The 121896-nt window shown below is 33.3% G+C and overlaps 4 protein-coding genes and 1 long non-coding RNA gene across 7 annotated transcripts; 3 read left to right on the forward strand and 2 right to left on the reverse strand.

Moving 5' to 3' along the window:
- Positions 1–37446: 37446 nt before the first annotated feature.
- Positions 37447–43444, forward strand: LOC143051788 (neuronal acetylcholine receptor subunit alpha-2-like). The gene is made up of 4 exons (XM_076224725.1): positions 37447–37614; positions 41465–41598; positions 42051–42187; positions 42547–43444. The coding sequence occupies exons 1-4, from the start codon at positions 37560–37562 to the stop codon at positions 42875–42877; spliced, it is 657 nt and encodes a 218-aa protein (XP_076080840.1). The 5' UTR covers positions 37447–37559; the 3' UTR covers positions 42878–43444.
- Positions 43445–48924: 5480 nt separating this feature from the next.
- Positions 48925–49891, reverse strand: LOC143051789 (uncharacterized). Its single transcript, XR_012970905.1, has 3 exons — positions 49794–49891; positions 49337–49447; positions 48925–48961 (listed from the first exon to the last, which is right to left on the reverse strand). It is a non-coding gene; the product is annotated as an uncharacterized LOC143051789 (long non-coding RNA).
- Positions 49892–61673: 11782 nt separating this feature from the next.
- Positions 61674–111666, forward strand: LOC143051790 (uncharacterized). Of its 3 annotated transcripts, XM_076224727.1 has the most exons (11): positions 61675–62158; positions 88988–89106; positions 90061–90268; positions 91227–91535; positions 97013–100644; positions 101030–101097; positions 102437–102585; positions 103044–103210; positions 103686–103892; positions 104732–104787; positions 108242–108381. In XM_076224727.1, exons 1-10 carry the CDS (start codon positions 62077–62079, stop codon positions 104750–104752), a joined length of 4962 nt encoding a protein of 1653 aa, XP_076080842.1. In that variant the 5' UTR covers positions 61675–62076; the 3' UTR covers positions 104753–104787; positions 108242–108381. The 3 variants fall into 3 exon arrangements, with proteins under 3 accessions (XP_076080843.1, XP_076080842.1, XP_076080841.1); XM_076224726.1 differs by lacking the exon at positions 104732–104787 and having other exon boundaries at positions 108242–111666; XM_076224728.1 differs by lacking the exons at positions 91227–91535; positions 104732–104787 and having other exon boundaries at positions 61674–62158; positions 108242–111666.
- LOC143051794 (uncharacterized) lies at positions 91542–96951 on the forward strand. Its single transcript, XM_076224729.1, has one exon. The coding sequence runs from the start codon at positions 92037–92039 to the stop codon at positions 95526–95528; it is 3492 nt and encodes a 1163-aa protein (XP_076080844.1). The 5' UTR covers positions 91542–92036; the 3' UTR covers positions 95529–96951.
- A 3024-nt stretch (positions 111667–114690) lies between the features above and the next one.
- LOC143051795 (uncharacterized) lies at positions 114691–121642 on the reverse strand. Its single transcript, XM_076224730.1, has 8 exons — positions 121454–121642; positions 119668–119739; positions 119234–119285; positions 118680–118715; positions 117898–118112; positions 116698–116884; positions 115754–115963; positions 114691–114997 (listed from the first exon to the last, which is right to left on the reverse strand). The coding sequence occupies exons 1-8, from the start codon at positions 121622–121624 to the stop codon at positions 114726–114728; spliced, it is 1215 nt and encodes a 404-aa protein (XP_076080845.1). The 5' UTR covers positions 121625–121642; the 3' UTR covers positions 114691–114725.
- Between the last annotated feature and the right edge of the window lie 254 nt (positions 121643–121896).

The following is a 121896-nucleotide window of genomic DNA, read 5'->3' on the forward strand; positions in this document are numbered from 1 at the left end:
CATGCATCTTTTTTTTATTAAGAAAAACCCATTTCTAATAGCAAGTTATTGTACTTAATTGTAATGAGGGATTTTACAAAATCCCTAGCACTATTTTCAGTGATTTTGTTAAATCCGTAACAATTTAAGGGATTTTAAAAAACCACTGAAACTGTTAGTGATTTTACAAAATCACTGATGATTTTACAAAATCACTGATTAGTCCAGTGATTTTACAAAATCCCTGATTTTACAAATTCCCTGTAACATTTCATACCTATGCATCAAATTGTTTCCTATTTCGAACGTATTTTTAAACGGAGCTTATAGGATCAACAAACAGATTGTACATTTTCCATATAATTGTGAGTTGAATACGTAAAATAATTTATGAGGAGTGTTAACATATTTTCCATATAATTGTGAGTTGAATACGTAAAATAATTTATGAGGAGTGTTAACAGATTTTTATTTTTTTTATTTATATTAGCCTTGATTTATTGTTGATTGTTTATAGTTCCAACCGATCATAATTTTCTGTATAAAAGGCACACTTCGCGAACAAGTCAAAAATCATCATTTTAGGGGGACAATCTTGAAAGGGGTCATTCCAAGAACCATCTGATTATTAGGTGTAATTGGTAAATAAGTAGAAATTGTTATTCTGACCATGGGTATGAATGCCAATTGAGACAGCCATCTTCTAAAGTTCAAATTAAGTGATTAAGTGGTCGTATTTGCAGATTGTCTATTCATTGTAATCTATCATAAAGTTATGCACGCTTACATTTGTTGGCCGAAAAATTATTTCCACTTTTGACCACAACTGTTTCCTGCACTTTGTTTGTTTTGGCCAGGCAAGGGTATATTTTTCTAAATCTTTTTGTACCCCCCCCCCCCCCCCCCCCCAAAAGAAATCAAATGATTGTCTCATTAATATAGATGAAAATGACAAAAATAATTACCTTCGACTTTTAAGCTACAAGTCTATTGAGAAAATAAAATTAATTTGACTGTTCATTTATATCTATTTATTTTTAGTTGATTAAATATTGGAAATGCCCTCCTGTGTTAACAATAAGTCAATAATATAACATTACATTTTCTGGATAAGAGTAAACGCGTTTCCGTTTAAGAGTAATAAGTTGCAGTAGTCTCCCATTCCATGAAATTAAATTTTTAATATATTCTCCCTTTGCAAAGAAGAATTACTTAAATATTAGTGCATTATTCAAAATAATCGGAATACTCTATACCTATAAATACTTATTAATTAACTGTAAATCTAATTAAAAAGAAATACTTAACAAATTTTACTTTGTTGAAAAAATATCACAGAATATGTTTCTTCCCTGGTTAAGGGTAATGGGATAAAGGTAAATTTCCGGGTTAAGGGTAATTCCTGGATAAGTGTATGACACACGTTATTTTAATATTTGCTACGATATTTTCACAACATTTTTCAAAATGTTTTAAAAACATCAACAAAATATTTTTGTGTTAACTGGGTAGGCTTATTTTCCAAAGAAAAAAAATAAATTAAAGGAAAGTGTATAATTTTCATAGGTTAGATGTCATATTAAGACTTAAATGACACTTCCGAAAAATAAAATAGGGGTTTTCAGTCTAGTTTTTGAAATTTGCGCAAAAGAATATAAGTTCATTTATACATGTATAAGTATAAACAGTTATATGGATAGGAATAGATGTCAATGGAAGACTTAAATAGCACTTCTGAAAATAGAGTAAGAGTGTCTAGTCTATTTTTTGTTATAAACAGATAATAAAGACGAAACAATGCGATTTTAAGCTTTTAGTTTGCTGTTGACAAACCTGAAATACAACACACACATTGAGAAATAAATATCTAAATATTTTTTTGTAGAAAATCAAAATGGACGAATTAGAAGTTCAGGATTATGAAATGATGAGACTAGATGATGATCTCCGACAACCATGGCCTGTTGAAGGAATGGCTTGCAATGTGCCATCATGTAACACGCATATATATACCTCATATCGTGCATATATTAAGCATTGGAAAAAGATAGTGAATGTGAAATTTGTATAATATGCCATTCAATAGAAAGTGCCTTCTTAATAGACATTTTCGATTTGTTCATAAACTAAATGGCGCTCAACTGGCAAAAAATTCGCTCAAGTTACTGTTAGGAAAATAATTAATGATAATTATGTATCTCCCGGAGATGTTTTGCCTCCTAAAAAAAAAGATTAATTAAATAGATATGTTTATTAAGATAATGTTAAATGCATGTAAATCTTGATTTTTTTTATTATATTTAAGTGTTATATTTTTCAGTTTTTTTTCAAAATGGCACAAGCGCAATTAACGGCAGTTAATTTCAACATTAAGAAAAGGGAATACTGGCCACCAGAGGGAATGAGATGTGAAGTAGAGGGGTGTGAAACCCCTATCTTTTCATCCTTTTCTATTTATATCAAACACTGGAAGGCAACAACATCCCAGTTGTTCCCATAAACCAGTGTTCGTTTTGCCAGTCAAGATTCGGCAGAGGTGTGAATTGACCCGTCATCTTAGATTCTTCCATCACCTGACTGTCGAAGACACAAATGCCATACTTTGTAAGGTGCAACTGGAGCAACTGCCAAACATGCATTACCGGGATCCAGGTGATGTTTTGCCACGACAGGCAAAACCCTGTGTTAATGTTGAGGCACGAGAAGCGGCACGTCGCCAACGTGAATGGTATGCCGCTGAGCATAAAATAGAATTTCCAAATTTGGTAGGTGCCATTACTGTCCCCCGAGACAAAGTGGCGTACATTTTCGATGTACCGGGATTGGGACCGAGGTTACAATTGAAGGCCCAGAATGCAAGTGACTGTGGTGTAGCGTATTGTGTAATGTACCCGCGACTTATTGTGAACTTTGTTTGATTTATAATTTGATTGATTGATTGTTGGTTGCTTAACGTCCAGTGGCAAATATTTCATGCATAGTCAGGACGAGAACAAGTTCACAATAAATACAATAGATAGGTTGTTGTAATAGAGGCCATCTAGGATGATGGTCGGGGAAATTTGGACTGCCACTGGAAAATGAGGATATATTGGATAGGGACAGAAATTTTGCCTTGCAACAGGCCACCTACGGACCCGATTTATAATTTGATATTTTTGTTATAGTTTTGAATAATTTTTTTTATTTTTTTTATATTCAAATAATTGCCATTTTCGATTTAAATATTTTGAAAATGTCATTTCTGTGTTTTGAAAATTGCCAATTTTTAAGTTTTGGAAATTGCCATTTTTAAGTTTTGGAAATTACGAATTTTTTAAGTTTTGGAAATAGCTATATTCCATTTATGAATATTTGAGATTTCAATAATTGCCATTTTTGTTTTGAATGTTTTGGAAATAGCCAATTTTAAGTTTTTGGAAATGCTATTTTCCTTATTTGAATATTATGAGATTTTAATAATTGCCATTTTTGTTTTGAATGTTTTGAGATTGACATTTTACATGTTTTTTATTGTTTTGTTTTAATTATAGATTGATAGGTGCTATAGGAGATAAAATGAAACTTAAAGTAAAATTTAATCTGGAAATTTATTTAAGTTGATAAATTTATCTTTAATTTTATAACAGATAATTTGATCTAAGTGGGGAGAAGTGTAGTGGATTTGGATTATACAAATTAATTGTTTTGATAAAATTGCCTGTAAAAAATACTTTTGCCGGTTTTTCGTATATAATTTAAATTTCATAGTTCGTGTTCACATAAGAGGGAGAGACGTTGTCACTTACCATCTAGTTTAACTTTGTCTTACATATTTTGGGGTGTAAATTGTGTTTTCAACTAGATAGTTCCGATATTTCATTTTGGAAATCTTCAAATGTTATTATGTCATCCATTTTGGCACTGATTCCGAATGATGTCTGATATCGGCTAATTGGCTAATTTTGGGTTAAGGAATATTAATTTGAATAATTAATTTGATTGGTCAACGGTGGTATGAAAGCGGCCGTTTCGAAGTTAAGTTTGTCTCTTGGCCAGTGACTTGAGTAAGGTCTACTTCTTTCTCCTCTCTCTATATATATAGCCGAGATTTCGTCAGTGACTATAAAAGTTTGATTAAATATTGTCCCCCTTCTAAGTAGACTGTTTAAGTTTAAAATAAAAATGTAGAATTTAATTTGGTAAAACTTTTCAATCGTTCACCGCAGTGTGTTCTTCTGATTCTAGATTTATTTAGTAATTTTGCGATGTTAATTTATAAATAGATTAGCCATTGATTGATTGATTGTTGGTTGCTTTACGCCGCATTAGCACAAAAAGGCTATATCGCGGCGAGAGCTGATGCGAATATTTTTATTATTTAAAGCATATTTTTAAAATAAGACAAAAAGTCCTTCAATATACTAAAATTCTAGACTAAAGCATATTGATTATTTACAAATAAAAATCAACAGTAAGATAACGTGGTAAAATTAAAAACGACTTAAATATAATAACATTTTTATATTCTATAATAAATTCCAATTTCTTTTAAAAATGCAACAATATTTGTAAATGGAACATTATTGAATAAATCATACATATCATTGACATTGAAATGATTCTTACGAATGTCAGCAAAGTCAATACAATTGATTAAAACATGTTTAATAGTGAACTTGCAGTTGCAAGGTTCACATTGTGGTTCATCTTCATTTTTTAAAAGATACTCGTGTGTTATTCTAGTATGACCAATACGACATCTAGAAATAACACACTGATCTTTTCAGCACATAAAATTATTAAAAGGTTTGCCTGAATAAGGTTTAATTTCATGTAATTTATTATCATCTTTTTTGTTCCATTCATTTTTCAATATATTAAAATCATATTCTCTAATATAAGATTTAAAATCAGTATATGGTATATCAGAGTTAGATAAAGGGTCACCCAGGGCATTCTTTGCCTCAAGGTCTACAGCTGTGTTTCCAAGGATCCCAATATAACTCGGAACCCATAGAAATATTATTTCTTTCAGAAGAATTTTTAAATTCCTCATTACATATAAAATTTTGAGAATTGTTGGGTTGTTAATTTAAGTATTTTGTATAGCTTGTAAGCTTGAAAGTGAATCAGAACATATAATAAATTTGGATTTATCTGAAGAAGCAATAAATTTCTAAGCCAAAATTATTGCTTCTGCTTCAGCAGTAAAGATGGATGCACCAGATGGCAAACGGAGACCATATTTTGATTCATCAGTATAGGCAGTTGAAAAATCTAGATAATCGGCTTTAATTTCAGCATAGTGTTGCTGAATTAAAAGAGGATTTGTTTTATATTCATCACGTGTCGCGGTGCACTCGACTTTCCGTAGAAAGGGTGTTCCGATATTTCAACACTAATATTCAGATAGCTACACTTTTTTTATCAATTCAATTTAAAGATAGAAATAAGTTTATTTTAGCATATTTTGTTGTTTGGTGCTCTATTTTTGTTGTAAACAAAGTACCGATTTATTGAAGTTAAATTGAAGAAAACTGTTTATAGTTTTCTTTGCCTTTTTGATATAATTATATTGATTTTGGATCTCGTTTACACTTGTTAATTGTTACATATTTCTATATAAAGTATCTGACCTTAATAAATTTAGAGTCTTCTCTATCAAAACTCAATCTCCCAGAGGAACGAACGAGAAACCTGAATTGCTAACTCAGAAGTTTGTGGTATATATTTGCCATTGAGACCAATATCAAAGACATCCGTCGTTAACAGTATTTTGGGTTATAAATGGAATAAATTACATTTACACTGGTTTAAGGTCAAAGGTTGTTGGTGTTGGATTTTGATGGCGATTCCAGGTTCACATAAGTACTCATGAGGGAACGGTGACGCATAGACACCCGGCCCTCCTGTTACACAATAAGGAGCACTATTTCAATAGTTCGTTTCAAATTTCTGCAAGTAAAATTTTAAAACAGAATATCTGAAACACATTATATAAAAAAAAAGGCTTTTACTACCGAAGATACATCCTCTATGCCAAATAAAGGTACAAGTCCCCACCCCACTATGCCAGACATATTTATTAGTAATAATGGCTTATTAAAGTTACTTAAAAACTTAAATCCACATAAAGCCACTGGCCCTGATAATCTGCCAGCATATTTTTTACATAATTTTGCAGAAGAATTGTCTCCATTTTTGACATTCTTTTTCCAAAAATCTATTGATACTGGTAAAATCCCAAATGATTGGAAGCAGGCTAATGTTGTACCTATATTTAAAAAAGGTGACAAGCATAACGCTATTAATTATAGACCAGTTTCATTAACTGCAATATGTTGCAAAATTTTAGAACATATTTTAACAAGCAACATAAGGAAACACCTTGCAATTAATAACATATTAAATGATAGTCAGCATGGGTTTAGAAGCAAAAGGTCTTGTGAGACCCAACTTATCATCAGCATACAAGACCTTGCTAAATCATTGGGATATGGTAACCAAATAGATGTCATACTTTTAGATTTTTCCAAAGCTTTCGATAAAGTCCCCCATAAAAGATAAGCCCAGAAATTAGAATTTTATGGTATAAGAAATCAAAATTTAAATTGGATAAATGACTTTTTAGCTGACAGGCAACAGCAAGTACTACTAAACGGTGTAAAATCTTCAAAATTAGCAGTTGATTCTGGTGTCCCTCAGGGAACAGTTTTAGGCCCAACATTATTTTTACTCTTTATAAATGACCTACCCGAACATGTAACTTGCAATGCAACACTTTTTGCAGATGACTGTTTATTGTATAGAAATGTAAATAATAGTTCTGATGCACAATTACTTCAAAAAGATTTGTCTAGTTTAGTGAAATGGGAAGAGGATTGGCAAATGAATTTTAATCCTGAGAAGTGTTATGTTATTCATATTTCTAAAAAAAGTAAACCTTCCACTTTTGATTATATATTGCATAATCATATTTTAGAAGCAGTAAAAGACAGTAAATATTTAGGTGTAACTATAAGCATATCTTGATTGGGGAACACATATAAACAATATTACTTGTAAGGCAAATAAAACCTTAGGTTTTCTTCGTAGGAACTTAAAAAACTGCACACGTAAGGTAAACCTTACGTACACATCACTTGTCCGTCCGGTCGTCGAATACTCTTCCCCTGTCTGGGATCCGTACAAAAAACAACACATCACTCAGGTTGAGCAGGTACAGCGTAAGGCAGCCAGGTTTGTCTTCAATGATTATAAAGACAGATCACCTGGAGCAGTTTCAAATTTAATAAAATCGTTGGAATGGGAAAATTTAGAATTAAGAAGGAAAAAGGCTAGATTAACTATGCTGTATAAAATAAATTGGGGGTTAGTTGAAGTTCCTAAGGACAACTTAACAATATCTGATAGACGCACTAGGGGGAAACATAAATTTAGGCAAATATCAACAAATAAAGATTTCTATAAATTTTCATTTTATCCTCGAACTATTTTGGACTGGAACTCACTACCTGAAGCAATAGGTATGTCAGACACCCTGGAATCCTTCAAAAGTGGCATATCCACTCTAACATTTGAAGGATCCACAGCAACTTATTAAACTTTAAAGCCACTGTACATAATGTATATATGTTATTGATAACGATTTTTCTTGTCATATTATTTTTAAATTTAGTCCATATGTACATAGCACACAAGTTCCGGGAAGTTTTACACTCCTACCTAGGAGTCTACTCCCGTATTCGGAAGAAGAAGAAGAAGATAAGTTTCACGTCCCATACTTGAATGCATATTTCTTTTGTACACAGAGTGGGAAAATTCTTTACAAAGACTTGGGTACGTCACTCAGGTAACAGAAAATTAATTTGTCATTGCAAGTACTTCCGTTTCAATTTAAATTAGAATCAATACCAACAATTGTAAACACTGCATTTAGTATTTAGTGTATTTGCCTTGAATAGAAACATCAAGAAGTGAAACACTCGCTTTATAAATTTATATTCCTATTCCTAATGAAATATTTATCTCTATTCAATATGTAATACAGGTAAATGAAAAAAATATTTTGTCGCTATGAGTATCCAGTATATGACTATCGGACAAACAAATTTTAGAGGGTTGAACATGAGAGAGAAAGTTTTACAGAATTCAAACATCGATAATTGAAACACACGCTGAATAAATGAGATTATATCTAAATTTTACCCCACGCAACGAAGGTCAAAGAGGGTATAATGTTTTTGACCCGTCCGTCAGTCCTGTTTCTTGTCATTGCAACTCCTCTCAAACCACACAACAGAATTTCACGACACCTTTTTAAAGAAGACATATTTGTTCAATAAACTGAATTAACTTTTTCCCTTTGTAATAGACCTTTTCAACATCTCTCGACACCTACAGTTGAGAACGACTACGACAGGTAAAATGTGAAGGGTCGTCTCAAAAGTAAAAAAAAAATGAGATCATTATTGATTTTATTACTTTCAATCATTGACAATGAGAAAACTTTCATACAGAGTCCAAATGACATGGTTTTTTTTAATTTACTATAAAGGAAATGATAGACTTCAAGTCACATTTCATCTTTTAGACGTTTAGCTTCTAGCTGTCCTGGTTAAATTTGGAAAACGAAAAGAACAATTCATGTTTTATTGTAGTTGATATTTAATTAAACAATGGTTATGTCGGTTGACAAGGGCGGCACATGTCTGTTAGTTTTGGCCTTGGATGCCTCCATAATGTACTGAATACTTTGTATCATTTCAATTCCCCAATTTGGTGTTCCACTTGAATTCTGTATTCACCAATCACTGCTTAAATGTTGGAACATTGAAACAAGGGATCAATTATATTTTTTTTCAAAATTCATCAAGGAAAAACTTTGCCTCGAACAAGATATCTTGAAGCGAAGAAGACCGTCGTTGATAAAAAAAAACGTGATATTTTTCTTCAACCTAAAAAATCAATATGTAATTATGTAAAAATTGAATATGTACATCAACTAAGGTGAAGATCGGTGGAAAAACACAAAGTTGGTCGTGTTCACAAGTGTGATACGGACGGACGGTCCAGTTTTCTTTTTCATTTTTGAAAAAAAAATCATAAAAGCTTTTACACCAACAAATTCAATCATTATTGGCATGCGGCAAATATTTGGCGAAAGACTCGCATAATCACGAAAGTGAAGAGAAAATGGGTTAGAATTCTGAATGATTGGAATATTTGTTTAATCAAATGATTAATTCAACATGAAATGTCGTGCAAATACATACGAAATAAGAATATTATATGTATGGTGGACGGATGGGGACGTTTCCCCTTTTCGTGTTTTCGGGGAAATCCAGAAATCGAGAAGTATAGAAAGTAAAAATGCAAAATCGAGAATTCATTTCGCGTTTTCGCGTTTTGGTGTTTTGGTGTTTTTGCTTTCTTGATTTCTCGATTTCCCGATCTTATCTATTTCCCAATTTCTCGATTTCCCTATTTCCCGATTTCTCAATTTCACGATTTTGCTTTCTCGATTTCTCGATTTCCCAATTTCGCGTTTGCAAAATGAAAGGAGAAGTCACGAAAACGCGAAAAGGCGAAATAAAGGGCCGCATCCGGCCACCATACATATATTTATCTATTTATTTGGTTGATATATATTCTTAAACTATATAGATTATAGTCAAAACAGTATAAAACCGCCAATCCAATATGTTACGTAATGATAATTGTGATGGTTTTTGTTTTTGAGACGACCCATCCGTTTTACCTGTAAACTGTAGGTGTCATTAGTCGGTGTCGAGAGATGTTGAAAAGGTCTAATACTAGTTATTTTAAGCATTTCTATTAAGTTTTGTCACAATCAGTTCAATAGTTTGAGAAAAATCGAGTATAATGAAAGACGACATCTACAGCGATTCGAGCAAAATTTCTTAGACAAATCCAAACCCAGCTGCATCAAGATAGAATAGAGTGTTGACCATTACATAATCAAATATCTATCTTATCTGCCTGCAAACAGTTGAATATGATACACAAGATGATTTAAGGACGATAAATACCACTAATGGACCTTTTTGTTTTCCTTATAAGGTCTCTTTTGGTCAATTTATACCTCTCATTTCCTCAAAATTTCAACTATTCATGCCAATAAATAAAAATAATGGGGTAACTTTCACTCAGTTATGGTAGAAATGTTATAAGAAATGAGTAATTGAAGCATTTTAGCAGAATGAACAATCCATTTAAAAGTTTTTTGTCTCCAAGGAGGTTTCAATAAGTCCTTACGTAAAAATTAAATTTACGCCGCGTTCCAAAGAGGGTCATAAAAGGCTTCTCTTTAAGTAAATAATTTGTCGTTACGGCATTAAAAATATTTGCATCTACAACTATATATTTATTTGAGTATTTCCTAGGAAAATATTCTGTCATAGCAGAATAGAAGAAATAAGGAGAAAAAGCCCCCATCCCCTTTAGTATGGCTTGTTCTGTCAACTGAATATTCATGGTTGAGTCCTATTTCAAGACAATTTTCTCAAAAAATGTGTTTTGAAGACTCAATCCACTCAGAATATTTCATTTTTTGAACTATTTCACTTAGAAACAACATTTGTTTACTATATACAGAATACGTCTTGGCACTAGATAAACCATTTCGATGTGGCGTGCAATTTGGTGACGATCGGATTGCATCTTGTGTTAAACTGTTTAAAGGATTCAGTAGTTTATTATATTCATACAAGTATAAACACAATATAATAATTTTTCAACATTATAAGATACTATTTCGTCGCAATTAAATATCATGGCAGGTTTTGACAACATATCTACAATAGATCAAATATACCAGGATTATAATTTAGCACGCCAGACGCGCGTTTCTTCTACATAAGACTCATCAGTGACGCTCAGATCAAAATAGTCATAAACATTTTATTATTTTAACACAAATATAAACTTTTCATCATCTGATAAAGTTAAAAACATATGATGTTGATGAATTATAGCAATAAATAAAGACTGTCTTAGATCTTCATATAATGGACATGATAACAGTACATGTTTTTCATCTTCTATATCATCACAATTGAAACATAATCTTTTATCTAAATCTAATTTTTCGTAACGACCAGTTTCAATTTTGAAAGGTGCTACTCCATATCTAAATTTAGCATATGCACTGCGATATCTAATAGGTATATTTTCAGTAGAGTTTGACAATTTAAACAATTTATAAGTTCTTAACTTATTTCCTTGACCATAAGAACCAAGCCTTGTACTCCAATCAGTTTTATAATTATCAAAAATATTAAATTCTAACTGATAAATTGTATTGTTATCCAGTATATAATCATCTACATTATAAAATCTGTCAATATTGTAAAGTATCAACATTTTTATAATTTTATAACTCCAATTTTTAATCTTATAACTACCTTTTCTAATTGACCATATAAATACTTTATTATTTAATGTCTTTATCCATTTTTGTACATCTTCCCCAGTGTCTTAAAATGTTAGACCACTGTTAAACATATGGAGGCTTTTAACCCATGTCACCTGAAACAGCATTATTGGCTTCGTTTTTTTGACACTTTCTCACTAAAAGTTTTATCAAATTGTTCATATTTTTCTTTTAGTAAAATTATTTCAGCACGAACCTGTTTGACCTCTTTCTGTACCCGGTTCGTAATTACGGTATTAAATTTTGCTGTCAATTTACGCTCCTAAACTGTTTGCCAAATTGCATATCATATTCACCAATTGTCGTTTAATAACGGAGATGGTTGACATTGTCACTATCATTTTTACTTTTCTTACATTTCTAAGCCTTAGGAACATCTTTATCACCTGATTGTGACAGACAGCGTTTTCTCGGGGTAGAGTTGTGTTCTAGGGTTGCTTGGGTAGCTATTAATGTTTTTTTATATTAATATCGACGGGTTTCACTGAGGTGACCGCCATTACGTACTGCACGAAATCAACTGCGTTTCCTTGACTTAATGGGTCGACAAAAGTGTTTCTCCATGATACGGTAACTATAAATGAATTATTTCCTGAATATTCACTCAAAATCCTAACTTTATACATCTGTATGTGATATTGGTTGTTCTATTGATGACTGTTCTGGTATAAAACTTGCAACGTTAGATGTCCCGTGAGGTGACAACTGCGACAAAATACGTCTTCGCACTCGATATAAACCATTTCTGTGTGGTGTATTATCTTGCAACGTACGTGGAAGAGCTTTGGTTGGATTTCTCCTCACTGAAAGTGTTTCTGTTAATGTAATATTTACAGAGCTTGATTGTCTGCTAATCAAGGAGATATTGAAGATACCATATCCCGTCAGTGTGGAACGCTGCTCATTGTCTTTCTATAATCTGGTGGATTCGACAGAACCATTTTCTGTTGTGTTCTTGTATAGAGTGCTAGCAAATGCAATGTCAAGCTTTCCCTTTCGTTAGACGACGATAGTCTGTTTCAGTAATGCCTGAAAATGTAACCATACAAGTGCATTCTATATGTTGAAAAAAGGACAAAATTGAATTACGAATAGAAAGGAAAATGTATTGTCACAATAATATATCTGATACATGTAATATTATTATTGTTGGGCTGAAGTATGTCGAGTTTGTAATGTGCCGAGATGTCCAGTGGAAAACAATTGATGCATATTCAGGACGAGAACAAACTAACAATAAGTATACTTTAAAAGGTGCCATCAGGGCTGAAGGTATGAAAATTAATGTGGACTGTTACTGGAAAATTATAAGTTGGGAATGGGAAAATTGTTTCCTTGCAAAAGGTCATCTTTGGACCCAAATAGTTTTTGTAAAGGTTCTTACCAAACAAGCAGAGAGTGCATTTTTTTATTTCTAGAGGAAGCCCAACCATCATATTCAACAAATTTCTATACAATTCCTTGTCAGCACTTGAGTAAATAATCTTGGACGGAACCATTGCCAATTTCTTTCATTTTTAATCAAACTTCAGGTAATATAAGTTTTCGTATAGAAATTTATGAATGTTTACTACCAGGAATATTCAAATGAACAGGAATAATGCGATATGTCTTGCTTAAAGGCAATTATTCGTGATATAAACATTTTGAATATTCCTGGTAATTGACGAATTATATATATATATATATATATATATATAGCAAGGTAAAAGCCTCCTAATGTTTGGCTGGTTTTCATGGCTAATTCACTTCAATCGAGCCGACATGTGCACTTTCCTGAAGAAATTAACGAATTACTTACTTGAATTCACTTAATATTTATGAAGACAACGTTATAAGACGTTGATAGACAAATGTGTTCCTTAATTTCCCGTAGTGAAATGAATTGTATAACCAAGGCCAGTACTATGCTTGTTCCTGACCTGGTTATTCATCTTGCTAGGTTGGGGAACTAGCTGGTAGCTTTCATTTGAATACATGTCAACGTTACACAGATTCAAGTTCTATATAATTGTTTATTAAATCAGCATTCAGTATAGTTTATCAATCACAAAAATCACATAAGTTCATGAGACATATTAAACAGCATGTCTAAGTAAATATCAATCCAATACAACTATCTAAATCCAAGTCTCAAACATAAGTGTAAACTACAAGTGTCAAAATACAAGTAACTGTCCCTTACTACATGGTCATCTAATATATATTGTATTTCATTATTCAATTTACATAACATTAATACTCAATATCTAATTTACATAATGCTTATTTATCTATTTTCCCAAATATCAAGTCTTTGTGACATAACCTATAAATTATCTTCAAAAGTAAGAAATCCCTTTTGTATATATAACACTTCTCTAATCCTTAATTCTCTATTGTCATTAAGGCCTCAGGGGATTACATAATAATTTGCTTTACACTTATCTAAAATTGTGAAGATTTATATTAACTATTTATCAAGTAAATTATTCCTTAAGCTAGTAAATATCTTAACTAATACTAAATTATAAGAATTATTTGATTTCCACATTTTAACATTCTTGTATCTAAAATATACTGGTTATAATTGATGGTTAACTTGAACAAGAATTAGCCTTTCAAAAAGGACTAGCCGTCTCTTAGCTGATGAAAATGGAAAGTGTTCTCGCTGTGTAGATTAATTCATTTACTAGAATAGCCACGTGCATCAATCAACAAATTTTACCACACACTTGAGGTCACACGTTATGAAGTAGCATATATCGTTTAACGTTGTTGTTACGAGTTGAAATACTTTTTCTTTGGTAATTTTAGGTTGTATATTAATTAAAGTTTGTATTAAATCCAAGAGGGCAATAAATTCATGAAATGATTATAAAAGTTTCAGTTTATAATGATTATAAATGGTAAGAAAATGAAGATAGATTGCTTTCCATGTAACCCTTTTAGAAGTCATACATAAAACAAAATTATTCAAATATCAATAATAATATTAAAAAAAGTATTTCAGCACCATTGAAAATGACTATGTATAATTTTAGTCATATTTTTTCTATCAATTCTGCTTTTAAGCATGCAAAGAAATAGACAACAATTTCAACTGATTCTGTTGCATCCCTGACACTGTTTATGTACAACTATTTTATAAAAAATATATGAATATCTTGGAATTTCTTGGAATTTCTATTGTTTGTTCTTTATAAGTTTTAAATTTTGAAAGTTTAATTAGCATCACTAGCAAGCAAAATACATGAACATGATTTAGGTAACAAAAATTATTTAAGAGGTGGAGGCAACAAATATGTAAATGCAGCAAATGTAAATCATGAGCTATGATAAATGAGCCTTACATATTGGTAAACGAGAGTTTAGCGTATTATAGTGTTTTATTTGCTCCATTTTCATTTTCAACTTTCGCAGAATGGGGACGTTAAATCCGATGTCTCGTGTAAAGAGAGTGCCACGCTCTTTGTACGTTAAGAACCCTTACAACAACTCTTTGAGGGCCCGTAGGTGGCCTGTTGCAAGGCAAAATTTCTGTCCCTATCCAATATACCCTCATTTTCCAGTGGTAGTCCAAATTTACCCGACCATCATCCCCAATGGCCTCTATTATGACAAGACCTATCTATTGTATTTATTGTGAATTTGTTCTCGTCCTGAATATGCATGAAAAATTTGCCACTGGACGTTAAGCAACCAACAATCAATCAATCTGCTTCTTCGTTGAAACTCGTGGTGGCATATTTAGTCCCACATCAGCTGAAAGCAGGTCTTCTACGGTGAAGCCCTTTATTAGCCAGAATTACATCCCCTTTGCTAAGTTTTGGCAAAAATTCATCATGTTTCAAAATGTGACGATCTGACACATTCCCTCCCCATAGTCTTGAAATGAAAGTTACCTTGCCACTTGGTGTTACACAAGTCAATACTTATGAGGTGTTAGTATGCTTCAGACCAAGTCATCCATTGGGCTTTTAATGATGAAGGTTTTCAATGTTAAATTCAGTGCAATCTACCACCATTCTTGTATCTTGAAGCCCAGTGAACAGTTTTGGCCAGGTAACTAATGCTTTGCAATTATCAAATAGAAAGTTAGTCCAAGTGTTCATTATACGAAGAACGGTGGATTCAGACACTTTAGAATCCTAGTCACAACTGCATAAAACCATAAAGAATTCATCAAATGGTCTTGAAAGGCGTTTTTTTTTCTGGTTTTAAATTTCCTTCTTGTTTGTAGGATTTTTCACACATGGATCGGGTTTCTCCTTTCCAATAATTCAGCTTATCTGCTAGATAGATAGATAAATAGATACTTTATTCTCTAATTGGTTATCAAAGGTTCCAGGATTATAATTTACTACGCCAGATGCGCGTTTCGTCTACACAAGATTCATCAGTGACGCTCATATCAAAATATTTATAAAGCCAAACAAGTACAAAGTTGAAGAGCATTAAGGATCCACAATTCCAAAAAGTTGTGCCAAATATGGCTAAGGTAATCTATGCCTGGGATAAGAAAATACTTATTTTTTTCGAAAAATTCAAAGTTTTGTAAACAGGAAATTTATAAAAATGACCACATTATTGATATTCATGTCAACACCGAAATGTTGACTTCTGGGCTGGTGATACCCTCGGGGACGAAACGTCCACCAGCAGTGGCATCGACCCAGTGGTGTAAATAGCTATTAAAGTAAAGTTTACAGAGAAACATATTGACACAGATAGAATAGTTAAGGTAAACAAATACAGTAAGATATATTAGAAGTTCAAACTTATGATGGCATACATGCTTGGTAACATGCATAATTAAAGGTTGAACTAAATGGAATGGAAAAAAGATCAGTACGATACTTATGCGATTTCATTTACTTCGAGGGACAAACTTTTTTTATTAATACACTTAATAAATAAACCCAGTTTTCTAAAGTCAAATTGTTTTACTATTAAATAGTGAGCAAAATGAAATTATATTTGCTCCATGGTAAAGTAGTACTGAAAAGAACATCCACAAACACTAAATTAACAAATCCAGTGTAAAACCTCACTTTCCCATTATCATGTTTCACATTTTCAATTGTTAATTGTGGCAAGTCTGTTTGAATGCATAATGGATCTTGATCGCTGTCTTAGTTTTGTCTGTTGAGCTTGCATTGGTTATACATGTAGTAATCTCAGTTTGTGTACAGCTTCAGTAGTTTCGATATAACAAAATTATTTGACCGCATCAACCTAAACTGAACATATAAACACTTTATCATGTAAGTATAGATGGCCTCATTGTAAACCAATAATATTACTATGTCAGGACGAATCGTATGATAAAGATGTCACCAACTTTGGAACACAATGACTACCATGACTACAAAAGTTTGTCCACATCAAATTATTTTCTCTCTGTATCCATAATAATGAACCGTCACGAAAGTCAGTGGTTCGTGATGGTTTTGTTTTAAACAAAACTATTTAACGGCATCATCCAACACTCACATGAATGATTCATATACTTTAATATGAAAAGTACACGTATGAGAAATTCTCTTCTTGTAATAGTATACTGTTAATATATTTTGAAGAAAGCAAAGACGAATAATTGATTTTAATGGTAGCCTAACGTCCAGGGGCAAATGTTTCATTCATGTTCAGATCGAGTATATTTTTCTGACGTCCCAGACTCCCAGATATCATTTATAATCGTTATGGATAAGTCTGTCTAAATTGGCGAGATGATGCAAATGTACGTGTACGTATAGTTTTTTACTTAAGTTATACAACACGTATTTCATAAGTATCCCCTGTACCCCAAGGGTGACTGGGAATAGAAATATGGTCACTTGGTCTTCTCTCGACCGGCAGGCAATAAAACGCTTGCCGAAGTGGGGCGTCCGTTTGGCTGTGCGGGATGTATTAAGTTCGCCGTCACGTTCGGTCAGAATGGGAACGTTAAATCCGATGTATCGTGTAAAGAGAGAGAGTGCCACGCTCTTTGCACGTTAAGAACCCTTGCAACAACTCTTTGAGGGCCCGTAGGTAGCCTGTTGCAATGCAAAATATCTGTCCCTATCCATTATACCCTCATTTTCTAGTGGCAGTCCACATTTCCCCGACCATCATCCCAAATGACCTCTGTTAAGACAATACCTACCTATTGTTTTTATTGTGAACTTGTTTTCGTCCTGAATATGCATGAAATATTTGCCACTGTACGTTAAGCAACCAACAATCAATCAATCATAAGTATCCCATAATTCATCCACTGTACAATTTTCGTTTGAACATTTGTCAAAACAGAATCTTAAATCATGAATGTCAATCTAAGACAAACAAGCTATATTACGATTAAAATTCTATGAATTAAATGCAGAGTTATATTTAGGAAGAGACTGTTGAAAACGGGGAACGAAGCAACGTAAATCATGATGTTTACATGCAATCATATAAAAATATTTCTCCGATGAGTTGGATAACCTTTCTATCCGCTTCGATATTTGTACATGTAACGTTTGATCAGTAAAAATATAAAACAAAATCGGCTATTATACAGTAAAGTAATTGGAACTGATTTTTATTCTAAATTCTAAGACCCAAGGGTGACTGGGGAATAGAAATATGGTCACTTGGTCTTCGACCGACCGGCAGTAAAACGCTTGCCGAAGTGGGGCCGTTTGGCTGTGCGGGATGTATTAAGTTCGCAGTCACGTCCGGTAAGAATGGGGACGTTAAATCCGATGTCTCGTGTAAAGAGAGAGTGCCACGCCCTTGCACGTTAAGAACCCTTACAACAACTCACTGAGGGCCCTTGTGTGGCCTGTTGTCAGGTAAAATTTCTGTCCCTATCCAATATACCCCAATTTTCCAGTGGCAGTCGAAATTTCCCCGACTATCATCCCTTATGGCCTCTATTATGACAATACCTACCTATTGTATTTATTATGAACTTGTTCTCGTCCTGAATATGCATGAAATATTTGCCACTGGACGTTAAGCAACCAACAATCAATCAATCAATAAATTCTATGATGCTCTTACTGCAGTGACGTCATTTAGAACTGTTCTACAGTCCTGACTGATTTAGTCAGTTCTGCTGACAGTTCTACGGTTAGAAATATTTTGGAAACTTTTAGACAGTTCTACCTAGAACTGATTCTAACAGTTTTAGGTAGAACTGTTCTAGGACAGGTTAGAACAGTTATATGACAGATTATTCTGACAGTTCTAATGAGAGGTTAGAAGTGATCTTCACTGTAAATGTTAATGGATTAATCCGGCGCTAAAATGGGCTTTAATGTCGGCGCTCAAATGTCCCCTAAATGTTTCGCTAAAATGTCCCGCGCCCCTTGTTACATTCTTGACAGATATTACTTTAACACCTCAAACCTTGTATTTGTATTTACAGTAATTTCGGCTTCCTTATCTTTGCTACATCCTTTATTGCTTTTGCAATTTTTTAATTTGTGGCCCAAATAACCACATTTATAATAACACTCAATTTTGTCAGTTTCTAGTACTATGTCCACCTTCTCCACAGTTAAAACACTTGTTCCTTCTGCTGGTATTTTGCTTCTGTTTTATGATTGGAATATAACTATTATAAATTTTCTTTAAATCTTCTCGACTGTCTGCTTGTATTATAATCTCACTGCAGTTTTCAATCTTGGTATTTTGCAGTTTGGTTCTAATATCCCTAAAATTCGCACCTCGGTTTGTTGAGACTTTGATACTACGGTCCAATCCTCTCAAATTAATTATTTGCAGGATAGAACTGCCAGTTATAAGTTTGTTCTTCATTCCATTTTCATCTATACCTTTTGAAGTTCGGACTAATTGACTTGGTACTGATTTTTTTGTTGCTTTTGAGGACTTTTAATTCTGTCAACATTTAGTGCTTCCTCAATTGTGTGCTCAGTTTGTACTGATATTTCATGCCTACTCATCATTATTGTGTCTCTGTAAGTCCTCGCTATTTCTGTTTGAGTTGCAGAGTCTGTCATTTCAGTGGAGCACTGAATTTTGTCATCAATAAGAGTCTTTTAGTTGATCTATTTCCGATCTTAACATTAGTTCCAAAGAATGCTTAGCACAGGGTGTTGAAGTCAGTAGAAAACCAGCACTAGGATTCAATTTGATGTTCTTTACTTTCATTAAATGAACTTGTAGCTGACAGCATATCTGAGTGTTCACTTATGTCAAACTCGAAATGTTTCTTTTCGGTTTGGGAACTTTCCAATTTGAGATCTTGAGCATTGTTGTCTTTTGGTTGAGATGCAGCTTCTAACATCTCAGTGTTTCATTAACTTTTTCAATCAACGTTTTTGCAATGTTGTTGAAATAAGTGTCAATCCATTGTTTGCAACCTTTTGCTTGGACATGAAAAGTATATGTTTGTTTGTATATATGAAGAACTGTCTTCTGTCAATTTATAAAGGTGTTAAATACAACATCATTATTTTCCCTGTCTTGAAAAAGTGTTTGGTCAAAACTTGTAATTAGAATATTTTGGAAAATATTGCAGATTGCAGGAGCTTTAAATGTAATGACATATGAGCACGATCTATATGTACAATCTCTAAAGTCATAGTACTCAATCATTTAGGAAAGAGATTCACATATTTATTCAGCAAGGATTGATACAATATTATTTATTACATCAGGACTAGACAGGCCCTCTAAAACTTTATCTGCAATACTTTTCTTGTGTGCAGGTACTTTTTGTCTAATTCCCGAAGAACACCAACTGAGTTTCGACGCCTTATTTGTCGTGTTGTTTGTTTTTGTGTTCATGTGAGAAGCTCCTGACCTAAAGAGTCTTTTCCTGTGTTTGGTTTAGTTGCTGGAGTGCTAAGAGTGATTGCAGGTTGTGAACTACAAACCATTGATTCAGAATTTAGTTCATTGTTTTGGTCCGTGGGGGCAACCATGTTGTTTGTCCTTTGTCCTTGAAGGTTGACAAATAATGTCTCGATAAAGTAAACAAATAACTAATTTGGCTGTAGATGTTTGTTTAAATCATGCAAGATTCATTCTGTTGTTAGTGTATTAAGTTTACCCCTTATATTTTAGTTATTTATCGTATTTTTCCATTCCGCAAGAGAGATTTTTACACGTCTATCTGTATTAGCGCATGCCCATAACCTGTAAAGATGACATCAAGACGTTTTTATCGAAACCACATTCATAGAACTGCAACACACCGTTTAGAAGCTTACATAATGACCAACGCAAAATCTATTCTAACGGAAGATTCAGAAAGATCATTTGGTGGTCTGAAAAGAATTTCAAAAAATACTTCCAACTGTAAAATTGGGTACATCATAGACAATGCTTTTATTAGGTACAGGAAGATGCTGATCACTGGGCAGATTCCTTACTGAAACAGTAATCTGAAATTAGTAAACTGGCCAAGTCATTCATTACCACCTAAATCCAGGACAACATTGCCACAGAATTTCCACTGTAAGGTCACCAAAATATTGATCTTCTGTCTCGAATGTTCCCCTTACAGCTGTTCAAACTGTTGTGAGGAGAGGCAGACACAGGCAAGGTTGTAATTGTTGTCATTGTTAGCAAACTTGTTGATTGACTTTTGTTGGAACACTCAACCAACAAATTGCCTGATCTCATTTTTGAAACTTTTTCACAGTACCAGCAACGCTTTGAATTTGTTTGTGTTTAACAAAGACAGATATTTTGAAAATTGGTCCAAATCTTTTCCATATAAGGTCTCCTTTCCTGCAAAATGAGTTCATAAAAAATGAGGAACTTTAAAGCAATGGTGTAACTGATGGTGTAAGATTTTGAATGGAAATGTAATAAAATTAAGTACATATCTTCTGACCTTTCGAACTCCAAACTCCTCCTTCCTCTATTACTTTAGGTTGCTTCGGAATCAGAGTTGACATGTTTATCCCTAATCCAATTAGATGCTTTACTTGTCAAAAGTTTAGTAATGTTTAATGAGTAATGAAGTCACCACACAGTAAAACATTTTCATATATTTTTCAGTTACCTGTTCTAAACCTTCATATTAATATTCCGGTCGAGTCCCTGGTTATATGATGACATTGATGATGGGTTTTACTCTACACACATATACAAGTCTTTTTGAAAACACAAAAAAATCTTTTTCATACTTCATCCACATGTCAGTATATATGATTTTGAGAATTTTACGAGTCGGTGGAAGCGGAATGTTAAGGATTTGTTGGACTGCTTGCTTTATATTAGATGCAATTTATGACGCATCCTTTCGTTTAGGTAAATCAAGTCATTCTGTAACAATTCCTCATTTGCCTGACCCTCATAATACATGTTGTTATGTTCAATGAGTTGGACTTTCTCGTGCTCTTTATAATGCTTTCCATAAAAAAATGTTTAATCAGAGCATTAACAATCTGAGATTTTGTTTCACGCCATTTCTCTTGAATAATGGATGTAATATAAATTTTAAAGTAATTGTCACGGAAAAATAGGAGAATTATGTAATAGATTCAGATTCCGCTTGATTCTATACATATATTAATTACTAAAATTAACGACTTATCTAATGATTCAAATCAAGCAACTTCCAATTTTTGACACTGACACTTTTCAGTGTTCAAGCACATGCACATTATATCAGCCCATCACAACTGTACTAATTATTCTGCCGTTATTCAATTTGGACAGTCCACATCAGTATCTCACACTGAATTATAACTGCGTGGGATTCTCCATTTCTCACGGTTTTTTAATTGTTACGGCACTATTTTTCTCTATTTTGTTTTCTGTTGGCTTATAAGTCTCTTTTCTTTTTATTTCAACATACCATATATTTCATGCTTTCCTATTCTGGCATATTTTACTCTACTTGTTTTTTTGTTGTTTTTTTTTTTTTAACTCTATTCGTTCTTTACAAACCATCCAGACAATTACATTTAAGACTTGCAACTCCGAACCACTCAGTTCAACCAACAAAACAATATCGTCAGCGTATAATAAAAAAAAATAAAACATAGTCCCCTTTAATTGTAACATTTAGAAAATTCAAAACATGATACCAATTAATAATTTTACTAAATCGTTGATATATGAATTGAATCGGATGGTGATACTAGACACCCTTGTTTCAAACCACAAGTAACAGAGAACCAGTAGCCCTTTCACAAAAAAATCTTAAGTGTAAAATTTATCGTATGTCTAAATATTCCTCAACAATTCAACTAGATATTTTTATCGTAAGATTAATTTTACACTTTTTGTGGAAAGGGCTACAGAAAGTTTTGAGCCCATTTACTCTTATTAAGAACACAACACCATCAATAGAATAGATTTAATTGCTGAAATCATTATATCTGTTAAAACTAAAGCAAGTTACACCAAGTTTGTGCCACATTTGCTTTTTTGAGGTTGCAGATGGCTCTTATTTTTTAACGTATGTTCAAGCTTGTTTGCCAGTAATTTATTGAGGTTATCTTTGTTTATTTTGATGTCATTGAGATTTGTTTTCCTAATGATTGTATGGATATTTTCAAGGTCTTCCTGGATTAAGTAATTTGTCTTTTCGCCATTCACTAACATAAATTATCTAGTTGTACATGTATATAGATTGGTTGTTTATCTTGCATTATTGTCTTTAACCATGAATCAATGTAGAGGCTAATAATACAACTTCTGTTGACTCTAACCCTGTTAATTGCTTGAAATGTAAACTTAACTGCAAGACTCGGTCAGTACAGTGTATGCATGGTCACTGGGTTGGGTACATTACTCTTGTGAAAAACTATCGCTCACTAAAATTCAAAACCTACCAAATATTGACTATTGTTGTAAAACATGTAGCAAGCAACCTATAGCTGTACCGTATGATATCACTGTTGTTATTAAGAGAGGAGAGGAATAGATGATAAACCATGTTTAATGTGTAATGATGGAATGACTGATGACTAACAAGCTTGTCCACCATATTTCTCATAACAAGTGCTTAAAAATTACTTATTATCAATGTTACAGCTGCCATGCAATAGAACAACGAACTCTTACTGAGAATCAAACACCAGTAGAAAATAATATACAGATCGAAGAAGTTACTGACCACCAAACGGATATAATTCATGTAGACCCAACAACCATCATGGCAAGCAAAAACAACTTCTGCAATGGCCTACAACAGACTAATACAGACCACGAATACAACACGAACAGTCATATCAGAGAAAGAAAGTATGTCTACTACACCAATATTAACCAACAACAGACTACGAAAAAAGCAACAAGAATTTAAACTGGAACAAAACGAGAGGAACAACTACGTTTAAAATCTAAAGACAAAACTAGACTGTACGACATGATATATAAAATTGAAGCAAGAAATAATGAGCTTAATAAAATAATCCAGTCCCAATATGACAAGATGAATCATAAAGACAACACAATGAATAGAAACAACGAAATGCAGGAGAGAAGTAGGTCAGACTCAAATTCAACAAGTAGCAACAACGTGAACGATAGTTTAACCAATGCTATAAAGAAAAAAGGTCTCGGGTTATATATTAAGAAAAAAAGGTTGACAAAGAAATAGAACATATTATAAGACTAGAAGAAAATGTAAACAATACGGAAGTGGTTATAAATTGATGCCTATGTTTATATCAAAGTATTTAAAGTGCTGGAGGCGATCAAACTAGTGACTTTATGAATTGAATGAATACATATACAACTATCAGACATAACATATTATTTGATATCTTTAATATACTAGTTGTACACATTTTACATGAGGCACACACTTTTTTAACAAAATGTATGACAAACGTGACTATTTTAATTTTAAAATTATCAAGTTTCCCCACCTTAGTAGCATGAACCAACTTCACCTGCATATGGGATATACATTTCACAACTTATTCGATTGTCAAGAGCTTGCAGCTCCTACTCAAGACTTTTTAAAACGTCGTTAGTGTATGGATAGAAAGTTGATGAACCAGGGGTTTGTCAAAGAACGTCTTGTCTTTTTTCTAAAAAAAAGTCATCGAAAGGTACCAAGACCTTGTTGATAAATATTCCGTATGAACTTCACAAATAATACACGATGATCTTGATGTATAGATTCTGCGTAGTGACGTTGTTTATCATCTTTATAATAACGTGACAAATAAAAAAACAATATAACTTGTTCTTTTATTTGTCTTTGTTCTAATCTTAATTTTACTTTTACTGTTTTCTATGATAACCATTTGACGTGGCTCGATATACATCCCGTCAATCTTTCAAAAATCCCGCCATTATGTTATTGTTCTATTATAATTTTGAAAATACTTTGAACGGCAACATTATTTTACTCGCGTAACCATATGTTAATTCTTATAAATTCTAAAGAACTTCTGGATCATTTAAAATCTCGGTCTATTTCTGAATTTAGTTCTAACAAAACGTTTGATTTTTCAACCCTGTATACCACCATTCAGACATGTGACAGAGTTGCCAAGCCACAACTGGAGATTTGAACATTTTCAGTTAGAGATTAGGTCTCTTAACTGGAGATTGTTTATTGAACTTTTTATCGTCGTACGCAATGCTGTTTTTATGCCCCACCAACGATAGTAGAGGGTCATTATGTTTTCTGGTCTGTGCGTCCGTTCGTCCGTCTGTCCCGCTTCAGGTTTAAAGTTTTTGGTCAAGGTAGTTTTTAATGAAGTTGAAGTCCAATCGACTTCAAACTTAGTACACATGTTCCCTGTGATATGATCTTTCTAACTTAAATGCCAAATTAGAGTTTTTATCCCAATTTCACGGTCCACTGAACATAGAAAATGATAGTGCGAGTGGGGCATTCGTGTACTGGGGACAAATTCTTGTTTTTTGTGCGTTGAAAATTCATATTTTCCTTTTTTGTAAAAAAGAATAATAATGCCATACATTTTAACACCTGTGTAGCCATTTTAATTGATAATAATAGAAGATAAGGGGTTTTCAAATTTTTAACCGGATTTTTGTGACAAAAATGTCGGTTATTGATTTGGGGATGTACGGCGGTCGGGCGGGCGGTCGGGCGGGCGGGCGGGAATCAAATGTTGTCCGTGCATTAACTCATGAACCGTTCAACCAAAGCTTTTAAAATTTTAATATGTTGTTACTGACAACTAAATGAAGGTCAAGTTCAATAATGGCGATTTTGACTTTTACCGTTCAGGAGTTATGGTTCTTGAAAGATTGAAAAATTGAAGTTTCCAGTCGTGTCCCTGCATTTACGCATGAACTGTTCTTCCTAAGCTTTCCAAATTTTAATATGTTGTTACTGATGACAAAATGGAGATCAAGTCCAATAATGGCGATTTTGACTTTTACCGTTCAGGAGTTATGGTTCTTGAAAGATTGAAAAATGGAGTTTCCAGTCGTGTCCGTGCATTTACGCATGAACTGTTCTACCTAAGCTTCCCAAATTTTAATATGTTGTTACTGATGACAAAATGGAGGTCAAGATTAATAATGATGATTTTGACTTTTACCGTTCAGGAGTTATGGTTCTTGAAAGATTGAAAAATGGTGTTTCCAGTCGTGTTCGTGCATTTACGCATGAACTGTTTTACCAAAGCTTCCCAAATTTTAATATGTTGTTACTGATGACAAAATAGAGGTCAAGTTCAATAATGACGATTTTGACTTTTACCGTTCAGGAGTTATGGTTCTTGAAAGATTGAAAAATGGTGTTTCCAGTCGTGTCCGTGCATTTTCTCATGAACCATTCAACCAAAGCTTTTGAAATTTTTATATGTTGTTACTGATGGCAAATAAGAGGTCAAGTTCAATAATGACGATTTTGACTTTTACCGTTCAGGAGTTATGGTTCTTGAAAGATTGTGAAATGGCGTTTCCATTCACGTTGTTGCATTTACTCATGAACCATTCAATCTAAGATTTTCAAATTTTAAGATGTTGATACTGATGACAAAATGGAGGTCAAATTTGATATTGACGATTTTCACTTTCACCATTCATCAGTAATGGTTCTTGTGATATTGCCAGGACACAAATAAATATTAATAAATCCGGTTTGCTGTCGTTGTGACAGCCTCTTGTTATTCATCATATATATTTCAAAATATGTTATAACAAGTTACAATAACAGAATACTATACAATTTCAAACAATAGTCAATATGTTGAATGTTTCTTGTAATGTTTATACTAAAGCACTAAATTAAAAAGTTATTTTACACAACAGTCACAAGAGAACATGATTTTAAATAAACATATAAAGCACAGTTTTTACATCATTCATTGTTAAAAATGAGTTCAAACACAATTTAAGAAAGAGACTGTTTGTATAAGGCACACGCTGACTTTGCTGCTTTGACTAGTTCAGGTTCTGGTTTATACTGGTGACAGTCTGTTTGGATGTTGATCTTGACTCTAAGTAGACTGTGGATGGTTGTCTCTGGTGTCAGACTGGATCTTCTTTAGCATTGAAAAAGTTCTTTCTGTGTCAGCATCGGAGTATGGCGGGGTTAGTACAATTTTTCTGAGTGCAAACAGGTGCTGAAACTGTTGTCTACCACTTTGTAGCTTCAGGTTGCCAATAGAGGTCAAGAACTGGTTGAGTGAAGGAGTATCAAATACTTCAATCCTTTATTGGTTGATTTAAAAATACATATATAAGTAATCAATGATTATAATGGGTTTGTTAAATTTGATAGATGCTTTTTGTGGTTCTTTGTTAAATATTTGTTTGTTTTTGTTCTTATTGAGATTGTGACACAGTGATGACAATTGTACCTACTATGTCTTGTTTTGTTCACGCATCGTTGTAAATAGAATGGAATTTGATGCGATTGTCATGCAAGTGAGAGGTTTAGCGCTATAAAACCAGGTTCAATCCACCATTTTCTACATAAGTAAATGTCTGTACTTAGGCGGGAATATGAATAACAGTTGTTATCCATTCGTTTGATGTGTTTGGACTTTTGATATTGCCATTTGATTAGAACTTATATCCAGAAATTGTCTATGAGGGTCGGTTGAAAAAAAAACTTTACGACAAAAGAGATGATTTGAGCTTCCCAATTGTGACCTTATCATTTTTAAACCAAGAGATACAAATGGTGCAGTTGTAGTCATAACTTCGTAAATACTACGGACGCCATCACGAGTTGGTTGACCGTTATGGCATATTCGTTATACAGATAATATCGGATATGTTATCCCCTTCCCTTTTCACGAATATGACCTATCGAATAATACTATGTACTGGCTTTGTAACACAATATGAGCAACACGACGGGTTCCACATGGAGCAGGATATATCTCCCCTTCCGGAGCTCCTGAAATCACCTAGTGTTTGGTGAAATCCGTGTTTGTCATTTGGTTCACGCATTATTGTCAATATAATGAAAATTGATGAGACTGTCGTACAAGTGAGAGATTTAGCGCTATAAAACCAGGTTCAATCCAACATTTTCTAAATTTGAAAATGTCGGAACCAAGTCTAGAATATGACAGTTGTTGTCCATTTGTTTGATGCGTTTTATTGAGACTTTCCGTATTGAATTTTCTTTGAGTTCAGTATTTATGTGATTTATTTTTTTTTGTATGATTTTGAATAATCATGGTTTTTTTCTTCAATACTTAATTAATAGTAGGGTGCCCAGTATCGAAAAAGACGTCTTGTTAACGAGTTTAAGTTAACGGATAACACACGGCTATATTTATATGCAAACTATTGGAAAATCATTATATTTTCCAATCATGAATGTCGTCGTAAGCTCCCGTGGTCACGTTTTTCAAAATTTTAAGGTTTCTTAGGGTACCCAAATATACCTCATCATACAGGCCATCTTCAACTCGAAAAATAAAATTATTGCTTTCTGTGTTATTTGTTTAAATGATACTTATCATTTAGCTTAAAAATTAAATTTATCAAATAACGAAAGCTGAAAAGATTTATATAATTTAAGTATAAGTATTTCATGATTTTAGTAAGACTATTTTTTTAGTAGAAATTTACCATATTTTGAACGAAAGAAAATTTATTGCGCATTAATTTCACGAGATTTTTACTCTGATTACATAAACAAGACATGGTTCATATGTGTGCCAAATATCTTTCGTGTAATGTTAGTCGGTCAGAAGAAAATAGCAATTTAAAACACGCCTTTTCTCGTGCCTTAATTGTTTTGTAGCTTTAATACAGGTCATTAACTATGACAATTGTCAATACCTTTATTTCTCTTTTTTGCTTGTTGTATGGTCGATTTGTATATTTGGAATAGTCCAGTTAGTTTAAAGACCGTTGTTTTGTAATTGGAAATATTTTTTTGTTGGTTTTTATAATTAAAGTCTTTCCTTTTTCAAAAGGGAAAGACCTTACTGTATTTCTTCTGTTTATTATTATTCTTCCGCCAAATTTTGACGAAGTTAGCAGCCTTAACCGTAAGACGTGTCGCTTTCATGTTCACACTTTGTATAGGTGTCATGATTACCTATCCGGAACTCACCCTGTGAGTCGAAATATTTTGTCGGTTCGGAGTAATCCCTCCGTAACCCAAAAACCTTGTTATCGTTCCAACACCGTAACTGTAATAGGTAGAAAAAAAAGGAAGGGTGAAATTAGTTCAGGACCAGACCCTGGTTCTTCGTTATATTTGGATCGAAAAGATTCAACGACTCATTGGTAGGGTTATGCCCCTATTAAAATTAACCCGTGTCGGTTTGCCACCAAAACTCAGAAACCGTAAGTCGTAGACACCTAGGATCTTCACCATTCATCATCAATTCATGTGACTTTGAAAATACCTCAAGGTCAAATATGTTGACCTTGACCTTTGAATTAACACCTTGTTAGCGGATAATCTCAGCAACTGTAATACTTTCAGAAGTGTTGTATAGTGGAAAATGTTTGGGTCATTAATGCGCAACTTTGTTACATTTTGACCGAAGAGATTTGACCTTTCTGTAAGGGGCATAACTCTTGTTTTAGGTTTCTGAAAAGGCAAAATCAGCTTTTACTATATGACCAAAGGTCCTAGACCCATGGGGTCTTCAGTAATAACATTGGGAACCAATGACCTTGGCAAAGCTCAAGGTCATGTCCCATATAGCGAATTATGTGTTTTATTTAAAGGATTTTCAGTGCTTTTTAAGGTTGACCTTGACCTTTGACCTTACAACTTTTTAGTCGATATCTCAAATACGATTGTACTTACAGAAATAGTAAATAGTGAAAAACATAGAGGTGGATGAGGCGCAATTTTTTTACATTTGACCGAAGAGATTTGACCTTTCTGTAAGGGGCATAACCCCTGTTTAAGGTTTCTGAAAAGACAATACCAGCTTTTACGCTTTTACTATATAACAAAAGTTCCTAGACCCATGGGATCTTTAAGTTTTTTATGTGTAAGAACTTTTCAATATATTCTACGTCTATTGGATCATGTGTTTTACATTACAAAAGGAAAGACCTCTCAATTTAATTCTAATTGTTTTTTTGAATTGATAGTTTTGTTATAATTGTAATATACAAATCAACTCCTTCTGTCACGTTTCAGACTCGGAATATTGCACACATTCACAGTCCTGTTAAACTATATTCCCATCAAGCCCGACACGAAGTAGGAATGAAATACAATGGGATAAGTGTGTTATATGTCAGGGTTCTTCTACTGAATTGCTTATTAATATGCGAGGAATTAGCACAAAAAAGCTTTATCGAGGCTATGGGAGCACGGACAGCTTTTAGTTTATTGCATGATGCTTCAGACCTAGACAATCTTCGTACTGATGACTACAAAATGTTGTACCATCATTATTGCTATAAATCTTACACTAGCAGACACACCTGCAGTTATTTTAAAGCTGAATCAAGTTCTTGTTCGTCTGTAAAAGTGTTTCAGGTCATATATAGAAGATCGTCAAATTCCTGACTGGAAAAAAAAATGGTGACCAAGGGTGACTGGGGTATAGAAATATGGTCACTTGGTCTTCTCCCGACCGGCAGTAAAACGCTTGCTGAAGTGGGGCGTCCGTTTGGCTGTGCGGGATGTATCAAGATCGGTAAGCGCACTATTTTTTTTAGTCTTGAAGGACAACCCAGATGATTTCACCGATTTGTCAAACCTTTCTAATTGTGACATCGATGAATCTATAAATGCAGCTCGAGATCTTGTTGTTAGGTAGAATGATCTCAAGTCAAAACTAAAAAAAGATCATTGTGACCTAAACAAATTTACCGTAAAATTGGCTCTTGTCAAACTTCCTCCTTGTGAATCTACATTTAAACAATATGTAATAAGAGCTTCACTCCAGACGTAAATTTGATGTCTTCCCATACAAAACTACCCTAACATTCTCCTCTTCAGTTCGAATGGGAAAAGAAAAATGACTTATTCCTGTCTATCTCGAAGGTCAGATGTCATCCGAATTTCTGCAAGATTTAGTTTGTATTTGTTAGGGGAAATCGGTGTTTTCAAAGGGTTGCATTTGCTTCGAACAAAATCTATCATGTACAGATGTATGCCCATGTCAGGCTAATGAAATATGTCAAAATGTAAATACTTGTCTGGTTGCAGTTAGAAACATTGATGACGACGAAGATGACGATGTATAAGATTTCATTTTTCTTAATGTACCTTATAAATCATTGTTAGATATCGAATGAAAATTAAGCAGTCCATTATAATTTCTAAACAATATATAAAACATCTACTCAATTTTGAAATCGTGGAAAATTTAGTAATAATATATTTAGTGGGGATTCCGAAAGATAGGTAAAAAATAATATAAAAAACTTCCATATGTTCTCTGGCCTTGGCGTGCGGCAGGGGCGGATCGAGCCATTTTAAATAACGGGGGGTCCCAACCCAGGACAAAAAGGGGGGGGGATGTCCAACCAAATGTACCCATTCAAATGCATTGATCGTCCAAAAGAAAGGGTGGTTCCGGACCCCAACCCCCTTCCCGTGGATCCGCCACTGCATGGTTAGTGGGCTTAAACTACAGGAGACCATAGAACGTAGTAGGTAATACTAGCCTTTATCATAATTTTCTACATGCATTTTCTTTTTTGTTTTCTTGTTTTTGCCATGCTGTTGTCTGCTTGTTTTCATTTTATAAGATTTTAATGTTCCCTTGGTTTCTCCAGACTTTTTTGTTTGCAATTGTTTGTAAAATACATCGGTGCTGTACATAACCCTCTCTATTATTATATTTTATGAATACTTGTAAACAAATAGCCAATTGTTGCTCATTTAGTCATCTGTATATGTAGGATGGGGTGTTTTACCTGTTTCTAATAGACGTTTTGTTTTCATAACTTTTACCCCCCCCTCCCCCCTGTTTCTCTGTTTGCAGTAATTTTTACTTCTGTAAAGCAAAGATATACACAAAGCTTTATATTAAACCAAGTTCGACGTTAATTTCGAAACAAATCATTCATATATACTCTTTCACACCCAATAACAGAAAGTTGATATTTACCTCGAAATTGACGAACACCTTACTTTCAAAAAACGTGAAAAACACATTTTTTTTCGACAAATGATTAAAGTTAAGATCTAAAAAACAAGTTTAGATCTTACTGGTAACGAATTGAATACAAAAATTTCAAATTTAGAAATTGAAATAGGTCAAGGTCACTGTTATTTAACAGCTGTTTGAAAATTTCAAATTTGCACCCTATATGCAAAAAAGTCAATCTAAAGTCATTTTTGGCGACAAAAATATAAAATAAGTTCTTAATCTAGATACAAAAGATATTTTTTCTATAAATTAGTTGTTTTTGTTTTGCTTCAAGCGCATATATGTAGGAGAAACGTGCTATTTAAATGTGACTGCATTTTTCTTAAATTTTTGCTTTGACCTTTGACCCTGATTTAAAAAAAAAATGTGACCACAGCAGACAACGACGACAACGCTATTTCGATGAGGCTTGTTCTCCTCTTTCCAACGATATAACATATAGCCGTGTGTTATTCCGTTTAGGCAAATCGATCAAATTTGTTGATTGGACACCCTACTATAAAGGCATTGTGATTGATTGATTGTTGGTTGCTTAACGTTCAGTGGCAAATATTTCATGCATGTTCAGGACGTGAACAAGTTAACAATAAATACAATAGGTAGGTCTTGCAACAGGCCACATACAGACTCCTCAAAGAGTTGTTGCAAGGGTTCTTAACGTGAAAAGAGCGAGGCACTCTCTTTACAAGAGGCATCGGATTTAACGTCCCTATAATTCTGACCGTACGTGACTGCAACTTGATACATCCCGCACAGCCAAACGGACGATGTTTCATTTTTTCAGTAAAAAGCTGAAAGGATCATACACATTTCCGTATTAAAAATAACTTGAAGTTTACAAGTTAACAATTTTTAACTAACCAAATGACAGTGATGTGACTTAATGACTTGGATGTAAACTTCACGTGCCAAAAAGTAAAACCACAATAATACTGAACTCCGAGGAAAATTCAAAACGTAAAGTTTTACGTAAAGTCAAAAGTTCATACAATCAAACGAATGGATAACAACCATTATATTCCTGATACATAATGGATAATAGACTTTCAACAACTAACAAAATTTGCTTGGCCGTTCCGGAATAATATCCGTTTCACAGATGATATCGGATATATTTCTAATGTCCAATCTTGTTGCCTTTCCACGAATGTAACCTACCGAATTAAACTTTATCGGGTTTGTAATGACATGTGCAACAAGATGGGTGCCACATGTGGTGCAGGATATGTTTACCCTTTCAGAGCACCCGAGATCAACACGGTTTTGGTAGGGTTCGTGTTGCTTGGTCTTTAGTTTTATATGTTGTGTCTTGTGTACTATTATGTGTCCGATTGTCTTTTTCTTTTTTAGCCATGGCGTTGTCAGTTTATTTGCGATCTAGTTTGAATATTCCTCTGGTATCTTTTGCCCCTCTTTTTATACTAAATAAAATTGAGAATGGAAATGGGGAATGTGTCAAAGAGACAACAACCCGACCATAGAAACCACCAACAGGTCTTCAATGTAGCGAGAAATTCCCGCACCCGGAGGCGTCCATCAGTTGGCCCCAAATATATATTAGTTCAGTGATAATGAACGCCATACTAAACTCCAAATTGTACACAAGAAACTAAAATTAAAATAATACAGTCTAGCTGAATATTTCAATTGACTAACATAGAAAAAGTATCTGACAATATAGACACGTTAGAAACATAAATAGGATTGGTTTTTTTTCTAATAATACATTGGTTTGAACTTTCGGAACTTTTTGCTCTCCATTACACATATAAAATGTCGACAATTGATGTGAAATTACATAATGTTTATTTTCTTTTGTGGTGCTTAACCTACAAACAGCCTCGGCAGGTAGTACCGTACTAACCTTCAATAGTTGGCAGAAATTTAGCAATTAGGTGCAATGTTTTTGTTTTTTTAACATCTGTTAATACAATTAAGTTAATTAATACATGTACGATGTTTCAAGTTTCAATCGCATTCTGCGGATCTGAACTTGATGAAAGAACAAACGTATCTACTACAGTATTAACTGCATGCAACCAATCGTTTAAACTTTTTTTTTAAACTGTGCATGCATCAAATCTCATTGCACTACTCTTCAACCGTTACCAGTGGGTTTTTTTTTCAGAAATACACATTAGAATTGAACGATTGATTGTTCGTGTTTTACGTCCGGTGGCAAATAGTTATTGCATGTTCAGGAAGACAACAAATTGCCAATAAATATCACATATACTAAATAGCTCAAAACACACCAAACGATTAAAAAAACAACTGTCGCATTCCCAACTTTGTATAGGCATTTCCTTATGTAGAAAATGGTTGACTAATAATAGTTTTATAGCTTACGTAACCTCTCACTTGTATGATAGTCGCATACACGTTAATGAATAATTGACTTTATGTTCAATTACTATTGTTTTGAGCACTTATACAAAATCAGTAAGCCATAACACTTTCTCTTACTTATGTCATTATGACTTCAAAACTGCATGAAAATGTTGATTATCATTATTTTGATAATGTTGTGTAGTCTTAATAGAGGGACAGTCAACCTCATAAATTGAAAATCAACTGACAACGCCATGGCTAAAAATAAAAAAAGACAAACAGACAAACAATAGTAATAAGCAACAAACGATTGATGTGTTAATAGTGATGATTTTAATCGTGTTAATAGTGATGATTTTAATCGTGTTAATAGTGTTGATTGATGTGTTAATAGTGATGATTTTCAATCGTTTGATGTGTTAATAGTGACGATTTTTATTTCAGACAACATTGGCCCTATGCATGATAACTGGGATGGTTTATTGGGATCCGATATCTACATGCCCACTGATTGACTGGGATAATGAAATGTTGCCATTCCTTGACTTATTCCGTCCTGCATTATTGCCTAAGCTAATGTGGAGAGCCTTCTTTGGATAAGCAGGATGTATAAATATGCAGCCACGTCTTGTTACGGTACGGTTATAATGTATATGTTGAATCTGATTTCTCGTGAAGGAGAATGTCACGTTATCTGCAAGTTAACGATCACTCCTACAAACTTAATGATAAATTCAAATGTGGCCTGTCGGTTAAAAACAAAATTGCAAACTTGCAGAAACTGTTTAATATTTTCCTGTCTTGTAAAAATTCAGTGTTTGTCATTGTGTCTTAAGCAAGTAATATTCTATTAAACAACTGGAGCTGGATATACTTACCTTTCCGTGGCATCTTAGATCACCCCTAGTTTTGATGAAAGGGTCTATCTTTCTCTTGCTCGAGTGTTAGATAGTTTTGTGTGCCTTTTTTGTATCACTGTACTGTTTATTGTGCGTATTGAAATGATAGTCTTGTCTATTCTTTAAACGTGTTTCAAGTTCAAAATAACCATTTGGTGAAGCTGTAGGACAAGAAAAATTACATGAATTACAAAAATGGTGATTTCCTATGGTCAGATAAAAGACAAGAACTAATCCACTTTTGCCTATTCACTTCAACTAGAATTGATCCAAATATTTCAGATTAACACAAAATGTTGGGCATGATCGGAGTTCATGAGATCACTTCGGTGTATGGTTCGTATTGACCAGTCTTTAATTATCTATGCTGTGTTTTATATTCTGTGTTTTGGTCGTTTTGTTTTTAATTATGGCACTATGAGCTCATTTTCGACCTGTTGGCCCCCCAAGGGTGACTGGGGAATAGAAATATGGTCACTTAGTCTTCTCCCGATCGGCAGTAAAACGCTTGTCGAAGTGGGGCGTCCGTTTGGCTGTGCGGGATGTATCAAGTTCGCAGTCACGTCCGGTCAGAAGGGGGACGTTAAATCCGATGCCTCGTGTAAAGAGAGTGCCACGCTCTTTGCACGTTAAGAACCCTTGCAACAACTCTTTGAGGGGTCCGTAGGTGGCCTGTTGCAAGGCAAAATTTCTGTCCCTATCCAATATACCCTCATTTTCCAGTGGCAGTCCAAATTTCCCCGACCATCATCCCAGATGGCCTCTATTGTATCAACCTTCCTATTGTATTTATTGTGAACTTGTTCTCGTCCTGAATATGCATGAAATATTTGCCACTGGACTTTAAGCAACCAACAATCAACCAATCAATCGACCTGTTGGTTTGAATATCCTTTCTTTATATTTTGTCTCTCTTTTACTTCGAAAGCGAAATCAACAATTTCTTTGCATACAATAAATAAAAAACGTTTCTTGTATATATTTTTTAAAATTGGCTTGTCATGGTACAATTTGTTGGAAAAATTTGAGGTCTTTTATATTGTGACAAATATTAATTGTCATATAGTCTTAAGGGGGCTCACGGGTATAAATATTATTATTTTTATATATAACATTTCGCTATTTTTTTTCTATAAGTGAACTTTATCATATACTTTATAGAAAAATAAAATAAAAAAATGAGGTCACCGTTCATTTAAGCTCACAATCTGGCTTTGAAAGAAGCATACATTTTTTTCGAATTAAGCCAGGTTTAGGAAAGGGCATTCAAAAAATATAGGTCACCGATGAGTTTAAATAAATTGTTTAAATTTTGGTGAAATTTTAGTACCCTCGAGCCTCCTTAACAATAAATTTACGTTAAATTATATGAATGCATACACAAAATACATTTCACAAACAAAACCATAACAAAACATTTCCCATAAAACAGCGGTTCTCATTTTTAGTCCCTTTTTTTTTTAAAATCATTTGTATTTGGATAAAGATGCATTGCGTTAATCATTGTTAATAGAAAACAAATTAGCGTCTGTAAATTCGAACAAATGAGAGAACTAAAAATAGAGCGATATTATTTTAAAAAAAAATATATAAATAATAAATATAAAGAAACTAGTTTTTTCCTCCGACAATACAGCAACAGTTAATGCAGAATTTTTCTCTGAATTGACTAAAATTATTCAAAACATTCTCTATTTTTTTTTTTTAGTTTCTTTTATATAATTATATAATTCGGAGTTTAATATGGCGTTCATTGCCACTGAACAAGTACATATTTTTGTTTAGGGACCAGCTGAAGCACACCTCATGGTGCGGGATTTTCTCGCCGTATTGAGGTCCTATTCCAGTGGCGGATCCAGCCATTTTAAAAAGGGGGTTCCCAACCCAGGACAAAGGGGGGTTCCAACTATATGTCCCCATTCAAATGCATTGATCGGCCAAAAAAAGGGGGGTTCCAATCCCCGGAACCCCCCCCCCTTTTGGATCCGCCACTGCATTCGTTTCCTTCGGCTCTTTTCTCCTCTTTGATCGAGTTGTTGTCTCTCTGACCTCAGACACATTCCCCATTTCCATTCTTATTCCATTCCCCATTTCCATTCTTATTTTTGTTTTTTTTTGCGATAGTATAAAATATTAAACAGCATAAATGCTATGAAAAAAGTTCATTTGTAAGAACGGTTTAATAAAAATAATTACACAGTGCACGAATCGTCTTAATTAGATGCAGATTTCTAAAAAAATCAATTGTTTGACGTATTCACCAATAAACAAATGTGATTTGCTCCTCCGAATTTATTTCCCCTATAACAGTAAGGTCGGCAGTGTATTTAATCAACTGCTTCCAAACTTATTCAGCGAGGTCGGCGGCAGAATCGATTTTTGAATTTGGCATTTTGAGAATCATACAGACTTCATCTTTTGTGTGGCGATCAAACCAGGAAGATGGGAATGATTTACTTTACAATTTTCATTTTGTGCGTTTCTGAAATAGTTTCTGGTAAGTAAATATTTTATGCATTTGTAGATGTTATGTAATATAACACATATTTTAAATTTATTCAATATTCAAAAAAAGTATAATTTCCTGACTGTAAGCAAGCGTCGTTTAAAAGTGTGACTGATTAATTTCTCAGATGTATTTGTAATTGAGCATTGCAAACGATTGAAATGCAGAAGATATTTGAATTTAAAGGCATATGTGTTTATTATTTATAGTTCACTATAATTCGCTATTAAATTTCACAGGGTTAATGAAAAATTTCACGTATTTTGTGAGTACGCCATGTTGGACTATTGACAATTTTAATTAATGATTAACAGACCTATTAAGATATATTTTTCACTCGTCGACAAAAAATCCCATATTAAATAGTTTTGATATGGATGTATAAATACGTAGCCACGTCTATTTGAAAATGGACGTTTATTCCGATGCAGCGAGAAGGGACTTTTGCAGTAACTCATTTAGGGTCTGCAAGTGGTTTATTGAATTAGCAGTTGTGCCCTCGCCAAATTTATCACGATACGCTCTTTTTCTAATGAAAAAGCAAGTTCAAGCCCTGCATCCCTTTTGAATTGATACGTTTTTGTTGCCTTCTGACTATGCATCATATGTTTGCCACTTGATGTGAACTTTACAACAATCAATCATTGTATACAGTAACTTACACTTGGTGTGAACTTTACAACAATCAACCATTGCATACAGTAACTTACACTTGATGTGAACTTTACAACAATCAATCATTGTATACAGTAACTTACACTTGGTTTGAACTTTACAACAATCAATCATTGCATACAGTAACTTACACTTGGTGTGAACTTTACAACAATCAATCATTGCATACAGTAACTTACACTTGGTGTGAACTTTACAAAAATCAATCATTGTATACAGTAACTTTTCAAATTGTTTGTCAGAGATCCTGATATTAAAAAAACACCAGTTGAGCCATATGATGTTTGATTTAGTTTGTCGTTTGACACTCCAAATAATTTCATAGATAGTTTCTATCTGAGTTTTTCTCGAAAATTTCGATATTTAGCAATAACGGAGTTTCGCTTATCGTGGCATCTCCATACTGGTCTGTAAATAGACAATAACTGTTTAGTGTCTTTAAATATCAGCTGTATTTGTACGAGGCTAGGAAACAAGGTGTATGCGAGCTTTTAGCGAGCTACAACACCTGTTTCGAGCTGAGTACAAATACAGCTAATATTTAAAGACACTAAACAGTTATTGTCTTTATCCTGCAATTAATTCTGTATATTATTTGTTTTACACAAAAAACACATGTTTTGGATTTATTTTCGATTTGAAACCCCTTGAGGTCCGTATAGTAATACGATACAGTAATCACACATTCAGCTGAAGACGGTTCGCAAAAAAAGAATCCCGAATGGTCAAAAATAATACATCGCTCAAGGTGAATAATTATCTGTTTTAACATAACAAATAATTTCCACAGTAAATACAAATAACAAAACATTGTCCAATTTGAAACAGGAGTGTACGAGTTGTCCTACGCTTCAGACTCGACACTCACTAAACATGCATGCTGAAATTGACATGGTTTATTTTGTTACACAATCATCCACATTCAAGTTTTGAAATCGATAGTTGTCATCGTAGAAAATACTGCTGTTCATGTTTGTATGTTATCAGAAAATTGGTTTGATTCTTATTGCTCCAAAGAAATGTTTGAAAACAAACAGAACATATAAAAGTAATCGTAGTACCTCATTGGAATGCAACTGCAATACACATTCTGAGGTCACGCAGGTTCATACAATACTCAGTTCGGCAGTGGGCGGAGCTTTAAAGCGATATCTGTATATTATACAGATACAGCATAGCAATATCTGTAGGGCTGTATCTGTATATAGAACACCCAATTGCAGGATAAAATCTCATTATTGGTTAAGGGCATACGATACAGTCTTGATCCCGTATTTAAAGTTTGATGAAAATTTGCATATAGGCTATTTTTTGCCTGAGTCAATCAAATATGTAATAAAAAATATACCTTCATGTGCTACTTTTTGAGTTAAATGAGGTCTAAATTTTGTATATTTTCTCAAAATTCGGATTTGTGGCCGTATTTTCGCTTTCGAAAGAAAGTCATAACTTTTTTGTTTTAATAGATAATTACAAATTGTTTTTGTTAAATAATTTGAAATTTCTGTATTTTATAAGTCTCCAAAAAAGTATGCATTTATTATTCAGAAATAACTCATATTTATCAAATGGTCATGAATTGAGAAAAAAACGTCATGTTTTGCTGTATATTTATCAGAATTACAAAAATTGCACTATTTACAGTTTTATAAAATTTGGTCCACATAATTTCCCTGCAAAATGAAACAAATAGTCGTTTTAAAAAATAGGGGTCCATGCACTCGTTTTCAAATTAAATCAGTTTGAATGATGAAAATCAGTCGAAAACTGCGGTAAGTCGTAGTTTGACGTCGAGAAAATAACAATTTTACGTTAGCAACGTCGTTACCTCCCCTGTAACTGTATCGTGGTATGCCCTTGCTATTCATTTGTCCAGCGTAATGACGTCGCATACTAACTAAACTGGCTTTGTCAGCTAAATAAATGGTAAAGGGCATCAATATCAATACGTAAACACATTACCACGTCATTAGCTGGAATAAGTGTCGTTTAATCGGAAGACTTGTGTTCAAATAGAGTTGCACGCTGTCTTCGTGGTATCACTTCTTTGAGGAGAATTCATAGGTTACATTAGTATGCATGAAGTGTTTGCCATTGGACATTATACGATAGTCAATATATCATTAATAATTTATATATGTTAACACCGTTTCGTGCATGTCTGGCGCAACTGGTTTAATTGTATCCTGTGTAAAATATTTGCCTGTATTAAACGCTTAATGCAAAAACTACCACAATAGCCTGATTGTTTATATCTTCTTGTTAATTTGTTAACGTACTGGTTCCCATTTATGATCTCTGTATTTCATCTCATAAAGACATCGCTTGAGAATGTAACCAGTATAGAAAATTATGATGGGCCTAAATTTTAATTCTTAGAAGGTCCAAAAATTTAGGTAAGGGTATTATAGAATTTTAGTATAAGTTTAAACTTTTAGAAATTCTGGGCATATAAATGTTGGAAATATGCAACTCATCCCTATATTTTGACTTTTGAATAAAATAGTAGTGCTCATAAACTTTCTGTTGTGGGATAACATTTTGCGCGAAACGTAAAAGTGTCACAGTTTTAGCCTCTAAAAGGGAGTTTCTATGGGAAATTGCATTGTGTGTATTTACAGAATGCAACCTATAAGTTGATAAACACTATATTAAAATGTTTTGTCATATATTGAAAAATCGCATACCAAGTACTTTAGTAGAATAGTCGCGTTACTAAACGGAATGCACATCCTTTGTAAGTGCATGCACCACTGATGATTTGACATTATATATATAAAAAAAGAAAATGTGGTGTGAGTGTCAATGAGACAACGCTCAACAAGAGACCAAAATAACACTGAACTTAACAACTAAAGGTGCGATCTTCAACAATGAGCAAAGTCCATACCGCATAGTCAGCTATAAAAGGCCCCAAAATGAATTATGTGAATTGTACTGTCAGCCATCTTCACGCCCATTTGGAAAGCGCAGAGAACCGCCGACCTTCGACGGGTAAACTGGTAATCACTGTCAATTAAGATATAGACGGGGTTCGAACTAACAAATAGATGAACTACTTATACTTAGTCAACTTGGCCATGGAGGCCCCGGTTGTTGACCTTATGCATTTAAGAAAAAAATTCATTAGAAATATATTATGTTTTGTTTTTTTATTGTTTAAAAGGGTCTGTTAATGTCACTGGAGACGGAGCAATAAAAAAGGTGTTGAAGGATTACAACAAATATGCCTACCCTGGAACAACTGACCATCCAATTGTTAAAATCACACATGCATTGAATCCCGTAAAGATGGATTATGTAAGTTCATGACGACCACGTCATTTCGTCTTTTTATTAAACAAAGTTTTTTTTCTTTCTTTGTACAATTTTATATAAAGATTAAAGAGCATGATGTTTTCTGAATATTTGGTGAAGTTTAATGATATTGGTTTTGAATAGTTGAAACTAATGTTACACGCTTCTCTCACAACATTATAATCGTCAATGAGAGAAAAGTTTAATAATCGTCTTATCCCTAACCAAGAACGTTTGATACGATAAGACGGAATTGCCTTTCATGGGTATTTTCGCTTATTTCGCGATCATCAAAGTTGAGAACGGTTATCCAGAAAGCATTATCAATGATGGGAACTGCAAGGTTATAGTTGATACTAGAATTTGACATTCGCGCCATTAATTTAAGAAATAAAATATAAAATCCTGCAAAAAAAACGAACTTCTATAGTAATAATTTTTTATGTCATTTGCAGAATCCTAAAGGAATGCTTATTCAGGTTTGGTCACAGATGAACTGGAATGACCGTAGATTGACTTGGGCTGGTCCACCAGCGAAAATCCACCTTCCAATGTCTCTCATATGGACACCAGATCTAGTTCTATACAACAAGTAAGTAATATAAGCAAAAGTGCCGTTGGTTATGAGTGTCTGGATTTAGAGATTGGGCATCCTGGTTAGAACTCGTGCGTAAAAAAGGAAAAGTGCAAAAAATAGACCCCATTGTAAATATGCAAATTCTTTCAAAAAAATCTTCCCTGCACCAATATTCAAATTTCTGTTTCTGACGCGTGTCTGACATTAGCTGCTGAGTATAGATTAAAATCACGTGACAGGTACCAGACGAAAGCTATTCGCGAAATCTTACCCTGTCGGTAAACAAGGTCCCGTTGCATTGAGACTTATTTTCTGTTCGGTCTGCAATACATTTTGACTGACACTGTGTTAACACTATGCTGATTTTTTTGCAGTGCTATTCCAAAGCCATCATACGAGCCAAATGCTGTAATAAGTCAGAATGGGGACGTTATTGTCGTTCCTGTTAACCAGTATGAAACTGACAACTGCACGAATCATGACGATGTTATCGAATGTCAATTTAAGTTCGGGTCCTGGACGTACAGTGGAGATGAAATTGAGTTGGCTGTCGTCAGTCCTCATATGATGCTTGACAACTACAGGGAAAACCCTGGGTACGAGATAGTCGGATCAAGTGCTGTTAGGAATGAACAGAAGTATTCATGTTGTCCAGAAATGTACTATGACATACTCTACACCATACAAATTAAACGTCGTCAGTGAATTTATTAGATGTCATGATTTCAACGATGTCGTAATTATATCTTCGAAACCACAAACGTTACATTTGTATATATCATTGTTGCTTTGTAGATAAGGCTAATTGATTATATTATCTTTCTTTTATGTTGAAGAAAAATCTCAAATCTTTTGAATATTTGGTGTTTTTTTTAAATATTTTTTTAGGAAAACGTATTTTTACTAAATAGTGCAAACAAAAATTAGCAAATTCATTTTAGCTGTGCGTTATTTATTTTAGTACATTATGTAATTGTAGTAATCCAATGTATTAAACTTACAAGCAAGAAGTGTCTGATGATAAACAACCTTCAATATTGTAACGTTGTAAAAATCTATAGCGGTTACCGAAATTGAATAACAAATTGGTTTCCTTGGCAACCGATTTTGCTAAATTTTATCAATACTTTTCTTAACACATTACATAACACTTTGACTCTAACAAGCGGTATTGATCTTGTTAAATAATTTTTTTTTATATATACTTTATATCTTGCTGAATGTTTGTATTAGAAATTTGCTATGTTTATAATAAATATTAGGTACTTAATTAAAAGACTACGCTTTTATGTTTCCCAGCTATTAGTCAGCTTATTAGCGGAATAGGAAAATATACCAATGAGACAGCAGTCCAACAAGAAAAAATCCTAATATTACCATGTAACACGTCTTTTGAATGGTTGAAAGTTTTTTCTATCACCTCGTTGACATAATGTTGTCATGTGACCGTGAAGTCACCATCGTTCTTTTCACGATTTATTCCTTAAGGGGGCTCGCGGGTCTAAAACATTTTTTTTTATTTAATAAATTCTATATGTTTTTCTATAAGTGAACTTAACCTCCTTACTTATACCTAATAGAAAAATGAAATAAAAAAACAAGAGTGCACACGCTGTAATGTCTCGCCTTCTATACTAATCATTGCTATTATGTTGATAGTCCTTAGTATAAAGCTAAGCTTTATAACAGCTGTCAAATAAACTTAACATTAACCAAGATAACTAAACATAGACCAATGAACCTTGAAAATGAACTCAAGGTCAGATGAACCATGCCAGGCAGACATGTACAGCTAACAATGCTTCTATACAACATATATAGTTGACCTATTACTTATAGTTTAAGAAAAATAGACCAAACCACAAAAACTTAACACTGTGCAATGAACCGTGAAAATGAGGTCACGGTCAAATAAAACCTGTGCGACTGACATAAAGATCATAAAATATTTCCATACACCAAATATAGTTGACCTATGGCATATAGTATTAGATAAAAAGACCAAAACTCAAAAACTTAACTTTGACCACTGAACCATGAAAATGAGGTCAAGGTCACATGACATCTGCCCGCAAGACATGTACACCTTACAATCGTTCCATACAACAAATATAGTAGACCTATTGCATATAGTATGAGAAAAACAGACCAAAACACAAAAATTTAACTTTGACCACTGAACCATGAAAATGAGGTCAAGGTCACATGAAATCTGCCCGCTAGACATGTACACCGTACAATCATTCCATACAACAAATATAGTAGACCTATTGCATATAGTATGAGAAAAACAGACCAAAACACAAAAATTTAACTATAACCACTGAACCATGAAAATGAGGTCAAGGTCAGATGACACTTGCCAGTTGGACATGTACACCTTACAGTCCTTCCATACACTGAATATACTAGCCCTATTGCTTATAGTATCTGAGATATGGACTTGACCATCAAAACTTAACCTTGTTCATTGATCCATGAAATGAGGTCGAGGTCAAGTGAAAACTGTCTGACAGACATGAGGACCTTGCAAGGTACGCATATATCAAATATAGTTATCCTATTACTTATAATAAGAGAGAATTCAACATTACAAAAAATTTGAACTTTTTTTTCAAGTGGTCACTGAACCATGAAAATGAGGTCAAGGACATTGGACATGTTACTGACAGAAACTTCGTAACATGAGGCATCTATATACAAAGTATGAAGCATCCAGGTCTTCCACCTTCTAAAATATAAAGCTTTTAAGAAGTTAGCTAACACCGCCGCCGCCGCCGCCGCCGCCGCCGGATCACAATCCCTATGTCGAGCTTTCTGCAACAAAAGTTGCAGGCTCGACAAAAATGGAGTCGCCGTTCATTTACGCTCACAATCTGCCTTTGAAAGAAGCATACATTTTTCTTAATGTCCTTTTTTTCTGTTCAACTAATAGGAGAAAAAGCGATTATATCGAAATAAAAAAAGAATATAATTACAGAAATCGCTACAATTATTTAGTTTATGTACAGCTTATTTAAAAACAACAGTAAATTATAACGAATGACTATAATATCGATTTCTGTCTATTTGAAATAACCTAAACAAAATGTCGTGCACAATTTCAAGTAGCGGGTTATTCTGTGTGAACCACATTTTTGAGATTATTTCATCTTTAACAGAAAAAAATATAACAGAAATTCCATAAATAGAGAATGGAAACGGGGATTTATCATAGAGACAACAACCCGACCATAGATCAGATAATAGCACAAGGCCACCGATGGGTCTTCGTTGCGGTGAGAAATCCCGCATCCGGGCTTCAGCTGACTTCTAAAAAAAAAATTTGAAACATACAAATGAACCAAAATTAAAAAACACAAGATTGACAAAGTCTAGAGGTTCCTGACTTGAGACAGGCACAAAAATACAGCATTTAACATATTTTGTGATATATCAACCCTCCCCTATACATGTAGTCAATGTGGAATATAAAAACTCACAGCAATATGCACTGTAAAACTCCGATGTTAGAATTGGAAACATATTGACTGATTGGAAGTAAACGCCACCTCCAACACTACTGTGATATTTGTGGCGGTCAGATTTGATTGGTCGAGGAAGTTGTAGTGCCCGGAGAGAACCACCAATCGTAGGTATGAAAACTGACAATCCTACTCATTATAGATTGGAGTCAAATTCACCTACCACGTGTAGGATTCGAATTCACAACCTCGGATTGATGACAGAAGAAACTAGGAAAACTAACTTGTTTTCTCATTTGAATTATTTTACATTATAATTGCGGGGCCTTCAAGCTGACTATTCGATAAAGGCTTTGGTCATTGTTGAAGACCGTACTGTGATCTATAAGTGTTAATTTCTGTGGTGTCATTTTGGTCTCTTGTGGAGAGTTGTCTTATTGGCAATCATACAACATCTTTTTGATGTTCACAGTGATCAAAATAATGTATCAAAATACTTATAGCGGTTACTGTAGTATGTACAACTCATTTAGCTATGATTTAATAATGATACAATAAACTGGTAAACATCGCTGATTAATTTTTCACTTGCAAGCGTCTTCGGTTATTAAAAGGAAAAGAATGTCAACATCGAAAGTGAAACAAGAGTAAATCATTTGACTGATTCGATCCACAAAAACTTATTTACATACAGGTACAATGATGATTTAAATATATGTTTAACCTATAATATGAACTCAAACAGACCTAGAAAATTCAATTGCATGAGTTTGGTATCGATTTATATAAAATTGAGAATGGAAATATGGCATTTGTCATAGAGACAATAACCCGAAGGCCACCATAGTCATGTTTTATATCAGGTTAAATGACAGTCGACAGTCTTTGGAGGTCAAACCGATGGTTAATCAGTAGGCGATTAGACTAAAATACACTCGAAATTCAGATACATATAACCCGGTCGTGTGTTGTAAATGGTTTATTTAAGACTTTTTATAATTTGGATAAACGTTTAAGTATGTTTTACTTCAAATGTGAGAAGTTAAGTCAATTTGGTGAGCATGAATATGACAGCTGATGCCCCTTTAATTCACTTAACCCTTTTTATCTGAATCAGTTGACTCACAAAAGATATTCTATACTTGGTTGACTTTACATGAGGGTCTAGACCGATTTTCCAAATTAAAATTAATGGGCAAAGAGTGAACAGTTAAAGGGCTATTAAATGGGGGCAAACAGAAAAATAGGCAACACAAATAGATAATGTGGCGCTAAATTATAAAAAAAAGATGGATTGATTATTGGCTGCTTGACGTTCAATGGCTAATATTTCAGAATGTTCAAGGAAAAAACAATTTGACAAAAATACAAAACGAATGTCCTGTTAGAGAATTTCGTACCAATCTTGGCACCGGATTTAACTCCTCATTCTGACCTACGTGGCTCGAGCTTGTTCACCCAGCACAACCAAACTTTTAATGGACGATCCACTTTAGCAAGGGTTTTATTGCCGACCTGAAGAAGACTAAGAGTGACGATGCCTCTATTCTCCAGTCACTCTTGTGGTTAACAAATATAAGAACAATTGACAAAATAAACAATTGATCTAGTAATTTTTGGGCCCTTTAAAGCTTGCTGTTCAGTGTGAGCCAAGGCTCCGTGTTGAAGGCCGTACATTGACCTATAATGGTTTACTTTTAAAAATTGTTAATTGGATGGAGAATTGTCTCATTGGCACTCATACCACATTTCCTATATCTAATCAATATTGTCTAAAGCGAGGATTGATCAACCATGGTTTGTTTACACATTTGTAGCCTGTCTTTTTGTATGGATAACATTTAAAATTTACGTTTGCAGTTGTCTCCCTTTAAACACTATATAGTGTCTTATAAATAATATGCTATTCATATTACACGTTCAATTGTATTTGTGTAAAACGAAAAACAAAACGATTCATTGTGTCACTTTATTCGGTTGAAATCATTCAAATCTACCAGAGAGAAGTCCTTAATTGAGTTGTATATCTCTAATTGTGTAAGTACAATGTATTATATTTTGTTTAATTTAGTTTAATAGCAGCAAGATTATCTTATAAACAAAAAAATAAAATATAATGCAAAAGTGTTTCAGTGGATCTAAAAACAGAAAGTTATATTACAATTTAGACTGATGGGTAAGAATTACATATTTAAAATCTTTGTTTTTTTTTTAAATCGTTTTACTATCGAATCACTTTTAAAAACGTCCAACGAAATGAAAAAAAAACAGTTTTTGTATTGTACAAGCGTTTTTGTAAGACTATTAGTGACCTCACAGATAAAAATGATGCAGCATATAGCATGGTAGCTAGTTTCCTCTGCTTATATTCATGGATTGTTTACAAAAGTCGTGCTTCCATCACAATAACCATGAACACAGAATATCAAAATTTGATACTTTGAATTGGAGGTTATGCGAATTTGCCCTTACCTTAGTTCTCACAGTTTTTTTTTTTAAATCTTTACCATGTACTGAATATAAAATGTATGTTTCACATCACCAGAGGTTTTTACATCATTTTTGTATAAAAAAAAAAGCAAAAACATATTAAATATAAGATAGTTTTAACCGGGAACACAACCAAACAGAACTGTTTAAAACCTAAAACACAACCATAGTAACTGTTGATGGACATGAACCTCATTTTCGCAACTCTTTATAAAGTCATGAACTGATGATAAAAGTTCGAATTAAGGATTTTAAGGTAACCTTAGGTTGACAAGTGATTGATAATTTCTATAGACAGTTGTTGTATTGATGGTCTAGGAAACTAAATAGTCTATATGTGCTTGTGCGTTGTTTGTTTATTGGTTTGTACAAGTCTTGTATTGTTCTGTTGCACCACTGACCTATGACTATAGAGGAGGGTTAGGTGCCCATTAACATGTTTAACCCCGCCACGTTCTGTATGTTCCTATCCCAAGTCAGGACCTGTGTTACATGTTTGATTTTCGTTCAATATTTTGTACATACATGTATATTACTAGTATGCCTTAAGTTTACATTATTTTACATTTGTCATTAAGGGGCATTTTTTTAGCCCACTGTGTGGTATAGGCTTTGTTCATTGTTGAAGGCTGTATGGTGACCTATAGTTGATAATTTCTGTGTCATTTGGTCTCGTGTGAAGAGTTGTCTGATCATATGGGCATGCATACCACATCTTCTGTTTTATATTCATATTTAAAAGACATGTTGCATTTGTAACGGGGTATTTTCTAGACAAATACAACATACACGATGATATAGGGTTCTTTGTCTTTTATTACACAATATGTAGACCCTACAACATATAATAACAAATGATAAATATTCACATGACAAGACAGTACATGTAACATATGGGCAAAGGGGAATAACTACAATTTATACTTATTCCTTAAATAACTATATACTCAAATAAGTCCAAATCTAACTCGTTAGTTAACTTTCCAATACAATATAATTCATATGTATCTCGTAATAATAAACAGTTATGTACATCTCAAATCTCTTAATGAGTTGTCCATTTTATAAATAGATTTGTATACAAAGTATACAAATTCTGACCAACATAAGTATATCACATAAACTACACTTCACATAATTAGACAATTACTTAAATAAAACATAGACAACACAGACATTACAAAGAGATAACATAAAACACAATGCTTACCATGTATATGGTACAAAGGTCTGTGTAATAGCCGGAAGCATCACAGTGCTGTACGTGTATATAAAATCTGAGCACTACTCATATATGTACGACTAAGTTTTAATCCATATCCTGAATAAATATAAATATAACATTCATAAGTCCAGTGACAGGACTATTTCACCAATTAAATAAAATACACAACTACATCTAAAATACGTAGTTTCAGAATTCTGTATTATTCAAATACCAAAGTTATCTGTCTTTTACTTTTATTGTAACTTTATAATATTTAAAATACTAGAAAGTTTTATATTAAATGTTTAATGTGACTCTGTGTTTTTATAAAATGATTTAATCTTTTACTCTTTCATACTCCAAATATTCCTCCATTCAATACACACAATCAAGCCTTCCACAAAGTATTAAAATAACATACTATTAGTTTGTTAATTAGAAATAAGGTTAATCAACTAACCTGAATATAAGAATTTTGAAAATCCCAAGAAGTATAATATAAATATCATGAATGTCAGAGTTGAATATATCAAGCAGGTAATTTTCACTGCATTCCAATATGTCTGCAGTCTAAATCTACCAGAAACAAAGAAAACCTATAGTAAGGCCTATAGCCTAAAGATTGACCAATCAAAAGGTTAGAATTTTCCCTCCAAATTGATATGAAAGAAAAGAGGTTCACCAAAAGGAAAAAAGAATAATACTAGAACAATAGTGCTAGAAATAAAAACAATGAGTAACTAAACTATCAAACACTGCAATAAAATTAATAATCAACAATATCATATTTTAATATATCAATCAAATATGACTCTGCCACACATTAGTAATATGAGATAGCAGCAACGTTTTATCCCGATTATAGGCCGTCTTGCAAAAGAATGAGTATAAATACTACATAAATCTGACCATACATATTAGTAACAAAATATGTGAACAATTTAAAAGAGCTAAATAGGAGCGTATTGGGTAATTTTTTATTTCAATTTATTAGGGCTTCGGAGGAGTTTACCAAAAAACAATAATAGGCAAAAGAATAAATAATAGAGAAAATGAGCAAATATAAGGAATAGAGTACAATGATTTAAAAATATCAAAGAATACAAACCTAAGGGACCCCTAACCAGACCCTCATTCGTATTACTATAACGATCCTCTAGCAAATGGTTTAGCATATGCACATTGTTTTTCTTATTGCGACACTATATCTTAAAGTTGTGCCTTCATATCTTGTTTAAACGTTTTACAGTTCAAAACATTGAGATGACAACTGTAGCACCTCATTGTGACCCTTGTAAGACCAATGATGACGAAAGAGAGGCAGTGTCGTGGTGTTCCGTTTGCCAGGAGTGTTTATGCGAAGACTGTGATAATACTCACCGGAAGTTGGGAATCACAAAGAACCACAAACCCCTACCAATTGAGGAGTATTTAAAACTTCCAGCATCTATTTTGACTCACGAAATATTCTGTTCAAAGCACATGAAAAACAAGGCGGAGTTTTTCTGTACGACTCATGGAACAACTCACTGTCACATATGTTACCGTGACGTTCATAACCATTGCAAACAAGTCTTGAGAATGGATGACGCATCACGTGGTCTCAAGTCATCACCTGTCATTTCATCTGCAACCGATAAAATCAAAGAGGTTACGGATTGCATTGATAAACTCATTGAAAATCGTGTCAAGAATATAATTGATCTAGATGAAAAACGAGACAAATTAGAAAATGACATAAAAAAGCTTAGACTAGATATGGAAAATCACCTTGACACCATCGAAAATAATCTGCTGAGTCAGCTTAACGAAGCATACTCCTATCATCGGGACGCTATCAAAACCCAAGAAATAGAGTTCAGTGAAACGAAAGAAAAATTGTCAAATATGTTGCACGAAACAGAACAGAAGAAAGAAATATCACCAGTAACTCAAATGTTTTTGCAGCTGCAGTCTGTGCACGAGATGTTGCTGCAGACTGACCGGTATTTACAAGGTTTAAAGGACAAGGTCAAATTCATCAAACTCGATCTGATCATTGAAAAAAATGCACGAAGCTTCAGTGAGTTTATAAAGCAAATAGGACAGATCAAAGTAATCGCTTCGACCATGGATATCTTTAACCTTGATAGGAAGCCAGTTAGGGCTTATACTCTTGTTTCAAGATCATCAATAGAAAAGCAGAAATCTGGTGGGGTAAGTCCGAGAGCTGGAAAGTTGAAAGTAATGTCAACGCCCGAGAGGTCACGAACTGTTTATCCACCACCGCCTCCCCCACCAGCACCAAAGAAGCTCTCTGCTGAACAACAATATCAAAATGATATCATTATGTCGGAAACTTCAAGTTTTGCTTTGGTGGAGGACCTACTATGCAGTGACGAAGACGAGTTGAATGACGTATAATTTTAGAATTTATTAACACTTAGTATTCCCTTGTATCAAAAACCCACTAGTCAGCACTGCCTGCTGTGTTGACATGAATTATCATTTATATTGTCATATCAATAAATTAACTGATTGCAAAAAAATAATTTTTCGATATGTTGAGGATTGTCTACCCTAGAAAAAGACTTCAACTGAAGGCTTTTGCTCTTTAACTTTTTTACTTGTCAATTTTACCTTTTTTTAATCGAGCGTCACTGATGAATCTTTTGCAAAATGATGCGCGATTCTAGTGTACAAAATTTTGATCCTGGTACCTATTACGAGTTTATAGAGATGAATTAGCATTCTCTTGGCACGTTTGATGGTTATAAATATTCATGTTACTATTTCTTGAACGCATTAAAGATTTTTTCGTATGATTTCCATATAGAAAATAAATGAATTTATGATTGTTGTATACTTCCAAGTAACTTATATTTTTCGTACTCGTTAGTGACTATAACTACATTAGGAGGAGAATTTCAAAATACGCATAATAAGGCTAAAAGTGTTGTAAAACACCTACTAGTATCAATCAATCAATCAATCAATAAGTTATAGTGTATTCTTTTGAGTGCTGGTCAGTCTTGATTTTTCAGTCGTAATATCTTTAAATAATGAACATTAAATTTGCATACATCCTCAATTCCTATCAAATGTGAATTCGTATACATGCATTCTCAATTCCTATCAAATGTGACTTCGTATACATGCATTCTTAATTCCTATCAAACGTGAATTCGTATACATGCATTCTTAATTCCTACCGAAGGTGAATTCGTATGCATAGCATCCGCAGTTCCTACTCAAGATAACTACGTATATACACGTACATCAACAATTCCTCCTAAAGTTGATTTTGTATACATGCATCAAATAACGCCAAAATATCGCGAGAAACATAAGTCACTATACTCAAAGTACTGGTTCGGTAAACTGGCTTCCTGTTCTCCGACCGGAACAAATGATTAATAATGAATCTATATAATTGAAAAGTACAGTTATATCATATTTCATCAAAAACCAAATATGCATAGATGTTCTTAAAATAATGACTAACAAACAATCGTCGGCACCGAAAGTCACAAATCTGTAATAAGAAATGTGTGTTTTACATGAAATATAGATTATTTATGAGGGTCTTGATCATGTTGATGGGGTTCTTTCATGTCTGTATTGTTTTTTAAATTTTAAGGTCATTTTTTTCACACTTTACTTTTTACCAAACTTTCCCTCTTCTTTGTATTCTAGCACCCATTATTCTGAAAACTTTGTTATACGCCCTTTTTGTTCCATTCTGTGTTTGTGTATGTTCATTTTATCTGTAGATTTGTTTGAAAACAAGAAGATGTGGTATGATTGCCAATTAGATAACACTTCACCAGAGACAAAATGACATAGAAGTTAACAACTGTATGGCATTTAACTGCCTTCAACAATACGCAAAACCCATATACTAATTACATAGCCATCTGTAAAAGGCCCCATACTAACAAGCGAAAAACAATTCAAAAGAGCAAAGAAAAAAAATTGATGTACAAAACAAAAGAAGTGAATAACAGCCTCCCGACTTGGGACAGACACGCATGTGGCGGGTGCATCTCTATTCTGTATAGTCCCCTCATCTTCACCCTCACTTATTCCTGTCGTGACAGGAAAAGAAGTGGAAATCAATCTGTAATGTGTTTATTGCTAGTGATGATCATTAAAACAAATATGATGGATGTAATACTACATTGTCATAACAATCAACTTTCCGAACTCAACAATAATTAAATTATTTCTTATTATTTCCCAATACTCCAGTCACTGAAATGGAACGACAACAGTCCAGCGACGAGTATTTCCTGCACACCTACAGTGGAGATAACTTCAAACCTCTCACCAAATCTGTCAGTAGAACTGTTCTAGGACAGTATGTAGAACTGTCACCCTCAAACCTTTTAGACAATTCTAGCTAGAACAGTTCTAACCTACAACTAATTTGGTCAGTTCTACGACTAGAACAGTTCTACGGTTACAACAGTTATACGACTAGAACAGTTCTACGATTAGAACTGATTAAGTCAGTTCCATCGACAAAAGAACGCTTTGTCTTTAATATGAATAAGTCAAAAGAATAAAACAATTCTCATCACATCATGCACATCATGACAGGTTTGGTCAGTTCTACGGCTAGAACAGTTTTAGACAGTTCTGCTGACAGTTCTGAGGTTAGGACTGATTTAGTGAAATCTACTGACAGTTCCACGACTAGGACTGATTTGGACAGTTTTACCCTAGAACTGATCTTGACAGTTCTACCTAGAACTGATTTGTTCAGTTCTACCTACAACTGATTCTGACGGCAGTTTTACTAAGAACAGTTCTAAGGTAGAATTGTTCTAGGAAAGTTTAGACAGTTCTATGACAGATTATTCTGACAGTTCTAATTAGAGGTTAGAGATGATCTCCACTGTAATATTACAAAAGAAGTATAACTTGTGTCTCACCCCTTTTGCATATTTAAGGAAATGAAATATGTTTAAACTGAGCAACAATAAATCTCAATACGGTTACCAGTGGATAGGTAGTAGAGACATTCCATTTTTTTCATTATCTTATTTCTATGAGGAAACACCCGGCCACCGAAAGCTCTTTTTTAAGAGCCTAGGTGGTCGAGTGGTCTAGTGCGTCAGGCATAGTGCAATGCGATTTGATGCCACAATATCTCAGTAGTTCAAATCCCGGCGAGGGAAGTAAATTTACAGATCTAACATTGTTGGGCTAATGTTAAGGTTTGAAAAAAAAGTTTACAAAGGAAAAAGCTACTTTCTTTTCATTGTCAATTTTAATGTTTGTTCATTTTAGGGAAACAACAACAAATAAATCGCTAAATATAGAGTTAAATACAGCATTGGCATATAGACTATGTGAGTTCTCGCTGTGTTGAACCGACGTCGCCGTTTTGCGTATACGGTATATGGCGTACATAGCGTAGATGATCTACCTTTTAACGCCCAGGTTCTGTAATTACAACGGTTGTACAGTGTCACGTACCAAAAAGAAAATTCGAAATACATTAAAATTTCACAATAACCAAATACACCGTTGCCATCAGAGGACCAACCTTGACACTTAATGGTTTTAGGAATCTTTTTATTGATGTGTTTACATGTATAGTCACTTATAATGACACTATTATTGATAAAGGTGTTTTAAGATTATTATGTCCATCAAACAGTTATAGATGTGGTCATCTACAGACGGTTTAAACCACCTTTGGCCGTAAATAACCCATAGATATATATGATATTTCGATTATTCAATAGATCCCAGAGTCACCATGTTTGATGTGTAATCGTATAACCAGGTTTTGACTAGAAAGAGAGGGTGCTTTTTATACAGATAGAATGTCTGAATACTTTATTGAGAAAATGCCATCACTTATTTGCACTCTTATATTAAAACTCGATGAAAGTAGGTTTGAAATTGACAGAGATTAATGATAAGAGTTCTGACAAAGGTTATATACGCTGGTGTACAGTTAAATTGTATTTTTCAGGGGTAGAGTTTTCGTAGCAGGAGTGAGCAAGGTTTTCATATGGTATCAGTTTCGTCCGTGTGAACAAGGACTGTGGTGTCTGTCTTTTGAAAACGTCACAGGAAACAAGAACTACTATAATTGTTCACATACAAGTGAGAGGTTTAGCGCTATAAAACCAGGTTCAAGCCACCATTTTCTACATTTGAGAATGCCTGTACCATGTCATGAATATGACAGTTGTTGTCCATCCGTTTGATGTGTTTTACATTATTATAAGACGTGTCACGGTACTTTTCTATCCCAAATTCATGAATTTAGTTTTGATGTTAAATTTGTTAATCTCATCGGATTTTTTCTAATGTCTAGTTCATTTCTGTGTGTGTTACATTTTTTAATGTTGTGTCGTCATTCTCTTATATTTAATGCGTTTCCCTCGGTTTTGGTTTGTGACCCGTATTTTGTTTCTATCGATTTATGAGTTTTGAACATCGGTATACTTCTATTGCCTTTATTATTTGATTTTGCCATTTGATTAGGGACTTTCCGTTTTGAATTTTCCTCGGAGTTTAGTATTTTTGTTATTTTACTTTTCGCTGCTCAAACAAGACTCGGAGTTGATTTTAAAAAAAAGTAATATGATAAGATAAAAAAGTACAAGTATAAGATAATTTTATTAACTAATCATGGTGCTTAGGATTTGAGCTATACAATCAAATGAAGCACAAAATGAAGCACAATAAATTGTTACAATGATTAAATCAATAATATCATTTCGATGATTCAGTAGTATGATACCCGATATATAGTTTCTATCAAATCGTATCAAATAAAATTGAGAATGGAAATGGGGAATGTGTCAAAGAGACAACAACCCGACCAAATAAAAAACAACAGCAGAGGGTCACCAACAGGTCTTCAATGTAGCGAGAAATTCCCGCACCCGGAGGCGTCCTTCAGCTGGCCCCTAAACAAATATATACTAGTCCAGTGGTAATGAACGCCATACTAATTTCCAAATTGTACACAAGAAACTAAAATTAAAATAATACAAGACTAACAAAGGCCAGAGGCTCCTGACTTGGGACAGGCGCATAAATGCGGCGGGGTTAAACATGTTTGTGAGATCTCAACCCTCCCCTTATACCTCTAACCAATGTAGAGAAGTAAACGCATAACAATACGCATTTTTTAAAATGCATTTTATACATTTAATTCGTTAAATATGAAATTGGAGCAAAAAAAATGGTTTGTAGATACCAAGAAGACATTTAAAATTCATAAACAGAAGAGAAACGTCATGGCAAAACGATAAACAACAAAAAGATACGCAGGTCAACAAAACACTACATAGAAAACACTGAGTACTGGACAATACCACTGAGTACTGGAAAATACCACTGAGTACTGGACAATACCGCTGAGTACTGGACAATACCGCTGAGTACTGGACATTACCACTGAGTACTGGACAATACCACTGAGTACTGGAGGGTTAGCAGATTCTGCTTCATATACGACACCGCCGATTACCTCTTTGAAATTTGTTGATGCGCTATAAAAAGTAATTTTGGAGTTTTAAATGTTAATTCACACAATGCCAGTAGAATTAGGACAAAAGTAAATATCATTCATCATTAGTTCTGTCAATTTTATTATATGGCAATAAATTAGAGGATTGATTGATAGTTGTTTGCTTAACGTTCAGTGGCAGTTTTTTTTAACTATCGTTCTGTTACGTCCAGTGGCAAATATTGCATGCATGTTCAGCACGATAAATTAGAGGAGTATACAAAATAAAGGTGTTTGTGTATTTCAATCGAAGTCACGTGTTCTGTTCTGCTTCAAACAGATTAGTATGTTACTTTCAGTTCATTGCAAAAACATTCTGTAAATAAAATAGTACCAATTAAACAGTGGATGTTGGAAACCAGTATAGCTCAAAGTGGCGTTAAACACTAAAATAAATCTATCAATCGTTGTATGCAGGTATCATAAATATATTATCAAGATCTGCAACATTATTATATATTCTCCATGGATGTTTAATGATTAATGTACAGGGATGTTTAGCCTAATGCTATAAGCTAAGTACATTGTTAAACAGCATTTAGTGCAATAAAGATGTTTTAATTGTTTTAAAAAAAAAAGATCTGCAACGTTCATAAGATATGAATTAGTTAATCCGAAACAATTTTAAAAAAAAGTTCCACCAGCCACATTAAATTTCTAAAATTATATTAGTATCATCGAAAGTAACCACTGATATCCACGCTGCTCCTGGTCATTTATTCAATTGCCTAACTTATTCTATGATTATGGATAAAGAAAAGGATAAACAGTATTCAAAGGGTTGAACTGTAAGTAGCCTGGTTCCTGGATCCCTTATTGCTAACGCTGAAAGTATATCGACGAAGTATAGGTTTGGGTCAAGATGTCAGGCTAAACTGTAAGGCCTAACACATTGCTGCACCAGTAATAGGTTGGGTGAATATTGGACTAAGGAATGTCTGTACCAGCCTTTCTGTAGCAGTAAATACATTTCGTATTGGGTCATAGGATCTTTATATAATTCTTAAAGAACAACATGCACCAGTTAACATACAATTTATGGGTATGGCTTACTGCGTGGAAATAACTGTAATGATATATGCCTATGTGATTCAATCAGATAACAAAAAGATTTAAATTATATACAAAGTAAATATATTTCTTTTTTACATATGAAAACATGTTTTTCATTAAAGAATTAAGTGATTAAAATATTTTCTATCATGAAATGCGTCAAGCCCCTCTTTCAGTGACAAACATTCAATTCAATCGCATTCCTACAATAAAATTTAATTCAAGTATTTCATTTCAAATCTGGTGCGTAATAAACCATTTAATCTCGTTTTAACGATTGCGTGTATTCACCCGTGTAGTTAGTCAGATAATTATAATTATCAAAAATTTTCATTTATAATAACTGTCAACAATATTGGTAATTTTAAACATGTTACATCAAGCAATACCTAACCGGTTTACAATAACTTTTCGCCTAATTAGCACACCTTATATGTAGGTAAGCAGGTGAGATAATTCAAATTTATGAATGAGACCCGTTACTAGAATTCACCTGTGAATCGGACGATTCCAAGTTACAAAAAGAGGCGTGGCTTATCGTACCTTGTTTCATCCTTTACATTGCGAAAAGAATACAATTTACATGTGAACGTCGACGAGCGGCTTTTCACAACTACTTCATCTTATTAAATAAAAATAAAAATGTTTACATAAAACTGGTCATTTGGATTTACCGATTATTTCGTAAATTATAAATAGTGTGTGTGTGTGTGTGTGTGTTATTTTTGTTAGGTCTCGAGAAATAACCTTGAAATGAATCACCTGCTCAATTACAAGTATCACGAGACATAAAGCAGTATCACGAGACATAACGTACTGTGCAGTCCCATTTGAAGTTCTTATTTTGCTAAGCCTTGTTGGCGATATATTAAAAAAAAGAACAAAATTAAATGTTAAAATCAAGTGAAATTGATTACGCGTGTATATTTTTCTAAATCTGTCAGTAACACACTTTGTCGGAGAAAATGGTTTTCTATGGAAAAAAACCCTCTTCAAATGTGTTGCACAAGAAATAGCTATTTTCATTTCTATAATTTATTATCCGTTTATCAAAATGTATATACGCATCAGAGTTATGTCAACGAATTTTTAAAATAAAGAAGAGATTTGATGTTCCGCCTTGTCACAAGTAAAAATTAATGTTCATTTATCGCTTTTGAAATCAAATTTATTCCCACATTATAATAACATGGTCTACTATGATTCTGTAATAAACCATGTACATGTATAACCTATTTCATATTTTACATGCCTATATATTCGAAAATAAAATGCAAATGATTTGATGATATCTTTCAGATTGATTTCTATCATTTATTAAGTTACAAGTTATAAGAAAAATTAAATTCGAATACTAAACTATTCCAAAATATTGACTAGGGAATCTTTGAAAGTTTTAAACGTAATAATTTGCTATTAATCAAACCGTAATGTTTTTGACCGTTCTGCGATTGCCCAAGTCATTGTGGAGAATAAACCGTTTATATATCTTCTATGCTAAGAGTTTGTTGTTTTTGACATGCAAATGTGGAATAAACTGTTATTTTGAACAGTTTTACGATTGCGCAAATTTATTATGGAATAAACCGTGATTTTGAGCGTTCTACGATTGCCCCAAGTCGTTGTGGAGAATAAACCGTTATTTTGAGCGTTTTACCGTTGCTCCAATTTATCGTACTTATAAGTCTGTTTTTTATTGTTGTATTGTTGTTTATGCTTTTGTGATATGTTGCACACACTATGGCAGCAAAGAATCTGCATAATGTATTTCCTGAAAGAGCTATTTCCCCTTTATTTGTAGTCTCCGGGTTTTGTATATCAAACAAAATGAATGTCCAAATTGTATTGTTTACAGTTGCTTATCTTAACTATGTTGTACATTAATACCTAAGTGGTTATAATTATACACCAGGTCGTGTGACCTATCACACTTTGTTTGCAAAATGATAACGTACTAAACTATTTGAAAAATTCAATTTGTATAACTATTCGCAAAAAAATCACCAATAATTATTTTCAGTGTTGTGCGTCTCATCGAGAGAATGAAATATAGCGGCATCCATTCGGTCAAAATATCTGATACTACTTTTAATTTTTGAACTCTATGCATGTCTCTTTTTTTGTAGTTGTTTTTTACTCGCCTTTAGTCCTGCTATTTACTCGCCTTTAGTCCTGCTATTTACTCGTCTTTAGTCCTGCTTTTTAGATATTTAATGGAGGTCACACAAAGAGCGACGTTCACATGTCGAAATTAAGGGAAGGACCAAAGTTTGAATTTGTTAAATAGTTATTGTACATTTCTTGTAGACACACAGCTCTTGGCATATAACAACTTTGTCAGAAATACATACAATACATGAAATACCATATGTATATATATGAAAAACTAAAAACTAATTGTCAGTCTGAGGAATATTTAAATTGTAATAATTTTATACATAGGCAGTTACTCTCAAAATTTAGACTTAGTGATCATTCCCTAGGCATTGAATTGGGAAGGCACAGAAACATTCCAAGAGCACACAGATTATGTAAAAAATGTGGAGTCCTAGATGACGAATTTCATTTCTTGTTGTATTGTGACATTAATATATCATTGCGTTCTATTTTTTCGGCTATTCTAAAACACAATGTACCACCATTTTAACATCTTGATGAATTTTAAAAAAAAAACACATTCTAAACCCCATTCCTGAACCTGTTTATCATATTAGAGTCTTCATTAAGCAGTCTTTAGAACTGAGGGGGTCAGACCCATGTCAGACAAGTTCATAATTGTGTTTTATACATAAATTTATAATTGAACTTTTAAAATATGTTCTATTATATAGTATTGTATTTCATTGTATTGCATTGTATTTGAAATGTATATTTGTTTGTGTGTATTGCTTGACCCTTATGGGTGTAATTTTGCAATAAAGATTATCATATAAATTTTGTATACTATTTTCTGGAAGGATTCCTACGCAACCTTAACTTGATATCTTGTCAGATGCAGGATCGTCATTATATTTGTTTTCTCAAATAAAATATATCATTTTAAAATGTATATGTTGCTGGGAGAAGTTTTAATTTAAACTGGGAAGGGACTCAGAATGAGTGGGACAAAAAAAATTAATAGATACCCCGTCACGATTATTACCTAGTATAATGTGCGTATAACCAGAGTCTGACCTAATGAACGTGTATGTAACGACAGGGCGCCCTAGCTCTATTATGTGGACAATCCTTTGACTGTTCAAGTGTCATCGACCCTTTAGAAAATTAGTGGACCTCATAGAGAGTATCAACATAAGTCAGATTACAGATATACAAGTAAATACCGACTAACCCTTCGTTTCAATTTTCCGTATTTGAAATTAGAATCTACATGTCCAATGCAAAGTTTATTTAGATTTTTTTTAAGTTTGAACTTTTATTCAAACAGTGTAAAGTCAACAAGTATTTTTTTCTTCGATTATTTATGATCATTGTATCCAATTCGTAACCACTCCGATAAGACGTTAAATAAATTAAATCCTTTTCATACAACTTTTCCAGATAAAATAAAATCACCTCTCATGACTAGACTCCTGGTACGATTTATCATACGTATTATATACATATTACACAACTTTTATATAAAATCATATTTTAACAATTTAATCATTTCTTTCCCCGTCAATACGGAATAGTAAATGACACATTCCAAAAAAAAAACTACACGCCCGATTTTTACGTATACCTGTTTTACCTGTGTGGACGATTCCAACGCGTACCTGTATTCTATTCATTTAGTAATTGTTAAACCGTGGTTTAATGGCTCCAATTCTTTGATCATTACAGAAGGTGTTCATAGGTTGTAGTTCAGGGATTAGTGCCAACCTGACCAACGCCCCGGCTACACACAATTTCGAAAGAGTCTAAAAGATATCAGAACGTCAAAGATGTATATTTCATTTTATTAGAATTGTCACATGTGTAGAGGAGATATTAATTAAGTCTATTACACTTTGTGAGTCGTAATCAACGAGGATTAATACATAACACCTGGAATATAATATACTTCTGGTACAACGAGGAAATAAAAAAATCTTCCTGTAGAAAGGGAAATTTATTTAAAAGAATTTAACAAATACCTGAGAATTTCAACATTTAAATTTGGATTCCACGTGTTTTTGAAACAGACATCATGTTTACATCAAAGATTCAATCAATATTTTGGACCGCTGTGATATTGATATTAATAATGGTTTTCACGGGTTCTGTTAAAGGTAAGTTAATGATAATTCAGTTTTATTGAGTTTTGACATTTATTCAATATATATTGTATTCCCAGTTAAATAGATTTCTATTTAAAACATAGGAATTTGTTTAATTTAAATATTCAAGCACTGGTCAGTTTCTATGCATGAGCGTGTGAGTACATGTTATATATACACGGTGCTAAGAGAAAAGTGATAACCACATCCTCACATCTATATGTGTAAAAAGAAGATATGAGGCATACATTTGTACAAAAATAAAAATGGGACGTGCATGCGAATGAGACAACAGCCCCACACCAATACATAGTAGCAGAAGACATCTAGGGGTCGATATACATTCTTAAGCTTAAAACGGGTGTCTATACGAGGTGTCTAGCTTTTAACCATCCGAAGTCTAGAGAAAGAGTGAATAGATTTAACAGAGCTTATCATAGACCGGTAATCAGCATTCAATGTTCATGACGTTAACGAAAGACATAGTTCAATGACAAGTGAACCATTTAACACTGAACCCGACACAAGGATACATTACATGTTCACATAAGTTACAGCAAAAATCTTAACTATAGTCTATAATATGGCTTAACTCCAAGCATATTGAATTATTTACAGCCTATCGTTTTTACTGTGGCCCATTCGATTGTCTCATGTCCAACATCGTACAGTGTCTCCTCCTCGTACTAATTATGCATGAAATGTTTGCCACTGGACGTTGATCAACCGCGGTATAGACGAACAGTCTAACCGATTATTTCCACCTAGACGTACTATGTTTCTAAAATGTTATAAGCATTATAAAGATCATCATTTAGATGTATAATTTCCTAATATAGAAGTAATAAACATTTCTCATTTGATCCTTACCAGTAGACGTATATATATTGACGAAGCTGACATTGGAATTCGTCGTATAAATATAATTGAAACTCAATTTTAATTTATTATATCGTTAAAATTTCATTTGTCTAAACTCGTTATGGCTTTTTACTTTCATCTGCAGACATGCAGTTCACTTCAAAGTCAGTTATTTATGGGTTCCTGTCAAGAATTGAGTTTTAATGCACAAAATGATTTTTCATTTAGTCTGTAAACTTTTAATGACGTCAACTTTGCATGTCTAACACCAATATATCGATTGCTAGACAACTGCACATTCAGTTAAAGCAGCATTTCAGTTGACCTTTATGAACTAAAATGTTTGGCTGATTTATTGATTGATTTTTTTCTCTACGTCCAGCAGAAAGTTTTTTCTCTACGTCCAGCAGAATTTTTTTCTAAACGTATAAGAACGAACAAAGCCTTTGACAAAACATTTGCATATTGTACATCATTGTGTCCTTCCAAAACTGATTACAAAAGACCTTATCCGCCGAAAAAAAAAGATGAAATAAATAAAATATAAGGGAAAGAAAAGACACCTATCATATATTCAGGATAAAGGGAAGAAATTGCAGGTTGATTTGCCCAGTGAACTAAAATAATACACGATTTTAAAAGTAGTCGGTTATTTTTTGGTGTTTGGATTATGGTTCAAATGGGACTCATATAAGTCAGCTGATATCAGTTAAAGTATTGTTTTTATTGATTTAGTTGTAAAGTGCATTCTTCATTTTCGTCAGAAACAGCCCTCAAATATTAAAAGTTACGTGATCTTCCTCGATTTTGGGGAATTATAAACTTTTCGTGAAGTAATAACTAGGCCAAGTACTTGTAGCTAGTTACCTGAAGAAAGCGGTCACGTTACATAACAAGAGAAATTAAACGTTGATTTAATCTGTCATTTCACCTTTACAAAGTATCAATTCGATCCGTTATTGAATAAAAATTTATTAAGAAAGCTTTTAGCAGATTTGTATATATCGATAATGGTTTTCACTAGTACTGGTGCCTTCGCAAATGACAAGCATGGTCACTCGAGCGTTTTATTGCATATACATTTTTTGTACATTAAGTACCTTAATAAACAAGCGAAACGAATTACGATATTGATATTGAGAAAATAGGAAAATCGGATACCAGCTAACTGTTGTGATTTTCCACCTGTGTAACTGTACTTCTATTTGTGACAAACTTACTGATTGAAGTTTATATGACAATAAACATTAGAATTTGAATTTATAATCTCAAACACTACATTATGTATTATTACTAAAAAAGTAAAAAAACTCGGAAGTATGGCGGGTATGTGTTTTATTGGGAATTGCATGGCATATGCACACTATCATTTTTCATAAGTATGGAGTCTGGATCACTGAAACACGGTAAAGGGCCTGGAACCCATAGTGTGGGGCCACTAGCTGAGAAATACTAACGGAAGTGTTCCATATGAATCCATACAGGTCCATTTGCTATTTCCTTTCTTCTTTTTTTTTTCGAAATTTGGCCATGAGGGGACACTTTGATTACCCACAAGGTCACCCCGTATTGCAATGCAAATCGTACAATATTCTAAATCAGCGTGTTAACAACAACAATAAAACTTAATTGAAAAAAAAAAGTTTTGAGACTTAAAATATTTTGACTTATGAATAAAAGTAAATTTGTTTAGAGTTTTGTGATAAAGTGGACACGCAATGTGTAATAATCACGAGAAAAGAATAAAACTAAATATAGCAATATAATAAAACGTGACAATAATTACTCTTATTTATTTTTACATTTGTCAATTGTCAAAGATAATTACAGATATTTGGGGTTCAAATAAGGAGACATAATTTTGTTATTTAAAGAGAAAACTGTAAAGATCTATGTAAGAATATTTTTTGTGGTGTATTAGCACCAAACATTAATTCTGACATTTTTGAAATCATTGCATAACCCTCGTTAACATTTATTTTATATCTATTCCTAGCTCTTACGTAATAGTCCCTCTCGTCAAAAGCCATTATTCTTTTGTTGTCAATACACATCAACTGTCCATGATCAGTGTATTGGCGGCATCGATTAGTTATATATTCATAATTTTATTAGCATACCAGACTAAACATGCACATAAATATTTTATGTCCATTATTTCAGTTTTATTCCTAAAAAAAATTATATTTGAACACAAAGTTTAATGTCCATCATTTTGTTACTTCTCTATGTAACATAAAATATAATTTGCGAAGACAAAAGTCATGTGCAGATTTAAGAGGCGGTTCCCTTCCCATTTATGGAGCTACAAGTTTTGTTTCATGCATAAACTGTTAGCAAGGGAATTCGACTCCGATTTCAATTATCGAGAATTGCCATGGAGTTTTCATGCATTGAAGAGTTGTCCCATTGGCACTTGAACCTCATCTTCCTATATATAAATTGGTTCTATCAGGGTACTTCAGCCTCCTGTATCCATAAAAAGTTAAAACTGACCGCCATGGTAGAGTGAAAGTGGCATTTAACACCAACAATATCCAATATTGATTCACGGAGGTGTACTATTGGTTATTCAAACTTTTTCGCCCAATGTAGTCACTGAGATGTAGGAATATGCACCAACTGTAACGGGGAAAAAAGAATGGAACATCATCATTTGTATAAAGCATGTCGCATATGCGTCAGAAATAAGAATAGAATAACGGACGGTATAATGATGCCATGGATGGCACTTTCAGCATATCTTTGATATGCTCCTCGTTACAAAATAGTTGTTTCGTTTTTTGTGAACATTTCTTTTATCTGATTCATCTAATTTTAAATGTCAAAATTTAAAGATATTCCACCCAAATAGCACTTACATATGTATCTAGACACATGTTGTTTTAATATCTAGAGTATTTGTTTCAAAAGGTCTTCCCTGGCCGAGAATTCTGCACTTAATAAACTTTTCAAATTTATTTTGAAGTTGACTTCTAGACCGTAAAAATTTAACATATAGTATGATTTACATACAATTACAATTTTAAAACAAGGTTATAAATATGTCCTTAAGTGAAAAGTGTATATAATGTATATTAAATTAGTCTGGATATGGAATATCTGTTTTGGTCTGCATGCTTAAATAACGGGATTATTGAAGTTTTAAACTTACGCAAAACTGACAGGATTTGAGCAATTTTTGCCGATTGCCTCTGAAATTCTAAATTGTAAGTGTTGATTATGTGTCGATCGCTGTTGAGTAAACAATTTAGACCACCCAGCCACCGAAACAACTCTAAATCTATATAGATATAAGTAGATGTGGTATGAGTGACAATGAGACACTTCGCCATCCAAGTCACAATGTATAAAAGTAATTTAATACGTTTTTAATGAACCTGAACCAAACCGATCCTGCCAATACAGCGAATAAAACATCAACAGTTACACTGTCTGTGCATGTTCTATTTTGTTCGTTCCCTGAAATATATTACAAAAATTACATATTTTACCTTGAGAAGATGGATGGCTTAATTTTTCTTTTTTTTTAATATTCATGTCTGAAGGTTTTAAGACATTTAAAAATAAATAAAAACAAATACTTTCTCTTGTCAATATTTTTAACGTTTTACAATTAATTCTCTAATGATGCCTTCTGAAGTAGTTCAGAAAGCCAACATGCAAGTTAATTTATAAGATTCGTGAATATTGGAAACAAAATGTATCTTGTCAGGAATTTAATATTTTTTCTTTTCTGTTTGGTGGAATTCTTGGACTATCTTAAAACAACAACGTCTAGAAATAGAATTAACATTTAGTTTCGGATCTGACTCAACCGACAGACAGATCAGTAAGGGGTCCTTCGCTAATAATAAGTCTAGAACAAAAGTATTGACAGCTTCACAGAACAGCTTTACACGGGGTTGCAAGTACCATAGGACATAATTACAGTTCAGCTGGACAGCAAGACACACGTCGCTGGTCTGTGAGTCATTACAGAGACGCATATACAACGCAATTAATAGCAGACTGAAATGAAAATATATTATTAGGTCAAGTTGACACAACAATGGCTTTAACAAATAAGATGTTTTAACCTGTCGATATGTTTTTTATTGACAAACGAGTCTGTTTAAGATTAAGCTTAAGATAAAAATTGCAACAAAAGTTTCTTTTTAAATTAGACAATGGTCCAACATTTAAATGTCGCGGAAGAAGATAAATGGATCTGTGTTCTGCTTAGCTAAGCATAAATCACTCATGGAAATACCTCAATTTTTTTTTAACTGTGTTAGATGTTTTACTCGTATAACACGTACATTGTACGTCTTAAAGGGAGAAAGCTATTAATAAACGTGGACAATTAATTTGTTTGAGTTAAAAAGCAGTCATTGTTTAACTTTGGACTATAAACTAATTAAAACTCGTACAATCCTGTTAGGTAAACCTCAAATACCACAAATCTTAAGCATTCTGTTCTTACTTCCGGTATGCAGCAGGCGGGGATATCAACTTCCGCTCCCTGCAGACGACAATCACACTTTTATAATACTTTTACCTTGTTGCACCTGTTTAACATTGTTTTGGACATCTCTTTTATGGCTAACGTGTCCTTATTACATGGGATTATGTGTCGTTTACAAAAATTTTACACATCTTCAACTGTGGTCTTTGATACATAAATCTTGTTAAGTATTTCGCAGCCTTGAAGAAAAAGATATCAGTGGCGGATTCAGGTCGGCAGATAGAAGGCGCAAGCCCTTACTCAACTCAGAAAGTTATAAAAATCTCTAATTTTCACTCATTGATTCAAGAGATGATGCCCTTCTTGAATAATTATCGAAACTATTTAGTATACAAGCCTCTGACTACCCCTCGAGCACAGTTAACTATTCAACTATTCTAGAGTTGGGTCCCTTTTGGTCATAAACATCCATACGCAAGTATTTTTACAACATATATAGATTCGAGCTAACCTAGGTGGAGGCAAATCCAGAAAAATGGCATTGAATGCACCAAATTTACAAAGTGTTCTGTTCATTTTATTTTACAAGACATTATGTAACCACTATAAACATTTTAGGCGTTAGGAAAATGACAAGGTTTGGTTAAGATTATGTAATGAAAAAAAGCGTTAACAATATCATAAACATTCAAATTTACATATTAACAAAGACATACATGTACAAGTATACATTGTTTATATTGTAAATCATTCATTTGTCTGTCACGATACTATTTTGTCATCTCTAAAGTGCGCATTTAGTTTGTTTGTCTCACTAGGCGTGCAGTGGCTATAATGTGTACTGAAACAGTTGTTTCACATGCACGGCTCTGCTGCATCAAAAAGTATATAATATTTCATATGTATGAATTTGATTTACTGTAAGAAAAACGGATGCAAAAATAAACTGCTGCTTGTAGGCAGCTCGTTGCCATTAGAAGGTCCAATCTACTTGGAAACTAAACTATACAGCTGAAGGACGCCTCCGGATGCGGGAATTTCTCGCTGCATTGAAGACCTGTTGGTGACCTTTTGCTGTTGTTTGTTCTATGGTCGGATTGTTGTCGCTTTGACACATTCCCAATTTCCATTCTCAATTTTATAATCAATGATTTTTCTAGCAAGATAATACACATCCTTGTTCTTGTATATTAATCGAATTACTAATTAAAAATTGAAAAGACATGATACACTAAGTTAAAAAAAGGATTGATTGTTTGACTTATTCGCCTGGTTGTTTAACGGGAAATATTGTATAAAAGTCAAAACTCTGTTCGGGGGAGGGGGAAACTGGCGGACATGACGGACAGGCCTCTAATCTCTCACAAAAAGTTTTTTTTCTGCCTTTTGTGGAATGTATTAGAACTTTGTGATATAATATGTTGAACATTAGGTCATATTTGTATTCCTCTGTCACTCTTATGGTAAAGTAAAAACGAATAATTTTCATTTCTTGTAAGATGTGGTATAGGTATGAATTCATGAATAAAAACATAAATGTTTCTTTGAATTTTCATATTTATGTATGCAAATTAATTCATGTTTTTGCTTTTTTATTCATTATGCAACTATCTGCTATATCGTTTGAATTAAATTAGTTTTAAACCAGAGCATACGATAAATGTGTACTTGTAATATCTTGTTTTAAATATTTACTAAAATTTAAAAGTTTCTCAGGGCAGGTTCATTCATTCCTCATTTTAATAGGTTTTGATAGTGAATTTTAATCGTCTTTGTAATGAATTGGACTAGTTTGGTCATGCTAAGTTAAGTAATATATTAATGGGGTCGGCTAAGTTAAGTAATGTATCAATGGGGTCGGCATATGGTATACATCTTTTCATTTACGACTAAATATTAGTTATTTACGTATAATTAATAATTTATAACAAATTATGACATAGTGATAACTTATTTTTTGCTATCTATGGAGTCAAATTGAATGCAGATATTGCAATATACTACGAATGAATATTTGGAATTAGGTGACCCCATTCACCATTTAATGTCTTCGGACAAAGAGTAAAATTAAATCAATTTTAGATATTTTTTCCTTAACAATTACATAAAGATGAATGAATTGCAAAATTAAAATTATTAGCCAAAGTAATTTATAGTTCATCAATCTTAGTTACGTGACAAACCACATACAAGTGTAATTCACTATTTTAAAATCATACTAGTAATGCATAGTGGGCAATATTTTAAAAGGGTTGTGAAAGAGAGACAAACTATACCAAAGTGACATTCAAACTCATAAGCCGAAAACAAACTGACAACGTCATGGCAAACACCAGTCAACAAGAAGACACAGAGCACAACTTAGAAAACTAAATAGTGATGATGACCCCACCCCAACCCCATAAACCGGGGGAGGGGATATCAGGTGCTTCGGAATGGTAAAGGTATTGGTAATCGGAGACCTGAACAATGAATATATTAACAAATGGGTGAAATAAAATTACCTGTAATGCATTAGATTTCAATACGGCATAACGTAGCAAAGTTAGCGTTTCGGAAGCACGAAATTTATCAGTGAATGAAATAAAATAATCTGTAATGCTTTAAATTCCGAAACAGCATTTCGTAACAAAGTGAGAGTACACATCGGAAGCACGAATTTAATCAGAAGGATAAAATAAAATGAACTGTAATGCTTAAGATTCCTAAACGACACAACGTAGCATAATTAGCGTTTCGGACGCACGAAATTTACCAATCGGTATCTTTCAATCATAGGTTAAATGCAAACTAAAAAGGTTTGGTTTTTTTTATATAACAAACAAGATACAGACATAAAGCATGTTTTTCTTTTGATTGCAGTGACAGGAACCCAATACACATAATTTAATCAAATATTTAGAAAAATAAAGAAATAAACAGGTAAAGGCAAATATAACATTTTAAGAGTTCAACTACAAATGCATGGTATGGGCTAGTTTTCAACTGTAATTTTTAGGAGGTCATGAAAGGTGAAGATGTATATTCAATTATTCACCTACATATTTATGAGGTCATGACAATTGATTCGTGTGGAACTTAGCCTTAAATTGTCCCCGTAATGGATTTGTTTTCTATTAATAAAGTGTTCAGTTTAATCGGATAGATAAATGTCAATCATAATATTGTAATGTATTTCGTAGCTAGCGGGCGAAGTCAGATACAATCATCAGAGGGATAGGTATCGAAAATCGTGTATTTGATTTAATCTACATTTAAATAGTATCATATAATAAATTGATATATTTGTATATTAATAACTTCATTCGTTTGACAAGTTATTGATGTTGAAGAGTCAATACACATACATAGAGTTTATGATTTTCTTATCCAGTTCATGCGTACTAGATAAGTCAAGACACATTTTCTTTTGATAATTTAAATTTATAAAAAGAAAATCTGCTTACAATACCTAATACTAATTTTGTATAAAATAATGAGTAGATAATCTCCCTTGCATGTTGCAACATATTAGGAATGCGCTGTGATCGATTTCAGCCCGAGGAAACACGAACATGAACATGATTGACTCAGTAACTTTTTAGTCACATGCATAACTAACTGATAAATCGATACGAGTTATGCATGTTTATTGCATATCATTTAATTAAATGCATGTTGACATGATCTTTGTAAAACAAATTGATTCATTATTTAAAATACAAGCGACTAAAATGATTTAAATACCTGGAGGAAGTGCAGTCTTATTTCTGGTTATGTAAAGGTTATTCTTGACATGAAATGACGACAAGTCTTAGTTCTTAATGCGGATTATTTTTTGAAAGATAATTAATATATAAATGGAATGTGCACTATTAAAGTGAGGTTGTCATTGCAAATAAAGTATTGTCGCTTATTATAACTTGCATAATTGAACCGGAACCGCAGATAAAAAAAACCTTGTACTGTTAACGTCAATGAAAATTAAAAATTAAGGGACTGTCGCTTACAATATTGACAACATTTATTGTTGAAGAAGACAGGAACCGCAGACACGGTTAACTGGTACAAATGTGTAATACTAAACAGCACAGCTAGTACGTGTACTTGTTAACTAGGATACCGTCTGCCATACATGTATTTAATTTCTTCCTCTGATTTCTTCGTTTGACTTGTTTAATGTTGGGGTATTTTATAGCGGACTATGCGGTATGGGTTTTTCTTATATCGAAGTTCGTATGGCAACCCATATTTGCATTAACCCGCTTCATTTATCGTGTTCTAAAGATGTCTCATTTGCAATCGTGCAATACCTCCTAATGTTATATACATTTGGCGAGGGACGCTTTTGTTTTTTTTATACGTACACATGCATGTAAGCAGGGTCTTTTATAACTATGGGACTTAAAAAAGTCTTAAAAACCTACTGTGTAAGTAAGTTTTTTTTCTTTATTTTGATCATGCATGAACTGAAAGAAAAGTAGGATTTACCCAAATTTGTAACGTTTTCGCCACTTTTTTACTGTCTCAAGTATAAAACTAACATTATGAATAATACCACGCACCAAGGGGTGGTTATCATGCATAAATAAAATAAATAAATAAATAAATAATCTTTATTTCAAGAGGATGATCCCATTGGTTAAAACTAATCTTCCTGAGAGTCCTCAAAATAATAATAACATATTTATAAGTACATAGAGTATTATAAAGTTATATTATACACAATATACAATTGTATTTAAATAATAATGAAAAAGCATATTAATTTGCACAATTGATGAAAAATTTGTAACATTTTGTTTTAAAAGATACAAGTGTATAATACTCATTTTTATTTCATTTGGGAAACTGTTCCATATATGAGAACCTGAATATGTAAACTACTTATTTGTGTAAAAATGTACGTGTAGTCATGGAACCTGAAATCTATCCAATATATCAAATAAAGATAATGTGTTTAGTATTTGTTTTCTTTTATATTATGTTTGTTTTGCCAATAAACCTCACTGTTGTTTGGGAGGACATGTCCAATTAAATTTAATAAAGATGTGTAGGGGTGCAAATTGTCATGTTTCTATGTGCTGAAGATTTCACACACGACATAAAACAGTTGATTAAGAGAAAGTGAAATAGATAATGCTGTCTGAATCTTTTGTGGGAACCACACTTCAAACAAAAATACCAACATATATATATATGGGCGGAAGTTAAGTGCACTTTGAGATGTAAAACAATTCAGGAGGAAGTGCGCATGTACAATGAGCACGATATTGCGATATTGAGACTGTCTTTGAACTACTTCGACCACTGACTCGACCATCGAATCCCGCTTAAAGAAATATTCATAACAAAATTGAAATTGATCAAAGAATTTACATGTATCACCCATGTCTTTCTAACAGGCTTTAAATATTGATTTTCAGTCTAACTCCTGCAGTTTAAATTATTTATTTAAACACACGATGTAATCTGCTTAGCAAATACAATACACATTATATATTACTTATAAGTTTGTTTTGTACTGTCAATACAGAAAATTTCTGATATAAATATTTGCACAAATCTGCAAAATTAAACAAACCACGTGACCCCGACAAATCAACATAGAAAACATTGTCTGATGAATCTAAAACCAGGATCACCAATATGTTTCCTAATGACCAAATAATGTTAATAACCGACAGGAAGTAAAGAAACAAAAGTGCTTTTTTGTCTTACTTCATTATCGCAAATCTTTTGAACCCTTTTTGTGCTAAATTTCATTTCTCTTTTTGTTTTCTGACTAGCTCGGTCTTCAGTACCCGTTTTAATTTGCTCATCTTTGGCCGTGGTACGGGCCATACCTGTCAATCCAATAAAAGGACAACTGATAGAGTCTGTGACTTGTGTTTCTTTTCTACTATCCAGTTTGAACAATAGAAAGGATGTAATAAAGTGAAGCAGTCAAACAGTTTTAGTACGTGACCGTATCGGCCCTCAATCAATAAACTATCAATATGTACTTGATGTTGTCAAGTCCCTATCAATATCGAATCCAGAAATAATGAAAGTACTGTTGATCTGCAATGACGACACGGTTTGTGAATCAACAATCCTTGATTCGTACTTGGTAAGGGCTTTTAGACAATAAGTGCGAATGGAAAAATGGTCATTCATTTGAATTTTCGCACCTGAAAAATAAATGGCAAGAAGTACTTCGACAAGTCTTGATAGCTATTGCAATAATACATGTTAATGATATTTCTGAATCAGATGTATACTTGTGTCGCATGTTGTTTGCATTTTTCAGTGGCAATTATAATATAAAAGTTGGTCTCTTTAAAGCTCTTTTCAGACAGAAACTTTCGTATGACTGGTATCTGAAAGCATTAGTATAATTTTGTTTCAATACCTTTTCTAATAATCTTATGCAAATAAGGTTAATTGGGCAGGTCAAGTTCATGGGTGTATGTTCTTTTCACATAATTTTACTATCTTTTCTGTACAATAAAATAATTGTCATTGTCTTCATAATTAGCATACATGTAGGAGTATTCATGTTTTAATAATTATGGGTTAATATATTATACCGATTGAGAGCTAGCATATGTCATTTGGTCTGTTTAAGAGTTGTCTCATTGGCAACATTTTTTTAATTTTTATATCGTTCTTCTATGTTCAAATGATTATTTTTTTTGTAACAAAAGAACAAAAATCCGAGGCCACCAATGGTCATCAAATCTTTAAATCTGAACTTCAGAAACTACGATCAATCTCAACACAAAGGACATACTAAATAGATCAGTATAGTTATTATTCGATGCTCTACGATAGTAGTTATAATTCTATGCTCTACGATGGCTACATTCGCGATTGGGAGTCTATCACGGGGAGGGACTAAATTATCCGGGATACACAAAGGTGTCTTTATAATCTACACGTGGATCTTCGTACAACCACTTATCGACGTTTTCATGAATTACGCCATTTTCGCCCAAACCACGATGTTTAATCACGATAAAGATGTTTAATGAAGCAAACACACACTCAAAATGTCCGCTGATGCAATACACAGTTTCTTTGATCTGAATTTACACAATCGTTTCGATTTAGAAATTTTAATTGAGAAGTTGAATTGGTTTAAAGTTCATATGACCCTTTGACCTTTCCTCTTTCAAATGCGTGTTCGTTTCTTTTGTTGGAATCTGTAAAATGGCAGTTTCAATTATCATTTCAATCTTTTTTGTCATTTCTTTGTTAACCAAAATGGAGTTAGTCACTCAATGTATGTGTGATCCTCAGGTGTGATCTCTTAATTCATGAATCAGTGCAGTTGCTTTATAGAAACTGCTGTGAACAAGTCTATCTTTAAACAGAAATACGTTTCATTGAAACAATATCTAAACAGTCTCCGCAGTCTTTTTAGTTAAATCTGAATCTTGCATCTTCTTTTATGATTGTTTTACAAGAGGTGTTAAAAGTGTTTAACCAATGTGGAGTAATTTCATACAGGAAATGCCTATGACCAATAATTTCGTATACTCTTCCTCTTCATAAGTACTCGTGTACCATTTGATATATATATATTTGCCATTACATTTGCGATTTTCCTTAGTTTGCGCAAGGCGTTTTTCACCATCCATAAATAACTACAAATTCCAATGACATAAAAACTGCAGTGCAATCATGTCAAAAACATTTGCAGTACATTATAATATCTAACCGTGGAATTGGACAAAAATGGAGAACAGAGCAAACCGACTTTTTATACCCATATACGTAAATAACAAAATGTTAATAAAACCTAAGATTTATAACAGTAACAAAACGTCTTAAGTATAAGCATTAAAGTGTCTACATTGACATCTTATTATATGGCTGGCTGTAACTGTACTTTATAATTTGACATGAGAAAGAGTCAGCGTGTATTCTATGAATGTAAATTAAGGTCGATGTACGAAAGGTTACCAAGCAACATTTTAATGTTTACTGTGTTAAATGATTGTGTCTAGACTTTGTGATTTTTTTGTTTTCAATATTCTTTAACTATCATACAATACGGTAATTGATTTGGGTTTTCGACTATCTTTGATTCGTGCAAAACTGATGTTTTTGATCCAACGAAATGAGTTTCGTACCTTAACATTAGCCAGATATCCTTGATAAATTTGTACACTTACAGATGCCCTAACATTTCAGAAATCATATCATAAAGATACACATTGGGAGTTGCACTGTTGGAGGGGAGATGAAGATCTTTAACCAAACATCGTCATAACAATGAACTGAACAATAGCATAATCTTGCTAAAAGTACCATTAAAAAAAACCGTTTAAATACCCGTCGCATGTGAACCTCTCCTTGATCCTTGTAAACTACCTTTTCATTGAGTGTAAGATCACTGGTTCGCCATTCATCCGTCTGGGATCGGCACAATAACTTTTTTAAATTTCACTTTAACGTGGGAAAATGTTTTGTAAATTTGAATAAAATTACCAAAATAGGTAATTAACTATGCAGATTCGACTATAACCTGTTATTTGTCTGTCAGAGAAGGTCGTAATGGTTCACTATAGAATTATTTAGAATGAGATACAACATGTACAGATTTGATGAGATAGAAAGGCTCCGGATGACTGTGTTGGAATGCCATTGTGGTTCGTCTTCCTTTAGAAAGAACTGAGCGTTAACTCGACTGATGGAAGCTCCTGTCCAGAAAAATACCAAACAACTGATAAAATCTATATGATAATAAATATCCTTCTGATCAGCGCTTTAAAAATTCATTATTTTATTTTTATACACATTTTATCAAAACGTAGTAGCTAAACACCTTATGAGTTACATTGTATAGTCTTGAGCTATCCGTGTATTGTTTTGTAGATTTGTTTGACATTTTGTCGTTTTTTATGTTTTGACCATACTGTTGTCATTTCTTGTCAATAAATAAGTTTTGAATTTTAACTTATTATCTTCCGCTTATTATGACCTTTTTGTTACTTCCTCTTAACATGATATCAAAATTCACACTGGATGTGATATCATTTGTGTTTGTTACTTTTTCACACTAATTATGAATAATTACTTGCTAACTATTTTTAATTGGGGTGTAGTTATCACATCTTGAGATACAAGACCACATAAATAGCATCGCTTTTGACCAACGCAGCTCTATCATATTTGATATTGCATTTATGTCGTTTTATGGACATTTCGAGCGTTTAGTGGCTACATATAAATACAAAGAATTTCAATATGATTGTTCGTAGTCTTGTATTTATATCTGATTATCTATGAATGACATGTTGGTAGTATTTTATGAAATATTTTTAAGAATTCTGCAAAACGCTGTGGTGGTATTAGATCTAGTCTTAGTAACACTATCGAAATCTAGCTACCACTGTTTTCCATGCAATCTTAATCTCGTATTTGCTTCAAAATTTATATTCAGACAAAAATTAGGTGGTAATTAGACAAGAGTAATATGTAATCAGACAAAAAGGTTAAAAGGTAATCATACATAAATTATATGGTAATTAACTAAAAACGGGATAGTAATAAGACAATACAAAAGTAATGCACGGACTATGCATGCAGGTTTTTTTTACATAGAAAATACTAAGATGAAGTATGGAACGTTTTCACTCAGATAATCTTAAACCAAATTACGCAAAAGTTAACAAATAAATACAAGTAATCTCATGGCTAGTCTGACATTTTTTGAGAGCAAAGACCATCCATCATTTGTTAACCTGTTGAAGTTTTAATAATCTACAAATATCCATCGATTTAACAATCTGTGATTTTTTACTTCAAATTAATTACGTTTCCATGACCTTACAAGGAAAATCAACTCTCAGCTATACCGCGTGTTTATCATTCATGACTTTTTTGATATTTAATCAATTCTACATTTTTACTGCACAATCCATCTTGATTTTAACACAACTTAAGACTATTGTGATGCGTCAACTACCGCTACAAGGGGAGACAAATAAGGGATTGCAGAATGATAAATGAATGAAATAATAAGCCGGATTTATATCTAATAAATTCGTTGTGTGACAAAGCATGTATTACATAGGAACATGCAATGGATTATGTTGTGATGAATGAAATATTTTGGGGTTATAATGTACATTTAAAGCATCAATTCCTGAATGTTGGCCTCGAGATATCAATTTGTTGACAAATTATTTAAGTACATGATGTTTTTGTGATTTTAAAATTGAAACTCATTAAAAAATATAGTAATGCAGACAATGTCATGTCTGGACCCTTTATACCTGACTAAAGACTGATAGAGGTTTGCTAATTACTGTAGGTCGTACAGTGACATATACTTGTTTAAATTTATTTTAATTAGACTATGGTACCTAGTTGTCTCATTTGCAATCACATCACACCTTAGTTTTGTATCTGTTATATTGCTGTTCTTCATCTCACAGTCAGCGTTTGTTATATTGCTACGAAGTTATGCGAACGATTTGTACCACGCAAATATTTATTCAATATGATGATTGTGTTCACATTTTTATGATGTTATTGTCTTATGACAAAACATCCCAAATTTCCATAATTGGAGGACATTTTTAGTTATGATCAGTCTGTAATGCGGTCGTGTAAAAATGTCATAAATGGGCGTTAATGAGTTGTTACTTATTTTACTATCTATATTAATGTATTAATGTGCCTATCGGTGAATATATAATTATCTATGAATAACTAATTTTTTGAAATCCTAGCATTTTTTCTATAGATGTTAACGAAGGTCAAGGGAATTCGTGCAATGTTAAGAAAGAAAAACTTAAGACATAGTTATTTTCGTATTGTTTCGCTCCCACCCAACATGTACATCACCCGTGCTTTTGATGTAAGAAATCGATAGTTTAGAAAAAGTCACGTTTACTTAGTGGAAACCAAGCGTTTTACAGAAATTGCAAGATACTTGAATTTGAAATAAAGTCGCTAAATAGTCGCTAATCTACCACAATTGTCTTTGGGTTCGTGATATTCAATCTTTAGATTACTGTGTATTGTTTTGTCTTTCAGTATACGTAGTGTTTCTTTTCTGCCAACATTACTGGGTTTTTTTGTTCGGCTTTTATGTACTATTGTTAATCTTTCAGTCGTTCTTTTTTCTTTTTGGACATGGTGGTGTCTGTTTTATTATTTCAAATTTTGGTTTTTGATTGCATCCTTGGTTTCTTCTGCCACCGTTTTTAGATATTTGTGTGTACCGGGGTAATTATCCCCTGCGCGTGTGTATTGTCATACAGTTATTTTATTTGTGATTTATTCAGTAAACAATTGACCAGTAAATGTAGCAAATGATTATATTAGCGCCTTAATAGACATATTTGTCATTAAATACACCTCCGGCCCATGTTGTCTTAATTATACCTATTAATTTGTCAGCGTATAAATGTTTGTATACCAATATCCATCTGCCTGTCATTGTTTATTTACTTGTCAGAAAAAAACAAATATGGACAAATCTATGTCCAGTTTATATAGATGGAGATATGAATTAAAATACTGGCCCGCTTACACGTAATTGCATGTACGCGAAGCTGAGCACATGCGCTGTATTTTAAATCAGATTAAGTGGGACTATAGGTATATTACTGTTCTTTCAAAGGTTCATGCATCTGTATGGTCAAGACAAGTAACAAGACTAAAAACTACATTATACTTTATGAGTTCAAAGTTATTCAAGAACAAGAACGCATGTTGTGATTATTTGTAGAGTTGTCAAATTAGTCTCATACATTCATATTTCACACGATATTTATATCTAAAGTCAAATTATAAAGCAAAGTTTCAACACATATATTTGAAGAGCTTAGATTACAATTTTTAAATTGACTTTGGTATTCTTTGTTTTAAATCCTTTACTATTGATAAAAGATATGAACTTTAGACGTAAACAACAGTCGGTATTTAACCTAAATAAATAACCTAATATGGTCTTATTCCGGATTATTTGAGTTGCTCATTCCCACCGCGTTTTTTATTTTTGAAATGTTAAAACTTCGGAATAAAACATTGTGTTGACATAAAAATATTAATGATAGTGGGAGACAGATTTGCAATTAAAATGTAAATTAGACATTTATATTGATATTTTACACAAATGCAAGAGATTCGTTCTCAGATTGTTCAAATTTCTGCGGTTTGAAAATGTTTAAGATGAATGCATGAATAAAGACACTTCATATCTAAATTAAATCCGACAGGAAATGCAAAGATTCATTTAAAATAAGTATCCATAAATGTATTTCTAACGTTTGATCATGCAGAATGCGGTGACATTTTTATTTTCAAATAACCAAATATTTTAGTTAATTTTTAGGTTCATTGATTATAGATCGCGTGGTTTAACACAGTAATTTAATAAAGAAATAAATCACAAAGCCGTCGCATGTTTAACTTATATAATACTTACTAGTCAAATGAACAGGTAGGTATATATTAGGAAGAAAATGAATAATATACAATTAACATACGACCGTTTGAATCAAGTTGCTTTCGGAGCACCTAGGATCACCTCTGGTTTTTGGTGGGGTTCGTGTTTCCTCGGTATGTTGTTTCATAGTTTTATTTTACATGCTGGTGTTTGTCTTTCAGTTGTTTTTCGTTTTTTTGCATGGCGTTATCAGTTTGTTTTCGAGTCTTTTTTTTAAAGTGTAAGTTTTTGTGTATTTGTGTATAGTATTTTGTAGTCTGTTGTATGTATTTTCTTTATTTTGTGTTTTGTCCTCATATCCATTCACCCTGGAGTATGGATTACTCTTTGAAATTTAGAACTACTGGAGAAATACTCGGCTGTCTGAGCAATCCGATCCTACTGGCAACTTAGACGTGCATATTGAATCTTTTGAAGCCATATTCTCGCTTTTTTTTTAATCATTCTTTCCCGTATTAAATCTTGTGAAGCCATTTTCTGGCTTAATTTTCATTATATCATTCTTTCCCTTTTCAATGAATGCCAACAATTAACAAAAAGAAGAAGAACAAATAACTCGAATTTCCTTTTAAAATTGATAGAGTTTACTGTATTTTTCTGTCCATTAAAAGGTCAGCTACACCCGGAAACGTTTGTTGCGACAGGTTCTCAGTAAATGAAAAGGCCACTAATACTGATACAATCAATTTTTATCTGTCCCAATGAGTCGCTAAGTCAAGTTCAATTTACAAATATTTATTATTGTATAAAGTTACATATTTGGACATAAATTTGAATGAAATTTAAATCGAACATATAGAGCCTATTCAACTTGTAAAATTTAAACTCGGTCACTTAAGCATCTAGGTAAGCCACAACTATGAACTAAAAAGTAATAATACGTGTCACTCCGATAGATAAAAGTCTTTTAAAATGATTCCATTGAAGACTTTATTTTCTTTCCTGAATTTTTCAAATAACTTTGTGGTTTAAACGCACCTTTAAATTCAGTCATCGAGTAGTTCAATTAAATGTAAAATTCAATCAATATTTTTATATCTATTTAAGTCGCGCCTCACCTATCTATAAGGAGATATTTAACAGTAGCTAGTTGTTTCATAAGTGTCCTCTAGAAGTCGTAGAATGACAATATTTACTGTTAAAATGTTTAAATCATTAAAGTAAACTTAAGCGTGTAATAAATTTTGTAATATATATGCAATTAATATGCCATCAGTTTACGCCACCACGTGTGTGACGTATCTCATTGGCATTTGACCTTATAAATGTTTAAAAGTGAAGCCTGTCATTCTTAAAAGGGACATGGCGATTTATCATAGTAGGAGAGCAAGATTTCCTTGTGAGAAAATAGCTTGCGCTTATCAAGTAACCACATAAACTTTTATAACAGAAAAAATAGCTGCTTTTTAGAATTAAATAAGAATAGATACATTAAAATTATATAGTGGATGTCCTGTAGTAAATTGGAAAAGGGAGGAAAGTAAATTAGGGAGCATTATAAATATTGTTACTAGACTGTATGGTTATTCAGAGAGTTTAGACGAACTGGACGCGAAGATTGGTTTCTGTAAGATAGTTCAGACTACGTTGTAATTGATTATACATACCATTGTCGGGCTACTCTAATAAAGGAGAGATTTTCACCAACTATTTTTGAATGAAAATCATATTCATAAACCATCTGATGGAAACATGATTTATAATATGATTCTTTGCTTAAAATTTTTACACGTAACTAATCTAAATGGGTCCCAAAATTTTGTTATGCCACAAGATTAACGTATAAATTTTAGAAAAGATCACGGGTTCTGTCGGGGTAAATCAATATCCGGATGAATGCGTATGAGAGGTTTTAAATCCTTATAACAAGGCCTACATTTCAGTAAGTCTTATACATGTAACAATATGATTTATAATATTAAACTACTTATCCTTTGACCCACATATCTCATAAAATGTACGTGTATATGCCAACGGTATAGGCTGGCCTCAAATTAAAGTTTGAGATCTTTGTCTATGTTGGAAATGCATGTACACACTTAAATAAAGCCTTTCAGCTCTCTGAAAATCATAACACCTGCTACAATGCAAAACATTGATCTACACAGTAATGTATATGTATGTGCGTGTCAAACGGTTTAGGATGTTTTACATTTAAACTTTCAGATTGTAAGAAGTTATTAAAGGTACCAGGATTATAATTTAGTACGCCAGACGCGCGATACATGTAACAATAGATCTAATTTATAGGACATCTCTACTTTTTGAAATTTATAACACCTGGTAAAAAAATCTAGACACTGTAATTTATAAGTACAAACTGACTCATGTTTGAATGACTATCTTTTTCACACAACTGAAGAGTACAGTCTACAGCAACGAGCAAAACCAATACCGTCAAGGCTCCTTGTTGTGAGCCTTGTTGAAGACCTTACTTTGACCTAGTATGATGGTTTACTGTTACAAACCAATACCGTCAAGGCTCCTTGTTGGAGACCTTACTTTGACCTAGTATGATGGTTTACTGTTACAAACCAATACCGTCAAGGCTCCTTGTTGGAGACCTTACTTTGACCTAGTATGATGGTTTACTGTTACAAACCAATACCGTCAAGACTCTTTGTTGAAGACCTTACTTTGACCTAGTATGATGGTTTACTGTTACAAACCAATACCGTCAAGGCTCCTTGTTGGAGACCTTACTTTGACCTAGTATGATGGTTTACTGTTACAAACCAATACCGTTAAGACTCTTTGTTGAAGACCTTACTTTGACCTAGTATGATGGTTTACTGTTACAAACCAATACCGTCAAGACTCTTTGTTGAAGACCTTACTTTGACCTAGTATGATGGTTTACTGTTACAAACCAATACCGTCAAGGCTCCTTGTTGAAGACCTTACTTTGACCTAGTATGATGGTTTACTGTTACAAACCAATACCGTCAAGGCTCCTTGTTGAAGACCTTACTTTGACCTAGTATGATGGTTTACTGTTACAAACTAATACCGTCAAGGCTCCTTGTTGAAGACCTTACTTTGGCCTAGTATGATGGTTTACTGTTACAAATTGGGACTTGGATGGAGAGTAGTTCCATTTGCACTTATACCACATCTTCTTATATCTATTGTCAGCGCTCAGCACTCTGATTATCTTGAGATAGCGCAGAAATGGACAAACCTTAAAAATCATTACGGAGGGCTGAGCAGTGTGAGAAGAAACACCTTAACAAAATGACAAAAAAAGCACAAAATAACGATCTAATTTGTGGGTTGTCACAATTAAAATGATGATAATGGAGGATTTTTCAAACATGATTTCAAAATGTTTCATAGATTATTTGGGGTGTTCAATTCTCGTAATAAAGAAACATGCGTGAGTGTTGCAAAAAATGAAGTCAGGTATAAATATTGACGATTATTTAAACTTTAATAATTGAAATTCCGTTTGTGTAAAAATAATACTTAAAGAGGATTAGCTGTCACAATTTATTTTAAAATGCTAAATAAGGATATAAAATGTTTTCCCATATATTAAATAAATTGAATAGCTGCTCATAACAAGTTATATTTAAAGTTGCACAAGTTCTATGCATGTTGAACACGTATACTAGTATATGGATAAGTACCGGTATCAGAGCTGATTCATATCATTTCTTTCAGGAATTAGTAAAATGATATTCAAAAAGAGAAAGTATTAGAATGACTAATAAACCAGCGATTGCTTTGTAATAGGTTTAGGGCGGGACAGTCTTAGTAAGTAGCTTTTATACCATTTGTATAATGGTCATTTAACAACAAGGATAGTTCCCCAATAGTCTATCGAGCTCACCTTATCTATAAGGAGCCGCCTTGAGGTCAATCAAGCTCACATTAGCTGTAATGAGCCACTTTGAGGACAATCAAGCTCACCTTAGCTGAAAGAGCCACGTTGGGGTCAATCAAGATTACCTTAGCTGTAACGAGTCATCTTAAGAACAATCAAGCTCACATTAGCTGTAAGGAGCCACCTTGAGATCAATCAAGCTCACCTTAGCTGTAAGGAGCTACCTTGAGATCAATCAAGCTCATCTTAGCTGTAAGGAGCTTACTTGAAATCAACCAAGCTCACCTTGGCTGTAAGGAGCCACCTTGAGGTCAATCAAGCTCATCTTAGCTGTAAGCAGCCACCTTGAAGTCATCCAAGCTTCCGTCAGCTGTAAGGAGCCACCTTGAGGTCAATTAAGCTCACATTAGCTATAAGGAGCCACCTTAAAGTCAATCAAGCTCACCTTAGCTGTAAGGAGCCACCTTGAGGTCATTCAAGCTCACATTAGCTGTAAATTGTTATGCACCACCTTGAGGTCATCCAATCTCACATTAGCAGTAGTGAGCCACCTTAGGTTCAGTCAAGGTCACCATGTTAACTGTAAGGAGCCACCTTAAGGTCATTCAAGCTCATCTTAGCTGTACAAATGTACCTGTGTTGAAGTGCTGATTCCTTTGAAGATTTGTATTCGGCTCATTTCAAAATGATAGAATCAAAGTCACCATTAAACAATATAAGACAGTTTAAATTGTCAGAACATCATAGAGTCGGTAAAACCTGTCATATCAAACATGTCCTTGGTGGGAATTAAGAGTCACCTTTACAAAAAGTAAAGTATTTGACTACAGTTATTAAGTACAGATACATTTGTAGCGAACTTTTACATTCTCTATTTCAAAATAAGCATGTGATTTATTTAATAGCTGATAACTCTTGGTTGATGGTATATGTAGTTAAATTCGATACTATTCCGTGACATTTCTTACATTGATATTAAGTGTTACTGTAATTCGAAAATAATTAAACCCAGTTATACAAAAATTATTCAAAAAGAAATCTAGTACTTAATACTAAGATGTTTTTGAAAATGATCTCAAATCGATTTATTGTGATGTTGGACAAAACAAAGCAAATCTAACAATTAATCAATCAATAAAACCATTTCAACATGACAATAAAAATAACTTCACCATTCTTATTAACAGTATTCGCTTTAGCCCCTTGATATCTCCCCTCTCTTTTTTAATAGTTTTAGTCCCTAAAATCAGACGTCATGCAGCAGACAGTAGAATAAAGGAGGAAATGTATACTAGTATATCATATCAATAAATCTAGTGACTACGTTCATCCTTCCTTCAGAACTGCAGCATCTTCCGTTCGAAACAGTATCCTCTTTCTTTCGGAACTGCATCTTCCTACTTTCAGAACTGCTACTCATCCTTTCGGAACAGCAGTATCTCCTTATTGGACAGTTTACATTTTATTGCCTAAATTGATGTAAGAATGAGACAAATTTATGTGTTGCAACAATATTTATTTAATGCTATTTGATGAAAAAAAAATGTGTTGTTTTAGTATTGAAACGTGATCATCTGGCTTGAGGTTACCTTTATACTTAGTCTGTAGGTTATAGGTAATTTGGGGATACCAAAGTGTGGGTTTATTGTCATAGTTTAGTCTGCTTGTGTTTATTGTCATAGAGTAGTCTTCATGTTACAAGTATTTGAGGATACTAAAGTGTGGTTTTATTGTCATAAAACAGTCTGCATGTTATAGGTAATTTGAGGATACCAAAGTGTGGGTTTATTGTCAGTGTACACACGGGTAATTGGTCTGTATTATCACCACTTTACTGTGACATTAAATACCTGCGACTGATTTAAGCATTACAATGCGATAATTGTATGGGGAAATCAGATACTATATTGAACATACCTTACATTATTTCTTTATTATCGGTTTATTTACTTATATATCTACTTATTTGTAAATGTGTTATTTGGTATAAGCATTTCTAGCTTGTATTTAAAAGTCGTTCCGTATGACCTTTTTCTGTGTATTCTTGCGAGTAGAAGTCCGACCCCGTTGTCCTTTCTCGTATAATTTTGAGGCTGTAATGTTACATATTTTTTAGTCATGTTCGTGGTTCATGTCATATGGGATTATAATCGCCCACTACTATTTTTCAAATAATGAAGTAGTATAATAGCACTGTTGGTGGAGTTCAAATGTTGTTATAGGGAAGTTATATGTCCTCTTTCGTTATTTCTTTATTATCTGTCCCATTTACTTATAAACATGTCTTTTTTTCTTTTCTTTTTTTTTTTTTTGGGGGGGGGGGGGTAAATGTGTTGTTTGGTATAGGAATTTCATTCTTGTTCTTAAGATACACGATGAAAGAAGGGGTGGGGCAAAACTACATGTGTACGCCAAAAATGTTTGGTAAAAATAAATATTCAAATAAGAAAATAAAAAATAAGGAGGATACTTGAAAACTAACTTCTATACTATAAGACTAATAGATTTGCTTTTACTTGTTACTTTTAGAAATTCGTCCTTTTCAATTTTTTTTTGCTTCTACTCCTCCGCCAATGAAATATATCGCACATGTTTCATCGTGCTATGATGTGCCATAAAGCAACCATGCAAGTTCCATATATAAGCAAATCTCTCTTCTCGTTCAATTTTGAGACGGTGAAATTACATTTCTATTTTTTTTAACTATGTTCGTGTTACATGTCAAGTGGAGTTAAAGTCGCCCACTAATGTTTTAATATTTTATAATCAAGCAATTTAGGAGTAAGCTGAAGGGGGTTTCAACTGTTATAGCAGTGTTTGATTAGTATAAATACCATTTACGTTTTTAAAATTATTCAAATAATTTGACGTTTTTAAATGACTACTTAAAGATATAGTAGTAATCTGTTAATCTTTCTACACCTTAAATACATACCTGAATGTAGTAATAATTATATAAATATTTGAATAGTCATAAAGATACAATTATCACGAGCTTGAAAAAGTTGATAACAGGGTCATGAATTATCGGCCCTGATTGAAAGGGACCATTCACAAAACAACATTTTACGCACTATAAATTTTCTATTGAAGTATGTTATCTTTTAGGTTATCATAACCTATTAGAGATGTGTTAGTACATGGTTATTATACAAATATACACAATGATAGTCATATAACAAACTTTTCTCAATATTTATTTACTTTGAATGACAATAAGGGTATGGCCAATTTCCCCTGTTGATGTTTAACCCAAAAGGTCAACATTGGAGTAGCTGATAGCCTCTAGTAAAACGTAAGCAGTAAAAAGTGTCTACCTAATATGCATTTTGAAGTTTTTAGTCAATCCTAACATAAAACAAATGAATTAAAAAAGTTGCTGAAAATTGCTCTTGTGGACAGTTATATGATTGTGGTGCAAGTTTTTCATTATGGTCATGATGGCGTTCATGGAATAGAGAATAAAGGAAATAATATATAATTTAAAAAATACATTGTAATGGATAAAAAAAATTATAAGCCTAAAAAATAAATAATAGAGATTAAGAAAGTGCATAAAACTCAAGAAGAGAGAAAGAAGGGTAAACAAATAATTAAAAAAATAGAGAAAAATGAAGTACCCATGTTGACCATATTAAAAAAGCATCGACAAACGTCCAATAAACATGTTTTTTTTTAGAAATAGTAGATCTAATTATTAGGAGCTTGAACAAGTTGATGCCAGTTCTTATTCAGAAATCATATTGTCACAAACTTATTGTTAAGCGATTATATGACAATAAATGCTTACATTGAATTGAATTAAAATAGATAAATGATTATTTTGAGTCAGAATTGAATATTATATAAAGGTGTTTGAAATCTGTCAGATTTAGACTATGTCATACTATCATTAATCATATTTCATATTAACAGCTACTTAACTTTGACTTAATTGTAACAAATTAGTTGTTTATAGCTTGTATTTTACAAATTAAAAATTTCACCTTTAGTCATTGAAACATTTTTGCTTAGTAAAAATGGATTATAATGAAATGAATATGTCAACGCAACCGCAAAATCACACGTGATTTAATTACTGAACGAGATTACAAATATTATGATGATTTTTTTAAAACAATTACTGAACATGCCCTATTTCGTGCAAAACATGCACAATGTCGTTGCACTTTGGTGTTAACAAGATAAAAAATGTATAGTGAATTGAATTTCCATGCACGGCTAAAGATACCATTACACATATATCTTCACATATTTTCAATGTTGCACAAGACTTTTAGTTTAAAAGGACACGACTGTCTAATTAGAGTTACATACACATTTTTTTTGCGTAATAGAATATTGCAGTTTTTCTGCATAAAACACAAATTGTGATGTACAAAGTACTTAACCATGGGTGACAAAGATAATTTTCTCTTTACCCTCAGGTTGATAAACAACGGTTTTTTTTTTGTTTTTTTTTTTTTATCTTGGTTACTAATGGTTTAAAAAGAAATGTCACATATTACCGTGAGAAAAAACCGGGAATACATGTAGTCGTACATGTTTGGCAAGAGCGAATCCAACCATTTTAAAAAGGGGGGAGGGTTCCTAACCCAGGAGGAAAGGGGGGGGGGTTCCAATTACTTGTCCCCATTCAAATGCATTTATCGTCCAAAAAAAGGGGGGGTTCCAACCCCCGGAACCCCCCCCCCCCTCTGGATCCGCGCCTGTTTGGAATTGGTGTAGGCTTTTCTCATTTGATTCCGAGTAACAATTATCATCTCTCATTTTCACATGTGTGAAGTCCCGTCATCGTTGTCATCACAGTTTTTATGAGTTTTGTTTTTCCCCATCATTTGCTCAAAATTAGGATTATATATAATATACAAATTCTCACTTCAAGTTGCCTTGTCTAGTATCAATGAAATCTATAGTTCCTTACAATTGGTATAAATATGATGTTAATTCCATTATCTACTCAAGGATGAACTGGTTTTTAAGAAGTATGGTCACCTTAACCTATCTCTCCCGGACGTAAAAACAACGAGGAGGGATCTTCTATTCGGTTATGCAGGATGCATTTGCATCAAAGTTCTTTGTATCTAGTTGTACTTTCCACACCTTTAAACCATCTATTGCACGACAAAATTCTTGGCTTTTTCAGCATATCTACTTACTAATTCAGAAACTTCCTGTAGACTATCGTAAGATTGCACTGTCGTCTTGAAAATGTTTGATTGTTATACCAACAGTTTTATCATATATATAATAATAATATCTTCTTCTTTTTTTCAGGTCAGTCAGACCAAACATTCCAGGGGAGAATAAATATCACATCTGTAACATGGAACAGCAACCTGGCAATAAGGGACAGCCAGGAGTTCATGAACCTTTCAACAAAGCTTGTGGAAATAGTGAGTATAAAGAAAAATCAATAGAAAAACATGTAACTAAAGACCGAATCTAGGTTTCGTAGAATAGGGACGTAAATGCATTATCATGGTAAAAAATGAAGAAGAAAAAAACGTGGCGAAACGAAATATTTTTTGACGCTTTTATTTTTTTCTATCATTGATGTTGTCCCCATGAATCCGCCATTGTACTTAATTACTTTCCGTTTATTGTAATACATTTATAACAGAACAAGTTCATTGTCAGTACATTATTACTAGATTATAGTTTTGTATTTAAGTTTTACCAGAGTGAGAACACCAATCAGATATATGTAACCGGTCTGAATGATTTATAAAGAACATTCGGTGACCTATAGTTGTTCATTTCTGTGACATTTTGGTTTATTGTGGAGAGCTGTCTCATTGGCAATCATACAACATCTTCTTTTTTATATTAAAAAAAGGATCCATGGTCCTACGGTCAATGTCATAGGGACGACATAAAAATCAACGAAGGATAAAAAAAAAATTTCAAATATAGTTTGCGGTGGGGGTCAAAATTGCTGCAAGTTTTGTTTACTTGACGTCGATTTTATATATATCCTTACTAGTCAATCAATGTTTTGACAAAGTAAGGTTAAGAGTGGGGGGTTGGGGGTTGGGGGGGGGGGGGTAGTGAAAAAAGTAAAAAACTATATGAATTAAGTTTTATTTTATCCTACATTGAACTTTTGATGCCGTCCCTTATGTATTCATTTAACACAGAATCAAATAGGAAAATGCACGAAACCAATGGTGATATTTTGATACTAAAAAGTAATAAAAAGTATACTTGCAAAAAGATTTTTCCTTATATAAAATGTTCAGCCTTAGAAATTGTTGTTGAGGAAATTGTTTCGTTATTTTTTCTAGATTATATACAACAGTGAACAATTAAAGGAAATCATGTGTTTAACCATGTATCATTATTTTCAGATCAATTGTGCATTTGCTGATAACACACCAGACTTACTAGACAATACTGATATTCAGAACTTTACACAAGATGGAGGAGTCATAGCAACATTTAAGCTAGAACTAAATACAATTAAAAACACCTCTGAAATCCTGGATATTATGAAGAAAGTGACAGGAAACTGTACGGAATCAAGCGACTTCACAACCAGTAGCTTAACAATCCAAGGTATGTACTAAACGTGTTACAATAACCGTGCGTTGGTGTATATATGTGTGTGTACAACACGTGGTAAAATACCATTGAAAGTTTAGTACCTGATCAAAGATTGAAGTAAATGATCTAACGGTAGCATGGAACACATATTTCTTGTTGAGAATTAACTTGATTGTAGTGAAGTTTAAAACGTATTACCACTCAGTTGGATTTTTAATCAGATAATGAACTTTCAATGGTATGTTTAAACGTAATGTGGTTTAACACGTGTGCATCTTCTTCTTGAATGTACCATCTGATGATGCAATAAAGGGAATTGTCCATTACGATTTATTTACGGAATGTTCAAATGTTTCATTTAACATCATCTTATTTGTAAATTAATTAATTCATTTAAAATGTTGCGTTATTTAATAGAACTATTAAAGAAATACAGTTATTGAAGGATATTCCGACTTTCTTATATTTTCCTAACCCTACATTATCTGTTTAATACAATTGTCTAGTTTATTTTTTTTTCTTTCACTGTGGCCCACTGATTATGGAGTTAATCTACCATTTACCTGTCAACAATGGGGTAGTGACGTACTCCGGCTTCTTATCGTCCTGATATATATGTTATATTTGCTACTGGACGTTAAAAACAAAATCAAATGCACTATCATTTAAGTATACATGATGAGGTAGAAGTATGCTTTAAATTTGACTTTTACAGTGTTAATATGCTCTACCCCATAGCGAAATCGAAACTTTCACAAATCACAAATTCCAATGACAAACAAATAATGGGTTATGAAAAAATTAGGAAAATTTTGTAACGGGATACAATCTTATCAGTCAGCTATAGTTATTTAATTTTTCAACACAATATGGTTACTGTTAATCTGCATGACTGTTTAAAAAAGTCAGCATTAACTTCCTTTATTTGAATCATATAAATTTAACCAAACCAACAATATATTACTTCTAGCTGTCAAAACAATTGGACAACCTCCTGGGCCAAGTCCCCCGAGTTTAGACTCTAAAACTACAACAATGGCACCATCCAGTATGGTTATAGCACCAACAATAACAGCACAACCGGATATTACGTCATCTATTACATCACCACAAGATGTGTCTAGCACTATTTCACCTTCATCTCCGCACCAACCTGTATCTAGTGATCACTTGTTAGTTTCTACACAACCACTTCCACGTGACAGTTCTGCAGTAGTTCAAACAGCAGTCTCTAGCTCACAACAAATGATCGTCACGACATTAAATGTCATAGAAACAGGTAAAACTAGTTCTTGGTGTAGCAGCAATTATTGATATTTTAGTTTTTTACTTCTATTTTGCTTTTTATATAAGTAATAGTTGTATGCATATTTTTAACTAACAATCACAAAGAAACACCTTATCAGAAACAACATTCATTAGAGACAGACAAACTAATTTCTAACTCAAAGAAATAAAAAAAAAATCATTGGAAGTCTTTGAAAAATTTTAAAAAAGTACTTTTTGTTATATCAATATTAAGTTTAAAACGTCTGAAAAAGCTTGATATGCCTCTATGATGCAAGGGTCAATGAACAAGGTGTTAAATTATTGCATCTGTCACATTTTTTCGTCTAACGTAGCATCTGTTTTCTTTTATAACATTTTTTTGCTATTCATTTTACTTTTTCTTGCTTTTTTAAAATAACTAATGACAATTTAATCACATGCAGCAAGTTTGGGCAGCAGTAGTTCTCCGGAAGTCAAAAGAGTCACACGAATTGACTCTTCCACAATTGATATGTCACCAATAGCAATGGTATCGTCTGGTCACATGGTTTCAGGCCTGTATGATAATATAACATCGACAGAAGCTGGTTACCGGTCACAACAACATTCTGAAGAAATTAACCCAAATTCCAATCACATATTTTACACGTCATTTGAGTTAAATTCAGAATCACAGTTTTTGTCAGTTAAAGCGGAATCATTTTTAAAAACTTTGGATAAGACGCAAGTGCCTGATGCCGAAAAAGGGGCATTGATGTCGATCTCATCCAACGTTGTTGGTATTAACACGAATCCTACACGTGCAATTGTATCGGAAGTTACAGAAACTATGGATAGTGCTCTTCTTCTAAACACCGAAACTTTAAACTCTCTCGACATAACTTCATCTTTAGCTTCTAATAACTATCAACTTTCTTCTATTTCAATTCCACCAGCACTTTCGATTTCTAAATCTGTAGACATTTCTGAAATTCCGGGTGAATCGTCAGTCACAAAGAGTGCCGAATCGTTAACATTTCCGCAGCAAATTCCTTCGAATAATTCATTGGTAGTTGGACAACCGAATTTTGAGAACCAATTCAAAATATCACAATTATCGGGCATAAACGTCCAATCATCGACGTTTGATTCAGTTATTCCCCAATCTTCTGAAATTGTTATGGAATCATCTGTTTTAACACGTACATCATTGCAACAATCTTTAGAACGGCCACAGATAGTAACAAAATTAGCATCAGTCCCACCATCGATAGTTTCTACTTCAAATTTATTAGAAACGTCTTTTAATATGGAATCATCACAACGATTAGTAAATACCAACAAAGCCACAGCAACAAGTTTTCTCGGCGGTGTCTTGTCATCTTACAAGTCAGACGACTTTATTACCTCATCCAAATTGACAGAAATGTCTGAAGAAGCTAATGCTGATAAGACAACGACGACCCCTTTACTTGAAGGTATAACTAAGTACTCACAAAGTGATAGTTCATCTGTAGCAGTATCCTTATCCGGTACGATAGATGGACAATCCGACGCGGTATCTGAAATAAACCCGTCGTTAAGCTCAACCATATTAACTAAAAGTATTTCTGTGTCTGAGGTAAAGCTAGCTGAGTCCAATATGTCATTGACTAAGAAAAACATAAAAGAAACAACAAGTTCCAATTTTCTGATGTCTGAAAGAATAATTGTAGCTACGGCACCATTTAAACAGGAAGCATCTGATAGTTCATTATCAGGAACAAGTAATTCGCCAATCGAACTTTCTAATGCAATAACAGAGCCTTCCGTCAGTTTAGTTAAAGAATCTAAAGCATATTCAAAAATATCAGATGCTACTAGGATAATATCAGACACTTCATTGCCACAATCTTCAACACCAACAGAATCAGAGACCTATTCAGCAGCTCAATCAATGTCCATTGCATCTTCATTAGGGACGACTGTACCAATATCAGTGGCAAAGATGCAATTAATTGACAACACAAAGTCTGCAAAACTATCAGTAACTGAGGCAGGACAAATTTTAATCTCTTCTTATAAAAACATGATAAAATCAGCTGGCACGAATGTAGAGGAAAGCACGGCCAGTTCTACGGTATCAATTACCGATTCAATGCAACCATCATTGCAATTAACCGACAGTTTACTGGCTGCATCAGCATCGTTGCAGTTAACTGGTCGTATAGTGGCTGCGTCAGCTTTACCAGGTATGCCTATTATTCCTAAACTAACTAGCACTCAGCATGAAGGAAAATCTTCTGAAATGTACTCATCATATATGCATGCTGAACAAGTGACGTCAGTTGATAAAGTAACTAAAATGCATGTGACCTCTAGTCTTGACGTAGAATATACAACTGATGCAAGTGTAAAACCTACAGCAACATCATTATATAAACAGCATGAGTCGTCTAAATCCTCCTCTGATCTTCCCTTAGTTCCTTCACTTTCGTCGACGTCGAATTACACAGGGGTAGAACAAACTAGTTCTTCATCACTCTCACCTATTGATGGAACATTCGTAGTTACTCCATTTCCTTCAACGTCTATATTATCCAATAAAAATGATATTGCAACCAAATCGATCTCATGGGAAGATAGCCCATCTTCTATTGGTGCTACGCTATCTTCATTTACATCAATTTTTGATTTGCCAACTGAATATTCATCCCCTAATAATCAAGGTAGTGGAAATTTGAATATGAACTCACTTCGCACAGTTTCGAGTCATGCTCTATCCTCACATGTTTCATCATTAATAGAAGCTACACCCATATCTCTGCCATTATCAACAGGCATTCCTACGCAGTCGGATAAACCTATTTTGCTTTCTACAACAGAGAAATCGCCATCACAGACAACCCAATCACAATCAGAAAAAGTCGAAAGGTCTGCTCCAAACGATATCTTGAATTCTGTGGTTTTGACACAAACACTACCAACACCGGTTACAGTTTCGAATAAACCATTAACCACATCCATGTTACTGCCACCAAGCACATTTGTAATGGATACAGCATCTGTAGTATTTGAACCAGTTGACGATTTAAGTAGTATAAGTCCCTCAGAGTCATTGGCGATAACAACACAAAGAAAAAGTTCACTGGTTTCATACGGAGAGTCGAAATTATACATTTCTTCTTCTACTATATTGGAGGAATTGTCATCCGTTTTTAAAACAAAAGAAACATTACCATCAACAGCTTCGTTGTTTAAACTAGAATCGACACCATCTTCAACTGTATTGGATTTTCTCCGAACAGCAATTATAGAACAATCCACTAAAATTTCCGAACAATCACTCCAAAGTGCCGAGCAACCACCCCAAAGGTCAACTACATTCCCTGTGTATTCTTCCTCTATGGAAAGCCATTTATCGGATACTATACATCCAACTGTAACCACAGTAGAGGCCAGCTCTGTTTCATCTCCTTCTAAAACAAGTACATTAATGAATGACAATAATTCGTATTTAACAGGAAGCGTTTCAAGAGTGATGGATTCTAGTAGTTTGATGACATCTCAAAATCCTCCGGTACTAGAATCCTTTGTGGAAGCATCATCTGAAACCAGCATATATTATGAGACCGGAACAAGTATTTCTAAGAAAGCTTTGCAAATAACAGCAACGTTGTCATCGAGTATATCACAACAGACAGAAAGTGATATCGGTAAAAGCGCAATGCCTTCTTCAGCTTATATTTTATCTGATAAATCTGAAATAACGTCATCAGTATCAAGGAATAATTCGTCTGTCGAATATGAGTATGTCACTTCATCATATGCAGAAACTATTTCACTGCCGGAATCTTCAGTATCTGTGTTGCCATTGGATGTAAAACCCGACGTCACTTCCGTCTCAGAATCACAACCACTTTCTCTGCCTTTACTCACAACGCCACCTATTCTTTCCACTTCTACGCTAGATGTTGTATCTTCTCCGATCATTTATTTACCTCTAGCACTAACTGACTGTAAGTTTTTAGAGTTCTCCTTTTAACTCAAAGAGCCTTGTGGAAATAATTTAAAAAAATTGTTCGAAACTCTGGTATATTTCAACTATTCCGAAAAATTACTAATTTTACTGTAGCACCATGAACAAATTTCTTTTAGATTCTGTTCATAACATAGGTTTTAAATGTACATTGAAATGTATTCGAAAATTTAATTTAATAATTATTCATTGCAAATACATTTAGGGACGAACTTAAATTTCCACAAGGCTCTTATTCAACTCGATCTGTTGTTTTTTATAATACCTTATATAATCTTACATGCACGACTTTTAGACTCAGCTATGATCTGTAAACATATCCTACTATTAGAAATTTAAAATATACTTTTTCTTGATCATAACCATGATAAAATTGCTAAGATAAAAACATTTATAGTAGTAATTTGTTTGTAAAACGAAACCGTAGACTATATTTAATGTTCCTACGATAAATGTACTATGTGAAAAAAGCCCTTTGAAATAAAGATGCAAGCACGTGCACTGATATGTAATCATGTTAATGATTTTTCAATGGCATTTGTAAACGCAAAGTATTGAAAAAATTAGATAAGGCAACACTTACAAGTGTATGTGACATGAACTTTCAGTATAATTAAAAGCAGTTCGAGTTGAATCTGCAAAACGTCAGACAACAGGTTGAGATGTAAAACTATTTTATTTGCCATTCTTATTATTTTGCTTCTTTGCTTTTTATAATTGCTTGCCTTTGTAGTCTAAACAAATTGTCAACTGTTATGTTTCATGCTGCACAAAAACCAAAAACCCATCGTTAAAAAAACCCCAAAAACTTCAGGTTGGAAATTATCCTATTTTTCAATAGCTGTATACCATAATTAATACGACAGATTTTTAAATGAATCTTTTTTCTTTCTCGTCGTCATTTTCAAAATGACCACCATGATATGGCCAACAGTACTGAAAATGGCATTAACACCTAAAGTCAATCATGATTCATTTATTCTATAATTCATTAAAATTTTAGTTGAACATTTTTCAAATGAAACCCCTTTAGACATTTTGATATCAGCAATAAAGGAGTGTTTGAATGGTGTTTTCAGAATAGAGAATAATGGAGATATACTACAGATTAATAAAAGAAGAAATACAAAATTAAAATTATAAAGAATTAAGACTATAGAAAAATGCTGTGACAAAAAATGGAAAACAAACAACAAACAGACAAACTACAGTACATACATACATGTAAAACAACATGGACAAATTAAAAACTGAAACAAGGCACACTAACGACGGAGATCTTTTAGATAAAAAGAAGTACCGAAAAAAATTTAAATAACGAGCCTGGTTCAGAAGAACCAATATAAATCACTTAATGTTTGGATGTTGTTTAAACAAAATTGTTTTTGCCTTTTTTTTTATGTTAGAATATTTTCAGCGAGCTCTGCAATCACACAGTACATTGTCATTGTAATATATATTGATTTATATCATCTTATTTCTTATTTCAGCATCTTCGTCCCTCCACGTTCCTGAACTATCCACTTCGAGTCCAGTACAGCTAATGTCATCGTCAGCTCCGGTTCAGCCAATGTCATCGTTAGCTCCGGTTCAGCCAATGTCATCTTCAGCTCCGGTTCAGCCAATGGCATCGTCAGCTCCGGTTCAGCCAATGTCATCGTCAGCTGCGGTTCAGCCAATGCAATCGTCAGCTGTGGTTGAGCCAATGTCATCTTCAGCTCCGGTTCAGCCAATGTCATCTGAAGCTCCAGTACAGCGGACGTCATCTGATGCTGCGGTTCAGCCAATGTCATCGTCAGATCCAGTACAGCTGACGTCATCTGAGGCTGGGGTTCAGCCAATGTCATCGTCACCTCCGGTTCAGCCAATGTCATCGTCAGCTGCGGTTCAGCCAATGTCATCTTCAGCTCCGGTTCAGCCAATGTCATCATCAGCTGCGGTTCAGCCAATGCAATCGTCAGCTGTGGTTGAGTCAATGTCATCTTCAGCTCCGGTTCAGCCAATGTCATCCGAAGCTCCAGTACAGCGGACGTCATCTGATGCTGCGGTTCAGCCAATGTCATCGTCAGCTTCTGTTCAACCAATGTCATCATCAGCTCCGGTTCAGTCAATGTCATCGTCAGCTGCGGTTCAGCCAATGTCATCGTCAATTACGGTTCAGCCAATGTCATCGTCAGCACCGGTCCAGCCAATGTCATCATCAGCTCAGGTTCAGCTAATGTCATCGTCAGCTCCTGTTCAACCAATGTCATCGTCAGCACCGGTCCAGCAAATGTCTTCGTCAGCTGCGGTTCAGCCAATGTCATCGTCAGCTCCTGTTCAACCAATGTCATCGTCAGCTGCGGTTCAGCCAATGTCATCGTCAGCTCTGGTTCAGCCAATGTCATCGTCAGCTCCGGTTCAGCCAATGTCATCGTCAATTTCGGTTCAGCCAATGTCATCGTCAGCACCGGTCCAGCCAATGTCATCGTCAGCTGCGGTTCAGCCAATGTCATCGTCAGCTCCTGATCAGCCAATGTCATCGTCAGCTGCGGTTCAGCCAATGTCATCGTCAGCTCCTGTTCAGCCAATGTCATCGTCAGCTCTGGTTCAGCCAATGTCATCGTCAGTTCCAGTTCAGCCAATGTCATCGTCAGGACCGGTTCAGCCAATGTCTTCATCAGCTCCCGTTCAGCCATTGACATCGTCAGCTCCGGTTCAGCCAATGTCATCGTCAGATCATGTTCAGCCAATGTCATCGTCAGCACCTGTTCAGCTTGTGTCATCTGAAGCTTCTGTTCAGCCAACTTCATCTGCAGACCATGTTAAGTTTACCTCATCTGACGCTTTTATTCATCCATCTGCTTCTGAAACACCTGTGCAGGAAACATCAAGTATTGCCACCGTGAGTCTGACATCTACTGAACCTTCTATTCAGTCATCTACTGAAGTTCATGTACAACCATCGCCTTCTGACACGCACGTTCAAACAACGACTTCTATAGTACACGTGCAACCATCATCTACGGAAGCTCATACTCAGCCGATGTCAACTGGATCATATGTTCAGTCAACAACTGAGGTACCGATACAACCATCGTCTTCCCAAGCTCCAGTACAGCCAATGTCTTCAGAAGTTTCTGAACAACAAACGTCAACGCAGGTTCCCGTACAGCCTTCATCAACGGAAGTTACAATGCACATGTCAACGACTGTGGCTCATTTTCAATCAAGCACTACCGAAGTTCATGTACAGTTATCATCCTCTGTAGCCCCAGTACAACAAACTTCAAGAACAGTTACATCCACAGAAAGCCTTGTGCATGCAACAAGTTCTAGTGTAGAAACATTAATTGGATTGGAATCGCAAACTTCAGTAGTACCTGTAATGTCAACTGGGGAACCATTTCAACCATCATCTGTACCACCAGTTTCATCAACTGGAGTTCTGGTTCATCCATCATCAACTCAATCATTGACATCATCAGAGGCTCAGGTTCAACCAACATCAGATTCTCAAATGCAGGCTTCCTCGTCAGGTCTTTTAATGTCATCAATGGCTACTACTCCATCATTATCGTCTGCAGGACCTGTGATGACAACCGAAACCCCAGTGCAACAATCGTCTGCAACACCGGAAATTTCAACCAAAACCCCAGTGCAACAATCGTCTGCAACACCAACAATGTCAACCGAAGTACCAACTCAATCATCATCCGTTTATACTATGTCGACACCAGCCCTGGTTCATTCATCATCAGCGGCTCCTGTCGCATCAACTGAGAAAGCAGTTGAATCATCGTCGTCACTACATTTGATGTCTACCCAAATCCCTATTCAACCGTCATCTACATTAGCCGTCAAATCATCAGAGGTATCAGTTCAGCAATCATCATCAGTACTTGATATGTCAACTGGGCTCCACATTCAGTCATCATCACCAACACTCGTCACATCAACTGGGGTACCAGTTCAACAGTCGTCGTCTGCACTACATGTTACATCTTCTCAAATTATAGTTCAGCCATCTTCTGCAGCATTTGTCACATCAACAGAAGCACCCATAGAGTCGTCGTCAACTCCTGTTATGTCAACTAAAGATCATGTTCAGTCATCATCTGTAGAACCCGTCACATCAACTGGAGAGTTGGTTCAACCGTCGTCTACCGAGCATTTGATGTCATCACAAGTCTCAGTTGAACCCTCGTCTGCTTCACCAGTCGTATCAACACAGGCCCCAATGCAGTCGTCATCGTCAACCCCCGTAACTTCAACTGAAATTATAGTTCAACCGTCAACTTCAGTACCTGTCGCATCAACTCAAGTTGAGACGTCATCCTTAGCACCCGTAGTATCAACACAGATTGAAGTTCAATCCTCGTCATCGGCACATGTTGCATCAACGCAGGCCACAATTCAATCATCATCGTCAACAGTGTTGACATCATCAGAGGCACCTGTTCAACCAACTTCATCAGCACCTTTCACAACGTCTGAAGCAGTTAAACCATCATCTCAAACAGTTATCGCTTCCTCCACGGAGAGCCATATTCAGTCATCGTCATCAGATGTTGTCGCGTCAACAGAGGCCCCAATGCAAACATCTACTCCTGTTCTTGTTGAATCAACGTCTTCTGTTGTACAGATGGTTAGTAGTTCTACATATTCACCGGCTGTTTCGTCATCAGAGGCTGTAACATCTAGCATAGCCCCATCTACAACTGTTACTTTGACGTCTTCAGAAGTTCCTACGACAACAACAACAGAAGCGTCAACAACTAAATCAACTTCAACAGAAACAACTACAACAGCTGTAGTATCAACAACACCTGAACCATCAACAACACCTGAGGCATCAACAACACCGACAACAACGACAACGCCAGTACCGACAACAACGACAACTGAACCATCAACAACACCTAAGACATCAACAACACCTAAGACATCAACAACGACAACACAGGCATCAACAACACCGACAACAACGACAACGCCAGTACCAACAACACAGCCACTACCGGTTATTACATACCAGATTGATGGTTCGTTGAGAATAACAGGCGGAGAAAGCTGGAGTGCTGCTCTTGCAAACAAAAATTCACCAGAATATAATGCCTTGGAGCAAAAATTGCGCAACATTGTGAGTAAAGTATATGTCTGATATAAGTGTTGTGAAAGTAATCTATTACAGAATTAGGTCAGGTCGAAGTTATCAAAAGTTTCATAAAATATCATCTTTTATATTACTTAACATTAAACCTGTATGCAGTCAAATATTTTAAAATGTAGAACATTATAGAAAGTTGAGAGTTGTCACTAATGCACGAAATGATAAAATGTATCTACTTTAAACACGTGTAATGTTTTCTTTTAAGGAATGTGCATCTAATCTCTATTATCATACATTGACAGATTTGTTCACGATAATTCCAAGAATGCTTCCGAAATCTAAATACATATGTTTTATAATCAATGACATATTTAACCATGATTGTTAACTAAGGTTGCATGTTTCTATTTTACAGTTGAAAGAGGTTTATGGTTCTGGTGCATCTGGATCTAGATTCTACAGTGTACAAGAAATAACATTTACGTAAGTGGATTCTATATAAATGCAATATGTTTCCTGCTCTTTGGTGGGTTTGTTGTCTTTTTGACATATTCCCCATTTTCATTCTCAATTTTGATATCTAAAATTATGTGTAAGTAGTATTTCCAACTATTATGACATACACTGCATTTACAATAGCATTAAAATTTCATTTTCAAAGCAAAAGTTACTGGCTTCTAGTACATAATGTTATCGATGTGAGTAACTGAAGTTAGAAAAATAAACCTCACAAAATATTTTTTTCGACATGGATTTATTTTTCAATATGTTTAGCTTGTATACTTGCCCGAATATTTGACAAACTCTAGAAGAAATCTAACGTAAACCATTTGTTGTTAAGGGTTATAATAATCAGTGTTAATTTTAAAAAGAACAACACCAAAATACATAATCTCTGTAACAAAAGAGAGATAACTCAACCATTTTTTATTGTTAGACTTTTAATATATAGCAGAAGGTAAGAATGAAATGTCATGCATGTATTTGCTAGTAAAAATAATAATGCATTGAAAATTATGTATTTTCATATTCGACACATAATACTTTTCCTTTTTACGGTATTTTTAATTCATATTTCGTGTATGTTTATTTTTTGTTTAAAGAATAGAGATGCATGGGGTTATAAAACACAACTTATAACATGGCGTACTACTTACAAAAAATAGAAATGAAGATCCCCATACTAAATGTTATATATATAATTATGCATTACCAGTATATTAAAATCCGTGTGTACAAACTAAATATGTTAGCTAGCGGAAACTACTTCTAGATCATTATTGATATCAGATTTTGAATAGTGAAAATTTGTTATCCTAACATTATAATCAGCAACGAATGCATATTCATGCCATATACCTTGTTTTATTTTCATAATTATATAATTGCCGAATTAACAATTGTCTAAAGGATAACGACATTAAGGAGGTAGACCTAGGTTAAGGGAAATAACTCTTAAAATCATCAATACATTTGTGTCAACCATTTTCAAAAACATATTGTAAGCTTCTAGGTTACATAGATTATTTTTAATCTGTTTCAGGTAAATGCTTAAAATTCATTGACGAAACTTGACTTTTACAAACGCATAACTGATTTAAAGAGTTATCTCCCTGAACCAAGGTCTACCCCCTTAATGTGCAACCTTATTTGTAAATACAGATAAGACAAAGCTAACGACAAAACAAACAAAACACAGAAAAAAAGAATGACAAAAAAATAAATGTTCAACAACAAATGTACATTGCCATATTAGCTTAAAACTATTTTTTATAAATGTGAATATGACTTCAAAAGAAATAATATGTAAATTTGTTTTTAGCCAAGGAAGTATTATCGCAACTTTTAAACTGAATTATACCGGAAATGGAGCCATTAATATGACTGAATTGAACAACCACATGATAAGTAAAGTAGACAGTGGTAGTTTCAGAGACTTGGTTATAGACAAGGCAGCAATAACACATTCAAGTAAGGAACAGTCGATAATTCTAAGTTATTTTAGACTGAAACTGATATTTTCTTCATTTTAATCTTAATTTTTTCGTCAGTTTATAAGCTATTTTGTTCTGATGGTTTTCATTTAGATTGGCAGATGAGACATGCATATACTTTTCTTACTTCATTCTAATGAATCCTAATTGTGTAACTATAAATGACAAGTATGTGTTAAGTAATTGTATTGATGCATCAAAGAGACTTAAAATCAACAAACAAACAAAAAACATAAAAAGAGAACAGCATACATAAATAGATGTCAATACAATATGCCAAACTCTCAGAAATGAATAAAAAAGAAACAAACTAGAATCGGTTCCTGGTTTTAGAGAGGTAAATGAACAAATTACAGGGTTAAACTAGATTTTTTATATCATTTTTTTTGTTTTTAATATTATCAATTTTATTAACCATTTTGACTTTCTTTTTAGTTGCCATTCAACCATCAACACCGGCACCGTCGGCAACACAACCAATCCCAGCTTCAACAGAGAAGGCAACAGACAAGTCAGAACTCCCATTACCACCATGGGGTATTGCTGTTATTGTATGTGGAGCACTGGTATTAATTTTCCTTCTGACAATGATAGCCATTCTGGTGAGTAGAATCTAATCAATGGAATTAAATTCGTAAAACCTGATACAACTCTGAATATTTTACTGCTAAATTACCTTCACATTTGTAAGGAGATATATGTACTGTAAACTAAAAACACAAAATTGTTATCTTAAATTAATGAAACTGACAGAGAACGTCGTCAAAACACCATATGTTAAGTTATAATCATGATAGACTCATAATATGTATAAAAACAAAAAGTATGGTGAAATTTTTAAAACTTATTCCTTTTATTAAAATAACCATGTAAATACATGGAAAAATGTCGTATTGTCTTACGACCTTTTCAACCTATACATTGAAACAACAACCATCCCAGAACTCACACATCCTTATTATTTTCATTTTAGAATTAATGATAACGATATCATTTGAGAAGACTGTGTCCTGCTTTTTGACGTATGTTTACGGTTACAACAGAAACTGTCATTATTAGCATTTAATTATATTACAGTGCACACGCAGACAGACGAGAATGATGAAATATAGAATGTCTGACGATATGGATCCGGATGACATCGGATATCGCCGTAGCTGGGGAAACGGAGAAACTAACCATGCATACGATAATAAACAAGAGGCGATGGCAGTTAATGAAGAAATGAAACATCCGGTTCCATTTTTCGATATAGAAAATAGTGAAACTAAAGAATTAGATCCAGTAAGTACTTATTTGCATATTTGAAAGAAGTAATGAATTATGGGTAAAATTTCTACTTCCATGTAGCAAATTTTAATCAACGTATATAAAAATGTGGTAGGCAAGAAGTTTTATATTATGGAGGAAAACTGGTTTATTGTAGTTTACTAATAGCTAGAATCGAGTTTTAATCAGTTGCAACAACTCAAAAAATTTCCCAATTTTAAGGTTATTTTCATTTACTCACTGTCTTCCTATGAATATTTCCGATAGCCATGCCAGAAGATTTAAGATGCTTTTTAATTTGTATTCCATGTTAATAATATGATTTGATAGCACATTGAAGTTTGAAAGTTATGTTGACTTTAAATGAGTTGTTTCCCGCAAATGATTTGTACATATAAATTAGAATTTAAATTCAGAATACCACAACTATTCATGGAGGTAGAATGCTTACTCATACCCAATAATTTGAGTGTTTATGCTTTGTTTGATTCTATGCTTAAATTGGACAATATTACTACGCATACTACAGAGTGCAACATATTGTGGAGATACAGTCATATATTCACAGATTGGAATTTCACCTCCAAATAGGAGAGCTGTTATCACAGAACAAAATGTTTGGCCGCTCATGTGTTGCTTTGTTTACAAATCTGCCATTTTCTTCTTGAATTGTTTATATCAATATTTTACAATGGTGGTTTTGGTTTAGATTTTGATTTATAATTAATTTTTCTAATCTGCTAGTGGTGACGGTAGAATATTTATAATATTTGTTATTAATGCCATTTTATTTTTTAAACTTTGAACTTTAATGTCCTCCCGTTGTCATGTTATAATTTGTATTCTATCATCAGCAAAAAACGACAGCATTATGATATACAGTTCCTTAGTCTAGATCTTCAGCATGTTTGTAAGTATGGGACGGTCTCCTGTTTGAACAAGCGTTCAGTTAATTAACACCACCTTTTTTTTATTTGGCACTTTACTAACATTAAACTAACATTTTATTTTTAACTACAAGACAAGACAAATGATCTGCCATTATTTATGTAATGTTTTTTGATACTTTTTCAATAAAAAATGAATGTCTATTCTTATTGACACAAGACTCGAAATGGGGTTAGTTATGAAGAAAGAATAAAGCCTTGGACAGCACTCCATATTCGTATCTTAAAGAAATACACATTGTCATATATTTGGCTGAGAAATTCAATATCTTATACTCGGAAGAGAAATTCAAAATACATAATTTTAACAATTTTAAGCCCATTTTTCAAATATGATGGTATTGTTGAGATCTCACAAAACATGTTAACCCCGCCGAATTTTGGCGCCTGTCCCATGTTATGAATCTTGATCCTTTGTTAGTCTTGTTTTTTTAAATTTTTAGTTCATTTATTTGTTTTGGAGTATAGTGTGACGTTCATTTTCACTGAACTTGTACAAACTTTTGTTTAGGGGCCAGCTGAAGCCCGCCTCCTGTTGCGGGATTTTCTCGATTTGTTGACGACCAATTGGTTGCCATCGACGGTTTTCTGCTCTTTGGTTGGGTTATTGTCTCTTTGACTGATTTCCCATTTCCGTTCTCATAAATGAATGTAAAATATATCCCAATAACAGTAAAATATAGACGTGGGTTTCTTTTTATTTTAGGCCTACAAGCATTTGAAAAACTAAAATGTTTAAAGAGAAAGAATGTCTTCGGACTTTACATACTTTTTGTTTCACCTGTCTTAAGTCAGGAACATGATGTTCAGTGGTTTTTGTTTGTTGATGTGGTTCATAAATGTTTTTCATTTCTCATATATATAGATTGGTTTTCCCGTTTGAATGGCTAAAACACACAAGACCTATATACCTTGCTGTTTGGTGTGAGCCAAGGCTCAGTGTTGGAAGATCGTACTTTTGCCTATAATGGTTTACTTTTACAAATTAGGATGGAAAGTTGACTCATTGACACTCATACCACATCTTCTTATATCTGTTTGAAATAGAAAAAAATACTTGTAGATGATCTTTTATTAAACTCCACGGAAAGTGAAGTTTTCGAGTGTTTCTTAGATGTATGCAGTTAAGAAAGTTGTTATTTGTAACCAAAAGGCCGTTTGTCTTGTTTGAATTTTGAGGTTTAATAAGTAACCATTTGTCTTAGACCATACTCTATGTTTGTTTCAAAAATTCCTCCACACAGAAGAACTATAGATTTTAACCGTTTTCAGATTTATTAATCATAGTGTAGTGTCTCTACCTCTTTGACGTATAGCACATTTCAATAGAGCACATTTTTTTTTTATTTTTTTCTGTTAGTTATAAATGGTTGGCTTTAAAATACTAAATTTAGCAAATAACAATGGACGATGATTAAATTAGCATACAATTATTGTGGATTACGTTGTTTGAAGATTGTGAGTCGACTTACAAACAAAAAGGAGAAGCACGTCCACGATTCATATATATTTAAAAAACTATGTTTTAATTCTTTGTTTGAAATATGCGCTTTGCTCATTGTTGAAGGCCGTACGGTGACCTATAGCTCTTAATTTCTGTGTTATTTGGTCTCTTGTGGAGAGTTGTCTCATTGGCAATCATACCATATCTTCTTTTTTATATATATATATATACCATTGAGTATTTTAAACAATTTGAGCTCTTTTTTTCGTAATAAACTGATTGATATCATATTAAGACAATAGACCATTTGTAAACCTATTTTTTTACGAATGAAAATGAGGAATAATTGTTACAAATCTGTGCGTGTTCTTATTCATGGTGGTAAGGAATGAAGAGATTTTATTTTACTTTGTGTGCAATAATGAAATGTCCAGTTAAACGGATAATATATTTGTTGGTACAATTGATGAAAAGAAGACGCGGCTGTCATAAAATTGCTTATGGTGCTTATCAGAGCATTTTGCTGGTGTATGGAGAAAGCTTCAAAGACTATGGATGCATATTGTTACTTTGAATTATACAGACATTTTCTAAGTGTCTTTGTGCTGACTTAAGATATGATTTTAAGTATTATATACTTTTCAGATCAGGAATGCTTAAGGAAGCTTTGTTTGGAGGAAATTTATATGCTTTCTTTTTATACATTAGTGTTATTACACACCAACCATTATGCACTTGTGATATATATATATATATATGTACTGTATACGAGCACACCATATTTATTAATTCAAAATAACGAGTTTTGGTATGATGGCCAATAAGACAACTATCTAACACCAAATGAAGGAAGTTATGCATCAACAGGAAACCATATGGCCTTCAACTATAAACAAAACTCGTATCTTATAGTTAGCTATAAAAAGCACCGACGTAACTAAATGTGAATAAACTCATCATAGATACCAGTCTACAAAAGACTCATCAGTGACGCTCGAATCCAAAAAAGTAAAAAAAAAAAAAAAAAAAAAAAAGGCCAAATAAAGTACGAAGTTGAAAAGCATTGAGGACCAAAATTCCTAAAAATTTTGCCAAATACAGCTAAGGTAATCTATGTCTGAGGTAGAAAAGCCTTAGTATTTCAAAAATTTGTAAACAGTAAATTTATAAATATAACAATATCGATGACAATTCATGTCAGCACAAAAGGTGCTGACTACTGGGCTTGTGGTACCCTCGGGGAAATAAATGAGCAGCTCAACCCTCCCCCTTTCCCCCAAACAGAACACAAACCATAGCCTGATTTATGACAAAACAATAAACGAAAAGCAAATATGACACACAGTAATAACCAACAACAACCATTGAAGGATACTCTCAATTGGACAGGCCAATTAGCATGTTAAGTGTCTATTTAGATGAGTATTAAAAACAGGAATTAGTAGAAAATATTTGTTTCTATAACAACGGTAATGGCGCGTTTGGTGCTTTACGGTAGTTTATTTCTCCATTCATCACGAAATATGCTTGACATATTTGCATATGGACGTGTAACAATTAACAATTATCTAATCCATTCCAAGATACATAAAACATTTCAGTGATTGATAAATAACAGTAACAAATAGTTGCCTTAAATACAATAATTTTATAATACATACATGTAGCACTAAATATTTTTGATATTTGGTATATCGCTTTCGGGACAATAAAACAACTCCGTAAAAACAAGATGTAAGAACTGAATTGCTACTTCTAGTTCAAGAATAATGAATAATGGGACACTATCGCAGAAAAATGGATCAACAAAATTAAAAGAGAAAAATGAGGTGTTAAATTATTAATTTAAAGAATAGAGAATAATGGGTAGATTTTTTTACAGAAATAAAAAAACCTTTTTTAAAAACTTAATAATACATGTATAGAATTGTAGCATTACCTCATTTTGAACCATGTCATTCTTATCTTTTCAGGAATATAATTACAATTTAGAGGATTCTCCAAACAATGGATACTCAAGATTTCCAAGTAACGGTAACGCGAATTCTGTACCACGTGACCATATGCAAACATTTTATGATAAAAACACTGCCACATGGGAAACTCATTTGTAGTCCAGCATTTTATAATATTGAAATAAGAGATAGGTTGATAAATTAAAAGAGCATGGAACAACGAAGCAGAGGCCGTATAGACAGTGTTATGGACAATGAACAACTGGTAATTGTTCGGGTTTTGGCCATCAAATGGTCTTACCATAGACTATTATAACTATGGTTTAACCGAGACTTGCCGAGTACGATTTAGAAAAAAAAGGACCACATAGTTTATTCTGTGACATAGTCACAAAGGATAGCGGCATTCAATGGAACGTTAGATAATTGGTATCAAATCCAATATTAATAGGCGTGCTCAATTTTTGTATTTATTATTGAATTTTGTATCATGAATTATGTATATATTAAGCTGTAGAAAATAGTTGGGAGATTGGGTTTCATATCACAATAAAAACCCATAACATTCTCAAACACACCAGTTGTAGCAATTCAAAATATTCGAAATGATTTAAAACATTTGTGGTAAGCATATATAATTGAAGTAAAATTGCATAACCCGGGGCATACATAATGGTGCTTAATATTGAATTTTATATCTTCAAAACAATTGTAAGCCATCCGCTTTTGATATAGTTCTGGATAGGTTTCTGCTGAAAAATAATTGGATCACATAAGTGTTATGTATATTCAGGGAAAAAAGATGACCCATGGGTACTGCCTTAACTAACTTTCTAATAAATCAGTGGAAACTCAATTTAGTTAAATTAATTGTTGATTTGTATACATAGAATTATTTGTTGATATATTTATACATTTTTATTTTTACATTTATAACATATATGTGATTGTTGTTATGTCTGGTTTTACACCTTGCACTAGCTGAAGGACTTTTGTGAAGAATCTGCAGGCTTAGAAGGTGTCTGTCAATGCCTTATATTTTGATTGATGGGTGTCAAATTAAAGTTGGCAGTACGAATTTCAAATAATAGTGATACTTCAATAGGAATCACTGACTAATGCAAACTATTTGACGGTAATCCCTATAAGTCAATGATAAACATACAGTTCTGACTATATTGACTATTTCGGAAATATTACTGATTTTTAAAGTCTGAAAACTTTTTTCAGATTTAAACTGTAACAGATTTGTGATTTGTCTATTCTTTACTGTAAAAGAAATGTGAAGAAAAAAACATTCCATAAAGAATTGAATTATTCCAATAAATTGCCTAAATTATATATTTATATATTTTTGTACTTCTTAGACATTTAAAATGATTTGTTAAGGATTTAATTCCTGTTTCATAGTTTGTAAATAAATTGATATACTTAATAAAAGGGAGGGTCTGTCTATTTAATCAATGTTATTAACTAGTTTTTGTTTTAAAATCTTACCGATGTGATCTAGTTTAATAAAGTGACAGTTGTAAAGTTTGCTGAATGATAAGATACGTAATGGTTACTTGTCATATACAAAAAAATCCTCAAAATTATACAAGTTTTAAGGGTAAATATTGTTTTTATGTCTCAATTTACTTTATTTCGCCGGTGTAACGTTATAGTGTTTAGCCAATATTTATAAACAAATTGTTTTACTTACTTTAATTCCGTTTCACCATGTCTCAGATATTTGTGATGGTATATTAATGCTAACTGCAAGAACGGTTGTACACTAGTCATGATACCCTCTAAAGGTAATCACCATTAAGGGAAACTTGATGAACAACAGTTCCTTCATTAATGATTACCAGTCTTACATTTATGTTAGAAAAAATGGCAATAAAACAATCATTTATGCTGATCTCTTATTCAATACCAATATCTCAATGGTATTTTTAAACGGGATGTAAGGTAAAAAATTAAGTGATTTATTTTGTCTCAACATTTTTTATAAAGTATTTGATCTGAATTGTCGTACAATTTATTTAAAGTTAATGTCTCACCTGATGTAAATGTAGTTGGTAGAATTTTAAGCGGTAGATCCAGGTTAAAATCTTTAAAATCAGTAACGTTTTAAAAGCCAGTTCCTGTATTTGCTTTCAACGACATTTCCGGTAAAACAATCTAGGTTACTGAGAAGTTTGGAATAAAAATGACAAAGTGACCTTGACCTGGGTCTACCCTTAAATTCTTACTTAAATTAGTCAATCATTTTTTTTATTGAATTAATCAAAATAACTAATTTGTATTAAACTGCTAAATGCTCAATGCCAAAATGTGTATTTGATAACTGTATTAATTTTTCTGTAATGAGGTATTAATTTAAAAAAAATAGTTCAATGACAATTTACTTGGACTTTATTTTATTGTCATAATCAGTTTACTAACTTGAAGGAATTTTTCGTTTATATATTTTTATTGTAATATGCTAGGAAAAATGTATATTAAGAGAAAAAATATATCAATTCCCATATCTGTCGCTGGTAGAATAACTGTTCCTTATTTATATTATGGTAGTTTAAATTTACATTAATATATGCATATATATTATATGTGTGTGTATCTATGCAATATAATTGATAAAATACGATATTATTAGTAATATGTGTATGTATGTGTATGAATATAGTCATGAAAATATGCATTAATCAGTAAGACATTCAAACAAGATATTATAAAACGGCGGATTTATAAACTAGTCCCTTCTTGTGAAGAGACACACAGACATTATATAGGAGTTCGGGATTGGTTCTAGATGTTTATGTTTATTCATAATTCATATGAGTAGCTATTTCATATTTATATGGACTGTAAAATCAAATTAAGCAAAAAGTGTTTCAAGTCAACCACTTAAACCTGAAGTTCTGCCGTAGTCGAAAGGACTGATTCTCCGTAATGAGAAGAGACTCCTGAAATTTTAGATATCACGTTTTATTTTCAACATTAATTCAATTAAAATATTACGTGATTTTTGTTACGCCCATTATTAAACAAATTAATGTCATGGTGATTACTTTACGTACTAAAGAGTTACCGTTCGTGACAAAAAAAAATCTCCTAATACCAGACTATAGTTCACACTAAAGGTCCTAAATGCAGTTTTTTCTTTGAAATAAGATTGAATGTCATATTATTTTGATTGATATCATATTTACCATCTAACCATTATCATGGGCAATAACTCGTTAAAAGGAACGATAACTCATTTCATTTGTAACATTGTCACGTGATGAAGTGTGATGAACATGCTTATGTTTTCTAGACTCGGATGATATATTGTATATGTGTGTATATGTATCTGATATGTGTAAATGCATGTATATTAATGGTGTATTTGATATGTATAAATGTAGTTAAGGAGTGTAAGATTATATATTGAATATACATTTTTACAAAATTGATTTTTGCTTTTTCATTAAAATCACTATGCAGACTGAAGCTACATTGATATGTTGCAATGTCGTTCCTCTTTTTCTTGTTTAGAATCAATGTCACTGAATCCAGTATTAACTTATCATGGAAAACACGAAGTGTACCTCTTGCTGAACAGAGGAAATTTCTGTTTCGGTGCTACCCATTGTGTTTAATTTTAAGTTTCTGTACAGAGTTCTATGTGGTCTTCGTGAACTGTTTGCGGCATGCCGAGCCTGCGACTTTTGTCGCAGAAAGCTCGACAAAGGGATAGGGATCCGGCGGCGTTAGCTAACTTCTTGAAAGCTTAATATTTTAGAAGGATTGAAGACCAGAATGCTTCCTACTATGTATATAGATGCCTAATGTTAAGAAGTCTGTTGTCCTTGGCGTCATTTTCATGGTTCAGTGGCTACTTTAAAACAAGTTGTAATTTTTTGTAATGTCAATTTTTCTCTTATTATGAGTATAAGGATACCTATATTTGGTATGTGCGTACCTTTCCAGGTCCTCATACCTATCAGACAGTTTTAATTGACCTCGACCTCATTTCACGGATCAGTGAATAAGGTTAAGTTTTGGTGGTCAAGTCCATACCTCAGATACTATCAGCAATAGGTCTAGTATATTCTGTGTATGGAATGATTGTAAGGTGTACATGTCCAAATATTAATGGTTCAGTGGTTATAATTAAGTTTTTGTGTTTTGGTTTGTTTTCCTTATACTATATACAATAGGTCTTCTATATTTAGTGTATATAATGAAAGAAAGGTGTACATGTCTAGCTGGCAAGTTTCATCTCAGCTTGACATAATTCTCATATGGTTTAGTTGTCAAAGATCAGTTTTTGAGATTTGGTATTTTTTTAACACTATATGCAATATGTAAACTATATTGGTGCATGGAAATATTTTATGATGTGCATGTCAGTCTCGCAGGTTTTATTTGACCATGACATCATTTTCACGGTTCATTGCTAAGTGTTAAGTTTTTGTGTATTGGTCTGTTTTTTTTCTTAAACTATATGCAACAAGTCAACTTTATTTGTTGTATGGAAGAATTGTATGTTGTAAATGTCTGCCTGGCATGGTTCTTCTAACCTTGACCTTATTTTCATGGTTAATTGTTCAATGTTTAATTTTCTTGTTTAAGTCTGTTTCTTAGAAACTATATGCAATAGGTCAACTATATTTAGTGTATTGAATGATTGTAAGGTGTACATGTATTTCTTGTTGGTTTGTATGACCTTCACCTCGTTTTCTTGGATCATGTTAAGTGTAAGTGACAATTATAGAAAAGATTTATAGCTAGGACTATCAACATAATATCAATGATTAGTAGGGAAGGCGAGACATTTCAACGTGTCCATTCTTGGTTTTTGTTGTTATATAAAAAAAGAAGATGTGATATGATTCCCAATGAGACAACTATCCACAAAAGACCAAAATGACACATTAACAACTATAGGTCACCGTATGGCCTTCAACAATGAGCAAAGCCCATACTGCATAGTTAGCTATAAAAGGCCCCGATAAGACAATGTAAAACAATTCAAACGAGAAAACTAACGGCCTTATTTATGTAAAAAAAAATGAACGAAAAACAAATATGTAACACATAAACAAACGACAACCACTGAATTACAGGCTCCTGACTTGGGACAGGCACATACATAAATAATGTGGCGGGGTTAAACATGTTAGCGGGATCCCAACCCTCCCCTAACCTGGGACAGTGGTATAACAGTACAACATAAGAACGAACTATAAAAATCAGTTGAAAAAGACTTAACTCATTAGATGGACAAAAATACAAGTGGACGTGGCCCGGTACTTATACATCCCGACACAAAAAGATAATATTAGTTAGCTTTTAATTTACTGATAACAAAATCAATATTTATACCAATAAAACAATATTCAATGATCTTATTACAGTGTTGAATAGGTTACCTTTTAGAATAAGTTTCTTTAAAGGATTTAAAGTTTACATGGATCATTTCTAAATTTCCGGGCACAGTTAACATTTCCATAAAAATGAGGATGGGCTATCCCGTTTGAAATAATTTTCTACAGGTACAACCAAACTTCAAAACCAAATCTTTATATCAATGGAAAAATTAAGTAAAGGTTTTAAGTAATTTATGGTAACGATATCCCTGGTTTAATAATTTACCAGTAGTACATAGGTTGCGTCCGTTAAAATCAAAAACGTCACAACAGACATGGGCATAGCGAACAAGTTGTGAAATATAAACACCGTAAGATGGTGCCAAAGGAACATAACCATCTAAAAATGGAAAATTAACAATAGGGAACGAAAAATCGTCTCTTTTGTCGTAAATTTTAGTGTGGAGTTTCCCGTTTAAAACCGAAATATCTAAACCCAGGAAAGGACAGTTATTACCGAATAAATTTGATTTATTTAAAGTATGTTCTTTAAGTTTATTTTTACTTCTATAGTATTATGTTGTCTCGTTGGAGTCTCGTTAATTCAGAACATCACACTAACTATATCAGATCATAACTATACATGTTTATTCCTGCCTTATAATAATAATATATCTTTATTGTATTTGGTATATTTGTTGGCATAGGGTTGATAAATATCACTATACATGCTATAAGTTTCAAAGTTAATGTCACATTATTGAGGGTACATAAGGGTCTGAATGAAGTTTACTAAATATAGAGCCCCTGCCACACGATAAGGAAAAGAGAAACATAGAATAAAAAAAAAAACAAAGAAAAAAAAAATTAGAATAACTGGTTTCTGAATACATAAAGTAGGACATAATGGTGAAACTTTAAAGAACTGTGATAAAACATTCTAAAAAAAAACCAAACCAGAAATATAAACACTTTCAAACGTAAATCAGATAATGATATAAAACCTTTGTTGTCGATCATACGATCATAACTAGTGGCCACCACGAATACTACAATAAAAAATGGAATAGAATGGTAGTTTCCAGCACTGTGTACAACAATTAAAATATTGAATTAAAAATAACATTTTCTCTCATATCATTTATTGTTCATTGTTTTTATTATGAAATAGTAAGTTTCCAAGATTTTGATTTATCATCACCAAATTCGTTTTTGGCGAGACAGTAATAACTTCCACTATCACTTGGAACGGTATTTCTGATTGTCAGGTGATCGCCATTGACGAAATAACGACTCGTGGTATTTACAAGATGGCCGTCATGATAGAAAGATAGTTCCGGTTTCGGTGTGCCACTAGCTGAACATGTAAGTTCGAATGTTAAACCCTGTACAAGGTTGGAATCTGTCGGAGTTATCACCATTTTAGGTGGCTCTGAAAAATAAATTATTATACCCGAAATGAACAAGTAATAAAACTGCTCTTAGAATAGTTCTTTCAGACTTACTTATAAAAGATGTAAGTATGTTATCATGGGCCCTATTAAGTGCCACATGAGGAGCAGGATCTGCTTATCTTCCAATTACAATCCCTAACTTGGTTTATTTTTAGACTCATGTTGCTTGGTTGTCCATATTCTATGATAAGTTTTGTACACTATTGGTTATCTTTGATCACTTGTTGTTTTCGTTCTGAACATTGCCAGTTCGTTTTGACTTATTAGTATCGTCGTCGCTCTTATGTGGGGATTGTTATAGTATCCAATATGATATTGTTTGGGTTTAATAGGTTTATTCATGTACAGAGGTTATCAAATTTTGAAACATTTGCCCCGATTTAAACATTACAATTGTCTTTGCGCTATTCTTTTATTTTGCGTAAGCCATGAAACTTAAATCATTGGCTAAAATTAGTGTGTTTATATTAATGACATTTCGATGGCATATTTATACTGTTCATATGCAATTTACAGTGGTTTGGATGGGGTTATAGATTTGAGAATAATGGGTGAATATTAGAGAAATGACCTCTCCAAAGAAAAAGAAAACAGAGAAAAGGTCAAAACAATTAAGTGTAGAGAATATTGTGGTGTTCAAATAAAAATAATATAGGGACAAACATATATAGTTTCATAAAAATTGCCAAAAAATTATAGTATACAGAAATGTAGGTTGAGAACCTCGTACTTACGTCCAATTTCAACGTTGACATAGTATTCTGCTGATCCCACGGAGTTTGTAGCTTCACATCTGTAGCGGGTACCAGCAGACGAACCATCATTGGGAACCTTTGTAACAGTGAATGTGGGTTTGGGGTTTCCCGTAAAATAACATGGAATCGCATTCTTGGAACCATATATGTATGCATGGCGTGCAGAATTATTCGTAAATTTTGGCGGTTCTACAAAAATCAAATAAAATTTAAAAAGTGAATGTAATATGAGAAACAATCGAATGATATGTATAGTGTGTATTATTATTATATTTATTTATATCTATGATAAACTGCTTTTTATCCAATATTTAAAATGGTTTCTTGATTTAAAAATTGCCTACTAGTTTATTAGATTAATTTTTACCAATTTGATGAGCTACGTGATGTATCCCTGAACTGTATAAAATTCCTTGTATAAAAACCGATTATGAGTTCCTCTAAGACAGACAGGATACACACTATAATTATAATGGACAGTACAAATTAATGTAATCATCTAACCTCATAAATTTATAACTAAATCTAGATATTTATGTTTAAGGGATTGACGACGAGAAATACTAAAACAAGGTTATTTGCGGAACCAACCCATGTTCGAGCATACCCGATAGTTTGTCATATAAGTTACTTCAATCTGCGCGAACGTCCGTTTTAAATGTTGTTGTATCTAAATTCATCAACCTTTTTGAACCCCGAAATTAACAGTTTGTCGACATAAATAGATTTACATCGTCCACTACATTATCAAACCGCTTGCTGACAATGTAGTAACTTTAACATTATTTGGTCATTAAATATATGTAAGTGTAGCTTCTTTATCTTTTCGAAAACTTGATGCCTCCCTTCAAAAACGTTTCACACTTCTGTGCTACCGCGGTTGTGGCTTAATATGAAGACTGAATTTATGCACCAATACTCACTCAGACATTCGCAGCCATCCTGTAACATCTTAGAGTCTTTCCCTGGTGGTCCCATTGGACCAAGTTCTCCTTTAGAACCAGGAAGACCTTTTGGTCCCGTCAATCCCCTGTCTCCTTCTATTCCTGCTTCACCAACTAATCCAAGATCTCCTTTTAATCCAGGCAAACCAGTCTCGCCCTTTTGTCCCTAGAATGAAATTTACAGGATATTCCGTGAACATATCAAAATATTTGAAAATAATAGTACTATTAAAAATACTACCACTACTACTACTAATAATAATAACAATCATTATGGTTATAGTAATTTAAAGGCAACTAACTTTCTTTCAAATGCAATTATATGTTTTTGTTATTGAAGGGAGACATTCATTACAAACACTGGTTGTTCCACCAGACACAAACATTCATATCAAGTTTACGTTCCACCAGACACAAACATTCATATCAAGTTTACGTTCCACCAGACACAAACATTCATATCAAGTTTACGTTCCACCAGACACAAACATTCATATCAAGTTTACGTTCCACCAGACACAAACATTCATATCAAGTTTACGTTCCACCAGACACAAACATTCATATCAAGTTTGCGTTCCACCAGACACAAACATTCATATCAAGTTTGCGTTCCACCAGACACAAACATTCATATCAAGTTTGCGTTCCACCAGACACACACATTCATATCAAGTTTGCGTTCCACCAGACACACACATTCATATCAAGTTTGCGTTCCACCAGACACACACATTCATATCAAGTTTGCGTTCCACCAGACACACACATTCATATCAAGTTTGCGTTCCACCAGACACAAACATTTATATCAAGTTTGCGTTCCACCAGACACAAACATTCATATCAAGTTTGCGTTCCACCAGACACAAACATTCATATCAAGTTTGCGTTATTAAATATAATTATATCACTCTGCTTATTTTCTACTGTAACATGTATATAATACAACTTTGAATATCTACCATGTTCAAAGGAGTACATGTTGAGTGTGACTATTCTTTATGTAACATGATATTTAATGGTTTTGTTTATAATTAGTTCTGCTTATAAACATATTTGGTTCTCTTTCTCAAAACCTAACATAGAAGATTACGAAATGAACAAAGTATCTAATAATAAACCAAAAATAAAAACGCACAGTAATTGATTAAAAACACAAAAACAGTTATCATTTACTTGTAATCCTGGAAGACCTGTTTGACCTTTGATCCCTCTTGTTCCTGGATCTCCTTTCATTCCTTTTGGTCCCTGTGGACCTGTATCTCCAACATCACCCGTAATACCTTTATCTCCTTGTGCCCCAAATGCACCAATTTCTCCCTTCTGTCCTTCAAGTCCAATGGGTCCTTGGTCGCCCTTTCTTCCTATTGGTCCTGGTTGACCTTTCTCGCCTGTTTTAAGGTAATATGAGAATAAAGTGAAAACACACGTGATACTAGTTTCCATGTGAACAACCGTAACATGTGTCTCCAGAATAAGCTTCGTCCAGGACATAAAAATATTACATAATATGTTAAATGCATTGTTTTATACAGATTTCTCGAAATGAATGAACTATGATAACATTGACATTCGAATAAATTGCATAGAACCATATTGCATTTTCTATATAACTATCGGCTAAATTTTGAGGTAAATATCTATTTCGTTAATTTGCGAACTCAAATGGCGGTTCAATTTTAGTACTCCTTGTTTTAAGTTACATAAAGGCACCATTTTTATTTAATAATCTCTATGACATTTTTTGAAATAAACATATCAAGAAATATTTTCATGATTGTTGTAAATGAACATTACATCTGATTTTTTGTCATTTCTCAGTTTGCTTCAAGTAATGACACAACGAACAAACTTCAACAAGCCTAATATAAATCATGTCATGTGACTGGATTAATATTTTTTTCCGTCCGATATATATATTTCCGTTGCTTGTATGAACCTTAATAAGAAAAACATACCTATTTCTCCTTGTTTGCCTTTGTCCCCTAGGTCTCCTGAAAGTGTAATGAATTATTGTTTAATTTGTAGAAAATAAATAAATATGGATCCATCATAACTTATATATTTGTGAATATACCTAGTAAGTTTGCCTGTTTGTTTTGTGAACGTTGAATTCTTGGATAACAGAAGGGGAGCGAACTTGCCAGCTCTGTTTTCATATACATATTTTTGTTTTGTTTTATATATATTTTTACTTATAATTGCTTGTTACAGATTTTTTTAAAAGTTTAACCGTTAAAAAACTATTACTTTCCATTGAGATTAATTCAATAAAGGTTTTATTTTTAGTTTACTCTACCTGGTTGACATGGGTGGTCTTTATGAACACAATGCTGAGCTAGAATCTTTTTTGGGTAGCAGAGGAGAGCGAACTTGCCAACTATGTTTTCATATACATGTTTTTTTTTTTGTTGTTTTTTTTTATATATCTTTTAACTTATCCTTGCTTATTACAGAACTATTACATTCCGTTGAGATTAGATCAATAATGGATTTCCCTAATTTACTGTACCTGGTTGACATGGATGGTCTTTATGAACACAATGCTGAGCTAGAATCTTTTCCTGAAAAAAAGCAGATAATCAAATACGTAAAATTTCATTCTAAAGTTTACAACTAAATCAAATTGAGTAAGTATAAATTTATGGAAAATAAAAACGAAAATATATATTTTAACGAAATATATATTGACAGGGGATTGGGCTTGGATTCTTTATTTATACAATAATTCGTGCATCGTGGTGCCTTTTGTTTAGCAGTATACTATTATTTCTGTGTATATTGAATCCGCTGTGATACATATACAATGTATCGTGCACTATAAAGTACATTAAATGATAAGAAAATATTGCAACAATTGTTTTACTCTGTGACTTGACAATTTACCCCCCCTCCCTTTAAAAAAGAAAGCCTTTCTACCATGTGATTTATACAATTATTGCCTACCTGTTGTAATAACAGATCAGTCAAAATACCATCCAGAAATCTCTTATCGTGAGTGTCCCTTTTATATCTCTCCTATAAAAAAATATAAATGATAATAAGGCAAAAGATAACATAACTGCAGTTTACAATAAAAAATCGTTCCATCAAAAAAGTGTTTCAATCATGTGGTAGAAATTGTTCTGTTTAGGTTACGTTAATATATAGCGAAGCATTGAGAATAAGATTAGATAATTTATAGGGTAAAAGAAGTTGTTATTCTGTGGTTAACCTGTCGAAACGTACTATTGTATTATTAGCTATAAAGCGCGGAGATTTCGCTAGCCACAAAACAATGTTCAACCCACCATGTTTTAAACAAACCTGTATTAAGATGTCACTCATGGGGCTAAAAGAGGGACGAAAGATACCAAAGGGACAGTCAAACTCATAAATCTAAAACAAACTGACAACGCCATGGCTAAAAATGAAAAAGACAAACAACAACAGCACACATGACACAACATAGAAAACTAAAGAATAAACAACACGAACCCCACCAAAAACTAGGGGTGATCTCAGGTGCTCCGGAAGGGTAATCAGATCCTGCTCCACATCTGGCACCCGTCGTGTTGCTTATGTGATAACAAATCCGTTAAATAGTCTAATTCGGTAGGTCACTTTCATGAAAGGGAAGGGGATTGTAGTTACGACGTAAGGAACATATCTGATATCATTTGTGAAACGGTTATTCCATAACGGTCAACCAACTCGTGATGGCGTCCGTAAAATTTACGAAGGGATGATTTCAACTTCACCATTTGGAACTCTTGGTTTAATAGCTTCCTTGTGAGCAGCAACCCTCTATCAAGAAAATCATGATAGGAAATGCAAGCACAGGAATATCGTATCAATTGGGAGATATATACCCCGTATGCAGGTGCTGCTGGAATGTTGCTACTTAGAAATGGAAAGTTCACAATTGGAAAGCTGAAATCATCTCTTTTGTCGTAAAATTTTGTTTTCAACCGACCCTCATTGTCAATTTCTAGATGTAAGTCAAGATATGAGGCCGACTTAACTGTATCTGTTGTTTCCTTTATCTCTAGCTCGATTGGATAGATGCGTTCCACATAGTCACCAAAATGACCGCTCATGAGAAATTTGAAGAAAACATTTGAAAAGTTTTATTTTTGTTAAACAATAAGTCGATAATACTGTATAGCCAACTTGTAGACTACAATTCTCCAGGAACAACCCAAACTCATGTTTAATTATGCAAGCAAAAAACGTTGAGAGAATGTAAAGAAATCTTTTTTTGAGTGGTAAATATTTCAACAAATTCAAGGCTAGTAGCGGCGCTCTTAGTTCGATTCTCAAAATGGCTTAAGAAAAAAGGCGGACACATACATAAAAGAAAATAATTAGATAATAGTTTCAAAGAAATGAATATTCCAAAGTAAATAGGTGCGTCTGATATATCATAGAAAACTGTCTTTTGGAAAGAGCTATAATATTGAAAAGCTATGCAAGGATGATAAACAATCAAAAGGTTGAAAATAAGTGTGACTTGAACCTGGGTCTCACTTTTAGAACGTCTCTAAATAGGAAAACCTGTAGCTCGATCTATGGTTTGTAAATTTATAAACAATATCACAACTCTCTACAGCTAATTAAAGACGAGATGCACGTGTTGCAAGAATAGTATAAGACCAGTTAAAAGCGACGTTATAAGAAGAGTACACATCTACTATAGTATTTTATAATCTACCTTGTAAATAAAGATGGAAAATATAGCACTAGACAATACCTGCGTTAAATGCCATGATTTGATTCTGCTTTCTAAACTAATGTCAATATCCTCTATATCATTCAAAGCACAGAATTGTAGGACAGTAACTGACACAAAAGCAGATGCTTGAAGCACAGTAAATATCAGTAACGATGACAGCCATGGTGACGTACCTTCCTCGACAGACATGATTATAGAGTTAAGATAAGACAAACCACAGTCCTTTGACATATATGAACATGTACATGTACGATAAACATTTACCGGAGTAAACTAGAACATGTATAGAGATAATTCGACATATGTACAAATACAACTTCTTGTACTATTCAGTACTATTGTTTGTCTGTTTGTCTTTTTCTTTTTGGCCATGGCGTTGTCAGTTTGTTTTCGATCTATGAGTTTGCCTGTCCCTCTGGTATCTTTCGCCCCTCCTTTTTACTATATGATGAACTAATCAT

The sequence above is a fragment of the Mytilus galloprovincialis genome, chromosome 11 (genome assembly GCF_965363235.1).
Source record: "Mytilus galloprovincialis chromosome 11, xbMytGall1.hap1.1, whole genome shotgun sequence".
In the NCBI taxonomy this organism is placed as follows: Eukaryota; Metazoa; Mollusca; class Bivalvia; order Mytilida; family Mytilidae; genus Mytilus; species Mytilus galloprovincialis.

What these genes read in the sequence shown, in the direction of transcription:
- LOC143051788 (XM_076224725.1), top strand. Translation starts at nt 37,560, where the DNA reads ATGGGAATGATTTACTTTACAATTTTCATTTTGTGCGTTTCTGAAATA. An exon ending in CGTTTCTGAAATAGTTTCTG is followed by an intron (nt 37,615 to 41,464) that starts GTAAGTAAATAT and finishes ATTGTTTAAAAG; the next exon opens with GGTCTGTTAATGTCACTGGA. An exon ending in GATCTAGTTCTATACAACAA is followed by an intron (nt 42,188 to 42,546) that starts GTAAGTAATATA and finishes ATTTTTTTGCAG; the next exon opens with TGCTATTCCAAAGCCATCAT.
- LOC143051794 (XM_076224729.1), top strand. Translation starts at nt 92,037, where the DNA reads ATGTCACCAATAGCAATGGTATCGTCTGGTCACATGGTTTCAGGCCTG.
- LOC143051790 (XM_076224726.1), top strand. Translation starts at nt 62,077, where the DNA reads ATGTTTACATCAAAGATTCAATCAATATTTTGGACCGCTGTGATATTG. An exon ending in AGCAAAAATTGCGCAACATT is followed by an intron (nt 100,645 to 101,029) that starts GTGAGTAAAGTA and finishes TCTATTTTACAG; the next exon opens with TTGAAAGAGGTTTATGGTTC. An exon ending in GTACAAGAAATAACATTTAC is followed by an intron (nt 101,098 to 102,436) that starts GTAAGTGGATTC and finishes ATTTGTTTTTAG; the next exon opens with CCAAGGAAGTATTATCGCAA.
- LOC143051795 (XM_076224730.1), bottom strand. Translation starts at nt 121,624, where the DNA reads ATGTCTGTCGAGGAAGGTACGTCACCATGGCTGTCATCGTTACTGATA. An exon ending in CTGATCTGTTATTACAACAG is followed by an intron (nt 119,286 to 119,667) that starts GTAGGCAATAAT and finishes GCTTTTTTTCAG; the next exon opens with GAAAAGATTCTAGCTCAGCA. An exon ending in AGGCAAACAAGGAGAAATAG is followed by an intron (nt 118,113 to 118,679) that starts GTATGTTTTTCT and finishes ACCTTAAAACAG; the next exon opens with GCGAGAAAGGTCAACCAGGA.